This window comes from Sitodiplosis mosellana, unplaced genomic scaffold, assembly GCF_009176505.1.
Source record: "Sitodiplosis mosellana isolate CC-2019 unplaced genomic scaffold, AAFC_SMos_1.0 Smas_scaffold_11, whole genome shotgun sequence".
In the NCBI taxonomy this organism is placed as follows: Eukaryota; Metazoa; Arthropoda; class Insecta; order Diptera; family Cecidomyiidae; genus Sitodiplosis; species Sitodiplosis mosellana.
Window position 1 is genome coordinate 1332373 of NW_022595253.1, and position 143122 is coordinate 1475494.

Sequence of the window (143122 nt, forward strand, 5' to 3'; positions counted from 1 at the left end):
TCGATTAGACATATATCTAACCATGAAATAGAGAGCCAGAGACTCGATTGATTGCTGTATTTTGAGTTGAATCTAATCATAATGCCTGATTGAAAAATTTTATACCACGAAATTTGTACAAGACGGATATAAGAGGAATTCGAGCACTTGACTACTGTACTTTTATTTCCATTCATTGTCAAACACGTACATTTCCTTTCGTTCCACAGAAAAGAAAAAAAAAAACTGAACAAGCGCCACTGATATTGCAGTTCAATCATTTTCCCTGATCAAATGAATTTAATTGGCACATGATTTATTATTAATCATGCCGCAGGTACGAAGAAAAAAAAAACAACATCGAATGTCTGTTGTTGGGCGCATGTTGCAAAAATCGTATTCAAGTTCAAATTTCGATTGGACTTTTCTCTTAGTGCACGAAGTACCAAATCGTGTGCCTTAATACGTTATGCCAAATTAAAAAACGAAATTAAAAAAAAACAACACCTTACCAATAAAATCGCGTGCAATCAAAATCGTTTTAAAAACCGTGACCAATGTTTGCCACCTTCCTCCATTCAAAATTGATGATTTATCAATTGATATGCCAAATTCTGACAAACTCATTCGGTTTTTCTCGTCGTTGTTTTTTTTTTCTCTTTTGCTCAAGCAAACGGGTATGCTTTGCAATTTGTGGAGAAAGACAAGAAAGCGACTGCATTTCTTTTTCGATTCGTTGATGACGTTTCGAATAAACAGACTTTCGGATTTGATTGCTTCATATTGCAACCGAGTTTTGGATTTCATTGAACCAGCGAATTATTTTTCATAATGCCATTTTTTTTTCCTGTATCGAATTGTTTTTTCGTTGCAGTTGGTCATCGAAGCGCTTGACAAAAGATAGACAAAATAAAAATCGCTCACCACCTTTCGTTAGATATATAGGAAATATTGAAGTGGTCAACAATTTTGCACATAATGGTACCGAACAAAAAAAAAAACAAACAAACAAACAGAGGTAAGAAGGGAATTGAAGATCAGCATAAAACAAAAACGCGTGCCCATCGGGGTCGTTACGCAACCAACAAAAAAAAAACACAGCGCATAAATTTGATGAAAATTCCATTAGAATAAACACATGATGTTTTGATACAGAGTTGAAATTCGATACAGAGTTGATGTTAATAAGTCTAATTTGCTAATGATGAAAAGTCATGTCTTTTCTTCGAATCAAAGTGATGAATTTTGCAACTTTTAATCTCAATGGACCATGATGTAAATGACTATTTTCAAAATAAAGGAAGAAAAAGAGATTTTGCATCATCAATCAGGAAATTCATTCAAAAACTCTCGAGTTTTTTTTTTTGTTTTTTTTTTGTATTTCGAACATTTTCATAACGATAAGAATTCCACTTGATGACTATGACTCTTAACAATTTTATCAAAATTCCAATAGTCTCGGCGAGCATTGTTTATACAAGCTAAATTCATTTATGTGTCACTCTTATGGTTGTGCATTGAATTAGAGATGTTTATATTACGAAAATTCCTTGCATTGAGTCCACTTCATAAACATATTTCGACCATTAAGCATTTCTACTTTGTGTAATTTTATTGATTCATCTTTGGGTAATGCAGACGCAGCGGCCGGTATGAAATGGAAGTCATATCCACCAAAATGTTTATGATCAAATCGAAATGAGTGCGTGCGTGCGTACGATTTTGTTAACAAAAACAATCAATCTATTGATGAGCCAAATTTTCAGCCGTCCAAAAGTGTTTTATTATTCAGCTCTAAATATTTATTCGGCAGCAAAGCATAAATAAATATTTTTCCAATTTCAATAAATCAGTGCAGACGAACGAAACAAAATGTTTTTTTTTTCGGTTGGATACGAAATGAGTCATTTGGGATGAGATTCTAAGCGGAGTTATCATAACGAATCGACTTTATCATGTTGAAATAGAGCAAAAAAAAAATGTTGCTCGGAATCTAATTAGATAGAGAGAGAGAGTGGTTAGCCTGTTAATGCACTTGACCAAATTGCTAGACCGTTTAGGTTCACTTTCGTGAATATTCCTATTCACCCCCTCCGTCGTCCAACCATCGAAATGACCGGCCAATAAAATAAATCAGAAATAGCATTTTGCGGCGAGTAAATTATTATTTTTACTGTTACTGATATGGGTTGATCGGTTTATGCATCGATATCAATTTAATGTTAGTTGCCATATGAGCACATTTAGCGATTGTATACAAACGCCGAAAAATGTTCTCATATTTATTTAAATGTCATTGTTTTGAGTGGATTTTTCGTCAATTTCCTTTTCTCTGCGCACTTCGTCCAGCGCATTCGGTTTGATTTTGCTCAATAGATTTCACGAAAAAACAATGCGCAATTTTGTCCAAAAATTCCGAAATCAGACAATAAAAACTTCCAACTTATACGATGACAGTTTTACGTAGTCGTATAGAATCGTTTTTCTTTCTTCTACCACAGCACAATTTTCGTAATGTGGATTTTTATGCAAACCAAATGGTTTTGTGATTCATTCAGAAGGATTTTTTTTTTTTCGCTGGAATTGTCTGGATTATTTAGTCTAATGCGATGCAATTAATTTTTTGGTTGTATAGTTTCGTCTTTCCACTTGTTCATAAACAAATGAAGCGATAACAATTATTATGCGCTAAAGTTGCCATCTCAGGAGCCGTTAATTACGATCCAATTTTTTAAACAAATTGAAAACGCGTTTCGTTCATGTCAAATCATAGTTTGTGCAAGTGAGTCGTTGCAGACTTAAACATCAGTGACTATAGCAGACCTAAACATCTTTATCTTCGAACACATTAACGGCCAATAAAATAAAATTAATGGCTTTTTCGAATATATGAAACCAATCTTGTGCAACGTAGTCACGTTGGCAAAATTGAAATATTTTTATTACTAAAAATAAATAAAAATCGAATGTGTTGAGATTTATAAGTAGTTTTCATGAGTGTCAAACTATAGAAAAAATAGAGATAGTATTTCTTCTTTTCAGAAAGTGTTCCTCCGGATATCGATTCCAGTATGTGTCCCATTTACGGCGTACTGCTGACTAAAGCAAGGCGACGGGCGACACACACACAAAAAAATCGATTATTGTTCTATTTAGGTAATTAATCTATTTGACGCGAGCGCTGGCGACCAAAAGAAAGTTTATTGCATTGCATTCGTATGGCTTTGGTGCAACTCTCTATTGTATGTGTGCTTAATAACATCACCATAGCCAAACTGCATGACTATATGGCATTTGCCAGTAATGCAGAAAGTTCGCGAATAAATTAAACTGGAAAAAAGTTAAAGTTTTCATTGCAACCGCGTCGAATTGAAAATTTCGGAAGGTTGGTCAAATATCGTCAAATTGAACACTTTTTAATGTTAAAAAAGAAAGTTCACCACGCTACGCGTACAGTCTCTTAGTACCTACGAAAGGACTCATTTTGGGTCTAGTTTGTTATTGCATAACAAACTTTAATTGAGCCGCTACATGAATTGTACTACATCACAATGTATGGATGGATTAGATAGATCGATAGCATACAGAGTACAATAAAGTTCAGGTCACCAAAAATCAAAAAATCAGCTTAACTTCTGTATTAAATTCAATGCTATCACAATAACCAATACTCTGCATCGTACATCATAATGTATGGAAATGAAAATTTTTAAGTATCGTATTGGTAATAACGTTTTAATCTAAATTTGTAGTTAGTCACAGATAATGATTAAACATAAAAACAGAAACTGTTTTGAAACTAAAAAAATCCAAAGTTTTGGATCCTCATGGAGAAAAAAAAACGAAGTTAGTACCTTTTACATTGTACAATGTACGTCTCATGTAACGGTAAAAAGAAGTTTTCCGCATTAAAAAAAAGGAAGTTGAAGAAAGAAAAATTGGATTTTCTGGTCATTTTAGCCACTAATTAATCGGTGCAACAGACGAATGGCAATGACATTGAACACACTAAAATCACTTTTATTCACTGTCCCGATGCCATAGTTTGTGAACGAGATCACAGTAACAACGTCATTCAGCAATCATTTCATCTTCGGAGATACATTTTAACAAAACTGATAATGACCCCTCGTGTGGCTGTTTTTGAAGCATTCGTCAGGCTCAGTTGCAATTTTTCGCTGATATGAATAAATAATCTCTCTGTGTGATATGGTTCAATAAAATTTGAGCTGAAACCAAACAGTTGATTAATTTTTCCAACAATCTAACGACTTACACACTTGCAACATGTATGGAATTGGACACAAATAAATCGGTGAAATCACACTGAAATCGGTGAAATGTTCAGTTTGAAATGCACATTGAATATGAGCTAAATATATATTTCACGACCATTTGTCATCTTGTCGCTAATTTGCAAGTGCATACAATGTGACAGAGACACAGTGATAGAAATTTACTTTTACAACAGATGACTGCAGTTGATAACGAACATCATTTTCCTACTGATTGCTCGCCACAGATCGAAAAAATCTAACTAATTACATCTCGAACTAGAAAAAAAATCAATTATTCGCTTATGCTGACGTCCACGATAATTTTTGATGTGTCTTTTTTTGTGTGGCACTTGTCATTGATTTGTGTTTATGTGCAAGTGTAACACATGAGCCAATCGCATAATGTGAAAAATATGTGTGACAGAAGAGTCAGTGAACTCAGTATTCTACTTTGGTGATGTATCGTGTTGGAGTTTTTGTTTTTGTTTTTTAAAAAAACGTTGCTCAACTTGAAAATCATAACAATTTTTGCAATTGCCAATGTTTAAACTTCGGTTTTTTTTTCCCTATCCAATTTGATTTCTTGATAAAACATTTCCAATGCAATTGTGTTTTGATTTTATGCTCACCCACTTCACGTGTACAGTTTGCACAGTGGCCATCGACACTTCACTTTTTAAAACGAAGAAACACCGCCGCCGTTTTTTCTTTTCATTTCTTCGTGTGTCATTGCATTCCATTTTGCCAAGTACTTTGAACCAAAAAGAAGCATGCACGTGCCACAACTCTTATCATAGCAACACGTAAATTTTTATTCGCAAATGTTAAATCCTGTTTCTTTAGGACAAAATAAGTCAATTTTAACGACAACAGATAATACAAACGTTTCCATACAATCCAATTCAACTGGCGACTAAATGCTACACTTCGAATACAATCAGCAAACAACACATGAAGTGATTCAATCGAGTGCATCAATTAAAAATCAGTTGGCACGAAAGTATGGGCAAAGATCATTTGAAGCCGTTGAGATTGTGGTGCAGTCACCGTGTACAGGTTGCTCAGGTCAATATCAATGTGTGTTACTTTTCTTGCATTGATTCGCATGGCCTGCCTGAAAATGATACATTGAAATTGATTTTCTGATTTCCACCGATACCGCGTGTATTGGCGTCGAGCCAATGCCATAATTTACATAGAATTATGTAGCCAACCACATAGACGCGGCGATCTGATTTCTAGTCAGTGAAACAGACACACAAATTTTCAATGAAAATATGTAAATCGTATTTAATTTCCGTATTTTTGCTAGAATTCACATTTTTTTTTCTGGAAATTAAAGATGTTTGAAAAAAACACGCGCATTTGAAAACAAACAAAAATATGCGCGTTCACGTTGCAACATAGCAGCGACAGAAATGAAAAGTACAAAGTGAAGACTACGACCGATATGGCTGGTGTGCCGTTTGTGGCAGAGAAACGCATGTGACAACGGAATCATATTTATTTTTTTTCATTTTATTGTTATGTTATTCACGCCTAGAAGACAGGCTTATGTTACACTTTCATGCAGTTCCCGTCTGAGCGCAAAGACGCTTTTGTATTGCAAACAGTAAAGATGAATGAAATCGTGGCAGCGATTGAATCCAATGATAATCGGAATCTATGTTTTGTAAATAAAATTGGCCGTTTTATCAACTGCAGTACTTTGTTGCATACGATAATTATCATTATAATGAACGGAAAGAAAAATGATTGTTGATATATTGTTCGCTATGGATCTAAACCATTTTGACAGCTAGAAATCTATTGTCATTGATAGAAAAGTGGGTAAGTAGTTCGTTCTGTTGAATGAATGAGCTTCTTATTGAAGATGCATCTGAGGCAATCAAAATGACTTTTTAAAAGAAACGGCCAATTTATCGTGTTCAAAATAAGAAAATACTTACGTGTGTTCAACATCCGCATGCTTCATATGTTCAGAGTGAATGTTTCGATTTCGGAAACCACTTTGTACTTTTAGCCAAAGTCCAGACAGTACGGAAACAAAAGTTATACGTTACCTCTTCAAAGCATCTCCATCTCGTGCAGTTGTTTGATTCACAAAGCGTCTTTATGAATTGAATATAGTTTCAAGTTACCTCGATTCAAGTGAGAAAACCAAAACAAGGGCTAATAAGGAAGAAATGGATCAGAGTTGAATGATCGCTTAATGCTGTGTGCAAATAATAATACACAAAGTGGCCCACACACACAGAATATTTGCGAAAGGTCAGTCGCATGAACGGTCATGAGGTGGGATTTGTTTTTGTTCTTGTTGTATGCGTGTGCTATCACGAATGAAAACAAATCAGAAGCAAAAACTCGTCTGAAATGCAAACTAGAACTGAAATGGGAGAGAAAGAAAGTTTCTATACACAAATGACATAATATCGCCGATACTCTTTCATCTTTCAATTAAAATTAAGTTTATTTTCCTTGTTGTTTTTGTTATTTACATTTACAATTTGTATGTTTTTCTTTTCTGTCACTGACATTGCTATAACAAATGATATTTTATGTGTTTTTGCGTGTTTTTTTCTGAATCAAAATTATTATTCAAATCATTTTTGTCAAATTACGAAAAAGATAATAAAAAAAAAATGTTCGAAACAGAAACAAATATTTTGTAAGGAAAACTAGCTCTTCTTTCATTGGAGTAAATAAATCATGTGGAAATATTATTAAAATTTGAAGGATTTTTCGAAATATGCGCAATTTCCTCTTCCGAATACAACAAACTAAATGAAAACAATAGAAAAACAAAACGTTCGACATTTAGGTTGATTTTCTTGCACTTATCTTCTTTGCATTGCACTAAATTGAATTTGAATGAAACAAGTACGAACGAAACGAACAGAAAAATTGGAAATTACTTCAATCCGGGAGAAGAGAGAGAGAGAGAAAGTCTTTGAAACGGAAACTTAGTAGATGTCACTTAGCATTAATTAACATGGTAATTATAAGTATGAGCTTTGTTTTTTTTTTTGTAATTTTTTTTTTTAGGTTTTGCTTTTAAAATGAAGTTATTTGGCAAAATGAGAATGATTTTTCTTTTTGTTTTAAACGTTAAATTGGCATAAAATTCTACCAACTTTAAACTTGACTGGATTTATCACTTCAAATTTACTTGTATCCGTATTCTCACCATCGAATATTACGAAGTAAAAGTTAATTTTCTTTTCTGTTCATTTGATAATATTCAATAAAGTAAGACCACAAACAGCAATGGATCACGTTATGTTTTCTTTTTTTTTTTTTTAATTCGGTTGGAATGAAAACTGACTATTTTGCTTGCTTGCAAATCCGTCTGTGGAGATTTGAATCGCGAAGAAAAGAAATTAAACTTTCTATCGAAATTGTGTGAGACATAAAGAGTGGATCGCAATGATCCCGATTAACAATAACGTGTGTTCCATTGTGTTTGTTGTCTTGGAGCATGAGCTCCTATTTGACGTCATAGGTAGAATTCTGGTGAACTATGACCATCCGAATGTAAATCATGTGATCGATCATTTTGGCGCTGGGCAACTCGTTGCTTGATCATATCCAATTCAAGTCGCGTTTTATTCAATTCCATGCGCGTATTTTCCAACTCGAGCTGCAATTTCCGATTAGTTTTCTCTAACTCGTGACGTTGATGCAACCGCTTTGAGCGGCAATTTTGTGCGTAGCCTCGATTCTTCAATGTTCGACGTTTTTGCTTCAATTTGGCAATCTCTTCGCGTGGACATCCATGCAGGCGCTTGTTCAATTCACGCACCGATAGCGTTGTCAACAGTTCGTCGGCAATTTTTTTGGCATCAGTATTTTGGCTACTTTTCGAACCCATGCTACTCTGCGAACAGGAATTGTATTGGCCGGTTTGTCGCGGCGAAATGGTCGACGATGAACGCGTCGAACTGACCGACATCGGCCGATTGGCGTGTGCGTGATTGTACGAATTATGCACATTAATCGAAGCCATATGATGATGATCCAAGTGTGTCAAATGCGATGGTAAACTGGCGAGCGTTTGTCCATTTGGCGCTTGTTGCATATATTCACGTCGTTCCCAATCGTTGTCCAAGCAATTTTGCAGCGGCCGTAAATCGAGCGGCTGTTCACCTCGCATTGTTTGTGGCAGCCACATCATGTCTTCGATGAAAGTTGACGATTGCCGATGAGTATGACCGTACGAATGGCCATGGGCACTGTACATGGCTCCATTGCATGGTGAATAAACGTGCGGCGGTGTATCGGGTGGTGTGGATGGAACGCCATTTACACCAACGATTCCTTGAGCTGGAATTGCGCTGTGATTGTGTGATTCGGCCGTCGACGGCGGTGATAGATTATGCAGCCGACGTTCTTCGTGCTGATGCCAACCACTTGGTACGGTGATTTGACGAAGTCGAACAGAGTTTGGCATTTCATCCTCATCTACCGCAGTCCATGGGATTTTCATTGCAGCTTCTGGCTCACGTTTCACTGGCGCGCCCAAATGATCGAGTTCAAAGTCTTGTACATACACTTCAGCCAAATTCTCCATTGGACCTTCCATTTTTCGCATTTATTTTACTTTACAAAAATCCGCTCACCGTCTCTTGCACTTTTTTTTTTTTAATCAAATACTATTTCGTTCATCAACTTTTTAGTGCACAAACCACTTTTTCTCTTTAATTTTTTTTTTTTCGTTCTGTTTTTCTCGCAAAAGTTCGCAAATTCTAAATCAATAACTTTTTTTTTTAATATTGATTAATTCTGTGAATTTTTATTGAACACACAAATTTATGTAAACGGATTTTTCGACGACTTTTTATTTTCAACTGATGAATCTAACTGTTTGTTGGACAAGTTGCAGCAGAGCAACGCGAAAATGCGTGTGCTTTATTAGAAGTTCCAGCAGCGAATGGCACATATTCACTCGTCTCAAAGCATTCATACGGAGCAGATTTGAAGTCAGCGCGCTCGTGCACGAACACATCAATACACACACAAGCGCGAGCGTATCAAACGTCTGAATGAAAAGTGGTGGGTGTCGTGTTAGGCGTTGGTTTCGTTTTGTGAACGCCTTTTCGGCTGTGTATTCGTGCATTCGCTTGGCTTATGTACAACGCGACCAAATGCTTCGATTATTATACGCGATTCTTTTACAGTGGTGTGTAGATGAACTGGTGTAAAAATATAAAACGCAGACAAACACTATGATTCGTTTTTTTTCTTCATGTACCATGATTTGCACATAGAAACTTCATCACTATATAAAACAACAACACCTTAACTGTGCGTTGTGAAGTGGAATAATTTTTAGTTTTGAAACAAAAGCAGCAACAAGTGCCGTCATTATTATCATAGCAACGCACTTTCGTAGCGATGTTTTTACGATTTTGTAGATGGAAAAAATTAGCTGAATTTTGGTTGAACAACCAAGATGCGGTCGGAATTTTGCGAAGTTTTTGAAAGTGATTTGTTGTTGGTGTGTGTGCGGAATAGAAGAGATTATTTTACGATTTCTTTCTCTAAATTAAATCAAAGACACTTGTTGAAAATGATGAAGATTGTGAGGTCGTCATCAGTATAAGAACTGAATGTAATCAGACACGATGTTCATTTAAATTCATAATTTCTTTTCAAAATTGAAGTTTTTGTAATACGAAAATTAAATCCAAAATGACGCCGACTCCAGCGAGTTTTCTGAGTTTAAGCTCAAGTCACTGTTTGTGGGGTTTATTTGTTTCCCGGATAATTTTCGTTCTTTTACATTAAAAACTATTGAGTTTCATACAATTGAAGAGTAACTTACGAAATTTTGGAAGTTGAGACGGCTTTTGCAAAACCCAAAAACATGACGAAAATTCTTTGATGAAATTTAACACTTAATTTTATACGCTTGCAAAACCGACTAACGGTGCAAAATTAAATGGTCATGAAATTTAATTCTAAAGTATTTTTTTTTTCTGTTCTTTTTCCTTTTCTCCTTTTTCCATTTCTTTTGATTCCACCGAAATAGAAATACGCTGATTCAAGTGTAAGTGACAACTAATAGCAAACAAATTCATTCACATGTTTGAGTTTGTATTTCAATTTGTGCAATGCTGAAAATAGATAGTTTTCATTGAATCGAACGCCAATCGATCGTATTTTTATTGATTATTGTACACATGACCCAAAAATCGGCCGAACATTGTATCAGTATCGATCGATTTGCAACGGAAACTATGCGAGTTTGAATGAGAATTTCGAGCGATAAGCGTAATAAGATAGCTGCATTTGCAATAGACCTGTCTGGCGACTCAGCTGTCGTCATTGTTGTTGTTGTTGATAAAACATACGGACTCCAATTTCGTATTTACTATAAAAAAAAATGCTGTAAAGCAAATACATTCGGCGAAAATCGCTCGATGCACAAGGAAAATGTGTGTGTGCGTTCATAAATATGTATTGAACGGACGACCTTGCGCGCACAAGCAATTTTGTCAGAATGGTAACCGTTGCTATTTATTTCATAAAACAATTCATTACGTTGGCTCAAATTGCACTATTGTATGAATATTCTCTCTTTTTCCTTGCCTATGCATTGTTTGCTCCTACGTTTTTCAACCACTAGGTTTCATTCATTAAATAAAGAAGACAGAATCGAAGAAAAATAGAAGAAACCCATACTCACTTTTCGTTAATAATGGATTCGGAAAATAGCGTGGAGCACATTCCGTGCTGTATGAAAGTACGTCTTTTAGATAAGTTTTGATGCAATCAGAAATGAAATTTCTTACTTGATTTTGATTAATAAAATGACCTTGTCTCATTTTTTTTCAGGAGGAAATTGAAAAGACCAAAAAAATCACTTGGGACGATGGCAACTTGCAGCAGCAGGTTAACCATTTTTTTATTTTTTTATTTAACAGTAATTTTTCTACAAAAATGTTTTTTAATCATTTAAATTATCGACAAAACAAAACAATTTCCATTTCAATATCCACAGAATGAATGTCCATCCAGATGTGAAAGTACACGATCGATACACGAAGAGATGTGTGAGAAAATGGGAGCGATTGGACCATGGGCCACTGGAAAATGTGATTGGAATCCATCGAGTGGTTTGGTTGGTGTTAAACCAGTCGTTGATCATTATTCCGTAACGCGATTCAGCACCAATGAATGGCACCAACGAAACATTGACATTTACGATGAAAATCATCAAGTCATCCTCCAAAGTCTCAAGTAAATCACTTACCTTTTTTCCCATAATTTTTTCGTCATTCATTTCATTTCGAGTGAAAAACTTTCCGCACAGAGTTGAAGACAAGGGCAAAGACACAACCGATCATGCAATTGCATTGGTTGATCGACACCAGGAAAATAGTACAAAATTGCTGAGAGATCGTACACATGATGTGTACCGATTGAAAACAACACTGGAACGAGCAATACGTGCACAAATGGATGAAATAAGCAATTTGGCAGAGCAGCGGAATCGTATGATGAAAGCAATAGCTGTCTTGCAAAAACCAGAGTCTATCGGTAATATTGATCAGAGTCTAATTCCTTTATTTGTAACTAAAAATAACTAATTTCCAACAGCTACGGAATGTGTTGAACGGCGAAGTCGACGACCCGATAGCGAATTGATACGTGACGGGCCAGAGGAAGAACTTATCGAAGAGGTTGCATTGATCTCCGAGATTCGAACTGTTTTCCACGCCACACTGAATGACATCAATGCACAACAGAGTGAAAACCGAGCGGCACGTGAACGACTTGAAAGCGATTGGTCCGATAAAATGCACGCCTATGAAATTGACGCCAGAAATTCGTCGCTAAACAATCGATCACATGAGATTCTCTTCAAACCGGGTGCAACTCGATTCATGGATGGGTACTTTTGAATCAAAACTTGCGATTCGTTTTAGTTTTTCCAAACATTTTCTTAATTTATTTCGATTTTTCCGGATCTTCCTAATGCAGGCAATCCACAGAGTATTCATGGGAAGAGTTTACAATACAAGCTCTGAACGATTGTGAAGATGTGCGACAAAAATCGGTACATTGACATCAACATGATATTGCTGTTAAATGAAATAATTTCAATGTTATTAATATCATCCATGTAGATAAAATTGCGTGCAAAAGTTGATGCTATACTCATCAATGCGGCTAGAGATTTACGTACTAAAGCCGATCGTGTGGTTCGTTCGTTCAATCATCGCATCACGAACATTGATGAGGCTTGTCGAAAACTTGAGTCAGAATTGAAGGATGTGAGTAAAAGAAATTAATTTATGAATAACATTCTGATGTAATTCTAAAAGATGTACTGTCAAGTTCCTAAGCTCGTTGTTCACACAGCATTAACTTGCTAATCTCCTATATTATCTTCTCATTCCTTACAGTGCCTAAAACGCCTAGCTGATACCGAGCTCTTGATTGAAAATCTAAATCAAAATATGCAAAACATGGATACACCAATGAAGGTAGCTCAATCTCGGCTTGACCATCGTAATCGGCGTCTAAATGTTGAGAATTGCCGGGATCGTGCACACGTTGGTCTGGTTGAAGAAGTACGAAGCATCGAAGAAGCTACTTTGGCCTTATCTGTATCCATAAAAGAGGCTGAAGATACCAGAAATGCTTTGAATCAAACTCGAATCTTGTTGGAACGTGAACTGTTGCTTAAACGTCGAGCACTTCAACTGGATAAAGAGCGTTGCTTATTCTATCGCAGTCATTATCCTTCTGCAACTGCTCTCAGCGGCTATTAACCTCACATTTTTAGCGAGTTTATCTGAAAAAAATAAAATCAGTTTAGTAAACAATCAAAATTTAACAAAATTATCACTGCCAGCTTACGCAAACCAGACGCTGCTTGTTCAATTGATCCTTTTTCATTGTTCGGCTAGTTTATTGTCATCAATTGTTTACGAATAGCTCCCATCCCATCCATTGAATCAGCTTGAAGAACAAATATACCGGTAACAGTGTCAACAGCACCAAAACATAGTACAACACGTCATCAACCATCCTGCAATTATTACACGCTATTGCGAAATAGACGAATAAGACCACTTGTATACTTAATGAATATTAATATCTTTTTTGTTATTTGAATTGAGATACGGAGAAAAACAATAAATACCCTAGATTCTGACGACACAATACGATGATGATTCATTCGATGTGGAAAAATATAGGCACTGATTTAAAACGTCATGGAAATGATGAAATGTCAAGTTCGTATGAGTCAATAGTCGTGGTTCGTTTACAGTGGACTGGTTCAAATTGATGATTGTGAATAGGCCAAAGACACTATTTTGAATATTAAACACAATTTCATGGTTATTTCGATTTTTTTTAAACTCTTTTTTCGACAGAAATGAATATTTTTAAATATTTCAAATCGATTCTAGTCGGATTCTGATACAAATTTTCGATTTATTCTCATTCGTTTCATTAAATCTTGTACTATAACCGTTCAATTTGAACGATTTGGTGTCTATTGTGACCGAGCACTAAAAATTATGAATCGTATCCACCGAAATAGTAAACAATGTGTGTATTTCAATGGAAAACGGAATGACGCTTCATTGTGAAACATCGGATGACGCTAGGCAATTGAAATTACAACATGAGACGATATTTCGCAGGCATTGCTGAGACAACTGAGTGCGTGCGTTGGTTTGAGAGAGAGGTTTTCATCGATGAGCCAACAACAATAAAATACGTTCGCAATGTGCGTGGTATCGGTTGCCGTTTGCTCGTACATGTTTCGACTGGATGATGTATGCGTACGCATTCTCTCTCTCTCTGTGTGTGTCCATTTCAACAAGCTACGTAGTTCAGGTAGAGCGTGTATGTGCCAATCGGCAAGCACACCGTATTTCCTCACATGTCGAATGAGAGGATACACATGCTCATCGATTGCTGTGCGCTTGAAAATGTTTGCTCACACACACACACACATACCGCGTGTGTTGCGGAGCTATTGCTATACGTTTGTAAATTTTGGTTGTTCGCGCGATCTTATGAAATAACCCATGAGAAGGTTAAACCAAATACACATCGGCAAACGCATAGAACGAGAAAGAGGGCGAACCGCATCGAGTGCCGAAGTGGAGAGAATGAGAAAAATACAGAAAACCGCGTGTTCATTCAAAACATACAGTGAAGGTACAGTCGCCGCATTGTACACACAAAGCCAACCGAACCATGCTTGTATGATGTACGCGCACCGCAAACAACGACACTGTATATGTGCTTGGGCCCAGAGAGTATCGTTGGTTTGTTCAATGCTATCACCGTTTAGTTTGAAAATGGCCGTCTTCGCTAGCATGTGTTTCGGAATTTTCATCGCGTCGCAATAATTTCATCTCACTAGTGGTTCATATTTTTTTCTGTTTCATTTCGTTCGAGTGTGTAGTAGAATTCGCTTTCTTGCTTCACATCCAACGATATTTGTTTAGTGTTTCTCACTCTCTATAGTACATCTGTCTATAGAATTTTTTTTTTTTTTTCATTCGTATTATTCTCTGCGTGGAAGAATTCCATTGAATTCAAGAGTACTGAGAGTTATTTTTCGTACCGGGCAAAATAAAATTGAGTTGATTGAGTGTTTCTACCGTTCCATTCAACAATAACAACGGAATAAAACGTATCAGCACCAGAGTGTGCGAATATAAAAAATTTGGTTTTCAGTTTCACATTTGCTATCATATTCATCAAGAGCAAAAGCGTCTCGCAAGAAAATATAATTAAATAGTTCAACAAGGTAATGAATACCACATCTTCATTTTGGTTTAGTGATTTTTGTATGTGAAAATAGAATTACAAGCGTTAAAACTAAATAAATGGTTATTTTGTTATGTGTTTATATATTGTTGTCATCGAATCAAACCATCGTCTGAATTGAATTCAATCCACGCTGAAAATGATACAAGCCGCAAGAATGAAACGAGCCAATAATCATTGTGCAAATGTTCTTATCACGTGATAAACGACAAATGTTGTCCTGTTTTTTGCATTCTAATGAGCAAAATTCAATGCAATGTAAATGCATATAACCGGCACAATCATATTTCCTAAGCACGACCAAATTTATGACCGACACAAAACCTATGATGAAATCCATAAAACAAATTAGTTCATACACCATGATTTTTTGTTTCGTTTTTGCGCACATGCAGATATACCAAAGTGAAATAAATTTTTTTGTTTTTTTTTCGGTTGTTCATAGTGCCAACGAATTAACCGCTGCTTTTGTTAATTGCATATTTATTACATTAGTTAAACAACGTGACACATAAAATTCGACTTCGACTGAATCGCAATGGCAGCAGACCAACAACGAGTAAAAAAATTGACAATAAAATTGCGAAAAAAAGGGGAAAAATTTGAATTCATTAGAAGAATTCTATACGGTTGGTGTTCTGTTTTGAAAACGCGCGTGACCTCCATATGGTGTAAAAAAAAAGTTGCAAAATGATTGCTGTCTCTTTCACTCGAATTCATTGGCAAACAGCGACATTTGGCATTTTTCATATGTACGAGTGAATTTCACGTAGTAAATAATCAAACGAAAAACCAATTCATACGCGAAATTTAGAACGCGACGTGGTTTTTCCATATGCTTACATCAGAATGATAGAACGAAAGAGAATCAACGAGTACAATGTTTTTGTTGTGTTTGTGTGTATGCGAAAAAAAAAAATGAAAATAAACAAGTAATCGGAATTGTTGTTAACTTTTATTGAGAAAGTTAATGTCACAAATATTCTAATGTTGCGAAATTCCAATGTTGGTGCGCAAATTCAAATCAGTTCGAATGCGTTCCGTGCATTGAGTGTAATATCGATTGGCAAAACCATAGATGTACCGCTATTCGGTGTAAGATTGTGCATCACAAAATTTGCATGTCTGCTCATGTCGAGTGCAAATTGAGAAGAATTGCTCTTTGATGTTGTTTGTTGCATGGAAATGGGCTCATCACAATATCCTGTGTTGTTCAAAGTGGAATTTATTGATGGATAGCAACAAACCCCATGGCAACGCAAACACACTACGTGGTTTCATAGTGTATAGATACGGGGTTCACACACCATACGAACACGTATCCTTTGAAATATGCAGAGAGGACAGAGAAGAAAGCCGAATGTGAACAGACTTTGACTTCATACATATCGATGCGCTTTGTGTGACTGTAGTCGTTGGTCGTTTTATTACTTTCATGTCACCAACTTCGACCCATGTGAAAGCGCACTTTGTTCTCTCTGTGCACAACTATCATTGGTGTTCTATACCCATTTCTCTTCTAGTTTTGTTTTTTATTGCTTTTGTGGTCCTTTTCTGCTATCTTCTAACAAGGAAACTCTGTTTGCGACAATGAAGTACTTTTTTTTCCCTGGCATTTGACCATTGCACATAAATGAAACATTTATGTTTTTATTACTTTGTTCGAGGAATTTGTCAAATGGTTTTCTGATTTGTGGCGTTTTGCTATGCTGAGAAAAAAAAGATGTCACACACAGATCTTAGTAATTGAGGATTTTTCCTTCCTTTCGGCTCATGTTTCAACCAGTTATGGAGAATTTTCAGCAATAAAATTCAATTTTTTCTTCAACTTTATAATTATTTCCAAATGTTCTCGTTTAAAATTGAATCGTTTTCGTTCAAAATTGAATCGTTTGCATTTTTTTTTTCGGAATGTTAGATTTGTGCCGAATGACCGCACTGTGCTTTGAGCATTAAATACAAGACAATTCAGTCGAAAATTGCACTGAAACACAAACAAAGAGCAACACTGCCAACGCTGAAACGGTGCCACAAGTAACGCAAGACCTTAAAAATTTGACTTTTATTTCCATTTCGGAGGGGGGGGGGGCTCCATTATTTCAGTGTGTGCAAAACCTTGGTTCACCTTTGATTCGAAATTTAGCCTCCAGAACGCAATCGAATTGATTACTTATGCATGATGTTATTGCTTGAAACTTGTTTTGCATGGAGATGATTTTCGCTTTTCGTGAATAGAAAAGCGCCAACACAACTCACAACTGTATATATACCATAGCGATAGAGCTAACGCGCTCGTATCGTAAGATGTATCTCGTGTGTGTCTTTCGCATACGCAACCAATTGCGATATGCAGTTTTATAGATAGATTTAGATGGCAATTTTATTTCATGTTTCATTTGACTTTGAGATTTGACACCAATCACCATCATTCTACACAGCGCGTTAGCACATTTTTTTTCTTCTCTTTACGATTGTGGTCAATCAATTACTTGTTTGGTTGTTTTTAACATGTCTCGTGCACAATTTAATTTTGTCATATGATTGAATTTATTTGCACAGCAAATAAACAGCACTTTTCGAATTTGTGCATTTTTAAAATAAAGAAATCGCATTGTTTCTGGATAACGTCTTGTTGCCCAAAAGAACTTTTTCACTTATAGTACCCGAAAAAAGCAAAGACGAACCAATGAATAGCCTTTCATTAATTCAATTACATCAGCATCTAATTGGTCAATGGGTAATTCAATTAAATTCATCAACCTCTTCGGTAAAGTTGAAAAGGGAGAGAGCGAGAGAGAGAGAGAAAAAGCGATGGTGAACGAAACAGCGTGAATAATTGAATTATCGAGTTGCTTTATATTGCAAATTGCAATCAAAGAAGTAAATAAAAAGGAGCGCAACAGTTGGTTTAAGGGAAAATGCGATGGCATTCAACTGGAGATGATGCTTTACTCTCTGTGATTGTGTGGTAGTGGTCGTGACATTTTACAATCATTGCCACACACATGCTAAACTTACCGAAAATCCATTTGACCTTTTTTCTTCATTTCGCATGTATTCAATATCACACCGTCACCACACAGTGTGGCATACACACACAGCTCCTTCATCAAATCTCCTCATTCGGTTTTTTTGTGTCTTACAATATAAAATACGATACCGATGAATTTGTTTTCTTAACGAGCGATACAGCATAAACATAGGCAATTGTGTGGCTCACATACAAGCATATTGCAAAGTCGGATATACGGTCTCGTCACAGACACACACATACACAAAAAGCGGCAACGAAATGATTCGAATCGGGTTACGCAAACGTCATTGTGCGCTTTTTGATTGAAATTGAAAAGTTGTCGGTGTCGAAAATGCAATTGTGTGTAGTTGATTTTTGTCGAAAGCGATGCCGAAAGGAGAATCAAAAAGTCAAACGTTTCAAGGTCATAAGCAGCCGCGCGAGCGAGCGAGAGAGAGAGAGCCGATTGCAACAAACAAGGCGAATTGTGGCTTGGACAATCGAAATGTGTGTATGTGTGTGGATGCCTGACAAAACCGTTCGCCTCGAGACGATTTTTATCACGTACTATGACAATCTTACACGACCTTCATAACGACCACATATCATAAGCGCAGGTTAAAAAACCAAGCATTCCGATAATTCTTCGGTGTTTTTTTTCTTCATCGATGCCTCCAAACTGTAATTTAATCGAAAATCCACACACACACACACACACACGAAAATCGCGCTTCCAATCATAAATAAAGGTTGATAAGAAAATATTCCAACAAAAAAAAAAATGAAGAGAATTACATCAAAGAGGTTGCAATCGACACGATTAGCTTTTGTCGAGTGGTATATGCTACCCAATTACGCGATGTTATATTTAAGTCTTTGGTCAGGCTTAAATTTCAACCGTACTCCGACTGGCGCTTGAGTGGAACGACGCTGTTGGCTCTCACACAAGACAGAGAAACAGATGCAAAGCAAACACCGACAAAACAATTCGAACAAAAATATTTATACACATTGTGAACACAGAGTGTGATCATTTGGAGTAGACGACGACAGACGTGCTAGACTTCGATCGCTATAAACGGAATATAAAGTCATTTAATCCATTTTAGGATGATTTTATGCAAATAATAATCATGAAAAGGTGCTCGAAACGTGTATAAATGCTGGCTTGCTGTTTCGAGTTGGCGGCGATATCACAATTTGTTCGAATTTGTCGAAAACAGAGAAGAGAAGAGAGAGAGAGAGAGAGAGAGAAAAAAACGCGTTTCAGAAATTTAGTATATGCACAGCACACAACAAAAGCACGAGGGAACAAAGATTCCGAAACAGAAAAGGAGGTTTTTGTTTCGAAGGTCTACGGAGGTTAAACAATTTCAAGCAACAACAACAAAAACGAATATGATATTGCACACAGAAAACTTATCACACACACAAAAGAGTCGCATTGTATAATCCTACGCTCAGTTGACTGAGCACAGAATGCCATCTAACGACATATAATTGTCAATGTATATTGTATTTGCGCACTGCTTCTATCGTTTGCATCAATATCAGCCGCAAAATGCTGCAACAGCGCTCTGACGCTGTGAATCAATGCGTATTTTATAGCTCATTTCAATCAATGTTTTGATTGATCTTCGATCTCGACTACCTGCCTCAATTTGCACACATACACGTACCGAACGTCTGTCAACAGCAACGCAACTGAGCTGCCGCAAAAAGCGATTCGAACACACCACCATCATTTTTACTAAATCACTTTGAACGTTTTGCAATTTATGTAAATTTGAACTGTGCTGTTTTCCGAAGTCTAATTGAGAAACAAGCTAAAGTCAATGTGTTTTTTATGGTCCCTTTTCAACAGCTAGAAGCATCTCGTCTCGTATTTTACGCTTCTCTTTGTACTTTACTCGTACACTCTTGTAAATATGCATTTGTGTGCTTGCGATTAGGATTTTAACTTTATGCATTTCGTGTTTATCACCTTTCTTTATCTTCAAATGAATATGCAGGCATTTTTGTGTTTGTATTAATTTTTTTGCCCCTTTTGCTGGTTTAAAAGAATGAACTTCATTTTGCAACTTAAAAATGTAACCTTCAAAATCTTCGAAAGAACAATGCATTTCGTTGACTGTTTGCACACTTTTATTATTTTTTTTTTTCTCCCAGAGTTTTGGGAATATTTTGCTGTTGTACAAAAATGTTGCCTCTTTGTTTCTACATGCTTAATTTGGTATGTGCATGTTTTTTTTGCTCCCTTTGTTTTAAAGCTTAACCAGTAACAACAAAATTCAAATGACTCATTGTGCGATTGTGCGTAGATGTTTACTGCATACTACTCAGACCAAATAAGTTTTCGTCCATAAATGGTGATTAAGCGATTTGCCCATATATACTTTTTGTGAGTTTCTTCTTTGCGCATGCATCGTTCTGTTGAACAGAATTGGTTCACTTGTTAACATTTCAGGGGGATTTACCGGCTGGAATTTTCGACAGTAAATTTGTCAGTCAAGCTTAAAATTTTTGTGCATAAGTAATCGTGGTCAGCAAAGAAGATTTCTTAAGGAATTTTAAAAAGAAAGGCTCATCGAAATTATGCGATTTAATTGAAATGCGCTTTTTTTTGGATTTGCCAACAACAGAAAAAAAATGTCAAGAATTAAAACGTAGAAAAAAATGATTTATTCACAAATATTTTTGCATTTTCAGTTGAGACCGCTATCGAAAGATAACAAATACTGTTCTGAGTTTTCATAACTACATGTTATATTATTTGACTTGTATTAATCAAATTTCAACACATTGAACGTCATGACTTGAAATTTTCTTTGTGTCGCAACTATGACTTAAGATTATGTGGAATTGCCAATCAGAGCATTGAACAATCTCGAAATAGAGCAATCTGGGAATTGTGAATCATTCGGTTGATATATAGTGTAATTTTGTTTAAACATAACATTTCATATCTTCCGAAGTTATCGTACACATATTTTTAACATGAACAAAATTCCACTTGCGTTGTTTTCTATGGCAACAGCATAAGTAAGTACAAAAGGAATGTCATCAAAGGTTTCTAACCTGGTCGATTCAGTAATTCAGTCTAGTCAAAACTGCTTTAAGCAGTGAATATGCACTTAGCAAGCAAACCTTTCACCCCTCAAGAAATGCATTTCAGCATTACATCTCTTTGCTTGCATCTTTAGTTCAACGACCCAATGTTTGCCAACCCCATTTTCAATACCACATGCACACACAGTCACAATCGGTGCGGCGATCACTTGAACATCTTGCAACATTAGGTAATGCGTAATGCGCATTAGAACCTAGGTGTGTCAAGTCAAAAGAATGCAGTTAGTTGCATTGTTGTTCTTGCGCTCGCAGTGCATTCATTCTCATTCATTCACATTTCGATAAAGTGATTTGCCTTTGTTTCGCTTCGTTCGCAACTCGTACAAACTTGTTTCTGTTCTTTTTTTTGTTTTTTGTCATCATTCTCGTTTGCAGTAGAATAGAAGAACATTTTTTTAATCGCAAATCGTAAAAGAGTTTATCTGATTCAATTCAAACACAACAAAAGAATTTCTCATTCCATGCATTAAGTGCATTGTGAATGGGATTGCTAGGAAACGGTAGAAATTACTTGAATATCAATTTGTTCGTTTTTATCGTGCATTCTAACGGTTTTAGACTATTTTCAAAAGAATCTTTTGTTACATCAATTTTCGCGCAAAATCATTCCAAATAGAAACGCAACGGTTTCTTTGCCGCTGCTTGGGTACGTAAACGAGATTGGCGAAACAATACAATTTTTCATTAATTTGGAACACGATTTTATACGAAATGTTTGTCAATTGAATCGTAGCAGTACGAGAACAATACAAATAGAACATAGATAACCGAGGCAAGCACAAAGTCGTGCAAAAAACGGCAACAACAACACCGCACAGGGCAAGAACAAACGAATAAAATAAATTTAAAAAAAAAGAGTAGATAATTAGCCTTAGAGTGGAGTTCTTTTTATTTTTATTGACATTATTTTTTTCCACACCTTTGTTTCACAATTTCAATTCCGTGCAACGCGCCCAATATTTCTTTTAGCGATTTGTATAGTCTTTATTGGCCGCAATTTCCTTTTGGTGCGGTCCGTTCGGTGTGTGAGTGTGTGGTGTGGCACGCTGCTGAATTGATGCTCACCGAAATGAATTCCGTACACAGTAAATTGAGCCACACCAGAAAAACTAAAAGCCGAGTCGCTCCCACATCGTATTTGTGTTTCGGCCCTTTATTTTTCTGCTCTGCCGTTCGCTTCTCAATTCTTTTAATTCCTTTAATGCATCGCAACGTTGACATTGAAATTTATTCCACAGACATGTGTTTTCGTACACTATGACCGGTTCGCTCTGTCTCTCTTTGTGTGTCGACGTCAAAAGGTGTGTGAGCTTCTGATCATTTTACTGGGCTAGATTCTACGTTTCTTTTTCGTTCGTGCCATTGTCAACAAAAACATAAAGGTTTAACCAAAAAGAAAAAAAAATATATATATGTATAATTGATAAGCGCCAGCCACAGTGGGAGCAGCTGTTGATAAGGAAATATATGTTGAAAGTGCCGTAGAGTAGAAAAAAAAACTGTTTCGTTTTGGGAAATGATGAAATGACAAACAAACCACGACGTTGTTGTGAGTGCAACTCACAAAAAACAATTCCAATATGATTCAATGATGACGATAATTTTGACTAATGTGATGCAATAAACTGTCCCTAAATTAACAATTGTTTTGAAATAGATATTTTGAGCATGGCTATACATTACGCATTCAATGCGCACACGATGATAAGTTTTAACATTTACAATAAATATGCTGCTCGCCAGTGACATTCTCCATAAAATATTTGTGTCGGTCGAATCATACGCTTGCCAGCAATTGCATGACATTCTTTGTTCTGAATGTTTCAGAAAATTCTACGTCTATAATCCATATTCATTTTGTTTTCTTTTCTTTGTTTGTGATTTTACTCCATTACATACCTCGGCATTTTATTGGCACTTTTGTTTAAATGCCACACAGTGACATTGGTGTAAGTGGTTTGTCAATGTCAACAACGCGTTGTAACCAACGAATAATAATTTCCGATTGTAATCCATAGCCACCTATTAAACACATAAATGCGAATAGTTTTCAATACCAGGGAAAACAATATATTATCAAGCATTTCAAGTTAGTTGATATATTAATCAAAGCAATCGCTAATCGAACACTGGCGACGATTCCCCAGTCATAATAATTCAGCACATTTCAGTGAATCGATAGAAGAAAAAAGAACAAGTCACGCCTTTTGTTCGAGACTATTTAACCACTGATTGATGTATTACACACAATATTTCATACACAAATGAAACTTTTTGAATTAATCATCATTTTTCAGCACTTTTTTAATTTCAACTTCCGGTTTAATATCCAGTTCCTTATCTTTTACACGTTTGTCTTATCTTTAATTTTTATCGCTTTGTCTTTTTTTTCCTTTCCACAGGTAAATTCCTGCTGCTTCAATTTTGCAATTATCAACGATTGTAAAATACAAACGCATGTAAAACCCGTTACCGTCTGCTGAACGACCAGAATTTCAAACTGAAACACCATGCATTTATAACATATTTGGATTAATATCGTCGATAACTTTTAAAATGCACCGAGTTCAAACCGATCGATTTACATGGAGTAAACAAAAATAATGGAATAAATGTTTAAGAACATTGCGGAATTCAATTAAAACCAACAAGATCGACTAACAAGTGTTCAGTGGCAGAAAAATAAACAACAAATATATAATAATAAGAGCAAATATCTGGGAAAAAAGGGTATTTTCGGATTTATGTGATAGACTCAACAAAGAAAAGAAAAACATAAATATAGAACCGAACGGACGTACCTTTTTAAAAAAAAATCGTATTGATATCAATTGACTCAAAAACGAAACGAAGAAATTCAAAGTGTTCAATATCATTTGCATTGTAAATAATTCATAGGAAAATCCCCATTGTGATTGTGGTGAAAATATTGATAGCCACAGAATAACAGCAATTGAAATAAAGAAAAGAAGAAGAAAAAAAAGCCGCCGCAACCGAAACGACAAAGGAAGTGATAAAAACCCGATTTCATTATAAAACATGGAAAGTTCGCGTACATCGAGTAATGCGAGTGCAACAAATACGGTGGCCGATAAGCCTGATGAGCTGGTATCGTCAGGCGATGTTCGTCAATTGAATTCGAGTCAAGGTCAGCATGGCGAACCAGTCACCACGGCACAGGGTCACGTACAGTTGCAACAGCTAAACCAGCAGCAGCAACAACAAAAGAAATGTCTTCATCATCGCATTTTTGATGCGAATACCGGAAATATTGTGAATGAACGTGTTGCCGCACTTACAAATGCATTGCTGCAGCAAGTAAATCAACAAAATTTGTCGCAAGCAACACAGCAATTGATTCAACGACCGTATCCAATGCAACAACAATCGATTCCACAACAGCAATCGCACATGATTCGTTCGCACCAGCAACAACAAATGCAAGCGTATCAACAACCACAACAACAGTATCCAATGCAACAAATGCCCCAATCGATTGCCATCAACAATTCCATGATGCAATCGAGCGGTGGCTTTACAGTCGGCGTCAGCAACAATTCAATGGCAAACGCCTCAACATCCAGCACAAATGGATCGTTGATCCACAATCAAAACGGACTTGTGCAACAAATGAATGCCGCTCTGTTGGCCGAACGATATCTGCTGTTGGATTTGGTCGAGGGTAGTACACTGTACAAGTGTATTGATGTGAAAACACACGAAGAACTTGTTTGCAAGGTACGTCAATATTTTTTTACGATTTTTTGTTATTAGTTTTTGATTAGGCGCATAGGCAGCTATCTTTTGTCATTGATAAAATTGATAGGCAGACACATTGCGAGATAAGGGGATAAAAGACAAGTATCACCGATGACAAAGCGACAATGCTTTCGTCTTTGTTTTTCAACGTCGATTTTTTCGGTTGAAACCCATTATGACTGTTCAACAGAAGCATAAAAAGTAAAATTTTAAATTCCCGGAACGAAGTTGGTTGACATGGTTATTCGCGCGGCAAACAACCTACTATACCTTAAATCACTTTCATTATGAAGTGGAGATCGTTTAGACGATTTATACGCTGGTCAACCTTGATTTTTTCCAACAGGCACGCGTTGTGTCTTGTCGTCGTCGTCTTTGTCGTCATCTTCGCGCTTTAATTTGCTCAAACAAAGTCCAAGACCACACATACTCCCAACCTAATCAACTTTATTTAGCTTCATTATTGCGCAATTATGCTTCCGCATCATCATTTCGACATTAAACTTCTGAAAATGCCTGATAACACAGCGATGAGAGTTGGAGTCTCTTGACAATTTACAGATTTTGTTGTTTTCTTTGTTACTCTGTGCTAAAGAAACACATTGTCTATCTTATCACATATCGTCAATCACAATGTATCGTACGACAATCGTCACGAGATGACGAGCACAACACAAATTTATGATAAATAAAAAATAAATACATAGAACGCGAATGACGTTTCATACATATCAAAGGCTGGCAGACAACAATAAACATGAAATTACGATGAAATGATCTTTTGTGTATAATTTTTCTTTGAAATTGTTAATGCTTGCATGTAATTTTTCTGAAAAGAATCATATGTAAGATGACTCGCAAAAGGACTTGAATGCGTTTTAATTGAAACAAAAATAATTTTTGGCTAAAAACATTTTTTCCTGCATCAATGTTTCAATTCAGATTCAAGCGAATGAAATTATTCAACGAATTTTTGTGACACACACATTTACTAACGAACTTGTTTTGAGCAAGTGATTTTTTTTTTCGTAAAAATCACCGAGATAATAGTAATTTATACATTAAACGGTGGCTAACCTGGGGGCTTATTTGCCATCGCTAGTCAGTGCTGACTTGCACAAATTCACTTTCGAGTCCTAACACAGGAAGTACAGCGTATTCATAACAAATCTATGAATTAACTCGAGTCAATCGTTTTTTTTTCTCAAAGAACCAGTGACTCGCAAACTCATATGCAAGACTCGTACAGTTGCCAACATTTTTCGTATTGACTCGTTAGAATCGTATGACACATAAGCCCCTTGGCATCAACTTCATTTTATGTCGAAAGCATTGAAAATTAAAATGCAATAAACGCATTGAAAGTTCGCGAACTGAAATTAAAAACAAAATTTTGATCGAAATCGGTTTCCACACCCAATTTTTATTACGTGCAAAAAGTCACGGTTTAAACCATTCAATTCATTCGAGAGAGGACGAGAGCTCGCAAGAAAAAAAAAAACATTCCAAAACATATGCTTGAGTTCTGAAGTCTACATGCGTGTCGCCATCACGCGTTTTTGGTGCGACGATGACTTGTTTATCGCAGTGTAAACAAAATCAAGAGCGATTGTGCTTACATCATGTTGCGAATACGTCGTGCCGATTAGAACGTATTAATCGGATTTTTATTTTTTGCAATAGCGTCATCGATCGTACGTTTGGTGTGTGTGCGAAAACTCGCCGAGAGACGATTAGAACAAGATCATGTGTATGGAAACGCTCGTTCGCTCGCTCGCTTGCTGGCGCGTGCGTACGCCTATGGTATTGAGGTTCTTGTTTGCTCAATATATCGTATGATGAAATTAGCGTAGCAATGTGTTTGTATATATCGATCTGCTAGAAGCAGTTTACGAAATTGATCAAATATCATTTGGTTCGACAGTTTTATGGCTAGTTATGAGAAGCCAAACGCAGTAAAGTTCACATACACACACACACGCACTGATTGGTTCGTTGTGTATTTTGTTTCTCATTTTTTGCGCCATATTTTATCAGCGATTTGTAAATTCTTTCTGAATATAATTTTTATGGCGTTTTCTCAATTCGTCGATGAGAAGAGAGAAAAAAAAACGGCGACAACACACACTCGAACAGACACGACGGGGCAATTGATTAATTAGACTTGCGTAACAGCGTTCATGTGTGTGTGTGTGTGTGTGAAGAAAAAAAGGCAGCAAATTCAAACGTTCAATCATCGAGTTATCTCAAGGTGATGCATGTTAAGCCACTGCACCAGATCTAAAGCGACCTTTTTTTTCTTCGTTTTTTTTCTGTGCACAATTTGCTGAAACACTTTTTATAGCAGTCAATTGAAAATTGCCGATAAAATTGTTTGTTCGCTTGTTTATCGATTGTGTTGCACTCTTACGCAACCATTTTGGCTTTATCAAAGTCAGAATTGGTGACAGTGTTTTGAAATGAGATCAGAACGAAACAAAAGATAATGCATACAATCTCGCGTTATCTTTTGATGTACTCATTCTATTCACTCTCTCCCCCGAAAAAAAAGAAGAATGCCACACCGTATCGAATTAGATTTAAGATTAAGCACATCTTCTTGCACACAACTGCAGTGGAAGAAGAAGAAAAAAGTAAAATTCATGTTCGAAAAAACTGGAGCGATCAAAGAAATAAACAGACATAGTTCACAACATATGAACACATGACCCAGTCCCAGATCAACTTTTTTTTTTCTCTTTTCGACACCGCATTTGTCGCAATTCCTTCGGCATATACGAGTGTTTCTCTCGCTCACTCTCTACATGCAATCCGAAAGTTGTTTATTCCCTTCATTCAGCTGTAGAATGAGACTCGTTCTCAAGATTGTATTCAAGCGGACGACCTATCAGCGGACAAAACATTAAATATGCGGAAAACAGTTGAGAAAGAAAACAGAAATGCTAAATAATAATCATAACAATATGAAAGAAAAAAAAAAGAATACGTGTTTATACTAATTCGATGTCGAAAGAGACAAACGCACAATTGTCGATTCGACGCTCGATCGTATTCAATTTTACGTTGACGATGGTCGCAATCGACCTATTTCTTTGTTCTTCGCATCGTTTTTTTTTTTCTTTTCTTTCGTTTGTTTCTACGATGATTTCGATGTTGTTGTTGTTGTTGTTTTGTTTTTGTTTCCTCACTTCATTCGTCTGTTTGTCTGTCTGTCTGTCTGTTGCTTTGAAATCGAAGTGTACAAAACGATAAAAAAAAAAGAAAACGGTACCGCTGAGTATTTTATTTTTGAGAAATTCTTTATTAATCGCTTTGCGACCTTTCCGTTTCGTTATGTGTGTGTGAGAGAGAGCGAGATACATCGTAAATGCGGTGAATCGTATGCGGTGTAACGTAATTGCCCCGTCAACTGTTTCCCTATCCGAACATGTTTGTATGGTATATCTCTGTAATAAGTCCTGTTACATAATGAACAACATCAACAAACGGAACAACATATTCACCGACAGGATGAATCATTTCAAAGGGAAATGAATTATTTCTCATTTCCGTTTCAACTTTAGAGAATGTGTCGTTGTCTAGTCAGTCTCGCGTTGGGCGCTATGAATACAAAAATTCTTATTTATTAGTTGAACCGGAAAAATACTTAAAAAAAATTCTTAATAAATATTTCTGTTTTCTTCTATTCGTTTTTTAGGTTGCCAATAATCCGTGCACAAATCTATTGTCAGCTCATTTTCGATTAGATGGACACCCGCACGTAAATCCATTGCACAAAGTGATTCAAGGTTCAAGCCAAACATATTTATTCTTCACTCCGTCACAGGTAAGAAACGCATTCGAAGCGGAAAATCAGATTAGTGCGAATGCTGAATGCGAAAACCGAGCGAACAACAAACAAGTGACATTCATTCGGTTTGATTCGTTTTCGGCGTTTGGTTTTTAAATCTTTTTTTTCGGTATGTATGAACATTTGTAACCGTATTGTTGGCCTCTCTTCATTCTCAGGGTGATCTCCATTCATATGTACGTGTGCGTAAGCGTTTACGAGAGCCAGAGGCGAAACGTCTGTTTCGTCAGATGTGTGAAGTTGTGAAAAGTTGCCATGAGCAAGGCATCGTGTTACGTGATCTCAAACTCAGGAAATTTGTCTTTGCCGACGCTGAAAGGTAGGCTCAATATGCAAATTATACTAACAATAAAAACAAAAACAAAACATATTCAATACCGACAAATATAGAAGACGGGTTACACACGCCTTCGTCGAGACTCGCGCGCGACTCAAACATTGCACATTTACTACACATGGTAGTACTTCTTTCTTAATTCCCGCGCGGCCACTCAATTCATCATCGTTTCAACTAGACGAGAAACAAAGAAGAAAAACAACTCAAAATTTAACGAAACATTGCGAATAAATAATCGAATTTTTTAATAAAATATTCTTGCGTATTGTAATGTCGCTGGCTGTAAATGTGCAATGTCATTTTTAGTCTAAGATTCAAGGCAGAGCAGTAGCAGTATATATGATGTATGTGGCGAAAAAAATGGTATATGAAATAGGTTTACACAAGCGAAAAATTCGAAATCCACGAGCGTTAGTTATGAAGAGAGAGAGAGAGAGAGAGAGAGAAAAATATATGAAAAAGACATTCGTGCGTATACATATACGTAGCCCCGGTACAATAGCAAAACTAAAATTCAAGTTTAATAGGTCATTGCACAATTTGGTTTTTTCCCTTTGTCTTTTTGCTCAGTGTATTTACTTTTTTCTTCTGTGTGTATGTTGCGAGCTTCGGAGTTTCTTTCTGTGAAGTGAGCAAACGAACGAGGAAAAAAGGCTTGAAAGACAAAAGTCACGATCACTTTGTCGAACCGATTAGATTAGATTTATCAAAGGAAAAATTGCGCTTTTACAGCAGCAGCAGCAGCAGGCGGATGGAATTGAAAAGTGGAATCGAAGTTTAAATTGAATCATAATAATGAAACGTCGAACGGTAGCTTATTGTTTTTATTTTGTTCATTCACTTAATTCTTCAGAGAAAAAAAATTGGTCAGGCAATGCTGCGTTAAATTTATTATAAACGTTTCCGTTTAACATTTTCGTTCGCGCAAAACAATTGCACACAGAATAAACATACAAAACAACTAAAACACATCGTATTTACCATGGCTATTGTTAACAATCCGTTTGATTGTTGCTATTACTCTACACCGCCCGTTTGTTGAAACTTGAATTTAATGAAAATTTCCTCTTGGCTTTATGGTGGCCGCATTGCGCTATTATTACTCGAATATGATCATATAATGAGTGGTAATGCAGTACGTATTTTCAATGCACACACACACACACACAGCATATACACATGTATATATTTCTCATAACCTTCAGCAATGGCAACAATGGCACTAAAATATATCGCGTAACACCTCGACACCATTTCATAATTTAAGCCATACGCATACACCACACTTGCAGCCCAACACTTGCAGCAAATCATACCTATTTTGTGGTTATTTTTTGTTTCATTTCATTATTTTTCGGTTATTTTTTTTCTGCATTTCGAGCGATGCGTTCGTTCGGTTTCATGTCTTGCTTCAATATAGTCGCTTGATGTACAAAATGAAGTTGTGATGTCATTTTTTTCGAAAATTGTGCTCACTCCCACAGGTTATTCTCTCTTTTTTTTTGCGCAAGTACCATAATCAAGTCAAAGCTTATCAATTTTGTTGTCGGCACGATTATCGTGAACGATTCATAATAATTTAACGACCAGAACTTATCATCGTTTGGAATGTTCATTGCAAAATTGTTCTTTGTTTTTCTATTTCATTAAACTGTGTAATCATCAAATGGTGTACGTGTAACGGATACAAATAGAAATGCTTGTACTTGACTTATTTATGTGCCAGACAGATTTTTATACTTAAACATCAATTGATTTACTTCGTCTTCGGCTTCGATTTGATTTTCTTGCATTGTGCTTGTTCTATCGCTCATTTTAATTACTGGCTTTTTCGCTCACCATCATATTCTTGCGACACGTGCTAAATACCTGCACGAAACAAAACAAAAAGAAAAACACACATTACGCGCACCTGAAAGAGACAGAACAAACAGAAATTGTTTTTCGCTGCTACCAAAGCATCAAAAGCCCGTGCGCGAGCGTTGTTGGAATCCAAAACATTGTGCAACCATTTGAGAGATGGGTGTTTGCATGTTTGTAATAACAACAATATCCAACAAACCGGAATGAATGTCAAGAACAGAAGCAGCAGTATTAACTATATTCTTTTCCACATCGAGAGAGAAGAGAAAAAAAAATGATTAGCATATTCACTAGTAATTTCAAATTGCATAAGCTGAATGGATGACGGTGTTTAGATGTTTTTCGCCTCGTTTACCCATTTCTCACGTAACTGTTTTGTGGAGAAGGAAAAAAAAAAACATTCAACCTGTGTGTATATGTTGTATGATGGTTTCAAACCATTGGTTTGAGGGCGCCATCCAACATCGGTTCTTGTCAACACGATGCAATGCGAACATCGATGCCAAAGCGAATAGCGTCACCCAGCTCTCGGAATCAGTGACGTTCGCAATGCAAGTCTACCGGTTATCATGCCGTTGTCGCAGAGCTACGCAACACAATTCCCTTTGTGCACTTCCAACAAAGCAATAAGAACCATTTATTCGATAAGAATATACGGGGAAATACAATGTAATCGTAAACAGATCGTTTTTCAGAAGTTCCCATACATTGTTATCGCACCATTGTCAATATTTACTTTTTTATTTGAATTTCAAACATTCCAATTTAATCGCGACAGAAATTGCGCAAGCGGATTCGTTTTCGTCCCTACGAAAATTATTTCATTGATTACGTCAAAAATGTGTTATTGCGATTTCGTTGGATTTTGCAATGAAATCAATTATATATGTGAGTATGATGGTATGTGTCGCTGCCCACTTGAACTGAACGCATTTCGACTTTGGCGCAAGAACATTTGGCCGTAAAAATCGAGCGATAAAACGGACTTGAATTCATGCAAATTAGTTGATTGTGTTAATTCTTTGTTGGTTTCGAAAAATGACGAGCCAAGAGATAAAACATAGAAAAAGCGTTTGGCAAAACACACAAACACACACACACTGATCTACCGAAAAAAAATTCTGCTGCTTGAGCAATTACACTGCTACATTCATTGCATAAATTCTTATTTGATTTATTCAAAAGGTCACTGTTGCTCAGCGTTTGAACTGAAGACGAGCGTGTATGTGTGTCGGTTTGAATGCTATTCGAAATGAATCGTATGAATAAAGCGCGTGTGGTGTAATCCAAATATTGCCGCACAGTCACATACATACAATTCAGCTTGATTTGGACCTACAACACACTTACGAGGTGCTTACACATGCTCACAACACAGCAAAACCGAAAACACACTGAAAATAGTATAACGACACAAGCAAACAGCCCGAGCCAGCAGTTTAAATGGGTGAATAAACGCGTTAAACTAAAGAAAAACACACAAAGAGAAAGAGAGAGAGAGAGAGAGAAAAAAAAGCACAGCGAACAAACTATCAGCGAAGCTATTTGGCAACACATTATTACTTCATATGCATGAAAATACAACACACCAGCGTTTAGCATATTTGTTAACATTTACAGTTCTACTGAATTTCAATGGTTTCAGATTTCTTTTCGGGTGACTTTCGGTTTGTGTAAGAACAGATTGTTTTACCTTTATTTGGTTCTTCTGAACCGAATCAGCAGCAGCAGCAGCAGCAGCAGCAGGCAGCACCAACAGCAAAAAGAATGTACACACAACAATCGACCCGTTTGTTGGCACATGTGTGACACAAAATACCGTTTGTCTGTGGCCGATGATTTGTTTTTGCTCGGAAAATGGTTCAATCCATTTGTTTGTGTGTGTGCGCGCAATGCAGTGGCGCCTTCGGAATATTCTTGCCAATTTGACGATTAGCAATGGATTAGTCAACGGGTGAACAACAAAAATCGCGAAATGCAATTTTCACAGTTTTACTTAAATCGAATAAATTTTATGGCGCTGTCAACGTCAATGGGACATGCAATCGGGTCTCTCTATCATATGCTGTTTTGATGTGTTTTTTATGAGTGTGTGTACATTTTTCATCAATTACAACTTCATGTTGAATTTAAACGCTCAACTCAATCGTTTCACAACTCAAACAACAAATTGTCTTATTTGTTTTTGAGCTACCTCATTTGTTTACTTTTTACATGCTACCGTTTCGTTTTCTTTGCCTTACACCGTCGCCTATTTTTTTCGCCTTCAGTTTCATTCAACGTTTTGAATCCTGAAAGAGAAATGCTCCTTGAAAGGAGGGCATAGTGGTTTGTTTTTTCCTGCTTCTCTTTCGTTGTATCGATAAAACACCGTCGATGCCGTTTGATCGATTAAAACTTGAAACGAAACGATCAACTTGTTTTTAATCGAGAATAATTGCTCGACAAAACACTTTGATCTAAATCTTAATGTCAGTACGGATTTTTTGTGTGAAATGTTTTAGCTTCAATGCCGCGACACCGCGCGCGCGCGCGCGCATACTGACCGACAAAACGCCATTTGAACAACTCGCGTTTGTTGTAAATTCCTTCCCCAACACCAACAATACATTATCCAGCGTTTTACACCAGTTGACAGTCTAATTGATAGATTGATTCGGTTGTGGAAATATCGCTCCGTTTTTTTTTTTTTTGAATAGCTATCAATTTTATGTCTGACCACATGCACTGGAAATATCGCCACCATTTACTGTTTGACAATGTCTATTGTGTGTTTAATTAATTTATGAACAAAGAACTCGGCAAACGTATTGAGTTGAGTTCAGTTCGTGCTGATTGCCCGCAACCGATACCAGTAAATCAATGATTATTAAACAATATGGCCTACCACTAGCCGAGCTTGGTGTTTTTCGTGTGTCGAACACATGCAGCGCGCAAAATTCGATACATAAATTGAAAATCATGCACACGCAAAAATTTAACTTGCTTTTTTTTTCGCTGTGAGCTATTTATAAAAATTTCAGCGTGCATTTTCATTTGAAATCGGTTTGAAATTGAGCGTTGCATTTGAATTGAATAAATTATGAATTTTAATTGGCTCGAAGCTGTGTACTGCACGATTGAGCAAGATATTCAAAGCTCAATGAAAAATGGCCGTGAGATTGTTCTCATATTCTCTGTCTCTCCCAGGGATACGGTCACATATACGATGTATCAAATCGAAAAGGGATTGCGATGTGACTGGATATATTTGTTGGTAGCAATAATAACTTTGATTTTGCCAGTGAATCAGATTTTGTAAATTTGTTTATGGAACGAGATTGATCTTTGAAAATTTTATGGATGATCATGTATCGAAAATATCAAAATGCGTTCAACTCAAAACTACATTACAAAGCGGAAATTTTTTTTCGGTGGCGTAAATCAATCTCGGCGATTTTTATTCCATTGCTACTGCTCCCAACTTGAAATAGCAGTGAAAACAATGGCAAAGATTTCTTTTATCTAATATTGACGATCGAATTTTGCATTGCATTTCATTTTGGCTTTGCTACTTTGCCTTGCATGCCTGTATTGCACATGCAATGAACCCAATCATTAGTTGTTCTAACGAATAGAAATCGCTTTTTTCGCTCTTTACTCATAAATTTCAATTAATTGTATGTAAATTTCGAGGCGCTGATCGTTAATCACTTTATAGAGAATTCATGCATCGAATGCAAAGCAGCAGCCACTCCAGCAATTAGTGTGTTGAATCTCCGATTTAGTCTTGGTGAAACCAAAACAAACACACACAATTTTTCGTGTTATTTGCAATAATTTTTCAGTTTCGTTTTCGTGTGTGCCAACAGAAAATTGCAACAGAACAGATTTGGGTCGAAGTAGATAAGGGAAATGAGTGTGCATGTGTGCGTGAGCGCACGCGCGGGCACAAGAATAATGAAATTTATACAATTTCCATGGAAACTAAACTAATCGAAATTCATGACGGATTTCTTGCCACATTTTTTTTCTTCGACATATTTATTGGCTTTGATTTTCCGATTCTGAGCTGGCTGCAAAAATATTGGTGGAAATTCTTGACTTTTTAGTCATCCAACGAAAAATTAAAATGGAAGCGATTCAAGTCACAATAAAATCAATTGAAGTGAATTATGTGACCCAATTCAATGCGCGATATATTCACAATGTATGCAACAAGCTGCGATTGTCATCGTCTGAATTTATTCTATTAAATCATGTGAAGAATGCAAAAAACAGAAGTTTGCTTCGCCGAACAAAAATTGGGTCAGAAATTATTCGTCGTCGTCGTCGTCTTTGTTGTTGATTCGTTGCAATATGAAATTACTGTAATTAGTTTGTATGCGCTTAACTGACATCTATGACGCACGGAGCCACATATTGTTCAATTGGTTCCGAGCGCATTTTTTTATACTTCCGTTCCGAATTTTTCCGTTCGCGTCGTTTCCAATGTTATTTCCAAGCTACAAAGCAATACAATTGGATGAGATGGTGCCGGTGTATGTGTGTGTTACGAAAAACTCTGTTAATTTGTTTCCAATGTCAACTTTATCATTTTTTTCTTTGATTCGACATAATTAATCATCTAAAGTTGCCAACATGTTCAATTTATTGGTTCGAAAACCAATTGGTGCAACTGAACAAACGGCAGACATTCCGTTCGAAACGCCGACATTGAAACATTGTTATTATCGATGAGAAAAGACGGTGTATCTTTGGCGTTACGAACAATGCAAACTGCATATTGCAAAATTCTACGACCCAAACATTGTGTTCCATTTTTGGGTGTCGTTTGTTTGCTCATTCGCTCATTAATTTCGTTTGGTCATGTATATTCATGTGAAGTTGCCATTTTCTTAGCTAATAGCGAGGGATAGAGATAACCATCTCAAGTGGCGATTGTCTAACTAGTTAATTTTTAGTGCGTTTTTATTTCGGCTGTCATTTGTGTGTAATCGATGTAACAAAGGAGGTTTTCGTCGTGTAGTCATTGTAGCTATCGGAATACATAAATTGCAACATTGTTGCGATTTTATTTAAATTAACGCCTACGAAATAGCACATCTCGGTGGCAGTTAGTGGATTATTCGCGCGCTACACACCACACACACACGCGAATAGCGTACGTCAATGAATGGACTGTGTGCGGATCATCATCATAACATAAATTGCAATGAAAAAAATAAACTTTGCCGATTTATTTTTAAACCCCGCTTCGTCTGAAGAGGCGATCGATTTGTGTTTACTCTGATTCGGATCGTGTTGTGCTCGCGAATTTTGTACATATGCCAAAAAGCATTTTGTAAGCGGTGGTTGAGCAATTCTTTGTTATTTTCATCGAGTATAAAGGGAGAGAAAAAATAGAACATTGGCAAAAACCAATTGAAATGTCGGCGGTTCAAGAAATTCTAAAGAACAAATGACTACTCAAATGAAACTCAAATCGCACATCGATCGATACGTATCAGCTCGTGCTCAAAGTATGAACAAAAATAAGAACGAAACAGATTGTTATTGCTCTCATTATAAGTGTATACTGTATATTGATCAAATATTGCGCAAACTTCCAATTTATCTACATGTTAAACGAAAATGTTAAGTTTTTTTTTTTTTAGTTGAATGACCTCCATACTGAAAGTGCGTGCGCCTTTTTTTCAGTTCGTTCTTTTTTGTTCATACAAATTGTAATAGGTGATTTCCACATCACCAACCCAAAGTATGAGACCCATACACTGATTTTGAGTATGAAATTTTCATGACCAACATTGAGCACCAAAAAAACAGAGCGACACAACGGAAAAAGCAGATACACGACTCATTTGCGTTATGAATGGGTTCACAAACGGTACGCTGTGTCAGCATATTCATGTCATAGAACTGAGTAAAAAGAGATGGCAAAATGATCAAAATAAAGATGAATTCACACAAACAAAACGAATAGTATTGGTGACAGCGAACAAAAGAAAAAAAAACAATGAACAATACGCCAAATCGAATGAATTAAAATTAATAGAGCCATACGGGCGATCGATCTCTGTCTTTCTGTCTCTCGTACGAAATATACGAATTCACACACAACACGCGTGGATCATCATCATACTATATGATGAATCCGAAATTGAGCAACTGTAGAGTTGAGCGTCGCACGCACATACATTAGCCAATCCACACACAAAATACTATCTCATTAATAGCATTGCATAGTACGCGGTGTATGTGTGCGCGCGCGTTGTGTATGCTGTTTTTTTTTTATTGTATTCAAACAGTTGGGCAAGGTTTTTTTTTTATGAAACAGAAGAGAGCGAGACCTAAAATACACAAGTAGAAAAGAAGTTTTACCTTGATCTGGGTCATTTCATTACATAGAAAGCCAGCTTCTATACAGCAACGCAATGGAATTGGTGTTGCGAAAGGTTTTCACGCCATTTAAATAGCTCTCCATCCGATTTTTGTGTAAATTTGACGCAGAAAAAAAGACCTTTCAAGCGTCAAGTTCCCATTCTAATGCCAATCACACACACACAAAAAATGCTGAATGAGAATTTTCTTTTAAGAGTCGAAAAAAATATTTCATTTCACGATCCCATTTACAAATTACAATCTTTTTTTAATGGCAGATGATGATGGCAATAAAAAGTGATTAAAAGAAAAACCGCAAAAAAATTCAAACGATCCGTTACCGTAAGTGAGCATTCGAGTTCTTTGGGAAAATGAAGAAAAATTACATTTGAATTGAGAAAAGCGTACATTTCTCGAAATAAGTGGTCGTCGAACCCGTATCGCTCTCCGCAGCAATTTATGCGATAGTCTTCGATTCTATCAAACGGCATATTCCTGATATTTTTCCAGCAATTCATTTAATTTTTGTTTTCTTTGTTTTTTTTTTCTTCTTCATCTTCTCTTTCAATTGCCATTAATTAAAGTACAACAAACGATCGATTGCAAGTGTAGCCGTTGTGAATGTTTGCACAGCTTGTGCGCGTCGCTTGCACAATGTAACAGTACATTTGGATACGAATAACGGAACCAAAATAGCTGGGCTAGCTTGATTAGTCTTAGCTGAATAATAACAGCATGCTCCATGGATTTTAAGATTAAGCGGGTGAAAGGGAGAGACGCAGAGAATAAAATTGATGATCGCTTCAAGAGCCCGTATTAATGACTGAGAATATGTGCTGAACCACGACCGCGATCTATGCAATCTTTCTCTTGTTTCTTCTTCTTTGATATTTTTACTGGACACAAGTACATACAATCGATTCACAGTTTTCCCATCGAATATTTTTGTTGAGTGAGATTTTCTCAAATCGTATTGCTTAACCTTGACCACGGCGTTTTTGTTCAAATAACGGTTCTCGATTCACTTATTTTTAGACATTTCTCAATATTTTGATACATTTTTGTTTGATTTTTTCATTCATTTGTTCATTGAGCTATTTCCTCCGTGATTTATTTATAGCCCATTAGCCTATAGGCTGAAACGTTTTCAACGTCTGCATTAAACTCTGAACTTGTAGGTCGAGAGAACTGGTGCCTAAATAAATCTCTGAGCTGCCAAAATTAATGTTCCAAAAAAATCAACACTTCATTTAAAACACCGTGTTTATGATGCGTTGATATGAAATATATTAATGAATGTTCTGTCCTTAACACATTTCACGTAAAACTAAATATGTAAACCATTTTATTTGTCATGGCTTCTTGATATGACAATCAGAAAAAAAAATCTCAACCATTTGGGTTTTCATTCATAGCCAGAGTGTGTAGAGAGCAATGCGACATTGAACTTGAAGGCTAACATTTTGCAATAGTCCTCAGTCAATTGACATCGGAATCTGATTATGTGTGTTTGTGTTTCGAAATAGGTTATTATATCCAATTTTCGACATCGGATTATTACTCATTCGTCTGGCGAACGAGACTTGCTACTTTATATTCAATTTGAGCGTTGTAATTAAGTTAAAGTCCCTTCAAAATTGTATCTGAACGATTCTGTCATTTTCTTGAAATTCCAAATCTAATTATTTCCCAGTTACAGCGCAGCGTTTTCAATCCAATTGATCTATTCAAATCAAATTAAACAATATTCAATTAAAGCTAAGCCAATTCTATTTCATCCGCCACTTGAAAATGCAATGTGCAAATGTTTTGCTCGGAATGGAAGGGAAGAAGTCAAGAAACTTTAACATGATTTTCTCTGTGTGCACTCCGCCGTGGTGGTGGCTCATATCAAGTCGATGTGTCGACACCAAGCGAGTAATTTAATTAAATATATGTCTAATTCGAAGAAGTAAATACATTCTATCTGTATGTTCTTACAACTAATTAAATTTATATGGTGTGCTCACCAAAGAGCAACCATTTTAATTCAATAAGAGAACCGAACCAAACCATTTGCTTGGAAGTTTCGGCTTTCTACGGGAAAATGTCGATTTCGAGTGAAAATGCATCTGTTTGTTGAAATCGAATCCGTTTGGCGAGTGGCAAAACGATGCATGTTTTCGATGCAAATGCATCTCCACCTCTCAGCTCAAGAATATCAAATCACAAATATGAATGTGCAATTGTTTACCTGAAATTAAATCTCTCTGTAAAAGCCATCGCCTACATAGGGACAAAGATTCGCTTCCGACGCATTTCATGATTTTTTTTTTTTGGTCGAATACATTTATAAATTCAAATTGAGAAGAGGAAATCGAAGCAAAATACAATTTTTTTCTGAAATTATGCCTAAACACTGGGCACACAAAGCATTAAAGGTGAATCTCGGGGCATATGTCGACAATGTACAAAGAGCAGAAGATGCATCTGACATTACATCTGCCGATTTCCCGACTCAAATCAGACGATTGCAACCAAATCTAAATCACTAGCACACATATACACAATATCGGTGAGCAGAGAGCGCAAAGATGTTTTTATATTATGCTTTGGAATTATACCAACTGACTAACTCGATACAAACATGAAATGACGACACTCTATACTCCAACATTGTAAATTAACGAGGGCGCACACAGACACGCACATTCGAAAAAAAGGACTCGAAATATTTATACAGTTTAATAACATACAATATACATCCTTCTGCTTCTATCCTTATTCGCTTTTGTACGTTTTTCCTCTGATTTGTAGAGACGAACGCACAAGTATGGATTCGATTTGATTCGATATAGCATTAAGTTGTGAGGATTTTCTCTCTCCCACTCTCTCTCTATCGTTTCTTTAAGCCAGAACATCCGTTGATTTAAACAGCGTTGGAGGAAAAAAAAACTGTACACAAAATATTTTCATTTCATTTTATTAAATTGTGGAATGGTATGAAATATCACCGAATATTGTGTATGTGTGTGGAATATATTCAGTGTTCGATGTGTGTGTGTGTGTTTTTTGTGTTATCTGAGAAAAGAAGAAGAGGCAATCGGAGGAAATCAGGTAAAAAAAACACGCACACAGTTCATGCGATGAACCTTTATGGGTTGTTTGATGTCCTGAAATCCATTTTAATTCACAGATTGCAATACACTATGCAGAGTTATTGTGGGTTGCATCCACAAACTGTTGCTGGCTGCTAATGCTGCTGCTGCTGCTGCTGCTGCTGGTGATGATGATGACGATGATATTGTGGATTTGTCGAACATCACACCGAATGCAGTGCGGGTCTTGCATGTGCATTGTGTCTGCAATGCGTGCACCGAAGAAGTAGAAAAAAAGGAGAACAAGAATGAAAGGAAAAAAAAACATAACGAAAGGCACAAAATGAAAAGTTGAAGAGAAAAAAAAGGAATGAAATGTTGTATAGTGTGTGCAGTTGGTTGCATACAAATAATGACGATCTCGAGAAAAACATCTGCTCGCAGCCGACAAGTAATAACTTCTTTTTTTTCTTCTTCATCGTTGTCTCATACAAAATGAATTTTTTTTTCCTCTGTTTTCAACCAAATAACGACCAAAAAATTCGTTGCTTTTTGCCCAATTTCAAGCGATGTTTGTATCCTTCAATGCAACCGAAAAAATTTCTTCGAAATTATACAATCACAGAGGGTATTTTTGGCAATTCAGATCGAAAAACACGACGATGGAGAGAAAACTGCATTCGTTCATTCACCATCAAAGTGAAATTGCGTGAAACAACTGGAAATGTCTGTCTGCTGGTGTGCGCTTGGTTTTATTTTTTTTGCTTTGTTTCACTTTGTTGTTGTTGGCATTTCGGAATTTCTATGCAAAATGACCGCTCTCACTCACAATACACAATTTAATTTTAATGACATGATACCGAATTGACCGTTCAATGGACACGAAAACTTTCTTTTTGAAGGTTTTTGAACTCAAGTACGCGCGCGCGCGCGCGCTCATTCGAGCGCGGTGTATGTACAAACGCAAAATTTGTGTCATTCAACTTTCGGCCACCGAATGACGAAACTCTAACGCATAAATCATGGAATTCGGCAATTGATTTGAACAACAACACAAATCAATACGGAACTAAATAAATGCGAGGTCGTTGAATTGATACATTAAACCGATTGAGAAGTACAATTTCTTTGAGTTCAATTTTTACGTAAACACAATTCGTGCGCATAACAATTAAATTCTATTAAAATCGGGGGTCGTTTACATCGTTCGTTTGTGATCAAAATCATTTTGATGTGTCACATGAATCGTGTCATTCAGTGCTAAAAAATTTTTCTTTCGTTTCCAAAAATGTGATGAATTCGTCTGGTTGCATTACTTTCTCCAATCGATTTTTCACACTTTCTTTCCATTTCGAATTCCTCGCGTTGAAAAAAAAACGCAAACACATTTTCCCTTTTATGGCACAATTAAGACAAAGTGTGCTGAAAATACTTCGGAAAATTCGAACAAGTGAATTTTATTGTTTTTCATTAAACATGAAAAAGAAATCAGCGCATGCAATCGCTGGAATTCACTGTGTGAACGAAGCAGAAAAAAAATCGGTGTGTTTACAAGTGAAACATGCAATATATCACAGCGGTGGATCTGTTTAGTTGGTACGGGCTTTCTTCTCTTTCAACGATTCGTTTCAATAAAACTAGATGCTCGATGGCGAACGCTTTCGCACAGTCAAAGAGAAAGGCCGCATTTCGTGTCGTCGTCGTTGTCGTCGTTGTCGTTGTCGGTATTTTCTCCTGTAAGCCTTTTTTTCTGAGCTGCTTAAAATGGAGTGAAAGATACTGTTGTAATGTAACATTAGGTCGTCATCATTGCGGTGAAAATTTCACAATAGTTTGGTAGACGTGCAATTTATGTATCATACATCAAACAGTGTGGCCGTTTGTTTTGATCATTTTGTTTGCAAACGTTGATGGCTGATGGATTTCTTCTCTATCGTGATTTCACCACTCACTGTGCCGTTGACGACGACGACAAAGACGACGTGGTTGATGACAAAATGAAGACAATCCAAATAAAGTTCATTTCAGTTCAAATCAACACACAATGAACTTTCATTCACGCGTTCACCGTTCGCTTCCAACGAGCTTCATAAAGTAGCTGACGAGATGAGCTCTCATTATTTCAAAGGCACTCATTAATTTCATTTTCATCGTTGACCATAGTAACGATAGAGAGTAAGTGAAATCCTCCATCCACATTTAGTTAAACCAAAAAAAAAAATATCAGCGGCTCGTTTCATTTGAAAGGGAATTCTCTCCAATTTTCTCAGCTTTCTCGAGAGATAGAGATTTCAAGTCTCGAGTTACAAGCGAAATGTTGTGCCACAAATCGCAGTGCAGATAAAAATTAGTATAATAAACTGTACGGTTTTGCAAGTTGAAAATGTAACATGTGTTCGTTTTTTTTTGAGAGCATTCTACGCGTAGCTGCCAGTGCGAATATATATATATTTTATAATATTTGGCTCGCTGCAACATGAAAATTGCACAATTAATTTATGGGTTTTTCTTTATTTTTATTTCAATTTGCGAAATTTTCACTCGATCTCGGTTCGGTTAGACCAGACATAAGACGTGCCGCTGCCGATTTACGGCATTTAGCTTGTGCTATATTGAGTGTATAATGTGCAAATGCATGTATCTGTTCCTGTGCGCGCGCTCTCTCTCTCGCCAAATTGTGCACAATTCTAAATATACATCAACAAATAAATAAGTTTTCCGTCGAGACAGACGAAAATACGAGATCATTTGAATCGAGCCAACGACCGCTCTATACTCTCTCGTATGATAATTGCTCGGATTTGTCATCATCTCTTGGCCTGCATAAGCAGAGCAACAAACGCATTTCAATGCACATTTCACTCGACGGCAGTTTCAATATTGTGCAAATCATACACACGGATGAACATGACGCATTCTCAATGCTCACACAGACAAATTGCATTATACTTTCTTTCCGTTGTCTCTTCTTCTTCGTAGTACAAAATGCATTTGCAGTTTTGCAAATCGGAGCAATCGTCATCGTAGCCATCATAACATAATTATTTTACAATAAACCAGACATGTTGTAATGAAAGCAGGAAATTTTTTCAAGCGCTTGTTCATCGTGTTGTTTTTTTTTTGGTCATGCGTTTCATGATTAAGAAATGTGAGTGTCTGTTTAAATAAAAGTGGATTTGTGTCTGGAACACGGCTTACCATTCAGTGAATAGGGGCCGATGCATGCAATCGATTTCTCATTGACATATTTATCAATCGATTAAATCGTTGCAACTTCGATGGCTTATCTTGGCTTATCGATGGGCTGAAACCAAGACCAAGTAAACAAGTTGTGTCTGTTTTGAGATTTGCAGAGAGAGAGAGAGAGAGAAGGCATTTCGCTTCCGTCTTTCTCCTTATCTAATCATTCTATTAAATTATTGGATTACCCAATAGGTTTCTAGTGTGTATTTGCTATTCTTCGCTCGCTCTCTCTCACTGCGCGCGTGAACCAAGCAGAGACAGAGCGTGGTGATGTGGTGTGGCCAGTAGTTTAGCTGGCATGTAATCATACCATAATCAACTAATTAATTCGCATTGAATGGAAAAAGTTACAGTCAACAACATCAACATCGCGCACAAAAAATCGAAACATTTCCTTGAGTGAAAGAAGAGAAAGAAAAGCGTACGGCATGCAAAAATCCATAGAAATGCTTATGCAATACATACATCATACACCGAAAACGTCAATGAACTGACGTTGTTGGTTTGGTGTACGGTGTGCGCGCTCCACGAGCAGCCTCTATTTGTGTGCGCGAATGTACGAATGGTAACAATCTCAAGCGCCGAAAGAGAAAACCGGGAAGAGAAAACCAAACGATTGAGCAAACGAACAGACATCTCGAAAACGAATCCTCAATTAGTTATGAAAAATCTGTTAAAGATCGCTTCTATCGGCCGCTGAGATTGTACAAAAGAAGAAAAAAAAACCAACCAAATGCATCACCGATCGAAGTCAAAGCAAAGGCAGTTTTGCTGTGTTCACCCGGCGATATTTCTGTGAATGCCAGTGCAGTCGGGTGCAGTGAATTGTATGCTTGATTACTGAATGCTGACTTTTTTCGTTTCTCTTGTTGAAAAGCTACCGCGCTGTCATTTCACCGTTGCTTCAAACAAATGCCAAAACGGATTTCATTTCCTATTTTGCGGTAATCGAACAACGGCGCATTGCAGTGCACAATGCGGAGGCAAAAAGAAATGATTACGAATGCCGAAATAATTTTTTGTTCGATTCGAGTCGTACAAAAAAAAAACACCGAATGAATAAAACACATTTCTACTCAATGAATGCGCTCTGTAAAGAAGAATGCGCTCATTTCTCTTCTTTTTTTGTTTCTTTTTCAACTGTAAATGGCGTGGTGCGCGGTTATATGAGCACCGAATTTGCAATAACTTTCTTCGAAATCTGTGTTATTATTTTTCCGCTCTTGCTCGCATGTCTTAAAATTTCCTTCTTTGGTGTCATTGCACCATACGTTTTGGATTATGTTACATCGTGGTGTGTATGTTTTTATCCATCGTCATTACAAAAACGGTTTTCGATGTTTTATTTTTCATTCGTGAACGGATTTTTTTCCACTGATACGAATAGGCACACTCCTTTGATTCAATCCATTAGTTGAGTTGGTAGTTGCAGATTTCGATTGGTCATCGATTAGGTAAACAGAAGAGTGTGTTTTTTTTTCTTCTGCTCTATCTCTACATTATTCCTTGTTGTGTTGTTCGTTTTTTTTTATCACGCCGAATGTGTGTTACACAGTACCAGACTAAGCGAAATGATATGACATCGACCGATTGGAATACGCTGCTCGTTTTGAAAACTGTAATAAATAACAGTATTTGAGTGTAAATATTGTTTTGTGACTAATTTCGTAACCACAGTATTGAATTTGGTGTGAAATATATGCATTTAATGCATAATTTGCCGTCTGACATTGTCCAAAAGAACCAGGAATTTCCAAATGATATGTACACACCTTCGTGCGACCAAATCTTGTCCACACGGAAAACAACACGATATACTGTGTCGTGAACACTTCATACCGTGTCACATGTGTGTACTTTGTGATCGAGAGACAAGAAAACTTGCTTTCGTACTCACGAATATAAATCGACAGACAACACACAGGACACAGACAGACGATGGAGAGCTAGAGCAAAAAAAAAAAGAAAAGAGAAGTCAATTTAATTACCCGGCGTTGTCAATTTATTTATTTTCTTAAGGTGAATTCGAAAACCATGATCTGTCTGTTCTTTCATCACTCTGCCCACTTGCCGATATGCAGCGTGCACACAATGGAATGCAGTCAATAAAACCAGCAAATAGATCGACTGCAAGAGAGACCGAACGAAAAAGAAAGAATAATTTTTGACGACGACGACGACGACGATGCAGTACGTGCGCATGAACACATAATTTTATTCAATCGGCGCGAATGCAACGCAAAAATAAAACAATGGCAAAAAAAGCACGGAGGAAAAGCAGTACAATTTCCGCATTTCTTTCACTGGGTTAGTGTAAGCATGCATTTGTTGCATTGTGCTCGCTATTTTGCTATGCACATTTGAATTACATTATTACCAAACCGCCAGCTAATTAAAACTCTTCGATTGATTCGACCCAATTTAATTAGCACAACATCTTTGGCTCGTGCGTCCACTGCCGCAAAACTTCAAACGACATTTGCTGCGATCAATTTTTTTTTAAACATACATCATGTAAAATGTTTTTCTTTTCGGTAGCCCGTACCATGGTTACATCGACATGAACTCTCAATTTCACTCTGCGTTCTCCAAAGCGTTGCTGTTTTTTTTTTTTGGCAGAAAACATGATCACTTTCAGAGCAGCTGCTGTTTAACTGCGAAACATCTTGCTTCTTTGTAAATTTGAATAGTTTTGGATGACTACTCTTTTCTCTCTCTCTCTTCGCTCGCCGAAAATGTGAAGCAAAACCGAAATTTAAGCGAGTAAAGTCATTCACCTTCATCGTCATTTCTTTTTCGAATTTCGCCGTGTGCCTAATAGCAAACTGTGCGCTCGTCCGGTGTATAATGATCAAATGTTTCTTTTTGTTTACATTCATGAACTCACACATACACACGCACACATCTCTTGTGCTCTTTGTCTTCGAAACGATGACGTCGTTTTGTGGCTATCACTGGTTATTTATTTGAGCTCTCTGTTTTGGTTTGTCATTTGCCATTTCTTTGTCTTTTGCCAACGTGAAAAAAATAACAATTTTTCCGCTTTTGTGTTTGGTTGAGTCAATATTTGGATCATTTTAAAATTAAGATTTTGCGATATGAAGTCAGTGGTGCATGATAGCAGTAAACAAACAGTTTGTTTCCCCTGTTAACAGTTCACAATCACCGCTCTAATCTCAAAATCAACAACAATTCATTTTACATGCTCAAACACAAACAGAGAAGAAAAAAAAATTAAAAACAAACAAAAGCTATCGACCAATTGATCATGTAAACGAGCTTATATTAAACAATGAATTTTGGTTTTTGCGGTACAATGAATGCAATTGGCAAATGTGCCATGTGAGACACTTTAACATGTACCTCTTTATTGGTAATAAGTAACACCGATTCATTTTTTTTCTCTCCAAGCGGTGCGCACAGGCACTCGCTATATATTACTCAAATTGAATGTAATTTGTTGTTTTTATTTTACTTTGAAAAAAAAAAACGGTTCATGAAATCTCGGTTCAGTTTGAAGCAACAACAACAGAGAGAATGAAATCAGTGACCACAGTTCGAACGGATCAAGAAAATCAATTCAGCCACTGAAATTCGAAAAGCCATAATTCACGTTGAACAAATGCTACATATATATTTAATGTCTGGCGGCCACAGCCAAGATTGTTCTTACAGTTTATAGTGTGTTGTGCCGTGTGTCGCATACACTACACCACACATTTTTGCGTTGCAGATTTGGTTTTTTTTCTTCATTCTTGCCAACTAAAGGCCACAAAAGGGAATTAATTTTGATTTTGGCGATTTTTTCTCGTTTACGTTCGAGTCTCTCTTTTTTTTCTTCATCGTCGTCTCTCTCGCAAGCGCTGAGATTTGATTGCATGAATTTGCTCGGGCGTTGGTCTGCTCACTTTTGTGTGGTAATTTATTCTTTGTGTACATGTTATTCTCTAGTGTGTGTCGACATATCGTCATGTTTCCGTACATTGTGTGTGTGTTGCTCTATTGGCTACATGCCACTATGAACGAGCGAACCTAGCATTTATAAACTCAAACACCGTTTAAATTATGATACTATTTTTTCCGACTTTTGGTTGATGGGTTTTTTTCCCTAGTTCAACTCTAGTATTTCGATCATTACATTTAGATTATTATATTCTAATGAATTGCTTTGCATTGAGAGAAAACCCATTGAATGCCGCTTCGATTCATGCAAAAATGAATAAATATTATTTTATTGAAACGATTTTATTTGTGCGATTTGTAACCAAATGGATGAGAAGGCACACACGACCGAAAAAAATCGAACCAAAATGATATTTAAATAAAAATATGTGATGTGGAGCAATATGATTTCGCGATATTTTTAACATTAAAATTAAAAATCGAAAGAAAAAAAAAAACGAAACCGACTTGCCGATGTCGAATCGGCAATCGTGCAATATGCAGTCGGATTTCTCAGTCGAAATCGAGATTACATTTCTTAATTCACATTTTGTAAATTGAAGAGAGGTGAACCAGTGCTGCACAACGGAGAAGAGAAGAGAAAAAAAGGCACACAACAACGTCAGAATAAAAACGGGTGGCCGCGCGAGAGCGGTTTATTGCCAAATGTACATGTGCTCGATTGGCTACATGGCAGCAGCAGCAGCACCGCAACATATTCACGGTTGGCACATAGTAAACGAGTAACGACATTTCAGTTGTGAATATGACTGTTTTTATTTCTCGGCCCGTCTGGCTCTCTTTGGTCGATTTGTTTGACTCTCCGCTCATCATACGTTGATGCAAAGACATCACTAGTTGGAATATTGTTCTAGTGTGTGCGAAATTGAGAATTTATTTACATGCGGATTGTGTCCTCTCCGTCTGTCTGTCTTGTCTTTTCCACGCCGCTTCGGCCTCTGTCTGTTTTTCTGACGTGTCATTTTCAAGCCAAAAAGATTCGTAGCAATGCATATACTATGTTGCAACACCGAAAAAAAAATTATTATACATAATATCAATACATAAATTCGTAGCCTTTTTGTTTGTTGGCATCATTGCTCTTGCATCTTGTGTACAAGATTGAATTGATTGCTGTGCACTTTATGCAACATTCTAGGCCAATGCGCAATCGCATACCGGTTTTATTAACAATTTATAGTGTTAAAATACTGACATAGACGAGAAAAGAAAGAGAGGTAAGAAAAAAAATCAAAACACACACAACCAATTCGGACAAGCATTGAACACACAAAAAACAGTTCATATTTCAGCCAATTTGCGGCATTTGGGTTAATTGACATGTGTAAATCAAACTCAAAACAGACATTTATGCTATACCCGTAATTCGGTTCAATCAAACTGTGAATCAGTTTTATTTCCCATTGAAGATATTGCATGTGAATCATACGTACGTCATATAGCGCCACGATGATACCGCAAACCGTAGGCGCAATAGTCTATTGACTTGGCGACTCTACGAAATCCGCTCTTCAGATAGGAAAGAAGATACGGGCAGAACATTTCGTTTGCCAATTTGTCAATAAAAGTGCCTCTAATCGGTACTTGTATTCAATTGAAGACGAATAAAAAAAATTGCACACACACTTCACATGCGCGCATTGATAACACTTGTGCAATGGTCAAGACCGAGATATTTGTAACTGCCTATTAATTCGGGTTCATATTTAATTCGATCGTCTTTTTTTTTCCTTTTCGAAACACAAATGGCATTTCGCCACCGACAGATATATTTTATATTTTATAAAATTGTGCAAGCAAAAATTATCTTTGTGATGAAAAAGGCACACGATAATTTTACCATTATATTCTTATGACTTATAAAGTGGAGTCGGGTTTGGCATTTCTGTTTCATTATTTCGCACATTTGGTGGCAACTCATGACGACGCTCGGCTCTCTGCTGCGAAACAACTCTATATATACATACACAAAATGTGATCAAGCCGACACAATCTGTACAACGATTTTGGGTGCGAGCTGATTTTGTCGAAAGAAAATGCTGACAGGAAAAAAGAGACACACCAAAAAATTTTACGCAATTTTCACATTCACACACACACACACACACATTCCACAATCACGTGCAGAGCAGCAAACTACACACCGACAACATTTAATGAATACGTGTTGCTCAAAAGAGAAAAAAAAAATCATATTTCGATCGCCATTCTCCAATTTTTTCGACGGTGTGTGTACCAACTACGAAAATGTGCACTTCGCCATGGTTTTAGCAAGTTTTGAGAGCAAGCCAAAAAGGTGCCATAATTGTATGACAACAAAATAGATTTAAATGATCACTCTATTAAAACAACAAAAAAAAATAGTTTGAACGCAACGCTTTTGTTTGCTTTTCATCGTTTAAATTTTACTCGAGCCACACGATCTGTCGCACTTACGTCGAAGCCGTTTGGGCTCGGTAAATTAGTCGATTACCATTAGCATGTGTTTCGTTTAACGGTTCCAATATTGCCTATTAGATCAATTGAATTCACCCAGGCATACATGCGGCTCTCGATATTTCAATATTATCACATAATGTTAATCCATAGATACACGCGCAATTGCACAACGCACGCGCGCACAAATGATCTCTGAAAAGTTTGCATTGCGTTAATTTAGATAGGTAGCGATTTATTTTTTGTCTTCTGTTGTCTCAACGCCGTTCAGCATCGAAACAAAAGCGCCAGCCCAAAGACAAACACCCATAAATGTGTTAGCACCAAGCACACTCTTAGTGGGCATTTCGTGCAGTTGAGCAATAATGCGTGATGCCAATGTCTGAGTTGGAGCGAGAGTATTTTATCAGTCGGCCGTTCAATAATCCGCTGGACTGATTTTGGGCCGAGATTAAGAGTAAGGACTGAGTTTACACCATTTTAAAATGCGTCATTTATCTCGACAAGTCTTGCCAAGAACATTGATTTATCATTTTACTCTTTTACTTTCTCTTCTATCCCACGATGAAAAGTCCGTACTGATTTAGTTTGATGCACAATATTTACATAAGTTCCTTTGATACGTTGCATGTGTACGTTGAGCGTCGTTGTGTAATGCACTCCATTTGTCGTGAGTTGTACTACGAGCATTTCGAACGGATGAGAGAAATGCGCCTAGTTTGTGATAAAAACGCTAGATAACCTCAGGGGTCATTGCAATTTAAACGATTATGACACAAGCAGAGATGTTAAAGTTTATTTCCCGGAACGATAATAACAAATATTATTCATCTTGAATTGTTGACTAGTTTCTTTTTCCATATTCGCTCTTTTGTATTGGGATGCATTTGTTGCCCCATGTGATGGACAATTGAATTGAGTTGAATTTTGAGTTTACTTTCATCTGAAAGCCGCATCAAAAAGTTAAATAAACTTTATATACTTTCGCATCCATTTAGCCCAAATTTGAATAAATGAAGTTCATTAAAACACAGAGAAATTATAATTTTTCCATTAAAAAAGCACAATGGCTCAATCGTGATCAATTTCTCAACATCAAAATATTGAAATCGGTTGTGCGATTTCTTTGCCGCTCTCTTTCTTTCTACCTCACTGTGCTCCGTTCTTTTTATGTCTGTGTGTGCACTGTTCATGCATGTTTTAATGCCCGACACGACGAAGAAAGTGTGAATTTCAAAAGAAGCGTTCAACTGAGTAAGTCGTAAAAAGCGGCAGCGGAAGCATCACCAGCTACTGCCATAGCGTTGACTATGTACGTGTTAACGTGTGCGAGTGGATTGCAAGTAACTGGTCATTATACGCGTTTCGATTTTTCATTCATCAATAATTTGCTTGAACATTAATGTCTCTATGCTTGCATTACCGCTGTAGATTGTGTTGCTATTTTTAGTGCGGTTGGGCTTTCTCTATGTTACTTTACCTATGCGTGAATTTCGTCAATTTCAACGTTTCCAAAAAAAGAAAGAGAAAATTGTTTCAATTCGCTTAGCGCAATGGATTCGAACAACGCGGACAATGAACTCGTTCATTTCTTTTTTATTTGTTTCGTTTACATCTTCACTATGGATGTATTTCTCCAAAAATTTATATAACTCAGTTTTCGCATACTGTTTTGTTTCATGTTCCATTTCAAATACTCTTTTTCCATTACTCAAAATATTTCATTCCTTTGATGTTTTTTTCTTTGCGTACATTTCGATCTGAGATTTTGTTGTCACGCAGCTGTTTGAAGATCGAAACAATTGCCAAACGTTAAAATCTATTATGGGATTAGTGAAATCAACACCCAAATTTACCAAATCGATCATCATCTCGTGACGAAAATCATCAACGTTCGCATAATCTCTTTGGTGAACACATTATGAATTCATTTTTTTTTTCGCAAGTGTAATTATGTGAAATGGACAAACTGAATAATGGCATCTTCAAATAAAAAACTAGGCACATTTTTCTTGTACAAAAAATACCGTGAGCATACCCGATGATGCATCTTTTCATGCATCGATGATGCAAAATTCCTTCGTGTTGTATTTTCTCTACGTCAGTTCCATTTCTTCAATTTCATTTAGTCTTTTTATTTCGTACATACAAAAAAACCACATTCTGTCTGAGGTTTTCATTCAACTGAAATGCGAATGAATGGAAATGTCAATACAATAAAAGCATTGCACCATCTGAGAGAACCGTGATTACACCATGGAACAAAGACACAAATAGTTTGGTTGATCTTCTTGTTGAATCCAGACAAATTGCGCTATAAAATCTCAAAGAGAGCGAGAGATGAAGTAACGTGCAATACATCCATATAGCCTAGACGATATAAAGTGTCATTCATGTTGTCCTTGTGATCGTGAATATTTACAATACAGCTGCTCTTTAAAGACCAACGAAATACCAAAAATGAGATCAACACGGCACAGTGTACTGGGGTATGAATGGGTTTTGGTTCCGCGCAAAAATGCCTCACAAACGCGAACTACATAAATAAAAGCCATATGCTTAAGACAGCAGAGCTAGACGCGGCTGAGCGATTGTTTTCATTTCCAATTATTCGCAACTGCCAAACAAAGTGAGTGCATTTATTCTGCATCGATTGTGATGCATGAGTGATTTTGATGTCCATGGCTTTTATTACAGCCAGTTTGAATGTAGTACTTCTTGGATTCTAATGGCATTCCATTCGATGTGATCTAAAAGTGCATTCATCATTTCAATGTAAAAGTGGATCACGAATTGCTCGCGCAGCGGATCGAATAAACGCTACGCTGCCATCGCTGCCACTGCTGAAGCACACGATGAACTTGATACGATATGGTGGCGTTAAATACCAAATCGATCTTCATGAATGTCACTCAAATTGTTTGAAAAATTGAAAGGAAAATGTGCCAATATTTTTCACACAGTACTGCAACACGCTCTCGACACTTGGCCAAATCAAACGGTTTCATTTATATTTTTCTTCGTGCTGCGTTTTTTCTCTCTTCTCTTCTTTCCTCATTATGAGAGCGATTATTTCGACGCATATGGTAATGGATGTATACAAAAGATTTAATTGTGTGACATAATTGCGAGTTGCAACACGGTTTCGTTCAGTTAAGAAACATTGAATTAATGCTATATGATGTTTTTGCTTTTGTCGCTTCGGCTTGTGTGTGTGTGTGTGTGTGTGTGTGGTGCTGCAACTTGTTAAGGTTATGAACGTTGAAAATATGTGCGTAGTTCAACGCGAATCATATACATATAGATATAAAGGAAGAGAAAATAACGAGTCACCTGAAATCATGACGCACGAATCGGTGCAAGCAACACACTGTTGTTGTTTCGATACTTTTTTCGTACTGTTTCATTTTGATGGGAGCTTATATGCATAAGACATTCAACTTTTCGTAACATGCTGTTGAACATTGTGCAAAGCGTTCATTTGAAAGAAATTTTGATTGATAAATATCGCTGTGGGCCGTATTGGACAGCAAGACAAAAAAAAAATGTAATTTTGAAACATTGAACGGTTTATTCGATAACCACGACAACCAATTATCTTGCCTCCTATACCGATTGTCTCATGTGACAACACTTCTCTACTCTTTGCAAATAACTTTATTTCAATGCATATTTAATTCAATTATTTACGGCATCGATCACAAATTATTAACGAACTTTTTCTTTTCTTTGTTTTATTTTTCTTTCCAATTTTAGAACGCACCTTCGATTGGAATCACTTGAAGATGCAGTTGTATTGGACAATCCAAATGAAGATTTGCTACAAGATAAACGAGGCTGTCCCGCATATGTTTCACCGGAAATTCTCAAAGCAAATACCATGTATTCGGGCAAGGCGGCTGATATGTGGTCACTTGGCGTTATTTTGTATACGATGGTCGTAGGACGGTTAGTATCATTCGTTTTGTTGTTGTTGCTTTTTCATCAACCTTCCGCTTTTATTGATATTTTTGTAAACAAAAAATACCTTTGTCTCAATTCATTATTTCTTATTCGAATGTCATTTCCAAAACTGGTGGCATTTCGGCAAATGATTGCTTAATTATTATTTTTTTTTTGAATTAATAAATTTTCCCTTCCGAATGACTTCCGATCAATGGCAAATCCAATTTCAAACATTTTGACGAAAAAAAAAAAACATTTCCAATTATTCTCTCAATTTATATAAAAGGCAAGGCAAGGCAAGACAAGGCAAGGCAAGGTGCATAAAAAAAGCGTCATCAATACATATCTTTCTGCCGTTTATTTCGATCAAACCAATCCATTGTGTTTATTGGACAGACCGTTTCAGCCTATTCTATGTGTCAAGTTTGTGATTTCAAGCTGGTGATGCGTCAGCTGAACTCAAAATTTCGTCCAACACATTTTTTCAATATAAAATGCCAGTCTCTTCGTTGTTTTTTCTTCTCTTTTCTTGCTATATACACGTCTTCGAATGCGATGCGTGGAACAGAGTATACAAATTAGGGAGAACAGAAATATTATTGCTGATCGCACCTGCCTTATCCTTGAAGGCTTCTTAAATTTGCTTCGCATGTGCCGTCGTTTTCTTCTTCGTTTTTCTCCGTCTACGCACAATGTGTGCCTTTTTTATAGCATACCGAAGCAAGCGTTGCTTTGCGAACCAAATGCAAGTGAGATCAAAATGTTCCATTTTGTTAGTAAATTGTTGTTGCGTTGGTTCAAGTTCTCCAAGACAGTGTGGTGTAAACATATGGTAAAAATTCGTTACGACTTTTGCCAATAGTGTTATTTGATGGACTTGCCAAATGATGCTAATGATACGTTTCGGCAAATGTCTGCTCATTTTCATCTAATTGACAAATTAAATTCATTGCACTCAATATCGTCGTTTAGTTCAAAGTTTTTTTTTTTAATGGTTGAGATAGATAAATCATTCGAGCGGAAAGTTCTTACTCATTTAGAAAAATTAAAATTTTGTCCATAAATACAAAATTTCTTTTTATCCATTTCCAATTTCAGATATCCATTCAATGATTCGGAGCATGCTTCGTTGTTTGCGAAAATATCGCGCGGTCAATTCCTAGTCCCCGATTGTTTGACATCAAAAGCCCGATGTATGATCCGTTCGTTGCTGCGCAAAGAGCCCGAAGAGCGAATTTTATCGGAGGATATATTGTTACATCCGTGGATGAATACCGATGATAATCGTGATTTCAGTAAATCGTCAAGCGATCAACTAGTGCCGGACATCTGTGTTGACAAAGACGATGTCTAGAGAGATTTTTGTTTAGCTCAAGCCCTACTCAAACAACAACAACAACAAAAACAAGCTAGCTTTGATATGTATCGCCGTTTATTGCAGCCAATCAATACCTATGTATACTATATCACCACACTCGCGAAAGAAAAAAAACAAAACGAAAATCCGTTACCATCGAATCCAATTGTCCTTATATCTTGGCTTTTTTCTTTATCCAAACTGATGTATTTATTTGCTTTGTTCCTAATCAGAACGCCTCTTTAACTTTTTTTTGGGTCAAGCTAAAAGTGATTTGAGAACACAAACAAACAGAAAATTGAATTGTGATCTCAAAAAAAAAAAACAAAAAACAAATATCGGAATCTTTATTTAAATTATACGATATTGATATTCTTCGTAATATTTTCCTTTTTTTCGAAATAGCTATCAAAAAATTCCATACGAAATGGAACTTGTATTAAGCTGTTTAGTTTTCAATGAATTGCACATAACATTTATTTGAAGAAGATGAAGAAAAAAAACACAAAATGATTTGTATATTTTTGCAAAATATTTGAAAAATTATCATCAAAGTTAGACTGAACAGGTTTCATATATTGCATATTATGAATTGAATTAGAAACACAGATGGAAGGCAAGAATTGTCACACATTTGCTATTGTATTTAATTGATATTTTGTTCAAACAAAAAGTACAATCGATAGACATACAGTCGCAAATTGTAAGAGCAGACGATTCATTTCGCTGTACGCTGAATATATTGACCAATTTCCTTTTATATATATGGAATTAACTTCAAAGTGTTTTCTATGTTTATACCGATTCAATACACAAAATATATACATGTAAAAAAAATAACACAAATGGTCAAATCACACAGAATTTATTGTCGTATGTGTTGGCTAAATAGGCCACCGCGTGATTATTCGATATTTTGATCAGAAAAAAATAAAGATTATCCTTTAACTGTACTTGAAAATGTTTAATCAAACAGTTTGCACACTGGATTCATATTTTTATGTAAAAAGATTTTATTTTTTTTTCCTAATAGATTATTTTTATTTCTACAATTGATAATAATGCTTTTTATATATATTTTTTTTCGATTTGTCTCCCCCCCTTCGTAAACAAAACACATATGACTTAAGACCACAAAAAATCAAATTGCATACAACAAATTAGAGAAAATTACAAAAACTCTTCAGAAAACCAATTTCTTTTTGCTTAATTTTGACGCTAATACGATTAATGTAGTGGTAATTTATATAAATGGAATTTAAATATTCATTTTTTATTACATGTGTAATTTTTTCTTGTATGTAATGAAAGAGTAAATTATTGTGACAAAATATGACAAAAATCAAAAAGAAAATTACACGACACAAGTCGGACAAAATGAATAAAAAAAAAATACAATATGTTTACAGAAATGGTTTGTTTCGTTTATTTTTGTTTGTTGTTGTTTTTTCAGCATGATTTGAGCGATGATCGAGATCGATATTTATATGTTAACAAAAAGTATCAACGGTCAAACTGGCAAGAAAAAACATGATTTAGCCTGACCGTTGACTCGCATTTCTCTACGGACCAACGGTGTTCTGACACATTCTGAATCATTGATAGGGTATCAAAAGTCAGCACACTAGAACGTTCGGTTTGGTTTGGTTTTGTTGCAACATGCACAGCATACAGTGTGCTCAGGAAATTATTTTCATAGACACCGCCACATCAAACCGAAAATACCACTTCCTTTGTACTGGCCTAAAACGTTATCACGCCTTAGCTCTGTTCTCTCCTTCGTTCTTAAGTGGCACACTGTATGGCAGCATGATGTCATGGAAATTTCAAGAATTATAAGAAAACGAATGGAATGGAATGCAAACGAATGAACATGATCAGAAATTAAAAGGTAAAAGAGAACACAAAAATCGAAAGCTGCATTGCATTACTTCCTCAACGTGAATGTGTTCACACCCATACCTAGGATGACTGATCATGCATAGCGATAATCAAAAGATCACCTTAATAGGCTATGATTAATGCTAACTCAATGGCATTGACTCATTGATTATTTTGCTTGACGCGTAAAATTCAATGTCAAGTTTTGCAGAAGAATTCATTCTGAAATTTTACATTTTCACATGATGAATATTGAAATTACATTTTTTTTTACATATTTTTGGCGATTCCACGAATGTATGACTGTTTATTGGGAATGTATTCACATGCTTCCTCTCATTCCAATGGAAACGTAGTAATGTTTTTGATCCATAAAAGTTGAAGAAAACCTAATTTTTGGAACGATACACTATAGCTGAAATGATCAATCTTAAGTAATCTCGTAAAGCGTCTCGCAATAGACTGATAACAGCCTGAGCGACGAGTTTTCCCAAACTCCCCGTACTATCCATTAATCCAAAAACTAATAAGAAGAGAGTGACTCGGTTTGCAAAAGCGGGCCTTGAATTGATTGAACGCAAAAAGACACTTTAAAAGCAAACTATCTAACGTTTAGTACGCAAATATGAATCCTATTACCAATCAACTTTGATTTTTTGCTGTGAGTCGCAGCCTGCGTCGGATTTAAGTTCCACTTTTCAATAAACTTATTCAATATATTCATATTCTACTTTTGGAAATGGTTCGCTAATGTCATACTCTCATTCTAGACTCTTCTTTACTCTTCTCTTTTTAACTTTTTATTATTTATTGTTTCCTACGGAAAAGAAATCCAAAAGAACCGAGAAACAACAAACATTAATAAAATGTTATTGAGTGTATTCTACTGTGTTGGACAACAATGTAAAAACAAAAACAGCAGTAACACTGTTGTGAATGTATGAAAATAAAAAATAGAACTTGGTTATTCTTCAAATACCAGAGTGTTATTCCATGGCTTATAACTCAAGCTGAGTGAAAGGTTCATGGCGAGAATTACTTTCATAAAATTCGGATTTCCTGATTTGACAAAGTGATAGATCTCACTGTTCACTGTTCAGACAAACAACTTTGCTGAACATCGCAACTCAAAATATTCTATCAATATATAATTTTTTTTCATTGGTCTAGCTCGTCTAGCTCTAGTAAGAATGATTCAAATGGAAAACAATCAATGATACTGTTTTTTTTATCGAACTGATTGTGATTTATCAACAATATGAACATGAAATTTGTTGAGTTCATCTTAAATGTCAATTTGTTTTGTTGTGCAGAACAACGCTTCATTGGATATACAAAACGTCAGAGCGAATAAATCGCAACAGTTTCAAGAAACGATGTTTGTGAAACGATAACGCTGTGGGTGTCAAACATAAATCGACTATTTAGTCGATGGTCATAAAGAAATATTTATGTAAGTCAACGCAGAAACAAACATATTCTGGTGTGTGTCACTTACCATTCCAATGCATGAGTTCATTTGCTGAAAGAACCAACATTCATTCTAAGTGAAAGAAGAGTTTGAGATAAAACGATTGACGAGTTTCTGTCGAAAATAAACATCAATGTTTTTGCCTCGCTAAAGCCAAACAAGAGATTATTCTTGGCAAATCAAAGATGCATGGGAAGCGATCATTTTAACGAAATCTAAACAAATAGATGTTTATAATTCCAATGAAAAAAACATACACAAATGAGATCTTCACTCAACTATTAAGCTGTCAAACTTCATCTCTCTCGCTTTCTCACTTACTATTACAATCCCTTCATTGGTGTAATTGCCGTCATCGACGCAAGCAAATACAATTTCTCAATTGTTTCAGCCGTTCTTTTTGAAACCAGAATTTTTTCGAAAATAATCTATTTTAAATGTGAATTCTTACTCAAAGTTGTGGGAACTGAATCTAACAGTTCAGAATTGGTTTCAATATTTTTTGGCTGACTTCGACTTACTAATTGCAATATTGACTTTGTGCCTGAACACTGTTCAAAATGATCTGTCTGCTTGGAAAAATGAAGGAATTTTACCTTTTGTTTGACTTCTAGTTTCATCAGAACTTTCCGTGGCGTGTGTGTGACAGAGAGAGATAAGAAAAATCATTCTGTGAAAAAGGTCAAGTAGAACATGTTTGGCATGTGGTACAATTTTGTGATACGCATTGCGTTTATTAAACTTTAATTATAATTGTAATATTTTTTCATTCAATTAAATTCTGATTATGTATGTGGTCGATGCCACTTCGGAGTTAGCTCCGAATTCAATTTTGATTTAATCATCCTCGTCGTCATTTTCTTCGTAGTCATCTTCCGAGTTTTCTTCGTAGTTCTCGCCACCAATTGCACCGCGCGGGGTGATGTCGATCTGAGAAAAAGAAGAAGAACAAAAAAAAAATTGTTGAAAAATGTTCAAAAGACTGTTTTGCGAAAGAAAACCATCGATGTGACACATTAAATAACATACCTTTGGACGATCTTCGAGAGCCAATCTTTCGAATTCTGCCACGTCCAGCACTTTCACTTTACTTTCCTTCTTATCGCCAACCACTTTGACTTCGATCTGGAAGAAGTCATGCCGGCGTTTTTCTTCCCAGCACGAATAAACCGATGACGCTTTGAATATGATATTCCCGTTGCTGGATTCGTCGATGACAACCATATACTTTTGGAGCAGACTAGCTCCATCACGCCGCCACATGCACAACTTTTCATCGTTGCGAAATTCCTTTGTCAAATCATTTTTGAACATATTCAGTTCGAATACCCCGTTCTTGTCTGGTTGATTGCGACCAACCTGGAAACAAGCATGAAAAAAATGAGTACAAAAATCTGGTTTGGTCGAGAAAAAAAATCGATGAAACAATTTGAATCAACAAAAAATTCTCACCGTAACTTTGGACTTTTTGTCAGTCTTTTTAACATTTTCTTCATTGACATCGTCATCCGATTCCACTTCGTCGTCAACTGAAAAAAAAAATCCAAATAAAAACCAAAGTTTCAATGTTTTCCAATGTCTGATGAAAAAAAAAGTCAAAAATTATTGCAAACAAACACACATACCTTCGTCATCGGATTCCTCCGATTCGATTTTCTTCGATTTCTTTCCGCCGCGGCCTTTTGGCGTGACTGGTGCTGATTGCTGACGGCGTTTACCTTTGCCCGCTTTGCCCTTCTGATCGAACAAAAAAAATTGGATTTTGGAAATGATATCAAACAACAAGCTAACCAACGATTTTGTACAAACCTTTTCTTCTGGCTTCCAGTCTTCGCCTGAATCTTCTGCGAATGCTTCCGGCTCTTGCTCATCTTCTGAGTGGCTATCAGCAGCCGATAATGCAACAATGGATTTGCGTGCACGTGGCATTTTCAATTTGCTGGCGGTGAAAAAAAAAACATACGAATCAAACAAAAATCGAACTAGTTGAATTTTGGATGTTGTCGTTTCACTAAAAATGTTGGAAATATTTCGAAAAAAAATCGCACAATCTCAACTTGTTACATTCACATTCTGAATTTGATGCACGAAAATTAACAGACCCAATTGAATTCTCGGAAAATGAAGCAGACGCTATCAAATTTCCACGAAAAGGAATTGCAACAACACTTTCAATGGAGAACATCAAATCGGTCAGTGATTCGAATACACTGTGTGTGGCCACTCACTCGAATCTTACTAGTACAAGTCGAGAAAACGACACGCATCACCAAAAACACTTTTTATTCCGAATTTCAAAAAATGGCAAATAATGCGCAGATTTTTTTTTCTAACAAAACCGAAAATTGCACGAAAAATCCGAAGAAAATGATCAAATTTTCAAACAATAATTCTACTTACTTCTTTTCGTATTTCGATGAAACAATCAAGCAAAGATGATTTGCATGCAAAATTACAATGGCTAATGTGTTGCTAGTTGGCTGTGTTTTGTGTTTGAAATACGTCCGTTCGAGTTCAGCCTTAGAATCGAAAAGAACGATAAGTGGTTGTGTATAAACACGCTTGAGTCGATTGAGCACAGTCGGTGGTGTTTCGTGTTCAGTACACACAAACACCAACACAAACAAAAACACAAAACATTTTCTATCGCACAATGAGCGAACTCCAGATCGATTTGTGAATGTCCCTTTTCATTTTACGTTGGCCATATTTTGCGTTCTCGTTTTAACTCTCTCCAAACGACAGCATCTACCGCTCGGTTCAAATTAGCGGAGGTTTCAAAACTGCTGGCTATGGAATGGGACATTTTGAATTTGTGACTGTTTCAAGTCGAACGAATGTATTGTTTGTCCATTCCATTTGTTTATTTGGAGACAAATTCTCCGAAATGATTGTGTATTGTCGTGCTAGCGAAGACAACAACAGATACACGAGTTTTTCGGCGTTTTCTGGTATAAATAACCAATGAACTGATCTTTGCCACTCTCATGACACAAGCAGCGCTCATTCGCATTCATCAAAAGACCCTTTTTACAATTACAAACATTCGAATTTAGTTTGAACTATTATCAATTATTCATTTATTTCGGTCTTCATTCACTGATACGACCCAGGCAAAATAATAGAATGAGCAAAAGTTTTAAATCGGTAGGTCACTGGTAAAAGTTTGCATAAAATCGACGGTGCTCAATAAATCTGGAAGACATCGACCAAAGCATTGCAGTAATTCTCGTTGTTTTTTAACCGATTCCGAAAAATCCTCATAGGATATCTCGCCATCGCCATCCACATCGAGTTTTCGCACCAAAATATCAGCAAATTCCTTTACCATGAGCTCCACATCTTCATCCTTTTCGTAAATAAAACACTTGCGAAGCAATCGAATGATGTCATTACGCTTCAACCTTCCATTACCACCCAAATCATAGACGAAGAAGCAGTATTTCATTTTTTCTTCGAGCGTTCCACGCAGAAATAGTGAGAGCGTTTTGATCCATGTTTCCAGGGTAACAAACGGCGTTAAACCTTTGTCCAAGAATAAAAATGCTCGGTCGATGATGAAATCATCACTGATCTGAAAGGTCGAATGGAAAAAGGCACGGAATTGACTGCGATCCATTTGCTCTCTCTTGACGCCGAATTCCCGCAAAAATTTAAAGTAAATGATTGCAATCGCATCGATTTCGGGTTGTGTGAAGTGTGTCAATTTTGGTAATGTTTTCAAAAAATCTGAATGTTGCCGAAGGAAATTCTCGTCAGCTACCTCAACCGACACAGGAATCGACATTTTTGTTAGCGAGTTTAAAACAACGAATTTACATTGAATAGTGAAAATTGAATGTGATTTGATCTGTTTTGCCTACTATGATTCTTTTGAGAATAAATATTCGAAAACACTTGTCTTTGTCTTAGCACAGAAGAAACCACATTGGATCGCTCTAGTTTTGTTTTGTTTTTCATCGACAGTCATTTGTACAACAAAACTGGCATTCCACTTGATTTGATTTGCATCAACCAAATGTCATACTATTTTTTTCTTATATAGCACTAGAGTATTTAAATGACCACACAGAAAACATGTGCTGTTAAGGTTCTACAGTTCTCAATTTGAATTTGACACACGCACAATATAATTGGTCGTCACATTGAAGCGCAGTTTTCGAACCATACAATTGCCGTACACTGTCCCATGTTATAGTTTGGACTAATAAGATACTTACTACTTATGACTAGTAACTTCTAATAAGTAGTAATAAGATGCAATCATATTACTCTAGTAATATATCTAGTGAGTATAGTTATTAGAATGTTATTGGTCGAACGAGTAATGAGATGCATGGTATCTTATTAGTATAGTTATTAGATGAAATATATTTGAGTAATGAGATGGTGATGTTATTAGTCTGGAACCAAATGTTTCCTATTGATAACAAACTGATAAGGAGTGCGAATTTCGATGTGGCGATAACATCAATGGATTGAGCACACAAAATACTGTATGAGAATCGAAAAAAAAATTAAACTTTTTTTTCGATTTTCGGCTGTATTGCGACCGTCTACATGGGAAGTGTGTATGAAATTCTCGGAGCGCCGCTGCTTTTGCATTGGCTTTTATGGTCAAATGTACACATTGAAATATCACGAAAACGGCTGGATAAATCGGCAAAACGGACCGGGATGTCACTCCCAAAGGGAGTGTAAACACCCAGCCGGTTTGATGGCCCAAAATACAAATCCGGTGGAATTTCAGCTGATCCATGGATTCTCAGGATTTGACCTGATTCCAGAAGTCATTTTACCTATGTTACCACAACGCAAAGAAACTGAAGTGCTGGAATCAGGTCACATCCTGAGAATCCATGGATCAGCTGAAATTCCAGCGGATTTATATTCTAGGCCATCAAACCAGCTGGGTGTTTACACTCCCTTTGGGAGTGACATCACGGTCCGTTTTGCCGATTTATCCAGCCGTTTTCGTGATATTTCAATGTGTACATTTGGCCATAGAAGCCAATGCAAAAGCAGCGGCGCTCCGAGAATTTCATACAAACTTCCCATGTAGACGGTCGCAATACAGCCGAAAATGGAAAAAAAAGTTTAATTTTTTTTTTCGATGGTCCGTGAATTTCATTTAAAAAAAATCACCAATCAAAATACACATGATTTACGGAAATAAATAGGAAAATTATGAAAACTAGCACATTTTTGGTGGCTTATTGCCTAGTGGTGACATTTTTATTACAACTCAAAAATTTAAATATACATTGAATATGCAATATGAAAACCGAAAAAATCTTATCTAGTCCGGGGATAGTTTTAGTTCTTGGCACGAATGCGTTTCTCTTCGTATTGCTTCATTCGGCTCTCGATTTCTGGTCTAAAGTGTCTTATCAAACCTGAAATGAGAAAAGAAAAAAAGAACAAATTAGTCATTTTGTCGGTGACTTCCGCCATCCATGGATCATTTGTGTTTTTATTTACCTTGAACAGGCCATGCGGCACCATCGGCCAAAGCGCAGATTGTGTGTCCTTCGATTTGTTTTGAAATTTCCCACAGCATATCAATTTCAGCTGGTTGAGCATTACCCGTAACAAAACGATGCATAACTTTGTTCATCCAGCCGATACCCTCTCGGCATGGTGTGCATTGGCCGCAACTCTCGTGTTTGTAGAACATAATCAATCTAGTAATAGCCTGGATTACATCAGTCGATTTATCCATAACAATGATTGCAGCTGTGCCTAATGAGGTTTGAGCAGCGATCAATCCATCAAAGTCCATAATAACGTCATCGCACACTTTCCTCGGAATAATTGGAGTAGATGAACCGCCCGGAATTACACCCAATAAATTGTCCCATCCACCGGTAACGCCACCAGCGTGTTTCTCAATCAGCAATTTCAATGGGATTGACATTTCTTCTTCTACAGTGCATGGCTTATTCACATGCCCAGAGATGTTGAATAGTTTAGTACCCGAATTACGTGTACGGCCAAAGCTAGCAAACCAAGCGCCACCACGACGACAAATTGTCTAAAAAAACGATAAAAAATAAATGAAAAATTTAATAAATTGTAATAATTTTCGAACAATACAACTAACACTCCACATAAACGTGGAAGTAATTCAACTCACTGGTGCCACAGCAACGGTTTCGACATTTGTCACAGTTGTCGGGCATCCAAACAGACCAACATCAGCTGGGAATGGCGGCTTGAGACGTGGTTTTCCCTGTTTTCCTTCCAACGACTCGATAAGGGCCGTTTCTTCTCCACAAATATAGGCACCGGCACCACGGTGCATGAACACATCAAAATCGTAACCAGATCCGCAAGCATTTTTACCAATCAATCCGGCCTGATAGGCTTCAGCGATAGCCACTTGCATATTCGAGGCTTCATTGTAGAACTCACCACGTATATAGATATACGCAGCACGGGCTCCCATTGCACTGCCAGCAATCAAGCAACCCTCAACCAATTTGTGTGGATCGTGACGCATGATTTCACGATCTTTGCACGTTCCTGGTTCACCTTCATCAGCGTTAATTACTAAATACTTTGGTCGACCATCTGATGGCTTGTTCATGAACGACCATTTCATACCGCTAGGGAAACCAGCACCACCACGACCACGCAAACCAGACACTTTAACCTCATCTACAATGAAAGTAATCAACTATAAAATACTGAAGTTCGTAGAACATTTTTCAATGAAACTCACTAATAATCCAATCAGCTCCTTTGGTGACAATTTCTTTCGTTTTGTACCAATCACCACGTTTCAATGCACCCTTCAAACGCCAATCATGACGACCATAAAGATTGGTGAAAATTCGATCCTGATCGGCAAGTGGGCCAAATACGGTCTTTGTTTGTGGTGGTGGTGTACCAGCTGGAGTCGAATTGGCTCTTGTTATCTGACTGCCAAACAATGGAGTGGCGACATTTCCTAAAACATGATAAACAATGCGATTTTATTGACATTTCCATTGAAATATTGACGAAAAATCCATTTGTATCGGAGATAAATTTTCAACAACGCAATTATTATCATGCCAAATTCGCAAATAGCGACGAAATTAATTCAAAATATGACCAATCAAAGATGACACAAAGAATGATGCACAGTGTTGTTTCATTATGTAATTGATGAAAACGCGTAATACGTAAAATAGAGAGAAAAAAACACGTTTTACACTGAATTGTAATTAAATTTTTGATTAATTTCCATTTCTTACCGATTTGATGTTTCGGAAAGAAATTTACGCGTGCCAAAGCACCAGCCATAATTCACAAACGAGAAATAAACTTGCTTCGCTCAAAAATTTTTATTCAATAATATTGGTAGCTTCAGTAATTTTTTTTCTAGAAACTGACACTGACATCCCAAATGATGGTGTGGCCATTGTTTTGTATTGAAAAATGTTGTGACGAATTCTACACGTCGAATGTGTATTGTGTTTGACGACTTTCGACTTTGCTTGGGTGTATTTTGTGTGTGTGTGTGTGTATGTATGTGTGAGTGTATGTGGAGAATTTCATAGGTGACGACGGCACTAAATCGAAATTCTTAGCATCAAGGTGTCATTTCGAGTTGAAGCTTCACTTCAACTGCTCTCGTAGTATTTTACCGCGTGGAATAGCGTAGTGAATTTTTTTTCATTTTTCAAGTCACACACACAAAAAAAAGCGATCCGGATATATTTTGTTTTCTCCGTTTATGTGACAATCGGTATTTTTTTGAATACAATTTCGTTTGTATTTTCTTGGTGATATAGATTCAGTTATTTATACTTAGATTTAAAAAAAATAACTAGGCGCAAATTCAGTGCATTGAAAATAATTCGTAAACAAGTATCGTAGAAGAAAGCAGAAAAAAAAAAAACACAAATACCAGAATGGCCGACGAAGATATTTCATTAACTGAGGACCAACTTCTCGAAAATTTAGACGATGGAAACAATGGAGATTCGGAATTTTTAAATGAGGTAAACTAAATTCAGCAAATAAAAAGTGCCTACAAAAGCATAAAAAACGCCTTAGCTCGATTTTTCATGAATTGGTGTCAAGTTTTATGACTAATGCGCTGTTCTGTGTATACAAAAGAGTTCAAGTGATATAAAGAGATATAGCTGAAAACAAAATGGCGACCACCAATACAAGCTTACTGAGACAATTATAAATGCCGCGCGGCAAATTTTCTTTTTCCTCTTATATTCGGCATCATTAAATATGCGTGAAGACGCCTGAAAAAAAAAAACAGAGATGAAAAAAATTAAGAAAAATAAATTTTGTTCTTTTTTCCACAGGATGAATCGATTCATCAAATTATCGACCCAGAATTGGAAGCGATAAAAGCTCGCGTCAAAGAAATGGAAGAAGAAGCCGAAAAACTGAAGCAAATGCAGTCCGAAGTGAATAAACAAATGACGCTTAGCTCGCCAACGGGCATTTCAACCATTCCATTATCACTGGAAGAGAAGAAAGAGATTGATGAACGATCGATTTATGTAGGGAATGTTGATTATGGTGCAACGGCTGAAGAGTTAGAAGCTCATTTCCATGGATGTGGCAGCATGAATCGTGTTACGATTTTATGCAATAAAGCTGATGGTCATCCGAAAGGATTTGCCTACATCGAATTCGGTTCGAAAGATTTCGTTGATACCGCCTTAGCAATGAACGATACATTGTTCCGTGGTCGTCAAATCAAAGTAATGGCTAAGCGAACAAATCGGCCTGGTATTTCAACGACTAATCGTATTCCACGCGGTTTTCGTGGTCGTGGACGCGGTGTTGCTCGTGGTGCAGCCGGTTGCTGTCACGGTTCATTCAGAGGCACACGACGACCAATGTAAGTATATATATATCGAAATCCATTCAACTCAGACATACGAAACTGGTTCTATAATTTGTCGTGCATTTATTGCATTTAGACGCGGTTACAGAGGACGTGGAAATTATTATTCGCCATACTAAACGTTTTACGTTGATGAGATGCTGATCAGATCGGCCGGCCGTTGTGGACAAACAAATGGGTAAGATTTTGATTCTTTTTTTTTGTCTATTCGCAACCTTTCATCCATTCGAAACAGGCAAATTTTTCCGCAATTCTCTCAGTAGTTTTTATTTTCGTGCGCAAATCGTATCACACTGATACGCTTCCTAATCAAATTGAATTATATCTGTGATAACAGTTTCTATTTGTATTATCCCTTTTTTTTCTCAATAATTTATTCCTCATTTTATTTGCAATTATTGCCCCCAATTTCTCTTCTCTCACTCCGAAACATTCTCCATCCCATTTTTTCATTGCTTTTATTCGCCCCGTTTCCAAAACTCTCTTCATTTTTTCGATTGTTTAGTCACAAATTATTTGTTTTAATTCAATAATAATTTTTCACACACACAATAACTTTCATTTTCAATCAAAAACCGAATCTTTTTTGCAGATAATTTAGAAAAAAAAAATATTTCAAAAAACATTATACTTGTCTGCTATTGAATGAACGCAAAAAAAATGAATTACGGGAAAAAAAATGAAAAGAAACATTATGAAATACGGAAAATCACATGAAAAAAGGATACCAAAAAAAATAGTCCAGCAAAAGAGCCAGAAAAAATTGAAAACATATGACCAGAGGCCACATTACATCGCGTAAACTGAATATTTTCGAACGAAAATCTAAATATATATATTTAAATATATTACGAGTTTTTATCGAGAAATAATGTTTTTTGAAGAAACATTTTTACACCTCGCTTTCCTACTTAATGATGATGATGATGATGAAAAAAAAACATGAGCACAAAAATAACAAAAAATAATGGAAAAAAAGAAAAAAAAAAAACAAATAAATTTAATGAGAAAAAAATCAAATAAAAATAAAATGGAAAAAAAAAACTCAAAACAACAGAAAAAAATCAGTATAAAAAATGTTTATCGAATAAGAGTCAATAAAAATATATCGAAGAAATAGTTCAAGAGCACCAATGCATAAAAAGAAAAAAAAAATGAACACGAGAAGAATATGAAGAAGAAGAAGAAAAATCAGAGATAAGGAATATAAAATAGCGATGATAATAAAAAGAACAATATGTAAATGATAATTTACTGTGTGTTTTATTCATTTTATGTTTCTCTCGAAGTTGTAATATTTTATAAAATATTGTTTAACGATGTTCAAGCGCACAAGTGGACACCTCTGCTGCTTTCAATAAGTTCAATAAGTTTAATTAGTTACGTTTACGTATACCGATTCAAGCCGAACCGAACCAAACCATGGATGGACATCACTCGATACCACGCAACACTAGAACTCAAACTTAGAGATTAATTAATTCTAAATGGAATGTGCATCAGAGATATAAGTTAAAATAAAAGAAAACAGAAAAATAACGCATCGTTGCATTCATTGTTAAATTGATCGTCTTTAATTTCTTTAATGTTTCAACTTTCAACTCTCACTCTGTGTCTACATTTTCTCTTCGACTCTGTCTGATTAAAATTTAAAGCCTATTCTAATATTATTTTAATGGCGAATACGATTTCGAATGAAATATGAAATATTCCGGTTGAATAGGTATCAAGTCCGTGTTTAAGTATTGGATGCCAAACAAAAAAGTATGCTAACGAGCATCATCCGGATCGATACTGGTATCACTTGTATCTGGTCAACTTGATACATTTCCACTTTTCTTCGTATGCTTGAATGCGATAACATAGCGTTGAGCGACCAACAGTGGAGGCGAATAGCCTTCCGGATAGCTTGCGTCTTCAAAAAGTAGCTCATAGTCGGCGGTTGCTGTTTCGGGTAAGTTATTGATAATTGCTTTGTAGAAGCACGTTGTTTGCGGATAAAGTGCCATCACTAAAATGAATAAAGCAATAGATCACTTGTTCTTCTTTTGTATAATAATGACAAACAAAAAAACTCTGTTGTCTTACCCATTGTCCCCTTTGGAAATAGTGCATGTGCGTCCGTTTCTGGATTGGCTCGCATCAATGGCAACGGTACAATTCTGCGTTTGCTTAGAACGTGTCTGTCTTTTGTTTCATCGATGTCATCCACCTCATACTTGTTTTGGCTTGCATTGAACGATACAATTTCTGCTAGAATCCAACTGTCTTCATCTTCCAATCCCTTTACCAGTGCAGCAACAATATCTCCAGGCTTTGCAATGTATGAGCTATCGGCTGGAATGGCCCCGACCAATGGAGGCGTCTTTTCATCTGGTTTGCTTACAAACAGTGGCAATGTTTGTGCCGATATTTGCAGCATTTTCATCAGTGCGCCACGACGTATCGTTTCTTTATTGCCAGCATTTCGTGCCTGTTTTATCGAAAGAAATTGATTCGGTTTTAAAAAGTTCATTTTTGTTATTTCATTTAGAATAGATATTAAATTGATTTTACCTGAATTCGACGTTCGTTGCGGATATTTCGAATTTCTTGTATTTTGGCCAGAGCATCTCGAATCAAACTTTCCTCCTGTATTGCATCGTTCATACACGTTTTGTACTGGCTTCGAAGTTTATGCTGCGCTGAATTTGACTTTTCATCTGGACCGTATTTTTCTTGCAATCGCGTTAAATTATTCAGATTGTTTTCATTTCGACGCCGCTCATTATCAATGGCATGTATTAGACCCTGAATCGATGTCAAGCGCTCCTGTTGAAAAATTTAAATCATTTCAATGAAAATTGATTGTATATAATACATTTCAATGGATGCAATGATCAAAAATACTATTTCAAAATACCTGAACTTGAATAGCTGCAACTTCGGCCGTCAAAGGCATGTTTTCCTCGTACTTTTGTTTTTATTTAGCAAACAATATTTCAATTTTGTATTGGTTTGCAGAGCGAAATGTCACTACAGAACAAATGTGGATAGAGCGAAGAATGTGAACTAGCGAGGTGGAGAGTTTTATGGAGATTGTGACAAATCGTTGGTATGAGTGTTATTGCGATGTACGATATAAATTGATTTCATCACAAATCTTCTATTTTAAAAGCAAAATAATGATTTTTTTTAAATTAGAAAATGAATATGATTATATTTGCATTTTTTCGCCTTTTTTTCGTGCCTTCTTCAATAAAACGGGTAGCTAGACGTAGTTCCTACATCTGAACGCAGTCTCTACTTGTCAATTCGTCTCAAGTGTTCTCCACACATCATGCGTCGTAAAGTGTCATATGTAAGCAATATGTCTGGTTCCGGCTTGTGCCTTGTTCTTTTTAGTCGTGATAATCGGACCGTATAGGTGAGTGTTTTTAACTATCTGCAAATTTTCGACAAAAAAACTTGAAAAAAATCAAGATTTTCTGCATAAAAATTGAACAAAAGTAAAAACGAGTGCAACCATTTGTAAAATATTGATAAAAACCATAAAAAAAATTAGTATTTTTGTGACTTTTTTCGTCAATTTTCCGTACATTGAAATGAGTTCCATATAAAGTGTATATGGAATGTAAACCGCATGGTTCCACTTGTGTGAAAATTCAAAGTATTCAAATTGTGATTTTAATTTGGGAATTTAGAAATTTGTTTTCATCATCGGTCTTCATTGCAATTCACAAAAGCGATAATTGAGAATTATTTTTCTAAAACATTTCAACTTCAGTTGCTTTAATTTTTTCTCATTGCAAATAGTCTTCATGTAAAAGTTTTGTTCATAACCTCAAAATTCGAATTTCACAATTTGATTCATCCGACGAATGTGGGAAATCTGTGTATGTCGCTTCGTTCTTTTACCATGACCTTTTTCTTCTAGCATTTTTGTTCGTGTTTTTTCTGTGTACAGCAATTAGATGAACAATATAGCTTGTGCATTTAAACGGGTTAACAAAGAGAAATGTTGTTTTTCCATGTGCTTTTGTGAGGGTGATAAGTGATGGAATGGCATTTAGTACAAGACCATGTGAAACATTTTGATAATAAAAGAAAATGTGGATGGTTAGACAAAGAATGATGTCATTATCACAGACGGATTTCCCACATCGTGGTGAATCAAATCGTAAATGTGTGTATTTCGATTAGTTTATTTTATTGGAAATTAGTTTGGAAATTTACCGAAAATACAATCCCGAAGTGAATGGCATTATTTGAAATTGTACTAAAGTCATTTCTTTTCTTATCTCTCTTCCTCTCTCTCTCTCTCTCTTTCTCTTACTCGCAATTAGACAATTGTTCATCTAATCGGCCGAACGGAAAACACGACACAAAATGCCGCAAAACGAGTATATGGACCGTCACCGTAAATTATACGGTCGACGATTGGACTACGAAGAGCGTAAACGCAAACGTGAAGCTCGTGCACCACGTGAACGTGCAAAGAAAGCGCAAAAACTGCGCGGCATCAAAGCGAAACTGTTTAACAAGGAGCGTCGCAATGAGAAGATTCAAATGAAAAAGAAAATTCATGCGCACGAAGAGAAAAAGGTCAAGAAACAAGAAGAAAAGGTTGAAGATGGTGCTATCCCAACATATTTGCTGGACCGTGGTGTTCAATCGAATGCCAAAATTTTGTCAAATATGATCAAACAGAAGCGAAAAGAAAAGGCCGGCAAATGGGATGTTCCAATTCCAAAAGTTCGTGCCCAATCCGATGCCGAGGTGTTCCGTGTCTTGAAATCGGGTAAAACCAAACGAAAGGCATGGAAACGTATGGTTACCAAAGTCACCTTTGTCGGCGACAATTTCACACGTAAACCACCGAAATTTGAACGTTTCATTCGGCCAATGGGTCTACGATTCAAAAAAGCACATGTTACACACCCCGAATTGAAAGCCACATTCCACCTGCCAATCATTGGTGTGAAAAAGAATCCAAGCTCACCGATGTTCACCAGTTTGGGTGTCATTACAAAGGGAACAGTCATTGAGGTTAACATCTCCGAACTCGGTTTGGTCACACAAACGGGCAAAGTCGTTTGGGGTAAATACGCTCAAGTGACCAACAATCCGGAAAATGATGGTTGCATCAATGCCGTTCTTTTAGTTTAGATCAATTTCGTTCGTTGATACATTTTTTCTAGTTTTAAGATACACACGACCTCTTTGTACAATAAGATGAATAAAACAGTTTCAATCAAAATAATATAATATCGACAGGTTTTTCCAAGCTATTTTCACTTATATCGTTGCACTCTCGAACATTTGTTCAATTTTTATGCATTTTTCACCAATTTCAACTGCCACCAAACAAAAACAACAACAACAAACTATTCAAATGTGGATGACGGAAAAAAATCATCTGCATCCCCCTGAACAACCTTCCCAACGCAATCATGTATTTTCACATTTCTCCTTCAATTTTTTTCTAGACACATTGAATAGTTGTCAATCATGCAGATCTTCGTTAAGACCCTCACGGGCAAGACTATCACTCTTGAAGTCGAACCGTCGGACACTATCGAAAATGTCAAATCAAAGATCCAAGACAAGGAGGGAATCCCACCAGATCAACAACGTTTGATCTTTGCTGGCAAACAATTGGAAGATGGACGCACATTGTCCGACTACAACATCCAGAAGGAATCAACGCTTCACTTGGTGCTTCGTCTTCGTGGTGGTGCCAAGAAACGTAAGAAGAAGAATTACTCAACACCAAAAAAGATCAAGCACAAGAGAAAGAAGGTCAAGCTCGCTGTCTTGAAATACTACAAGGTTAGTGCATTGTTCTATGGAATCTCATAAATTTTTTTCCCGTTCAATTTTATTTCCACATTTTTAACATTTGATTTCAATTTCAAAAAATTCGATTTTTCATTGCATATTTGTCCCTTTGTTTCGATGAAACTAAATTTTTTTTTCCTCTTTTTCGGTTTTTCCATTCACAGGTCGATGAAAACGGCAAAATTCACCGCTTGCGTCGTGAGTGCCCAGGAGAGAATTGCGGCGCTGGTGTTTTCATGGCTGCCCATGAAGACCGTCACTACTGCGGCAAATGCTCGCTCACATTTGTTTTCTCAAAGAACGAAGAGAAATAAATTACAATGGATTTTGTAACATTTGAATAACATCAAATAAAATAATATCCCCTTACATTTTTTTTGGAGTTAATATCCAAATCACAGAAAAACCGTATTGTTTTCTTTATTTTCAAATATTTTCCACTGAAACTGATTCTTTTTTTTTTGGAACAGGTTAAACCAAAAGGTATGATAACTAATATAATGGACGAAGGTTCATTGTAATATCAATCTGTGGTCGCAAAATGAACCAGTCATACGACGTGTGACACACGTTGTCGATGAAATCGGCATTTTCCGATCTTTTCTTCAATCTAATTTCAGGAACATATTTCGATTATAAAAAAAATCAAACACCATTAATGTTTTTGTTTACATTTTGTTGGTCGTCAATGCATTTATGTAGACAGAAAGCCTGCATAGGTAAAATTCTCTTTCGGTAACAAGGCAAATTTGAAACATTAAATCGTTCACCTGATGCTTGAACTGGTTTGTATATTGACTAGCAACATGCTTCGTTCTTTTGACTATACAACACCCTCTATACTGAAGTAGTTGTATTGTCTGTATCTCTGATTCTACAGCATTCTAAACTGAGACACGCTCAAATCTGAAATCCTAACAAAGTTCTGTTGTACTTTAGCATGGCTTTAAATCTCTTCATTGAACATTTTAAACACTTACACGAATTCGATGTTAATAAATGATTATACGTACTTCGTGTTCGTACAAAATTTGGTGAATTGAATTCGGGTTTTAAATTTAAAATTGATTTATATTGGATTTGGTTTTAATTTGGCAAATATTTGGGTTGGAAATAAGTAAGAAACCAATCATTTATTTATGGCATTAAATAGATATGTCGAACCATAGTACAATTATAATAGTACGATATCATAATCATGGAATTCTTTAAGAATTTCAATTTTTTACTTTGATAAAAGAACGTGAAATGAAGTTGATATTGAAAATTCTTCATACAATATGCATAACTCATTTAATTTTGGTTCAAATTTCAGACCACTTTTTGGCTGGTAGTTAAGAAACCAGTTTTTAGTTGATTTACCTGAAGAGTATATTTGGATCACCCGCTGTTCATATTGTGTAATTACTGAATGTGTGTGATTTTTGCCAGGCGCACGTCAAACGATCATTCTGAAAACTTGACTTTGAACCATCGTCAATGGGACCATCGATGAGATCATTTTTTTCAAAACAAGAGCCCAGTTCGAGCTTCCCTCTTACGTTTAAACCGAGAAAAAAAAACACACATCCACATTTCAAGGAACTTTTAAGGTTACTTGGAAAATTACATTCAAGTGATTCAGACATTTGTAAACAACAAATTGAATGTGAAATATATTACATCTAAAGGCGTATCTGCATCTCGAGTGATAAAAATAGAATTTGATATCGAACAAAATGCGTTTTTTGTCCATCAAGATAAAGAGTGTCATTATTTCTATGGAAAAATGTTTATTTTAGCAAAAGAAATATTTTAATAGTGTTCAATGGATGTATTTAATAGAAATTTGTATATAAATTCGTTTTAAAACATACGTTACTGTCAAAAATTCTACAAACGCTGTTGACCATAAACAGAATAAAAAATTAGAGTTTATTCAACAAAAAAAAAATTCGTAACCATTTCAATCGTATATCGAATGAAGCCGTGAGCACATGCTGTACACAAATATTGATAAATCCAATCGACTTTATTTGCTATAAATATATTATACGCCAAATCAATTTAAAATTTTTTTTTGGCTGCATTCATATTTTCTGTGAACAATATTTTTCGAATGAAAAAAATAAAATCAAAACTCCAACACGTTCGTTGGGTGATAACACTTTGGAACGTGAAACAGAACAACACTAGGATTGAGTCATCTGAAAAATATTTACATATAACAAATATAATAATATGCCGCGTGCGAAATCATTTAAATATAAATTGCAACGTTTTACGAATGGATGGTAGTTCTTGGATTCAGGTTCCACTCCCTCCAACAACAACAGCGCTAACAACGCAACACCAACAAATGAGGGAATATTCTGTCTATGATTTCGCATGGAATTTACGATTATGGCTTACGATATTTCATTTGCGTTATCGGTATTAAGTCAAATACACAGAGAGTTGATGTAATCAAAACACACGAGGAAATATACTCGCCTGTTTCGGTTTGATCACCGATCGCACGTTTTGTATTGAGCTGAGCGAACGCAGCAGCAGCAGCAAAAAAAAAATCACAACGAGCAAAACGAGCCATGTTATTTATGTATTTGTTAAAATGCTAAAAAGAGAAATAATATTTTATTGAAGTAAACAAGTGATTGTGTCGGACGATATTATGTCAAACAACAGACGATAAAAGGCCAAGATATATGTGCCATCGAATTGATATTAAATGGCCCAAAACTGTGCAAATTGGTTAGTTTTTTGCGTGTGATTTATCTTTATCGGTCGATCGAATGAAAGAAAAGAGAAGAAACTCCAAAATTGTTATTATAATTTATTCATATTTTTTGGGGATTGTCGTCGTCGTCGTCGTCGTCGTCTTTTTTTCACCTTTGTTTCCTTCGTTCACAAACCTCTTGTTGGCCTTTCTCATTTTGTCAGCCTCTTTTGCTCTGACACCGGTTACGTTGCCGCTTCGCGTTATTTTAATATTCAAAATAATGATGAGACTACATGGCGACACACCGCTTCCATACAACACACAAGCCAGCCGTTTTAGGATAATTTAATTGAACAACTCGACGCTCACCCATTGGAGCGACTTTATATTGATTCTCTGAACTGTTTAGATTTTTTTTTTTGGTTCTCGTAAATCAAGTCATTCTCAATTGTATACGAAATGAGATCGAATGGACCAGAAGACACGCTTTTAATCAGGTTGTGTATTTATTTTAAAAAAGATCAATATATTTCACCTAACAACAAATTTATACGCGAATATTGGATGCCTAGCACAGTGAAACGCTTTGATGCCCCTTGTTCGTTTGAAAAGAGCGATTGAATGTCATGAAAACGATGTACCGAGCCCAATTCATGGAATCGACCACATTTACTTGTTGTTGATGTTGATGTGTTGATATTCGCATTATTGTTTATCTGCATTGCAACAGAATATTGTGACGCACGATCGGCGAGAGTGGGATCAAAAATATGAATGTGTCACACTAGAATGAATAGAATAAACACGAAAATTCCGATCAAAATATCACCATACAAATAAATGCGTACAAGGTAACGCGTGCATTTTCGTTTGAATTGATAGAATATTTTTTTTCGAACGATGAAATGTTCCACTTTAGCCCAATGGTATAACCATGAGAGTGCACGATAGGAAACCCCCTGACTCGAAATGCCAAAACAACGTCATTCGTTGTTAAGAAGCAAAACAGAAAATAAGAACATTCATTGCATTTGTTTGCAATAACAGCACGAAACGTTTAATATCATCGCACCGAGTTGATTTGAATTCGCCACCGCTCGATACACACGTCAAATAGCGAAGAGTTCGAGATTGAGTTATGAAGCGTCAAAATCAATTAGATCTCTTTGCATCAAGACAAGCGCTGACAAACTAATTAATTGCCATTTAATGGAAAAATTACATAATTAAAATGCGATGCGATCGCATGCAATTATTCAATTAACGTCTTTCCAATTATGGAAGTTACAACATTTTTTTTTTCATTCGCTTTTAATTGCTGCATCGGTTTCTACCTTTAAAAATCTCAAAATATTGAAAACGATTTTGTTGCAAAACTCTCACGTGTAAATACGACAGATAGACACACACACACACTCAAACACCCATACGACGGTCCGACGGTGTGACAATAATTGAAATATTTGAAATTGATTAGATGCTTTTCGTTTAATTAAGTGATTAACGTGCCACTCCAAATCAATGCATTACATATATAGGCAATGAGTGTAATTTTCTAATCACGATGTTCAAACAGAAAAAAAAAACTTACATTACGAAAATCTCATTCCATTTGACTCACAGTAGTAATAAACATTTCAAATAAATATTTCATTTTCAACAAAATGGTTCAATTAAGTTTTTGTGTGTGTGTGTGTTTTTCGGAGTGTATCAGATCCAGTATACTTTATGGTGCATGGTTAAAATCTCATAATTCGAATACCACCAACTGGCTGATGACAATTTAATTTTTGATTTCAATCGTCCACCATCACCACTGATTTGATAATATACGTATATGAAAAAAAACATCGGCCGAATCGTGCAGGATATAAAACCAAGCACCTCGACGATTTCTATTTGAACGAGATAAATATTCCATAAATCAAATGTGTAAATACCATATTTGTTGTGTGTGTGTGTTTTTTTTTATTGTTTCTGTATCGTGCTTTTTCACTCTCCTTCTCCTTGCGAGCATATACACAAAGCGAATGCTTTCAATCGCTCAATTTTCAATGCGTTTTCAATTCGTTGTTTTTTTTCCCTTCTTTCCATTTATTTCACTCGTGTTGAAAATATAATAATAAGCTAAGCACACTCAAGTAGCCAATATATGTAAATAAGAATGTGGTGCGCTCTGTCAATTTTCTTTGTTCTCAATATATTATCATGTGTATTATATATGTATATTCATTCGTGCGCGATCGAGTTTTGTGTGTACGCTTTTGTTCTGTCTCTATCGGTTTGTGAGATGTTCAGGTCCAGTCCGTGCAGTGTGTGTGTGTGTGCAACCGTCTTTCTGTGGAATGTGATCAATAAAGTTATAAACAGCGGCGGCCGAAAACCACATGATCTCATTTCATATCAATACAAATATGGCATAAAAATTCTTCAATCCGTGCAGAGCAGCAGCGAAATCGATGGACAACGATGAAACAACACACGAAAGAAGATGAAGAAAGAAAAAAAACTACACACGAATTCAAACTTCTTGTGCGGTATTGAAATGAACGCAAGTTCATCGTTTACAAATCTATTTAAAATATGATGAGTGCTTTATGTTTGCCTTTCGTTGTTTCATATTTGTATACACAAATATTTGTATTATGGCTACTTTCCATTCCAGCATATTGGTTTTTTCAATCGTGTTACCGTCGTTTTTCCTTCTTGTTCCTGACCGTTTTGTTGAAAGCATAACCGCTTCCTATCAGCGTGGTAGAATTATTCGAATTTAAATATTAGTTTTCTTGTTCTGTTTCTTCTGTGGAAAATCAATGTTCGAGAATTGATGAATCTCCTCAAATTATACTAACTAGACTCGAATTATTAGAAATATTAGATTCAATAATCATCGGCGGTGTGGCACTTCAAACGAATATATTTAATAGAAAAATATTATTGTATGAAATGTGCTCTTCTTTTTACCGAAACATAAAATGTGACCGACAAATTTTAATGATTGCATGATCTTCTGAAACCGAAAAAAATATCCATTGAAATTCCATTGCAAATGATTGATGAATGAACCAAAGTTACAGCAAACCATCAAATTGGTGAATTGAAAAATTGTTTCCATTTACTATTCCATTTGGTTGCTTGAAGGAAAAAACGAAAAAGACAAAGATAAAACTGATCGAATTTTGACAGCCTGAAAATGGATTAGTATTTGTTGTTTAATCTAATGATTGGGTTCGTTGCTTAAAAACAAATCAGTCTTTTGTGTGAGCTAAGAGCATTCGGCACTGACATCCGGTTGAGAGATGGCACAGCGATTTCAAGCTTTTCAAGGATCTCTGTGTTCATTCATTATTTCAGAAATAAAAACTGGATGACTCATTCAGTGTTCAGTTCTCTCTTCTCTCTCTCTCTCTCTCTCTCTCTCTCTTTCATTATTTCATTGTGTTTTAACTTTGCCGAAATGAAGCGCCAGCATATCGGTTGTTCCTTTTGTGAAAGAATTTGTCCAAGGGAAATAAGAACGTAAAGTTTCGACCACAAATTGAGTTCCAAGAAAATCTTAATCAACCAACTCACACACATGGAGCGGCAGCGGAGGAGGTGAACAGCCAGTACTTGTGCCAGAGGAACACACATATCATCGAAAAGGAATAGTCAAACAGTTTGAAGTTGTTTAGTTTTCCGTTCATGACTGTTCGATCTTTCAATTTCCAATTATATACTTATCCTATGAACAATTTGGTGATTTTGTTGTTTTTCTTTCGTGTTATTTTCACAGGAAAACTATGCCGCCCAGTTTGGCTCGGCTTTCGATGCTCTGTCTCTCTCTCTCTCTCTCTCTCTCTCACTCTCTCGATTCGGTCGAAGCACTCATTTCAGCACATTTTTTCTCCTGCATTGTGCTTGTTTCAACCTGCTTGTTATGCGTCACTTAAACGTGTTATAGAAATGCCTTGTTATCTTTATACAATTATCTGCCTAATGAAAAATCTATACACAGAGAGATTTAAGGCTGAAAAAAAAAACGCTCGGAACGGATAAGAAAGTGATGAACGAGACGGATGTGAGTGAGTGAACAAGGTAAATAGAGACAGAAAACGCATGGATATGGCGATATTACACACGTTATATTAGAAATATATATATTTCATCTATCCCGGTGGCATTTCATTTTCGTTTCGCTCTTTGTTTTTGTTTGTGTGTGTGTTTTTTTTTTGCTTTCTCGCATTTTCGGTGAAGTTTTTCGTTGTTCATCGAAAGAGGCCAGGCAGGCACCCAACCAACGCAACCAACAAGCGCAACTTAACATTCATTTATAAATGCATTTCTTACCTTATGCCGTTTTTCTCTGTGTGTTTCATCGTGCTGTTGCAGCTTTAAACGTTTCCTTCTTATCTTTTTCATTAGGCAGCATAAATACACACAATGGATTGTGGGGAAACGCCATACGAAATCAATATCATTCGGAAGAAAGAGAGACAAAAAAAAAACAACGATGTGTTGTATTTTGTAGCATTGGACGTTTGCTGGCCCAAGATTCATTTAGCTCGAGCGATATTTTGTTGTTGTCGTTGTATGGTGCACACAGGTTGCCGCACACGCTTACTAATGACAAACTCAATATAACGATATTTTCGAAACCATTCATACATACACAGACGTATCCGCATGAAATGTGCGCATAAGATCGTTCCGTTTTTTTTCTGTTCTTTTCAAATACAAAAACTTTGATGGAATGCACTGATAAGAAACAAAAGCGGCAAAAAATCGTTTACATTCTTATTTCTCGGTGCATCAGTGTGTGTGTTCATTCTGTTTTTTTTTCTTTCGCTCTTCGAATTGACTTCTTTTTTTCCTCTTCCTCAATGTCGATTTGTGTGTGCGCTTTTTTTTTGCTTGACTCATCTTGTATCGGCTTATTCGAAAATCCAGAATGAGCAAATTCACAATATGCACGTTAAATTGTACAAATCAGAAAAAAAAAATAAAGGCAAAAACAAACAAAATTTGTTGGCCGAACACCATGGCAAATCCATAAATATTTCTGAACGTCGTGGTCTCTCTCTCCCTCTCTCTCTCTCTCTTCTTCCATTTGTAACAGTTACAGTTGAATTTTATATGCGTGCATGTTCTTTGTTTTTTTCGTCTTCTTCATTCATGATCATTAAATCTTGGTTTCTAATTTTGTTTTTTACGATTAATCGAAAGAAGGGTCTCACAGTTTGGATGGAAAACACGCATTCGAAACGCCCTGGCGTTGCAGTTACATCAATTTAGTAATCAAAAGAATGTCATCATCATATTGTGTGACTGTATAAGATGGTTTTTGTGTGTTGTTGCCGATTGCCCGTTTTTTTTTTTAATTACATTCATTTGTTGGTTGCATTTACTTCGTGTGGCCCATTCTTGTTGTTAGATGAAATCGGTTGGGTATTTCGATTGATGTACAGTGTATGGAATACGTTGTATGCGTTGTTGTACACCATTTGATGGGTGTTGAATGGGACAAGTTATCGGCGCAACGTTGACAAAATAATCGATTTCGGTTAATTGATTCCGGTTGATTTGGATGGGTTTTAATACCATATCAAGGTGATACTGATATAACAACGAATGTTTTAGAGGCGGGTGCTTACAACACACACACACACATAAGTGATATACATTTTGTTTGAATTTTCCTTCCATAGATAAGGCTTCGATGGAATGCAATCAATCGAATGGTAAAGCGATTCAAGAAAGGTCATAAATTGTGTATCCATTCAGGCATTTTATTGGTTATTGGATTGATGATAATTCCAATAGAACAAACGGAAAAAGGAGGTATTCTTCGACTTGGATGAGTCATAGGAAATTCATTATTTGACAAATCGTCCATATGATTTTGGGCAATTGTTTGATTGATAAAAAAAATACCCTGAAATTCTTTAATCAATCACATTCTTTTGCAATCGGAATGGGAAGAAACATTTGACTCTGCTTCAAGGTAAAATCCACAGCGGTTGTTCTAAATCAGTTTTGCCTGTATGTCAATCCCGCGTCTCGGTTAATACAAATCAAAATTAACTATTTCTCCGTCGACAATTTGGTTGGCATTGAATTTTCAAATGACATTGACGCAAATTCTTCAAGTCTCACTACCACCATTGTTGCAAATGGAATGACTTGTTTTCAAAGCGATTGGAAAAGATGCCGATCGCGAGAATTTCAACGCAATACAAAGTATCAATCGCCTTATCAATCAGGTGAGGCTACCAGATAATTGAATAAATTCTACGCTATACACAAGGAGTGTACATATATCGTGAATGCTCCTGGTAGAATGTTAAAAATAATTTATGTGCTACTGGCGAATGATTGGCAATGAAAAAGGACCCACCTCGAGAATCAGGGCTTACTCCATCGAATTTTTTTATTTCGATACATACAGATCTTCATCTGATGGTCTTGCAATTTAAATGCAATTGATTAAAATTGTGCATTGTTACAAGGCAAAGAATTGTGCCTCATATTAAGACAGCCCTGCACCAAAATATACGAATTAACAGCAGCAAGTACTGTTTGCATTGAATAATATATTTCGAGAAAAAAAACAACAATACAAATCAACTAACAGACAAAATACAAGCAATGAAAATATTTGCAGCCATGTGAAAAACAATGAAGAAAAGCACACGCAGCAATAAGAAATGTGAACGATAGTGCGCTCTTGCGAAAGGTACAGAACAGTGGAAGAAAAAAAAAGACCGAGCATACGAAATAAATGACATCGATAAAATGCAATCAAGTACTTAAATACTTTTGCCCATTAATTTAAATTGAAATGCAGTAGCGTGGCAGCTACAACACACACAGCGAATATCAAAAAAATGTTCTGAATAAATCAACGCGGTGGAGAAAAGAAAAACCCGGGCAAACAATAAACATCAGTGAGAGGGAGAGAGAGAGAAGAAGAAGAACAAAAGGAATACTTTACGTTTTCAAATATAAATTGAATACGCTTGAAGTGAACATAGAGTGTGGAATGCGTACACATATCTTAAAGACTCTTTTTGCTCCCAACAAATGATACAATTTAGAATGAAAGATGTGCACACATATACAGGAGAGAGAGAGAGAGAGAGAGAGAGAGAGAGAGAGATAGATAGAGAGACATTGGCATGTACGCATCCACCTCAAAAACACTGTCCCGGTGATATAAAATGCACAAACTGCAAGCAACAGAGCCAAAGTACGTGCAAAAGCACTAGGAATAATACCATCGCAACAAACAGCAACGACCAGAAGAAGAGGGAGAAAAAAAGCTGCAAAAACAGTGCAAAGAATGATGTGGCGATGCGAGACAAAAAGTCCATGTTAAATGCTCCCGCAAAACCATTCCATGTTGTGTTACACATCACAAGCCAAATGCCAAAGCACATCTGCCGTAAGTGTCAGCATCGCTTACGAACAATTTTGTAGCTTTTTTTCCCAGTGATTCACTCAATCGCATTCACAAGTATTCTCAACTCCATCTCGCTCGCTCATTCACATTGGTAAGTATGTTCCCTTCTCATTACCGTGTGTGCAATCTTTAATGCGCCAATTGAATGCCCGTCGCAACGGCAATGTCATGATGAGAGAGTATCGTGTGTATCTCGGCGAACCGCGCGCACCGAGTTAAAGATCTCGAGCTATTTTATATTTATGTTAATTGAGAGAGGATTTAGTCGGGAAGTTTTGTGTGTTTTGTATTACTCACTATTTCTCTCTCCCTATCTCTCTCCCTCGCCCTCTGTCTCTCTCTCTGTGTATGCGTTGCCATATCGTTGTTGTCGGTCTGCTGTTATCACCATTTATACTATGCTTATTTTGCTTAGCTCGAAACTATTTATACGCTTTTAGAGAACAGAGATCATGCACAATTATCTCGCACTATGCGTATTAATTGTGGTTGGGCTATAATTTTCTTAAGCTCACCGGTTTTTTTTTCTTCTTCTTTCTTTCTTTCCACTGCATTCTCCAATGTCGTCGGAATAGCAACTTATAGCTCTCTCAGTGGCCATAAATGTAGTTCAAAGAACAACCAACAAATATGTCAACTATTCACACAATTCCATGTACTTGTTGCATTATTTACAACATTTTTTTCTTTTTTCAAATGCCATTCATTCGAAATGCCACGTTTGTTATTGAATGAATTGCGATTCATTTTTTATGCCTTTCATTTAATTTCAGTTTATTTGATTTGTTTCAATTGAACTTTCAATTCTTTTTTTTTTCTCTTTGATAATATCACCTCGATTTCATTTTGTTATTCTGCAAAGTTTACCGTAATACATTTGATTTCCGTTATGTTTGATTTTTCAACGAGCTTGTTTTTGATTTGCTTGCACTTTCATTGCACACATTAATCAGCTGAAATGCGCAAACATATCTGTTTATTTGTGTTTTTCTCTAGATATTGCTGAGCTATCTATTCATTTTTCTGTTTATTGTGTTGATTGAAATCAAATTGAAGCACTTGCACGTTGAAGCTTTCCAAACATTTCACAAAGGGAATCGTTGGCCGAACGTGTTTACTTCAACAGGACTAGGCATAAGAGAGATAATTAAAATCGGTGAACGTAATGTTACCTCTACAAACCGAAAGTATTTATGCATTTCTTACATTTGAGTCTTTTTATCGGTTTGTATGTGTGTTTTTTTCATTCAAATTTTATTGATCACCGCAACAGCAAAGAGAGAGAGAGAGAGAGAGAGAGAGAGAGAGAGAGAGAGAGAGAGAAGAGAAAAGAGAAGAAAACACGTAAAAACATGCAACGCCAGCGTCTTGTATTTCTGTATTTCTTGTCAGTTGTTTCCTTGTGCACTGTGTGCACTCTTGAATGTGCAGCCGAGAGTCTATATTCATTTTATTTGCCTTGTGTTTCCAGTTCAATCTGGGGAGCAGTGGTGTGTTACATGCAAGCGCGAATACCTTTTTCCAATAGACAAACGGTCGCCATAGCACGATTTTGATGTTAATTTCGAAGGTAAAACAGAAAATAACAACCGACATTAATGAAAAATGCAGCAGCAACAAATACACAGGCCAAAGAAAAACAAACACTTTGCATCGGCTTCGTACGGCAGTTACTTATGAAAATAAAATAACAGATGAAAAAAAAACAGGTGAAGTACACATTCGTTTTTTTCGCTTTCGTCATGTATAAGTAAGCGGAGCTTGAATATCTGTTGTCGTGCATTTGAAGGAGAGAAACGAACGAAACGAAAAGACAAACATGAGAGACAAGCTGGCGAACAAGCATCTCGTCGTTTTCAGTAAACAATTGACGCAAGACAGTTTAAGCAAATGAGAATCGCAAATAAAAATACAAACGAAGAAAATCGAATAGTTTCGATTGAGGTGTGCATCAAATAAAACGAGCACCAAACAGCGAGATGCATCAAACTCTCAATCGAAATATAATTAAGGCTTACCACACATTAGTTGATTGACGCTATGCGATGTGTAATGTTTAATCAATCGATTGAGCCATTGGGTTTCACACACTTTATTTGCTAAATGGAATTATTGTAGAAATCATAAAATGAAATGATCAGCATTTTTTTTTTCTTCTCTTTTTCAAATTGGTTTTTCTTAATGCATAAATTGCCGATAAAATGGAACATCAAAATAATAGATAAAGCACAAGGAAGCAATAACTGATTTAATATATCGTTTGAACATTTATAGTCGGATAAATACACAGGTGTGTATGTGTGTGGCGTTAGTGTTACTGTCATTGAAAACTTCTTCTCTTAAATGGAGATAGACATACGATTGTTCAAATTAAACAGGAAAATTGTTTTCATTTCACAATATGAGAGAATGAAAACAGAACCTTCAAAGATAACCAATATAACTTAAAACTCAATAATTTATGATGATTTAAAGTAGATAATTTTGCATTCTTTTGATATGGGTATGTGCATGTAACAACAAGTCATGTGCAATGTGTATACATGCATCATGGCTGGTGGTGGTGACTTGTTGAAAGTAATGAATCAGACGAGGAATGTGAGCCAATACATGTAGGTGAAAAAGGAGCGTTAGGAGACCTGAACGATGGCGAACACACACGCGTTGCGTTGCACCAAACATGAAACAAAGAAGAAGACAGATTGCTAGCCGGGCATACACTCGGATGGTCATTTTATGGAATGACTAAGCCTCAATGAATTTTTTTCTCCATTTGTTTTAATAATGTACACAACAATACGCACATTCATTTAGCAGTCGCAAGTGAAACACACTTAACATCTCAAACCATTCGTTTCCTTTAATGTTTCATCTCATTCGTCCGACATTCGTTCATTAATTGCAATAAAATAGTGAGGCATTAAAAGTGGAAAATTGGTTGAAAAACGAATTTCTCTCATCTCATGTCTTCCTGCTTTATCTGCTTCTGATTCATTCATTCATTTGAAATGCATACCATGAATGGGAAACGTTCAGAATCTGAACGTCAGATGAATTGTCATTGCATCAAAAGACAGAGAAAGAAAGAGAGGAGGAGAAAGAGACAAAGAGAGAGAGAGAGAGAGAGAGAGAGAGAGAGAGAGTCCATTTCAGATCGCAATGAGGCTGAATCTCTACCGAATTGAATCATTTTTCCACTTAATTTCAAGTTTAACTTCAGCCCATGGAAATTTATTGGTTTTATCAATTTAATACGTCACACAGAAAAAAAACAATGTTTTGTTCTTTTTAGGCTTACATTCGTTGTTTTATTATGTGATAATCTGTCCGTGAATCGTGCTTATGTGCTTTTTGATTGTTGTTTTTTTTCATTTTTACATTAAACCAAAATTCGAATCATCTTTAACCACACGATGCACTTGTGTATACTTCTGTAGTAATGGAGGCGATTAATCTGTTTGATTGATTACACTATTTTATTTTATTTGGTTCCACTTTGTATTTCATTTTTTAATTCTCAGATATTTCAGCAATTAACAAAATGCATTTTAAAAAAAAACATGATATATTAATTATGGTGTTTGATCATGGGGATTTCAATCCCTGTGGAGAATGGAAAATAATAAAAATAACATACTGTAAATACATTTTCTAAAAGATTGACTGTGTTTCGAAGTGGTAATGCAAGCCAAGAAAGAAACAAGTGAAATTAATTCATTCATAAATTGCGTTTCCCTTCGAAAATTCTCAGATATTTGGATGAAGTCATGCTCGTCGTGTTCACACAGTGCTGTTCAGCGTTGTACAAAGCAAAAAACAGTCAATGCGTCCATCATGCATGTTCTGTATATTTGTGTGATTAACACAATTCAATTCAGCTTTATAAGCGGTCGATAGAATTTCAACAAGATAATAAACATCATAAATAATATTCACAATTCCATTAATTTTCCTTTCAAACTGTTATTCGCTTGAGTAAAACAAGTACGTCAATCAATGTTATTAAGCTAGATTGTGCAGGCAAGCAAAGGCGAGTGTGCGCGGTGCGCACAGCAGCGTGGTTTCACGATTCTCACACACAGCACATACATTTGATTAATTCTAATGCAAATGTAAAGAAAAAAAAAGCACACATTGGCATTTTGTTAAACATTTAACAACAACAGACATAAAGACTATATTGCTGAATTGAAGCACGCTCACCTAATATCTAACTCTCGTATAGTGTGAGCTTTACGCGAATGCAAGAAAATACGAAAAGAAAATGACGACAAAACAAATAGAAGCAATTGATATAAAAATAGATTAAAATTGTAAAATTGACATAAATATGCAGAGAGAACATTACAGTGAAGCAGCATTTAGCAAGTCTCGCGAAATACAAACACACACACACACACACACACAATCGCGGCGCTATTTATAAAGTCGTTCGTACGTATATTTAGAAATGGATTGGTTTGAAATGGATTGGTTTGAACTGGAACTGCTATGAAAATTTAAGGTCACAGATCAGTGATCGATGAATGTGATAAGTTCTTGTCATTATGAAATGTCCTTTCGATTCGGTGCAAAATGCATGGGTCGCATGCTGAAAACTGGTAGCTTGTACTCGAACATGTGCATTCGAATCGAACGTGAACAGTAATTTCAATTGCATTAGAAATTGTGATGTCGAATTGATTTGGCGATCATTTTTTTTTCTCGTCTCGAATTTTAATTTGATTAACAAGATGCCAGGTAAGACTCATTTCAAAAGGCGAGCTAAGTTGAACATTTTGCCACATTCAATATGTATTCAACAAAACGTTTCATGTTTTTCTGCTGCACTTGTAGATAAATATATCCAGTTGAGATATATATCGTTGCACAGCATTCCGTGGATACATGCAAGAAAAACCATTTTACACGGGTCTGTCTGTCTGTCTGTCACTGTTTATGCCACTAAAATATTCATATTAGCACCGTAAACAATAATTTAAACGCTGTTACTGCCATTTTGTCAATCCGTCGCTAGATTTCATACGCTTAACTCGGCAATTTTCATTCGGTTGCCATTCAACAATATTTTCTATAAATTAACTTATTGAATGGTGTGTGTGTGTGTATGTTTTTTGCTGTTGTGCTGCTGCCTCTTTTAAGCTGTCACTAAGTAATCGGTAGCATGTTCGAAATGGGAAAAATCGTTTAATTGAAGTGGAATGTGATGCGAGAGAGCGTGCGAGTGATGGTGATTAAGTCAATGTTCATATAATAATCATCGATGTGTCTTGAGCCGCCACAACAACAACAACAGCAACAGCAAAACTAGCAAAAGATGCATTTCAACTGCGCACTGGAAAAAAAACCGCAAAATTCATCGAAGGCTTCATAGCTTCAGAGTTTTGTCGATGCTCGCTAAACCGAGCTGAAACAAAAATGACAATCAATGCAATATTATGCAAGGTTTGTCGATGCCTTGAAAGAAAGAAAGACAAAGAAAAAAAGAGAGAGCAGCGGAGAGCAAGAGGGAAGCACGCAACAAAAATGGTTCCTCAGTGTCTTCCGAACAAACGAATTATGCGCCCGCAGCACCTCACAACATATTCTTGCATATTGATTTACTTTTATCTGCATGTGTGGTTTTAACATTCTTTCATTGGAACCTTAAAGTCTATCGCTTCATTATTCCACACACGGGTTAGCTGAATATTGACGTAATGCATGTAATGTTCATCGCCTTCAATTCTAATTTTGATACCGAATGCCGTAGCCACAGCAGCAGCATCGTCATTTGTTCGCATCAAGTAGACACTTTGACTAGTTTCAATCTTACGCGATTAAGGAATCTCAAACGATAGACAAAATGTATGGACAATACGAATCCATATATTTACATGCATTCGTACGGACTGAGAGAGATCAGCGCATTGTGTTACCGAACAACGCTACACAATAAATGAGCAATTGGGCAGGCGTGGTAATTTAAATCCACCTCTTTTTCTCAAACTGAAATTCATCATTGACTTATTGACTTGAATATATCAGCAGCTCCAATACAAACTACATTGGCATTACCGTGAAAAATTCTAACCAAACAATATGTGGCTGGCCACACAAAGAACACACACACATACAAACAACACATGGAAACAGATATCGTGCGCATAAAACAAGAGACAGAGAGAAGAGACGAAGAACTGAAGAGAAAAAAAAATCTACATCTCAACGAGAAACAGCCAAAGCGATAAATATTACTAAAGACAAGAACGATTCTCTCCACTATTTTATGCGTTGAAAAATAAATTACTGTACACCTGGGTGGGTTTCCCGCAGTTGATGATTCTGCTGCTGTTACCGCTGTAGATGCTGCTATCGTTCTTCTTGAGCTCGCGATTTATTTTTTTTTGCATCTTCTCTCTGGTTTGCTGGGAATATTGGTATGTGTATTTGTATCTGTATCTGTATCGGCGCTTTTTGGCAACTCATTATCGTGCGCGGATATTGTCGTTTTTTTTTCATCTTTTTCGATGCCGAACATATACGAATACTACGTTACAGAAATATGCTATACTTGAACATACTCGTAGAAGTGCCATGTTATTGGTGAGAAATGCAATGGATTTTATGGGAAATTAGATTCCCACAGTATCGAATAAACCACATGTTCTGACGTCATTGACTAAATAAGCACATGAATTTTAATGTAACTGAAGCTAAAAAATTAATCAGCTCAAAGTTTTAATATTGAAACATACTCTCCATTACGTCTCATCAATAAATATATTGTACACTCACACATCAAATCACCTCACCCGATGCAACTAATAAAAGTTTCGCAACTCAATCGCAATTTCACGGGTGGTTACTCAGTTTTAAACATTTTGCTGATGCTGCTGCTGTTGCTGGTGCATTTTTGCCATTCAGCAGCCGACATAAACGACATCAACATCTTCTTTCAATTTCACAACATTCTTGCTTGTGAGAGAGCGCATCGTGTTTAAATCACGATTAAGCAAACATACATTTAGCTGTGGCTTTTTGTGTGTGCCGCATGCTTATGTTAACGTCAATGTTATTGCTTTTCAACAAAATGAACACGAAAGCACACCGATAGAGAGAGAGAGAGAGAGAAACGACGGAAAAAATCACTAAATAAATACATCATGCAAAATGAGCGAATGACCATACCTACGAAGCAAGAGCGTAGCAAAAAAAAAACACAAGATGAATTTACAATAACAACAGCAACAACAAAAAAACGTCGAATAAATTCACGAACATTTTCAAAGCATAGTGAGCATCATACGATTCGCTTGCTTCGATGTATTCAATGATATAGCGCTGAGATTTTATGTGTAGCATGTGAACGACGCGCTTTTTTTTGCTGCTACATTTAGATGATGTGAATGAACAAGAGAGATATAGGGAGCCAATGGCCACTATGACTGCTGATGTGTTGTGCTTTTTCACAGATTATTTCACATATTAAATAAAAATCGGGGAAAATGTTTGGTGTAAGATTTGATTTTTTTTTTCTCTTCCTGTGATGTTTCTGAACTAGTTATTGGGATATTCGCGAGTAAAAACATTTAAACGGCGATGGAAATTTAATCATCAACGTTGCGCAGAGAACAGAATACTCCTTCTCTTCGTGGGCATTTTCATGTGACCCGTTTCGTTTGAAATCGTTTCAATTTCTGTGTGCCCAATGGCATAGCCACACACACAGCACAAACAGTGCCAACAACAAACCAAATGATCATTTGGCGAGAGAATAACAACAACAAAACCAACGACAATCACTGCTCTTTTTTCTTTCCTTGTATTTCACCGATCCTTCTTGTTTTATTTTTGGTCCACTACGCGAACTTCAAGATTGTAAATTATACAAAGATACGCAACACTAGTAACCAACTGCACGTTCATTCAATCTCTTCATCATATTTCGTATAAATTAAATTGAAACCAACCGAAAAACGCACACTTTTTCCAGTCCAATTTCGTTGTTTCGCGTGTGTTTGTTGTATCCTTCTATATTAGTTATAATTATCTGAGAATGAATTTGATTTTGGTTTTTTTCCCTTCGTTCGTTCGTTTTATATTCTCCCGTTCGTTTAGTTGCAAGTTTTTTTTTCACTCTCTCCCGAGATTCCATCTTCTCCATAAGTTGCACTCCAAAATCTTGTTTCTTTTAGAAGAGTTGAATCGTTAATCGGAAATATTTGATCTTAAATAGAAACGAAGCGAAGAGCATCCCAAAAAGGAAAAGACAAAAATGAAACTGAAGGAAAAAATTACCTTACAAGCCGTGAAACATTTTTTCTTGGTTCAAAACAAACAGAGAGGAGAGGAGAGACATGAGATGTTGATGCATTCGAAAATTCGACGTAGTAATCGAGAATGTTTCGTTGTTTTTTGTCCGTCCGATTGCGGTTAATCGAGTGCTTCTGGTCTGCAGGCCATCTAGCTTGGCATCGAATCATTGTTTCTTGTTTTTTCGGGATGCGTTGTGTGTCCGCTCGCGATTGAGAGATGAGAGAGAGAGAGAGAGAGAGAGAGAGAGAGAGAGAGAGCGGGAGAGAGAAAAAAAAGATATGCCTAAATAACTCAATTTGGTTCTTCAAATAAGATTTAAGGCGATATGATGAGGCATGAGAAACTTAAACGAATGAGTAAGCTGACCTGTGTGGACTGGGATATTTAAACAAATTTCATGGCGTGTTTTTGTTGTTGTTATTCATTAATATTTGTCACTACCATTTGATCTTTATCAGTTCATGTAATATTTATACGAAATTAATATGAAACGAATCATGGACCACCCTTAAACTGTCATCAATATCATCTTAATTAAATAATTGTATGATTAATTGTAAAAACGGAAAAATGAACGTTTTCCGTCCCAAATTTTTTTTGTTCGAATTTCTTACTCTATACAAGTGGAATTAAAGAATTTTATTCAAATAATCTTGTCCTTGTGATGCTAATCCATATATTGTGTGATTTCACTTAGTCTACACTGAATAATCGTGTACTGTGGATTTCATCGCTGGCATAAATTCAACTAAATTACGATCGTTTATCAAGAATAAATCATCATGCACTTAAACATTACTTATCGCATGAATTGTGAATGCCTTATTCGGCAAAGCATCGCACAGACAACAAGGCATTTCAAAGAATATGAGTCAAAGAAAGAGAAAGAGAATGAATGGAAGGTATAGAGAACACGAAAGGTTTTTGATGCGACGACTCCCATTAACATAATATTTCAATAATTTTTGCTCTTAAGAAATATATTGTTGCCTTTTTTTTTGTGGATCAATTATATAGTCGTGGAAAGCCGATGACCTGCGGATCGCACATTGTGCACGAAACAACCGACCACCACCGTATAGCTCAACTAGCCCGAGTGAGCGGGTGAGCTACAGATTAAATTGGCTGTTTCATGTTTAGCGCACAACATTTGATTCTCTCTTCTCATCATGATTTTGATCATAAGCAAACGAGACATGAGCACGGGAACACAAAGAAAGGAATTACAAGCACACAGACACACACACACACATGCAACACACAAACACAAAAGAAGTATCCTATAGCACAAGGGAAAAAAATCTGAGCATACCGCACGCGTATGATTTAAAAGGAGGACAGCTAATGGTCGCTATGTCTACAGGAATACGTTCAATAAGAATACTCCATGGGCGGCCGTTGTATTCGCTTTTTTCTTCTTTTATTCATTGCTCATTTTCCCGGCCTTTCCGTTGATGTTACTATGGAATTTTTTTTGCACCATTTACATGAAGCTCGTACATTTTCCTACACATTTTGTAACATTTTCAAATTGAAACATGAAAACTGTTACCCATTGAGATCATACTCCTCTAAAGCTTACCTTTGAATTTTGCACCTATCTGAGAGAGAAATCCCCTCGATCGCTGTAAAAAAGAGCCAAATAACAATAGAAAACGCCACAGATTTCACTTAGGTTTTGTTACAGATTTTTTTTTTAATGCAATAAATATGTCCTTATCCAGGTACTATATATAACATGTTTTTCGTCTTATTGCTATTTATTTTACATTCCATATGAATATCTCTATATATTTATATACCTACAAATTTATTATTGTAATAAAAGAAGTATGTCTTAATCTCATTTCTGATGGTGTTGACAATTGGTTCTCTTGATTGTTCTTTATTCTTTTTCTTTTTCTTCATTACTCACGTTTCTCAATTGATTACAATTTCGCAATGAATTCGTCGATAAAAAAGAATCAAGATAAATCTATAAATGGATATTTCTAAGAATATATGTTGATGTTTGTTTTTTTTTTTTTTTATTGCGTGTTCTTTGAAGGGTTTTGATCTCTACTTATTTTAATTTTCTACTGCACAGGAAAATCGAGTGCAACATTTTCACTTGGTCCATCGATATTGATTCATTTTAAATCGTACTAATATCGAGCTGAAAGTTTGTTTTTTAATCGTTTATTTACATACACACACTGGAACTATCATACCGCAATTCTTCTTCTGGATGCCTCAATGAACACAAACTTTCAACAATAATCGAGTCGTTCAATGAGATACATATCGTAAAATGTGCGAACAAAATGTGAAACGAAATTTTTATGAACAATTTTATTTACATGCGTAATACAAGTCAAACGATACAATAATTCTCGCCACATTACAACGACAGCAAAAAGTCAGTTTTCTTCTTTCAAATTTGGAGCTTCACGAATTGTTCTTGTCGATGAAAACTTCTTTTTACCTTAAATTCAGATACTTTTTTTTAAATCACAACTATGACAATAACATATTTGTTATTTAGAAAAGCCATTCTCTTTCAATCAAAGTATCGAATATTGGCGAATCGTTTGTTCAGCGAAAAAAAAAGGTAGGTTCTCGTGTTCTTACTTGATGCAATGAATTTCTTCGGAATATATTTATTGAAATGACTCAGTATTTAACATATCAATTCAGAGAAAAAAGAATTACAATGATTCGAATTCGTCCCCATGGACGATTCATATTTGCGTAAGTGCTAACATTAATTAATTATTTGGCTGAGCCGATTTGGTTACAAAGCTACACAGTAGACATGGGTCATTTTTATGTCGTTTCGATTTTACTCTTTTTTTTGCTTGCACACACACACACGCACACATGTGATATATTGTGTGTATGTGTGCGTAGAAGTATTTTGTTTTTTTTTTTCTCTTTCTATTCATATTTGCGACACTATTAAGTGATACAATTCTATCGGTTTTTCTTCACATCTCCTGTTGGCTTTCAAATGCATAGGTCTTCACTCTACTCATCACGGTGGTGTTTGTGTATGTGTGCATGAGTTTTGTGTGTTAATGTTTTGTGTATGTGTGTGTGTGACAATTAGCAATCTATTTATACTATTCATATATAAATACCAAAATGTCAGGTGAACGGAAATTCAAACACGGCACATTTCATCCATCCAAGACGCCAGTTAACGTTTATTCCATAAAATAAATTTGGTATCACGCATTGTTTTATGGCTTGTGTGTTTGATGAAAACGTGTGTTTGCAAACGTTTTATAAACGAAATTGAGATAGATGTGCGAATATCGATTTGCGGATCTCATGCTCGAAGAGAGAGATAGAGCAAGAGCGAGCAAAGCATGTGGAGTGAGTGAGAGTGAGAGAGTGTGTGAGTGAGAAAAACAATAAAATTCCATTGTTGACTTGTGGTGTTGAGTGAATGGGATATGTTTTCCTCAATTTGGTTTAAATTTTGTCTTTGTTTTTCGTTGTTTTTTTCAGTTCGATGTGCTATTAAAAGTCAATCAAACGCAAATCAAGCGAAATTTCACCGGCATCCGCAACCAACCACTACCATATCTTGGTAACTCTTCAGAACGACTTTATTCTGATCATCCAGATACAACATTGATATTGGTTTCAATTGTGTTGGTATACAGCAGGCTTTGGGCGCTAAATCGCTATTTATTGAATTCACTAATGTTTGGACGACCGCATGGTTCGTTGTGTTTAAATGATCGGCAAATGGGAAACGGCATTCACCATGACAATAGTATGCATCGTAACCGTTTGGCGTAACAATCCAATCGTCCCAGCCGACATTGCTGAAATCAACGTAAAGCGGTTTTCGTTGGCACAATTCACGGCCTTCACCACGTCGTTTGTTGTTTCGTCGATGCGGCGTCCTTCGGCCTCGATTTGTTTTCAAATCCCGGATTACTCGTTGCTTGTAGCGACCATCATCGGTGTAGGTCATCAAGAATGGTTGCATTTTAGCCCATTCATTTTCTTTTTCGTCGACGCTCCTTCGAAGTCGAACGTGTCGATGAGCGGGTGGTAGATTTTGATGACCAATCACCACTTGCACCAGAATGCCATAGTTTTCTTTTGGATTTTGAAGCCAACGATCAACTGCCGGCAACACATCCAAACTAATCGTGTCGGATGTGTTGATTTGAACGGTTTTCGTATCGATCAAATACAAAATGGGTTCAGTTTTGCCCTTAATACCCGGCCGTACAATGTCATATACTAGAACTTTGTGCCGCAAATTGTCTCCATCGATGATTGGATCGCGCTGAATTTCCAATTCGGCTGCTTTCAATTTTTCCGCTTTCGGTATCGTCGATACATTGAAATAGAGACGAAAACGGTGATGATGCGTAAATCGCTCGTCGATTTTACTTTCTAAGAAAAAATGGGAAGAGGAAATAAAACGCACATTAATTTATAATGAATATAATAGTGATAATCGGTTTTTATCGGTGGATAGAGCTGAATTGAATCGAGAAAAACAATAACATACACATATCAAACACTCTCAAATACTATGCTTGTGCGCAGATAATAATCGAATGAGCAAGTCAATAAGTTTGTTGAATATTTTGCATCGGCATCGAACCAAAAACCGGAACACAATCGCGATTCATTAATAAAATTTACGCCTTATTCGATGCTGTCTTAATTTTGACAGTAATTAGTATTATATGGAGATTTATAGCACGAAGCTATTTTATTGCTCATCATTATGCATCATTATTTGCGGATAAAGTGGATGAAGGAATTTATTTTTTTTTTATTTTATTATTTACATTTGATATTTATATGCCCATCATGAAAAACATGTCCAAATCCATTCACAAAAGAATTCTTGCTGAGCAGCGGCGGCATCAGCATATCTGATAAATGACAACAATCTAATGCACATCTTGTGCTCGCGCTCTTTTCCGATAAACGGATTATTTGTCACTTTTATAAATAACCCAAGTCGTCACTATTTTTCCACGCGTCGAGTCGAAAGAGTGAAATTTATATTCCGACTATTGTGCACTGTGTGTAAACGAAACTGTTCCTTGTTCCATTCTATGAACAATATCGGTTTGTTTATTGGATTCTTTACACTAGTGTGTGTGTGTGTGTAATGTGAGATGGATGTGTACCGCGAAATTTTTAATCAGACTTAATTTAAACCTTAATATTACGATTAAATTTTATGTTTAAGTCGATACATACCTTCATGCGTAAAACTTCGCACTGTATTTGATGATTTAGCATGCAGTCCTGGTTTTGGTAAATTCACCGTTTCTCTCAGCTCATCGCCCATTATCTCGGAATAGAGTAATTTTAATGATTCAGGAATCACAACTTTCGATCGATCGATGGGCTTCGGTCGTTTTGATCGTCCAAATAAGCTGAGCAAATTTTGTTCGACTTTGATTATTGTATCGTGATCCATCGCTACACTCGGCGACGGCGACGACGACAGTGACGGTGGCGGATCGATCACGTCATTTTCGTGTATTTGTTGTTTACTATCGCTATTTGTTAAACTACTACTGTCTAAATGTGTTTGCTTAGCGCTGTCTGTTTGCTGTGTTGCACTTGCCGTTGTTGTGTGTATTGTGGCTGGTGTTGTTGTTGTGTCTATGCCAGCAACTTGTACAAAGGGCTGTAAAGTCACCAGCATGGCAATTATATAAATATACATCTGCATGGTCGCTTGCACCTCTGGAATGAAACAGAAAAATTTTGTTAAACTTTCATTTTTTTATGTAAATATTTTTTTTTTCATAGAATTTTTTTAATCAAATAAAAATATTAGAAGAAAAGAACAACAACTGTGTTGTAAATTGTATGCAGGTCAATTCGCGGATACATATAATCCAGCGCCGTACCCTGGCATTGCACCCTCCAAAAATTTCAAAGGTGCAACAAAATTTTTGTTGCACCATAAAGAAAAAAATGAACAAAAAAAAAATCGATTTTGCACCCTCCAAAAAAAATTTCTGAGTACGGCGCTGATATGATCGGTGTTTTTCACTTGAAAACACTTAACTAAGCTCAAACACTAGAGAGAGGAAAACAACTGAAGAGTAATTATACAAGGATTTGTTTTTTTATTCTTTCATGAAGAACTCAGCATCTTTATCGCATCGGTCGGTGCAGGGTTTTTAAGACTTTTTAATCATACTACAAACCAAAAAAAAATACCTTTTTTTGTTTTATTCTTTGTTCAAGATATTCGTTTGTTTTTGCTTTGTTCCTATCGCTCTCTCTTTTTCTGTTTGAAAAGGAATTAGTTGCTACTAAGAGAGTGCTGCGATGCTGGATTTAGGTAAGTGCACACTGGGTGCAAGTGTGAAAAGGATGCATTATTTCAGTAGAGATGCTGTTTTTGTTTGTCAAGATGAACTTGTTACCAATTTTATAGCCTCATTGTAAATGGTATTTTTGTTTTGGTTGGCTTTTCAAGCCCCTTCAGAAGGATCTGATGCGAAATAAGGCGTACAGTTTCTCTCTTTCTCTCAACTATTATTCTTAATCCCGAATTCGGTGTTATGACAATAGTAAAATTTGCATAGTAAGAAATGATAATTTATTCCAAGAAGCAAAATATTATTAACATGTGCACATTTGGCATTATGAAAGTGTGTGGGTATGTGTTTTTTTTTTCTGGTTTAAATCACCATCTAATACGGGATGACATTAAGTTTTAACTCAAGACGAAAAATTAAAGAAAAATCGCAAGGCAGCGGCAGCCAACTCGGGCTGGCTTGTTCGATGCACTCCAGTGTGAAGTATAGATGGCATTGTTAATTTACGATCAGTGTAACAAACAGTTAACGCTGTTAATACAAAGGAATAACATGACCGAACACACATTGACATAGGCATAGAAAAACAAAAAGAGAGGATGGAAAATCGCCTAGAACACACGTGAAATTACAAGAATGGATACGTAAACGAGGAAGAAATACGAATGAGAAAATTAAACAAAAATAGAAACAGGTAGTTTTGTAAATATTGATGATGTTGCCTTTTACGCCTGCCGTGTGTATGCATTGTATGGCTACCTCTGCTTTAATGTTGTTCTTTGTCAAAACATATGAACCGACACTATGGTTGTGCATATTTGCTATTTTTTTTGTTCAATCTATCTTACAATTTTTTTTATGTCTATTTTCTATTTCGGCTTGTTGATCAGTTGGTGTAACTTTTGACTCTATAGTCATGCCGTCATACGATTTTATCGATTTAAAGATCTTTCTTTATCAATATCTTACAATTTTCTTTGTTCGAATATTGTTTCTTTCTTTTTTTTTCTCTTTTTCGCTTTGCAATCGGTCGGCATATATTGAATCGGTCAGATCAAGCACCGACCTGCACCAGATGATGTGAAATGATAAAAAAAGGGAAACGCACACACACACACACACACACAACATTTGAACGAAATCTCCGATGAAATAACCATAATTTAAAAGCAATAATGTTTAAACCGTCTTAAATAGGTTTATAATTTTCCATCATTTGTTCAATGTATTAGTCTAATTTCAAGACAAGAGTGAAGAAGGCAACGAAAGAAAAAGTCTAGATGAACCGACAAGTGCAAGTATGAAATGTATGATATGTGTGTGTTCAATCATGTTGCATGCAACAACATCATAGATAGATAGATATGCGCTTTGGCTTTGCGCATCCGTGCCAGCTTTAATGGCACGATTACATTTTGTACGATGCTCTCCGTATAAGATGAGCACATTCATTCACAAATTGCTATGTTTTGCACTAGTAAAATTCCTTAAATGGTTGGCTTGAACGCGATCACATATGGCATACACACAATGTGCATGCGGTTTTTTTTCCTCCAAGTTGTAGTGTACGGAACAAATCATATTTATCACATTTATCGCATTTAGTTCGATACCTCACACATAATAATTATGATTACCACCAATTTTGTATGGCAAAAGAAAATGAGCGCGCGCAAAACTTGTGCGAAAGGAAGTGGTGGCGGCATGCACACATCAAACAACCAGTTCTAGTTTTGGCGAAATTCTAATATGGAGACAATCGCATTTGATGGTGGATTTCCTTTAGCGGCACAAATCTTTTTGAACATGAATGGACGGAACAATTTCAGCAACACAAAGCACATTGCGCCATTCGTCTCAATGTTTTAGAAAAGCACACTCGTGCACATACACACAAAGATTAATTGCATTTTCCGTTACAATTATAGTGTTGGCAATAATTTTGTACTGTGTGTGATAGATAGATTTTATGAAAAAAATATACGACACATAAGAGTGATATACGCGCGAGAATGGAAATGGAATGAGAAACAAGTGATTAGACCCGACGATGTACACATGTCGCATCAATCAAACACACAAATCATTATGATCACAATTATTTATATGATTTCATAATTGATTTTAAGTGAACGTTGAGTGAAGTGGCGAGAGAACATCAAAAATGCAGCGCCTCTCGCACGATAAAATTGCGTTCTTTTCGAATCACTTTTTAATCTGAATCGGTATTATCGGCTAAATGCCCATAATTTTATCACTTTTAAACGATTTGTATGACACGATTCAAACAACTATGGCTTTATCTTTGCTCCCATACCCACAATGACCAATTTATTGAAACAATATATTATTTCTCGGAAAAAGGACGGATTGATGTTCTGATGGGCTGATTTACGGATTTACGTACAATGGCTTGGTGGTCATTAGTTCACTTTTGACATAAAGTGGCTTCCTAGAATTGTATATTAACTTGCACAAACAAATGTGAGTCCCAAATTTTTGCAATTATACACAAAAACATTTTGAAAAACAAGAACAACGAAAAATGAGGATTGAAAATGTTTATACGAAGACAATTAGAGTGATCGTGCATTAAACAATGCACAGCAAGATATCCGACCGATAAAATTGGCCGATAAGCCTCACAATGCATCTTTACAAATGCATACGAGGGGCACAATCAACGGGATATAATATGGTGTTTTTGATGGTCTATTTGGTATAAGTTCCATTTGGTTCTTCACGTGGAATTCGGATCGAGCACAAAAACTCAACATTTCAAGTAAAAAAGCGTTGATTTGAAGGAGAGTTGCCATTTTTTGGTTGATTTTATGCGATTGCATTCGAAGAGCCACTATTCAAATACGAAAACACTGATTGGTTCTTGTCAGAAGTGGTGATTGACTTCGAAATTTTGGCCAATTAATTCTTACCTTTCGAAAATTAGAATAAAAATCAAATAATAACTCCGTTATGTTTTCGAATTCAGATTTAGCACACAAAAAACACACTCATGTACACTTGAGGTATTCAACTTTTGTTCAGTTCAGTTTGTTTTCTATCAGAAATCTATTCTGCACAATTCACATGCTCTTAATTCCATTGAGTCTGTCGGCAAATCGAAATATCTGTTCGAAAAAGTCTTTTTTTCTCCATTAAATTCTCACTATTTGCTTTTGTTTTTAATTTATCAAAACTATTGATAAAATATTATTGCTTTGCTTTGATTTTCATTAAACATGCAAATAAACTGAACACAAATTGATATGAAAAGTCCGATTTTATTTCCAATGATAATCCAAAATAATACGTAGAAAAATGCTCTTCACTGGTGTAATCGAATAAAAAAAAAAATAATACACAACACACACAGTTCTCTGTCGTTAGTTCGAGTGTGTACGCATTTAGACAACAACGTCTTCAACAACTGAATTATAAATTCAAACTGAAAATCGGTTTTACTAGACTTCTTGGTTCTGTTTGTCTTTCACCTTTTTTTTCCTTAGCTCGCTCTTTAATTGTTTATGTGTGTGCATTTCTTTCTTCGTTGTTATGTTTCTTTTCACTTCTCTTCTACTGCCTGTGCCTTATCTTCCTACCCTCTTATTCGTCCACCAGTTATGCGAGCACTTGTCTCGCTCGCATGCACTTCGACTGTCAATATGTATGTCGTTCTCTTTTTATTGCACTGCTTCGGTAAAATCACATGACAATGTTTGCATTCACTTCGACTTGTGTATAAGCTTAAGCTCTGAGCGCATACCACTTTAGCCCTGTTGTATGTGTAGCGATGGTGTGTGTGTTCTTACATGTAGTGTACGAAGGCATTAGTGGAAATAGCACCAACACACATGTGTGCTGCTGTGTGCATGTATGTGTGTTTGAAATGAACAAAGGAGAAGAGAAAAAAAAAACAACAACAGGAGCTCGCGTGCACGGATAATCCCGAAGTGAAAAATGTTCGGCAATCGAGCGATGCCCAATACACACATACACACCAACGAAGGTTTAAGAGAAATAAGTAACATTCGTAAACGAAATCACGACATATAATATCCAAGGAACCAAACAGAGAGAACAATTGAAGAACCGACTCACAAACAGAAGAAAAAGAAGAAAACACACACATACACACACGATCTGAAACAATAAAAGAATTATGACTTTTTGTTGAAAATTGAACGACAGAGACAATATCATGCGATAGCTACAAAGTCAGAAGAAAAAAAATTAAGATGAAAAGTGATAAGTAAATAAAATATATATAAGAAAAGGAACTTTATCTTGATATAGGTCTAGTCCCCATGGATATGTGTGTGTGTGTGTGTGGGTATCCGCGAATGAAGAAAACATAAATAGATGAGCCGTGGTTTCTCTGGCAGCGGCAGCAGTAACATTTGTTGTGGTAAGCGACTCTCGGCCGAAAATCAAAGGAAAATCATTCGAAATACATAGTCTTTTCTTCGTTCGTATATTTGTTACGTGTCTGATGCATGTTTTATCGGTGCGAGGTAGAACCTGGCAATTGTCTGATCGTTTGTGTTTTTTCGTTTGGTTTTTTTTTTCGAACACACAAAAAAACCAACGCACACACACACACACAGAGTGTGTATATACAAACAGCGTATGTTTGGTTCTCGTGGCCGTTTTGACTGGAGAAAAAGAAGTGAGATAGAATCCAGAAAGCAAATTGAATCGTGAAACGATGCTGAAGAAACCCCTCCTGTTCAAATCATTTCGAGCCAATGAAAATCGTTCCAAAACCAATCGATTTCTACGCATGTATTGTTTGATCTTCGCTTTTCAGAGCGCTTGTGTTCGGCTCTCGTTTTTATATTAACATCATTTGCTGGTTAACAAACATAAATATTGTTTTTTTTCTTCCTTTTATTCTTTCTGTTGCTGCCACTTGCTTCACCGCTGCTGCTGCTGCTTCATTCAATGAAAATCACAATGACTTTGGTGTTTTTTTTTTCGTTGTCGTTCTCGTGTTTGCTCCTTTTGTAAGCATTTGTTCTTTCATTCTGTTTTGACCGAAAACGAATTTCTTCACTTGGAATGACAATAAATAAAACGTAAACGATCATTTGAACATGTTTCCTCCGTGTAAATTATGTCTTAACAACAATGTGATTAATTTTTAATCATTAATCCCATTCTTTTGTGTGTTTGTATTGAATTAGATCCATTTTTATATGAGCACGCGTGCTGTTTCAAACAAAACGAAACATGAATTTGATGATCAGAGATCAGAGCTGGTCAAATAAATCAGTACACTTGTTTCAATCGCATTTTATATGCAAATACATATTTCTGTGTTATGTTCGTTTGCTTTCGCAAAATCTAATTGGTTCCCTTTTGAATGGGTTGAACCAGAATAGAATGGCAGCGATAATGCGTGCAAGGTCTCAACCGACCATTTTCTTAAGCCAAGCTGGTTGTGCATTTGGCATGTGCAACAAAAGTTCTGCTCTTTTTTTTTTTGGTTCCACTGCACATATGAACAACAACATGCTCACGATCGTTGAACAAAGTGTATGTTCTCTGGATGGACACAGCAACCATTCACATATATGCGTAGAAGACCACACAATGTATAGAAGAAAAGACCGCATGTCGTGAATTCAAGTGCTTTTTCTTTGTTCTCCGATTTTTTTGAGAGAGAAAAAAAAGAACAAAAAAAAACTTTTACGGCTTGTTCACTCAGTTTTTTCGAAATTCTTTTCGGTTTTTTTCGCTTCTTTCATTTATTTGTTTTTTTCCGCTTGTGTATTTGGCAATGCGACAATTATCAGTGACTCAACGCCCGGTATTCTTTGCTCTATTCTCAATTACTTGTTCACTTTTGCTCCTGAATGGAACCGAACATATCGAACGACTAATTTGGATTATTTTATCAATTCATGGTGGCTTCCTTTGATTTTGCGAGCAGTTTTTTTTTTTCTTCTTATCGATCAAGTGATATAGTCAAAATCTCCGGGAAAAAAAAACATTGTACGTGTTTACCTTATTTTTTATTTCGACCTTTGATCGAATGAATAGTGAGAAGAAGAATAATAATCAATTTCAAGAGAGTACGCTTAAAAATAGAACAAAATGGAGTCTATTTCAATGTGATATTGAATTACAGTACCGCTAAATTGAAACAAATCTTTCATTTGGGCGAGAAATTAATGTAAAAAAAAAAATCATTTTCATCCTCAACGAAATGAATAAAATTTTAGGAGCTGATTAAAAAAAGGAAACAGAACGGTGATTTTCAAATAAATGTTATTGATAATGTGATTGGTTTTTTTTTAAACCAAATGAGCATTTGTTTAAAAACGTAACGTCTATTTTCTCGCTCAAGTGCTTCGAATGTTAAGATTTGAAATGTGTTATAAACATTTTCCTTCCGTACATCGTAATCATAATCGTTATCATTGGCCATTAAAAATCGATAACAATTTGATGAAAGAGTTATTGTGTCAATTGTGAGCCAGTCAATATCGCTCTCTGATCAAATCGATATGAAAACAATTTGAAAATGACATTGGAACAAGTCAACGTGGCGCTAAGTGTAAGTTGATCGTCATGCATGCCATGAACAACTTATACACGTATGAACAGAAGCCCTAGGATTTATTTTACACAGACATTCTAGACGATCGTTTCTACTTCAGCACCTTCTTTTGATTTAGTGTGCGTGCGTGTGTTTGTGTTCGTTTTTGTTTACTCTCAATCTCTGTGGAAAAATTCGATCGAATTTATTACACTCAAATAAATTTTTATCACTTCATTAAAACACACGCATACGCGCGCACAACATGTACATAATTAGATACAGACTGCATGGCCACAAAAATCGTTTCGATGCCTAGGGATGAAAACTGAACGTTGAACAGCAAACGTGACGAGACGAGATGCGTTGTAATGACACAGTGATTGAACGGTTGAAATCATGGAAAAAAAAAACATCGAAAAAAATTCACCGTATACAATCGATGCTGAACAATTTTTATCAAACTAAAAAAACCAACTTCAACATAACAGATAACACGATCGACAGACACACACAAAAAATGAAATAGAACGGTGCGTATAGAATAACTAAAGAAAAATTTTATGTGACATCACGGCGAGTGAGGTATTTCCGAGTTGATAATTCAATAGCAAAATATGTATCGCTACGATATAATAATGTTGTGAAAACTTAATGACCGAAAACATTCCAAAGAAATATCTACATGTTGCAATTGCTTTGATTATGAATTGTTAACGGCCGTGTGTTTAGCCAAAGAAGTTTGGAAAAAAGCAGCAGCAGCAGCGACGCTGAGTAAGAGATAGAAGAGATAGACAGAGAAACATGCAGACAAGAATAAGATAATGATGAAAATGAAATACAACACAGAGGAAAAAAAAAACGCGCAGTAAGTAAAATAGCACGGAATCAGATGGCTTTAGATCATGAATGATGAATGTTTTCCAGAAAGAGAGAAAGAGGTTTTCTCATCACATTTAACGTTGACATTTTTCCATCGACGTCATGCAAAGAATGTTACCAAACTGGTTGTGTGTGTATGGACGACATCGCATAAAGTAGTGTTTTGCAGAGTGCTGCTGCTGGCCTCACCACACTGATTGAACTACGAGAGACGCTACTAAATGTAACAGATGAAACGATGGTATGAAGGCAGAGGAAAAAAAAAAAACAAACAAAAACGACAAATTCACATTCACTAAACGAATGGATTAATGTACAAAAGCTAATGACAATCGAACTAACCACAAAAAATAGTTTTGGTCGATTAAATTGCGTACATGCCATTCATACCATTCGGCGGTTACATTTTAAATTAAAACAATTCCACAATTGAAAATAGAAATTGAACAAGCATCAACGACGGGATTAAAATGCGGTTGTTATTTCAAGTCTTCCATCGACAATGGCGTGCAGAACGATGCCACGCAAAATGAATATGATATGAAAGTAACCGATCAATTATCCATTTTTTTTTTTGATTCAATTGCTTCGATCCCCTTCACATTTCATGGCTCAATGTCAATGGTTCTCTTTTTTTCGGGTGCTCTCAACTTTCAAACAATCAAATTCATTATTAAAAAAAATTAGTTTATCGAACTCTTCGAAGCCTTCTCAACTTTAAAAATAAACGATATACGAATGTGAATGTGTCATTTTTGAATTTGCTCGATGATTATATCGAATGATATGTAGCTGTTACTTAAATCGTCGGGCAAATGAAGAGAGAAGTGAAGGAAATCTGCTTAAGTATATTCGCTTAATGGAACGATTAATGGACTGTATTTGGCGAATGAAAGAAACCCTTTTTGCTGTTAAGGATGTAGTTATGCCTCGGGCATATTTTGATTGTATTAACGCAACCATAAATAATATCCAAACCATGGCTTTGCGTGGATTATTCATGCAATGGTTTTTTTTTCTCGCTTAAATAAATACGCTTCGTTCCATTTGAGCGAGAGATGACTTAAATTACGGGCTTCCTCTTGAGTCATTCGGAAGTAACGCATGAAATGACAACAAAAATAACAACAGTTGAAGCAAACAAATAGTTTGACTGGAATCAAGTGATGATAAAATGCACTAATGAGGGAAAATATTTGTACATCTAACACGAGATGCTGGGTAATTGAAAATCTTAGTTTATCGACGATTCAGCACTTTTTTCTTCACTTTTTCCATTTTTTTCGCATTTTTTCTTCTTTTTTTTTCTTTTAAATTGTCGTCTTTCAATTGTAATACCTTTTAAAAGGTGTGGTTCAAATGGTAATTCGATTGACATTGGAATAATGTGTACGTGCGCCGTGTACAATATTGTCAACATGAAATTACAAAATACACCGGCAATATTTTTGTTGATATTGGCGTAGAAAAACCCAATCGAATTTATCTCGAGACACAATCAAGAGTCGATTGGAAAATGTTTTAGTTGATTTTGTTTCCTTTGATGCAGTGAGAAATGAAATCAATGATTTCATACATTATGTGACATTCAAGAATTGGCAGTTACATGCCAAGCGATAAAGCAATTATTTTGCCAAAGGCCTAGCTTAAGCCGACACTCGGTGCACACACTCAGTGTAAAGTGTAGTCACGATTTTGTCTTTTGAAACTCAATCGAAAAGCATCAAAGTCTTTTGAAAGTAATGGAAATACTAAATCCATTCTCTTGTACGTATCAACCAAACGTTGTCTTTTTTTTATCTTGAAAAGGACACACTATTGGCATAATCTAATGATTATTATAAATGAAACGAAAGTGAAACACAATTTTTTTTATGTGTCCATTTGTCAGTGTATTAGAATTTCAATGTGTGTCCAGTTTGAAAGAGAAAAAGGGACCGAGCCCACAATGGGTGAACGATAAAAAAAAGCACAACAAACGAGTTTTGTTTTGTTTCGATGATAATATTATTGAAATTGGCTCTCTAGTTGTAGGTTGACAACATTTTTTTTTGTTTGTCGTACACTGTTCAGATATTTCAAATGTGTCAGACTTTTTGTCTGATTCGTTGACGTATTTGACTTGTCACTTCATTTGTATTTAATATCATTTTTTTTTTTATTTCTTTTTGATTCAACGCATAAAACTTGCTGTGGACGCCGTCGTTCAAATTACGGAATCGAATGCGAAACATCGAAAAGACGTCATTGCGTCGTGCCAGTGATATGAAGTCAACGTCTAACTCAATTCCAACTCTTTTTCTGCACCAAAACACCGATTAGAACAATAAACGAATTTTTGATATGGTATGCTAATCAAATCGAGCGCGATCCGCGCGACGAATTAAACGAATCATATCTTTTTCTGTACGTGTTTCTTTCTCTCTCTCTCTTCATCAGCACAGGTTTCAATACGCAATTTATACGATCATCTAAAATAAAGTCATTGGGGTCGTATCATCATTAATTATTTTATTACGCAGAAAATAATATTTTACGGTTGTTAATAATCAAGCTCACACAACGCTCAAATGCCATGTCATTCGTTTAGGAAACTCTTCTCTCTTTCTCTCTTTTTTTATCCATCTCTTTCTCGCCCAAGATAGAGAGAAAAATATAAAATGTATATTCATTTCAAACCGAAGGTTATTCGATCCGATTCGATTCGAGTTGATTCGAGTTGATTCGTTTTGTGTGTAGTTGTTTGCACCGCATGCTAACGCGCAGAGAGTAATTTTTCTTCCGGTTATTGGTATGTTTGAAACAAATATTGGGCTTCATTTCACCGAATCGACAATCGATTCCTTGTTTCTAACGAAAAAGATATGACTATATTTGTGGTAGACATTATTTTGCATAGGAATGTGGTGAACGAACTTTGATGGAATTAATTGTTGACGCTTTTATGGAGGCTATTATAGATTGAACAAGCAACCCGAAAAAATTGCTTGAATTCGAACCAAAAAAAAAAAAAAAAAAAAAAACAATTCGTCGAACTAGTTATTCGTTTTTTTTTTTTGTCTTCGTTTTAACTTACTTTAATTTTATGGCGTAGAAATACATAAAATGCAGCCAAAACAGATGCAAATTCTTGATTTGGTTCCTCAACTTGTTCGTTGATCGTTCGCACGAAATGATATCATCAACCGTGGCAAGAAAGTTATTACAATGTCACAGCACAATTGGTGGCGTTGTTTTCCAACTCTCGCGACAAAACTATAATTCAATTCTTTATTGGGTTCGTTCAGCAGAAATTCGGTTTATGTGTGCTAGCACTTAGTTTTGACGGTTGTTTTAATGTTCACTTCAGATTTTAATGCAATTTTTTTTTTTATTAACAATTCGATTTGTTGTGTTTCACTTGAAAAAGATCGTTCTCTTTTTTCGATGCGATTTACAAACGAGTGCGTTGAAAGAGACTTTTTTTTTCATGTCACTAATTGAAATGTTAAATTCAATGGATAATTTGGATAAGCACAACTCGTGGTCATATATCGAAGATTTAGTAGCAATTTGTTTCCTTGCACGGAAATCAATTTCGACTTTGTCCACTTGAATACTGACAGTTTCATGTTAAACGGTCGTATTCCTTAAAATTTGGATAAATTCCCATTTTTTTTTAACCATTGACACCAAATGACAAGTTGAACTAATTTTTTCGTATTGTATTTTTGTCTTGCACTCGAACACCACGTATACAGAAATATGCTAATAATGTGCATATTATGCACTCGATAAAAATGGCTTGGTACGTCTTTCCATACTCTCCACATGTACTATGTCACACAATTTGAGTAGTTCTGGTCAATAAAAAGATTATTATTTTTTTCGGTCGACGTTTTTTTTTTTAATCGCAATCGAACGAATATATTCAATATGGAATGTGACGAAAAAAACAACATTCACTATTGTGGCACAGCATGCGAGCATGCATACATTCAAACCGTTGATGATATTGAAGAAGAAGAAAATTGATCGTGGCTCATGGAATACCGGACAACAGTCAAAATACACCGATTCATATACAAATTAACGTACACTGAGAGATACATATAGATATTGGAACGCGAAGAGAGACGTTCAACAGCCAACAAGAGGCGGCTAAATCGCAACTCTATTTCAACTTGTTCACACTGCCACTAAATGGTTTTGTTTTTTCAGCTTTCACATTTATTCTCTTCGAGAGCCGTTTTGTGTGTGTTTTTTTTTCTCTCTCTCTCTCTCTCTCTCTCTCTCTCACTTCTTCTTTCAAAACACACGCTGCATTTCATGCAGCAGTCGCCGTTATTGGCTCTCTGATATTGGGTACGTCTCTCTGATAGTGACGATAGTGATGCACTTGATATTTAAGAAACAACACAACACAAAAACGAAAGCGAAATACATACAAATTTGCGCGGTTTCGATGAGCAATTTTTGTTTCACCGAAAACACACATAAACTAAACTTGGTTTTCTGGTCGCAAGTCAAAAGAACAATGTAAAACACGTAAATTTATTCATTCGTTGTTATCGCTGGCCATATTCGGTAAATCAATAGGTATAAATGTGTTTTTTGAGCCACCGCCGACAGAGCTTGTGTGATTATTCGATGCTTTAATCAAAAAAGATAATCCTTGAATTGTGCTGGAAACTTTTAATCGACACTTTGCAATACACTTCTTTTTTTTTTTCTTCTCTTGATCGCTCTTTGTCTCACTGAAATTTAACTATGGAAGGTTTTGGTTTTTCATGCGTTTCGTTGTTTTTTGTTGGTTTCTGTTTATTGATTCATTTTTGCGGTTCATTTATTCGGATTATTCATGTAATACGAACAAACTGGAAACTATTTACTCACTCACATACGACAAAAAATATGGTTGCATTCAAATTTTTGAAGTGTGTTTAAAGTCCACAATCATTTAAAAAAAAAATGTTATGTCAAAAAATGCATGTTGTCTGCGTTACGATACGATGTGATGGTGGTTGGTTGCTGGTGCTGCTGCCGTTGTTGTAGTAGTCGTTGTTGTTGTTGTTGCTACTGCTGCTGCTGCTGTAGTCTGTCCAAATGTTATATAGCAGTGCCACCGTTTTCTGTCACACTTGTACTGCATCACTCACCTGTATGAGTGTAGTTAAATGTCACAATTCACATAAACACTGAACTGTATGCTGGAGAAATTATGATACATGTGAATAGCTTAAAAACGGCAGAAGTAAAAATTATTCAAAATTCAACATCCACAGGCAACAGTTTTTGATCCGTTGAAGTATTTGACAAATAAAATTTATATATTCACATCAAAGAGTCAATCGATGATAGAGAGAAACAAAAAAACAACCGACACATATACACACGAAACGAATAAATAAATATAAAAAGACAATAAAACTTGATTCGATATCGAAAATATCAACACAATATTTTGGAATGTAGAATCCGTGAGCTCGTTGACGTTTCATTCGATCGTCGTTTCGGAGACTTCAAATCGCATATTAAAATCGAACAATCGACATTTGTTCAAGCATTCATCGATTCGTTGGTATTCGATGGAGAAAAAAAAATGCACAAAACAAAAACGGAAAAACTTTGACGACTTCAACTATTTGCTGAATTAGTTGGTAATTCAGATACACAAAAATTGAATATCTGTGTTGAATAAAGAATGCAGAAACTCGGTTCGGATAGTGTTTGTATGTTTAACTATGATATTTTTTTTTTCTTCTTTTATTTCTTTTTTGCTGTGTGCCGTGTGTTTTTGACGACAAATGAGATAAAAATGGATGCTGTTTATTCTGCGTTCAACTCTCAACTGGTTAATGAAAACAAGCAATTTGAACGAGAGATGAAAAGTTGAGTCGGGCTTCTGGCTCTCGCGCGCGCATATATACACAGAGCCCGAGCACAGAGAGCGTGCACAGCACAACACACAACACATATAATTCCATGACGACTGCGAGATCGTTTACGGACTGGGCCGAAAGCTATAAAATTACTGTTGTTGTTGTTTTCACGAACAAATGCCAACGTAAATCGCATTTTATGTGCTCGATACACACTCTGCAAGAGCTGGTTTCTGATAGTTTTTTTTTTCTTCTCGTTTTTATTTCCAATATATATATATATATATATATGTTTTTTTTTTATTATTTCATTATCTGCTTCGTCGTTTTGTCTTTTTAGCGAGCGTGTTATAACTTGTAAGCGAGTTTAGCACTGTGTGTTATAATTGATATTCTCTTGGTGATATCTTTTGCTCTGGTGAGCGAGCTACAGCCTAGTCAGCCGTTGTACGACGGTGTGTAGTTGTCTCTCTCTCTCTCTCTCTCTCTCTCTCTCTCTCTCTCCGTGTGTATGTATATTTTTTTGTCGTTCAATTTGAATATTACGGACAAAATGTCGTGTTTGGTTCGTTATATTATTGTTTGATTTGTATGTACTGTCTAATTAACGGGTTAAAATGTAATGGATTCAATAAATGTTTACTATCGATGCTCAGTGGACATTGAATTTTGACGTGAAATAATTTACACAACACTTACTTCAAGATGATAATAATAATGATCGAACGGTAATGGTTTTAAATATTTTGGTGAATATACTCGCAATTTAAGTTCGATTGTGTCTCCTTTGTGACAAACTATCGAACAAACCAGTCAGTCACATACACCCATCTCTCAACACACGCACAAATACACACACACACACATATATATACATCACGATCAATGGGACAGCATCCACTATAACATTTGCATACATGCCACTTGCTTCAATGCAGCACACACCGATACACACACAGCAGATCTATGCATAATACGTTTGTGTGATGTTGCTCATAGAGTTTTATGCTCGTACGTATGTCAGTTCTATCGTCGTTTCAATAGGGTCAGTTGTCATTTCATCGATAATATATCGATGTTAAACACTTTCATATTATTATTATTGTCTGGATGCTTCCATAGTGGTGTGCTTTTGATGTGATGTGAACATTTCTCTCTCTTCTCGCTCATGACTTTGAATACAGAAAAAAATCACATTTTTGTTGTTGTTGTTGTCGTTTGTTTTTGCAACTCTAGCGAAGACGGTGCGAAATGCAAAATTCGTGTATCGTTTTTCGATTATACCAGCAGCGAATGTAGGTGAACTGTTTTTTTTTCTCTTCTTTCGCAAAGGGAGAGAGAGAGAGAGTGTTGCACTGCGCTCTATTCGCTATCAATTTAAATTAATTCAAGTATTATGCAAACTTGTCTACAATGCAAGAGAGCTAGCTCTCTTTCAAACTACACTGTTTGTACAGTTACAAATAGATTTGTTTTTTTTTTTCGCCTTCCACCTTACCTTCTTTCTTTCTTCATATAATCACTTTTTCGTTGTTCATGAGCCGCATGTATCAATCAGGTGTATAGCGCATGGCTGTTGTATAAGTCTTTTTTTTTTTCGAAATTCTATTTCATATTTTCATTTATTTTATCACGTTTTTTTTCGTCCATTTTATTTATCCTTTACTGCAAAACACGTATGTATGCAAAGTCAACGAAATACGAACCACACATAAATTGATTGAGTGCGTTTTTTTCGATATCAAAACTCAACGTCAAACTGTTCAACTAGCAAAACACGTTTATGAACGTAGAATATTTTTTTATGATTGCTGATTTTCCCTTTAAATCGAGAAAATATGAAAAAAAAAGTGATTATTTCTTCATGTAAGCACTCGCTGTCCTGCGCAATTTATGTTCAAGAGGTTCACGGTGTGTATGTGCGTGCGCGCGATTTTTCTGCAGCATTTATTGCATGCGTGAAGATTGTACGGCGTTGAATGTTCGTATAAATTCTTACATTTTTAATTGAAAACATTCACCGAATCGACAGCAATGCGCAAAGCTAGATGATTATACCGAGAAGCGAGACGATTCTTTTTCGTCGTGCAATTCATCAGCTCATCCGGTTTTTTTTTCTCATCTCGATTCGTATTCGGTCCATATCTCTTTATTATCGTGTCGTGATAATTCACACCCACAGAAATTAAATTCATTACACGCGGTTGTACGCAAGAATCTCGACTAGAGTGTCAAACAAAATGTGCGGCGTTGTGAAGCGAGTAGGAAGAAATTTCGCAAATTCGACAGAGTCTCATAAACAATTTCAAATCAACCGTGATATTTGAGACGATGGGATCGAGCGGAGAGAGGAGACACAAGATACGAAGTATGACCAAGAATGCATAAATGAAAGAAAGACATTTTCTCTCACTCGCACTCGCACACACAGACACAGAGAGATAGACACAGTGTTACTTACACAGTCGAGGCTGTGTTCCACAAATTAACATTTTATTGTAAAATTGCCTCATTTCGCCTAAGCCTGTTGTCGCTGTCACAACTTTTTGTTTCCAATAAATTTGCACCGTCCAACGAAATGGTAATGTTCAAACATCCATACGTCAATCGGTCGGTCGATTGAGTAGTATCGATAAGTTTGCGTTTTTCAGCATTGTAGCACTGTATGTATCTGTCACCTTATAAAATCGTTGCCATATTTTATTGAGCGAAAAGTAAACAAGACCTTTTTGATGTATTCTTTTCCTACCAAAGATTGTTCGACTCACAGCAGCGCGCAAAGGAGAAAAAAGACGACATAATGCCTCTATGGTGCGGAATGCATGGCGGTTTTTATTGGGTTTGCCGAACCGAGAGTACAGACACATTGTCGCTCTTATCAACCGTATATCATAATTGTTAATTAATGAGTACTGTATCGCTGTTGTTGCTGTGTGTTAGTCGCTGATCATCATCTGCTAGACTATTTGACGGCTCTGCTCTCAACCGTCACACAATGCCCAATGCTTAACTTTGGTTCATTCATTCCGTTTTGTTATTTTGCTCGTTGCTCGAGTTGTTATTGTTGTTGTCCTCACATTTTTTTTTCCTGTTCGTTCGCCATCAAGACCGTTTTTGCCTATTTTGGCATATGCCCGATATGTGCGCACATACATTTACAACACTTTTTTTGTGTGTTCGTATCGCTGTAACATATGTGCGATCGAAAAAAGTGTGAAGAATTTATTGGCTTGACGAAATGGAGTGTTTTTTTTTTCTCGTCATTCACAAATTCCAAGAGCCAGAGACAGAGCATGAGCGAGAGAAAGAGAGAGCAACAAAAATGTCTATATTTCATGCAGACTTGATTCAAAGCAATCGTGAGTAATTATGTGTGTAGGCTGTAGTGAGTAGAGCGACACTTTTAATTCATTTATTTATGATTTTTTCGTGCCAATTGCATCGTTTATTAGGAGTAATGACTTTATTTCAACCATTTAATTATTTGGCTCTTACGCTTACTTATGACACATGCTCATGCCTCGATATCATTATTATTATGAACAAGTTTTTTCGTTGAATTTGAAAGGCTGCCCAGCTATATACACTCACATAATTAGCTTTACAGTTGAAATGAAACGCAGCACTCGAATCAAATTCATTTTTAAGTTTCGTCGGTTTGGTATTTGAAAAGAAAAAAAGAAAAGGCTTGAAATGTTTGTTTGGAGAATGTTAATCTTCTTAACGGTCAATCGCTCTGTGCTGCCGCGCGTCGATCAATTTCGAAGCGATGACAAACCGAGTACGATTTTCTCTATGAATGCGCAAAGATTCCTTCCGTTCGACAGTTTTTTCTTCTTCTTCTGCATCATGGTTTGCATCAGCATATACGTGTATTCATTCAACCATGTCGGCACCTTTTTTGTTCTTTGCTCATTCTTTATTCATCTTTTTTTTTCACTCGCTGCAGCTTCTCTCGCTTTATTTTTATAATTCAATGGATATCAAATCATCCATTAAATATTTTTTGTTTGTCGTTTTTTTTTTTCGGAGATTGTTTAATGTTGTGAAAATTCATTTAAATAAACAATGATCGCAAGACATGTGAGAAAAAGGATATGCACGGTGTCATTTACGTACCAAAAGCAAAGTACCGGTAATGTCGCAAATTAAAACAACAACACACAACGAGAAAGAGAGAATCTGAACGAATATCGTAATATTTTCTCATCATATTTTGCGATTCCAAAAATTATACGTACAAAAAAGGTAACTGATATGCGTATTTGCCGGCTAAAACAAAGGCCAGGGATCAAGAGAAATAGCTGACAAAAACAAAAACTACCACTACAACAGCAACAACAGAGTGCTCCGTAAAACAGGACGATGCATTGATGTGAGAATAATCTAAGAACATTCAAAACAGACACAATGGAGCCATATTGAAATCCGAAAAGTTTGTCGAGTTCAAATTCCACATGCTCACACAAGCAAGCAACAACAACAAAAAAACATGAATGAAAAAAAAAAACATTTCAAGCGAAGCAGAAAAAAACTTACACTCTTTAACTTGAATTAAGATTAACATAAAAATGAAATATCAGCCCGAGAGAGAGAGAGAGCTACATTCGAATTTGTTGCAAATGTGTGGATATATAGATATTGGCATTTTACGTACCGCAGGCGTTAATTAAATCGAATCAATTACAATCGACTCAAATTATAGACTCGGGGCAACATATCTATATCTCTATATATGTGTAACGACAACGAAATAAACGTCACCAACTCAAACATATAATTTGTGCTTCCCTTTGTCAACACGCCAACCTCTAGCTCGAAGCGTTCATGCTATGTTGTGTGCATATATATATACATATATATTAATGATCTCTCCGATCAATTACAAACGCCATAATTAAATTAATTGTGAATTTACATCCTTAATTTTACTCGTTTGAAAGAAATACTCGTTGTATTTTGTCACATGAAATATGTTTTTGTTGTTGCTGTTGTCGTTGTCAATGTTGTCGTTGTTGTTGTTGTTCACAGATCAACAGAACATTTGTCATGATCGAGTTTAACGGTTGTCAATTCAATCCATCAATTGCTGGTAATTGCTGTCATATGTATGAATGCGGTCACAATTTTAAATAGCTTTAGCACATCAGGCGAAGTGATGAAAGTTTTCATGTTTGAACGATTATTATGACGGTGCTTTCTATTCGTTCTTCTTGCCACAGCCAAATGGAAGGTCGTTGTTTAGAATTTCTTTTGCTCTCTCGCTCTCTAATTAGCAACCCGATTCATCGCCTAAAGTTTTCGAAGTCACATTGACTTTTCGGGTGATTAAATAAGCAAAATTATTTTTTTTTCTTTGTAGCGAACAGTTGTCAACCACAAATCATAATTTATAGACCAGCCAAGAGTTATTAATTGGGCATATACATTGTTCTAAGGGATATTTAATTATGATTTTCCCAATATTCGTCTACACACGGAATAAAAACAAACGCACTCTGCACCTGTGCATAATTTCTTTAATCATTAAAATTATGTGTATGATTCAAACGTTTTGTCATAGCGTCTAATTAAATATTCAAATTTAGCGGTTGCAATGTGTGGAACGAAAATATTCCAGTGCTAATTGATATGCAATTGTGTTTATACGAAATTATCGTTTTGAGAGCTTGTGATTATTCAAATTTCGATTCATTGATTCACAGAATCGGATTGAACAATTGTTCAATGTGTTGCACTGTGCAATCGGTAGCAACGTGTGTGTGTGTGTACTGTTTTATTTCACTTACGCAGAAAGAAACGGTTTCTTTGTTTTATACTCAAGGGTTTTGACGCAATGTGTTGTCAATACAGTTTTGTTTTTCTATCAGATACTGTACAGTTGTCTGAGCACACGTCGGAATGACAATGCATGGTCATAGTACGTGGTCTGTGCTCGCCTCGTTACATAACAAGCAGATGTTCCACTTTCGATAAAATTCTGTTAGAATTTTCCGAAAATATTATTCTCATCTTAGCATCTGCCGTGTACTTATTTGTTCAGCTTTTGTTTTCTTCTTTGTGTGACCACCTCTGAATTCCGAATTCTGTGTTCATTTCGAAAGATATATACTAATTGATTACAAGATTGAAAGCAAAAACTACATTTGGATATTGAATTAACATGAACATATTTGTTCGTCGTATCTAATTGGGGCGCTTTGAATATTGGCGTCAGGTAAACTTTATAAATTGGTTGAGCTCATTTGTTGATGATATCATAACTGTTTGGAATTTCATCAAGTATCGATCGCTGCTAAACGAAATAAAATGTCTACTATTACTAACTTGGCTGCCTTCATCCTATTCGGATATTTTGTATTGTTGACCGTCAAATACTGCGGCAGAAGAATTATACGATCAATTAACAACTAAAGACAAAATCACGGATATTTTATTTTTAGCCAAATTTCATTTTTTTTTTTTTCAAGTCAACGTTTGTGATATAAAATTTTGGTTCCAAATAATGTGCGGTACATGTACTGTACCATATAATTGCAATTATGTACCTTTATAGCCGTTTATTATACTAACACTTGAATAAAATTCAAATTCGTTCAGTTCGAAAAAGAATGTGCTTTACTGTTTTTTATTTTCTTATCGAATTTCAATCTTTATGTCTGAAATACAAAAGGTGTAGATCCATAACGTTTGTTCCTGTGTGGCCAATATCAATGTGATACATGCCCTGTGCCAGATTTGAATAAAAACTAAACGAATCATTATTTTGTATGAACGCATCAATAACACTTTGGCTTTTTCCTGGTATCATCAAATAGTTTCGAATAATGTCAGCACCTCCTATGGCTCCAGCAGCTGGTGTTGGTCCTATGATGATTTCAATGTGATCCGACAAAGATAAACCAGAAAAAAGAGAGAGGAAAATACCAATCATCGAATGAATGAAAATGGACCAAAGTAAATGATACTACACCGCTTATTCTTACCATCAATGCCATCTGTTCCTGCGGCCAGAAGAAATACATCTTGCGTCAAGTCATCGTTGAAAGACAGTTGACCAAAGCGAAGTGCAAGTTCTTGGTTTCGACCACCAATGCCATTGCCGGTGATTTCCACCGTTGGTTCGCCTCCGCCAATTATACACAAATCCATTTGCTCGGCTTTCGATTCGTGTACGATTTGTTTGATGTTTAATAGAAACTGGTCGCGAATGGAAAGTGTTTCACGTAGACTGATTACAAGTTGATGGAATTGATCGTCGTTTATCTGGCCGTTTTTAAACGCTTGAATACATTTGCTGAGTTCAAAGTATGCGTTGCTGAGATTAGAAACGTTCCCTTCAATTTTTGTCGACAGAATAATTGCTTTCAATTGTCTTTGGGCTGCTTCAGTAGCGACGGCATTTACAGCGATTTCATTGTTTGCGATAATAATGTTTTGAATATTCTCCGCTTTGGGTAAGCTCAATGTAGTTGCATTTTCACTTATTGCCTTTTGAATGTGTGCAGGTAATGAATCCCATAGATTGAATCGTTTCAAAATATCGATCGAACGCTCTTCTGTTCCAAGGTTTTGAGATAGAACAGTGGGACCACTTGCAATTAAATCAATCGGATCACCAATGATATCCGAAATAATGAATGTGATAACGATGCCCGCATTCCTTGCACAGTTGGCCAATTTCCCACCTTTTGTTTCGGACAAATCGATTCGAACACGATTGATGTCGGTAATGGTTGCACCTTTGCTAGCCAATTTCTTAATAATATCCAACTTTTCATGGAGTGACACACCTTTGCATGGCAATGGAAGCAACGCCGAACCACCGCCCGAAATCAAAACAAATAACACATCATCCTTATTTAAACTTTTTACAAACTGTACAATTTTAGCAGCGGCTCGCTTCGCATTTTCATCGGGCAAATTGTTCTTTGCACCTTCGAACACTTTAATCGCAGACGACAATTGAATATCGCCAAAGTTCTTGTGTATATTTAACGGAACACTTATCATCCCAGATTCCAACCGATTGCCAAGTACTTTACTCAACTGGCTAGCGAGCCCATACACGGCTTTACCAAATCCAACTAGATGGCACCGCTTACTGTCATGAATATCTATTGTCACACGATTTTCATTGAAATTGCAAATGATTTTCGATGCATCCGTATCAATGGTCAAATTGTCGGCACGGAAAATATGCTCCGGTTGCACTGAACTCACACCACAAGAAAATAAAGTTTTTAAATTACTCAGTAGGCATTCGGATGCCATTGCTTTAGTGGAAAATTTTGAATGAAAAACTCGACTGAACACAGAATGACGTGAACAAACACTGTGTTTTATAAATGTTCTCGTTGTAATCATCGCTCATTCATTCAGCGATTGAGTATTATAGCTGATAAGACACCCTTTTTATAATCGATTGCAGAGCAAATACAGAGAGACAAGTGATTCGTGAATGTGTTTACGTTCAAGTGTCAAATTTGATTGTTTTTGAGTCTCTTCGGAAAGGTATTTTTCACTTATACACTCTCATCGCATACAATGAATGTCACAAAAACAAAAACTCCATCTCTGTTCGAATAACCAGTCGAACTCATGAAAATCGCTTCAAATGAAACGGCCATAAAAAAAAACGTTTCAAATGTTCTGTTCACGATTTTATCAAATCAAACGAAAACATTCAAAAGAGTCGTTGCACTTGAAACCATTTTACGCATACGACGGAAAAGTAAAATCACGCGATGAAATTGTGTGTGCGACTGCAACTGGTTTGGGAGTTGGTAACTCATTCGTCGAGAGATAAAAGCGAGCAAAGTGCATTCCAAAAAAGAGTTTGACCTTGCGCCAGATGTATGAATTGCAACATGCATGAATCAAATGACTGTTTTTTGTTGCTTACTATTTATCGGCCAACATTAGGTGCCAGTGTATTACGTACACATTGGTGCAATCGCTGATATCCACAGCTGAGTTGTAATTAGACTGACGTCAACATATCGGCCGCGTTGAGTGAATTTTACAGAGCGCCCAGTCATTTGCTCAATGTGTTGCCGATCTTGTAGCCAAAAATTCCAATTGTGACCTCAATAAAATCGAAAGTGCCTTCTGGCCCAAAAAAAATCAACGCAACAGTGTTTCGATTATTTTTTTTAAGGCAAATGTCATTTGGCCTTTTTATTTTGGACAATGGGTAATGGAGAACATTAGACACTTGGAGAATCTCGTTATGTTTACGCGCCCGAATTCCTTAATGCATTAACCGATAAGCAGCAATTCTGATGTACTTAACATTTAAAACGAAAAGCATTTTAATTAGACTTCCACTTTTTTAACATTCGATTCTCACAACGGTTTTTCATTCCGTTATCACAACTAACCACGAAACTAATTAATTTCTCAAATAAATCAAATTATTTTAAACAGTCAGGCCTCATGACTCATGTAATTTACAGCAGAACACCAATAAACTGAATTCGTTTTGGAACAAACTAAGTGCGTTCTATTATTTCTCTTAAGAAATCATGTTGCTAAACAAACCAGGGCATATTTTAACCGGTAGTTCTAGTTATTCCGGTAGTTCTAAATCCTAATCCGGTAGTTCTCAACGAAAAATGCGGTAGTTGAAAATTTACATGTAATTGAAACCTTTTTCTGTACATTTTGCTTCTAACGATGCTAAAAACTTATTTTAAGCCGATATTATTTAGAAGCAATATTATATCGGTTCTATGCATTTTGACGAGCATTATTTTAGATAACGGAGACCGCAAAGATAAATAAAGAGTGTTGCATCTGCTGGAAAGAAATCAAAGCGATTTATTAAAAAAAAATTATGAAATGGCGATTTTTTCCGAAAAGAGTTACAGTACTGCTACCGAACACTTTGCAATGCTCAACGAGCAGAATTCGAAAAAATAATGCGATATTGAAAATAGCAAATCATTCGGTGTCAATTTTTAATGCGATGCACGTGACATTGATATTTTAATCGTGAGCTGAGAATAAAATTCGCATTTTTACAGTTAATTTGTTTTTTAAGACCGTAACATGAATTGTCGCTTCAATAGAAACGTCAAACGTTACATGAAATTTGTGAATCGTGGAATGTGTTTTTTTTTTGTTTTTCTTGCGAACACGTCTAAAACAGTAAAGCGGTGGAAATTGAACGTTTGTTTCAGGGCATATTTTAAGGAATTCTTAGAACTACTGGAAAAATATAAAAAAGATGAAAATGCGGCAAACTATAGGCAGGGGTACACATTTTTTTTTTTAAATGTACTTCGGCCTATATATATACATTTAAATAGCTCATGATCGTAACATGAAAAATGTGAATTTTAAATGCGTTTATCTTGTGAAAATGATAAGAGATAACGAATTGTTATCTCCAACAAAGTTATAGAGTTAGTTAGGCTCCGAAGCTTTGCTGGACACACTAATTCATGCCCTGAAACAAACGTTCAATTTCTACTGCTTTACTGTTTTAGATGTGATAGCAAAACTACTGTTTCAATTTTTATCATGCAAAGTATTCAAATTGAACCCAGCCCGAACCGAATCAAATCAAATGTTCTATTTAAATACCGTAACATGATCGAAACGGCTTCTTTGTGATTCGTCCGAAGGCGAATAAAATTGAAAAACTTTGATTTTCCGCAAACAGTTTTGAGTAAAATAACCCTTTTCATGGATATTCAGTGATTTGTGTGATTTTCAGCTGTTGGAACAAAAAAAAAACAATTATTTTTTTGATTCGCGTTGTGATTTAGTGCAATTTAAAAAAAAACGATCTCAAAAATGCCTAAAATTCTATTTATAATTTTCCTTACAGGTATACTCAATTTAAACGATGTGCTTAGAGTGTTCTTTCGTTTGATACACAAAATAGTTTTGTTGTTATTGTTGTTATTTATAGAAAAGTGAATTTTTGAATTTTCATTTTTATTCGTGATGTATCTGCGATGAAGAATGAGACCCCATAATTTCATATTTTTTTCAAATTCGTATGCCGAAAAGTTTTTCTTGTGATTATCACAGCTATATTTATGCATATAAAATGCAATGAGGAATAATATTGTTTAATTATAGTAAAATCAGTAGTCACTTATCTCCTTGGAAGTAATTTTAAATACTTCTCGAATGTTCCGAGCAATTTACAGTCAATTTATGTTCCGTGAGTCAAAGGGGATACCTCGATGCTTATGCTTTCCAAGAGAAAGAAAAGCTTTTCGCAATGCTAAATAATTACCGGGTGAATTGCAAACAATGATTCGTGTCGAAGTGCAGACATGCATGTATTTCCTAAGACTGAAACACTTACGTTCTCCCACTTTAAAAAAAAATGAGTAGGCCATTGAAAACTGACTGTCACACTTGAAAAGTTCTTCTTAAAAAATACTACAGATATTCCCACAAAATTGAATAGTAGAAGAAAAATGAGTTTGGAACAAGAGCAAGGGCAAAAACAAGAACCAAATTTAAATGTGTTGATCGAAACGTCAAAACCTCGAATATTTTTAACCATTTCATTTTTCATTACAACTTTTGGATTTCTATATGTTTTACTTATTTTCAAAGTGATTGCACTTATGAGCCATGGAACATCATCACCTTTATTTCCATTCGACATGTTTTCCAAATGCTACATCGCTGACGATAAATGTCCAAACGAGAATGTCACATTTTGGTTGTACACTAGGTAAGAATTGAATTTTTATCGGAAGTGAGTGATTTTGCTTTGAAAAATTTGCAACAAGAAAAATGTGTGATTTAATTGTTGATATCAATGTGATTTATTTTTAAAGATCGACACAAGATAGCCCACAGCAATTGAACATGGCAAACGAAGATACAATAACGTCGGCAAAATATACAGAGGGTCGACCCTGGCTTGTGTTACTACACGGTTACACTGGTGACAAAGATTATTCGCCAAACAGTCACCTTCGGCCGGCACTTTTCCAAAATGGAGAGTATAATGTAATTAGTCTCGACTATCATCCACTCGCACCGGAACCTTGCTACGTTCAAGCCGTTCATAATTTGCCAACCGTTGCAAAGTGCACCGCACAATTGCTCGATTTTATGATGGGAAAAGGAATGTTTACACTTGACGATTTGCATATTATTGGGTTCAGGTAAGTATTAACAAGGTTTGATATTTATTTATTTAAATATAAACCACATTTATTTTATTATTTTACAGTTTAGGCGCTCAGACTGCCGGGATGATAAGCAACTTCGTGAAAACCGGAAAAATACGACGAATTACCGGTATTTACTTAGTTAGAGAGTATTGATCAATGAAACTAATTAAAAATGATAATAAATTTTCTATTTTAATACAATGAGCAGCACTTGATCCCGCCAAGCCAATGTTCATTTTCGCCGATGCTGAACACAGAGTGGGTGTGTATAGAAAACCAGTCCTTTGTTACCATTGATCTGGCATAAAATGATTGTTATTAGCGGTGAACTAATTTAATCGAATGTAATTCATTAGGTCCTGACGATGCAGATTTCGTCCAAGTGGTTCACACTGACGCATTCGCTCGTGGAGTTTTATCAGCCAGTGGACATGTAGACTTTTACATGAATGGTGGTATTGAACAACCTGGCTGCAGCACTGCTGCACAACAGAATCAAAGTTAGCTTTCTTTAAATTTTCACCCATTTTCAAAGTGATGAAAAACGTTTCTATGAATTATGTTATATCAGGCACAGGCAGTTGCAACCACGACAGAGCACCGATTTATTTCGCTGAGTCCATTAATTCGGAGGCTGGTTTTTGGGGATTCAAATGCAGTCAATGGACAGACTGGGCAATGGGGTTGTGCAGAAATAGTAGAGAACAGGCAATCATGGGATGGAAAGCGACAAACGAGTATGTACTTCATGGAGTTGAGCTATGCATGTATATATATTTCATGAGAAAACTGAACAAATATTACGTGTACTGTTAAATTCCACTTCCTCTGAGAACATCTTAATCACATCGCAATTTGCGCTTCAATACCATGCATTGTTAATTGCAACGCAATTAATTCGAAATTGTGCATTACAGCATCATTCATAGCGCATACGAATGTACTCTGCTTACCTACAACAGCGTAAAATTTATTGTAGTTTTCTTGCGTCTGTGCGGCCATCATCGCCACACTTTATTTTCTCACATCGCTTGATTTGCTTTGAAGAGCGAGTTTATATTCATTTTTTGTTGAGATGAATTTATTTTTGTTATTATTTCTTCTTCGTATCCACTATCATGCGGCTTACGCAATGGTTGATTTCACTAGATGCGCGCGCATTATGTTACTCCAAAATAGTTCCACAAGAAATTATATCATTTCAATTTCGGATTTTTTTTTAAAAAGATACATCAAAAGCAGAAATACATTTTTTCCCGAAATGCGTCAACAATTTTGAGAGAATTCGAGCAAATTTCTTTTTTTAAACGAAGAAAATTATGATGAAATTGTGTGAGAACGTGCGATCGTTTGCTACGCGTGCTAATTTGACGATCATAATAAATTCAATTAGTAAATATGAATGTGGCCGTCGAAAAGTTGATCACCTTACACAGAGTACCAATTATCGGATTTAAGCCGTTCGACAGGGAGTAGGGTAGTGTCATTGCGCCACATATAAAAATAAACTCATTTCAGATGCAAATATCTTGTCGAAAAAAAAAAATTGTTTGAATTTAATTTATTTCCAATATGATTGCTGAAATCAGACTGAACAAGAAAAAAAATATTAGTTAACTAATTTATGTGTTGGGCAATCCATTAATATAAGTATGATTTGAATAAATAGAAGAAATTTTTGTACGTTGCAGGTCACAAGGCATTTTCATGGTCTATACGAATAGGGAGCCACCGTACGCTAGAGGAAAACAGTAGCCCGCATGTACATTGTACAAGTTCATAAAATTCCCATATAGTAAAATAGAATATAAGAAATAAAAGTACAAACCCATGAACCACATGATTTATAAAAATTGTAGTGTAAAATGAAGAAAAAGAGAAGAAGAAAAAAAAAACAATTACTGTAAGCATGCAAAGAGAATAACGCAAAGGTGATATTGTAATTTAAGCAAAAATGGATAATAAAAGCGTTTGTGGGTTTTTGTTTTTCCATTCAATGATTTTTGATTTTGGCAAAAGTTCGTTTCCCCATGAATAGCGTTTTCGGTTTAGGCCAAGGAATAACCATGTTGAATACTCTTATACTCTTCTTAGAAGAAACAAGCCGTATGTCGGTAATTGTACCACAGTCAACAGAGCCAAGCACTCGAATCACCAAACGGCGTAGAGAATGAGTTTCAATCAAGAATGAGCAAATTATACGTTGTATTGTGGCAATACATTAATTGGCGCTAAGGTTATTTGTGGTCAGCAAGTGAAGTGCGCGAAAAATCGCAAAAAATAAATAAAGATCTAACAGGGTGATTTTGAATCATTCAATCTATCGTATTTTGAGATATTATGCAGATGTCTCCTTAGCCAATGAATCATATTCAGATATGAATGAATGTGCATGGATTTAATCATCGTATGGAATGTTTTCGAATCACCTTCTCACCGAGCTCAAAATTATATTCAGTATAAAATCGGCATTACAACCGTCCGTCAGCAGACCGAAAAAATGGAAAGTGGGGTTTCCCACTATGCAATTCGGTGTATATTCGATCGCCGTAGATCTCGCTTAATCAACGAAAAAAAAACAACATACACAGTTTGAAATACGCCGGCTTTCTGTAAACAACGCATTTTTCGGTGTTCGTATCCACGGTGGCGATCAACTGTGCTTTTTTTATAATTTGTTTTCTACCGTCTTCGTCGAACACAACTGTAAAACGTGGATAAAGAGTGACAAAAAAAAAACGTTAAACGAAAATATCATAAATTACACGGCACCTCGTTGGATGTTCGAGAGCATAAAATGAAAGCGTGGTTCGAATACACGGAATAAGCTAGAGATTTGATTGCGTTTTATACGACATCGCTCCACATGTGTTACGCACATTGATTTGAAAAAGTCCGTATTAGCGCAATAACAAAATTGATAATATTCTTTTCGTTTGAAACTGGTTTCGTGTTATACAAGCGTTTAGAAAAGGAAAACATCAAAGCCAGCGAACAGCAACAGAAAAAAAAACAAACCAAACGTAAACAATATTACCTCTCAATCCGTTGTTACAGTTATTCAATCCATAAAAAAAAACAGTGACTGGAAATTTCGTTGCGATATTAAGTGTACATATGCTTCAGAGTGCAACCGTGCTCAATCTTTGAGAAAACCGCACATAAAACTGGTTGCATTCAAAGCATTGGCATTATATGCATTCATCGGAATACTGCGGATCGAGCGAAAGTGATATTATTACATTCATTGTCAGACTGTGACTGCACTCGCTGCAACAAAGTGCCAACGTAATCGTTTAATAAGACTATCAAAAACAAATCTGGAAGTGATAAAAGGGAATTCGCACCGAGCGGAAACCGAATTGCGCTATTTTCTTAGTGGATGAAAAATTCAAAAATCCATATTTCAAGTAGATAATGTTTTAAAATGTGCATGAAGAGTTGTCTTGGGATTTTGACTATAACAACAATCACTCTACTGTCTTCTGTGACCATTGCAGGTGAGTGTCTCTGCGTAGATGATCGTTGCGAATTTCATGGTAAAACCATCGGCTTAAATGTGTAATTCAAACTATTATGCATCGTCTACTTGAATAACGTTATTATCTAATCGAGTGAAAAATATTAACGATTGTGATTGATATTTTTTCGTGCAAGTTCAACGAATCCGAAGAAAATAAAAGCGACAACGAGAAGTAATATTTCTTGACGACAGACAACATATCATTATGTTGTCGCTTGAGCGCGCACCCAACAATTTTGTTATAGCAATGAGTAAAAAAAAAACAACAACAATCTCATAGTTGATAGATCACATTTGGAAATGGATGGCATTTCTTCTTCGTCGAATTAGCACGCATGTTTTCCATATGCCCAAATTGTAGTGAAGCGAGTAAGATAATGCAAAGTTGCCGCAATCGATCCACCGATTGAATAGAAAGTTTAAGCAATGTGCTACGAGTGAAGTGTATTATTGAACAACAACAGCAAAATGAAACAAATTCACTTTCGTTTGTTTGCAAACAAAACGGTGAAGATTCTATGGAATTGCAATGCGCGTCTATTTCCGTATTTAATGTGCAAATTATAAATTTTCATTGCACGCTCACACGTTTTACTTTGTGAGATATTAAAAATTCATCACATATTTCGCTAATCGACGAAATTCGGACTCTTTTCCACTTCAAACAAACTAAAACAAATAAAATTTGATTAAAATCGGAAAAAATGATTCGAATTCTTTGTATTCCGATGAATTCATCAATCTCGAACAGAGAAAAGGCGATAAACACACGTAAATCTGTAAAACAAATACGAAAATTATTATCAAAACTTCAAAATATAAAATGAACGGCTTAAATGACGCGCATTGACTTTTTGTGCTTGCAATCGCGCAGTAAACGACGGTCGATGACGAAAACGAAGCAGACGGTAACAACGTGATTGTTCGCTTAAGACGACTCGCCGAAGAAGAAATGTCGATGTGATGGAGACTTTCACTTTAAATTGCGCTTAAACTTCACTTTACGTCTTTCTGTATATGTGCGGTTTCGTGAACGAATTGGTGTGTTGTTGATATACATATTTTGTGTCCGTATATGCCACTCACTGAACTCGGATGAACAGAGGCAGCTGTCGTGCATAAGTGTTAAAAAAAATACCCACTCATTCGGTTTATACTGCTCAGAGGTTAATGTTAACGGTATTCAATCGTAAATGTGATCTACAAATAAGAAATCGACACATTTTTATCTCTCTCCAAATGGCAAATGGGGAATCACGTTCAAACAAGTCCGAAAACAGAAGAAAAAAAATCGACGCAAACCCATTTGTGAAAACAAAACGTATGCAACAATCTGATTTGTCGTACCGTGCCGTGCCGTTCATTCAATGTGTGCAAAGTTCAATAAACGACATATAGCTGCATTTCACAGGGAAAATAAATCAGAACACGACGATGTGCGGACAATTTTTTAACGGCTTTTAACAATTACGACGAAGATAAAATACATTTAAAAACAATAAATTTAATTACGATTATCACTGCGTTGAATTGCATGCAAATTCGCATAGAGCGCATGCGGCTCTTGTTTTATTCAGTTGGGGTACTAATTACTATTTTTACCATTTGTGGAGTGGCGTGATCGCACGTGAATGCATAGACACACGCACACACACACGTACACATCACAATCGGCAAAGAAATGAAAAAAATGTTACAAAGTTGTCTATGAATTTGAAGTTTATCTATTTGCGCTATTTGATAGTGAATTTATTTGCATTTTCAAGTTCTTGTGTTTGCGCGTTTCGTTTTTTTTTTCGGGCTGCGTTTCAAATACCACGGTGTTGTAATTAGTTTCACGCACGAAACCAATTATACAAAAAGCATTAAGATCCACAAGACAGATATTTTTATGCATGTGCTTTTTTACGTAAAATTAAACATAAATTCAGATGTAATTAAACTGCTGAGGTTGTCCTGCATTTTAGCAACTTAATTCAATTGCAGAATTGTTTGACGATTTTATTCAAGTTTTTTTTTCTTTTCGCTTGGTTTCACACTTGTAGATGCAGCAGAAAAAATTGAAACAACAACCGACGCAAACGTGTTCAAAACGAAATCATGCTTCGAGAAACCGTTGCGTTGCCCACATCCGAAAATTGAGTTTTATTTGTATACGCGCCGCACACAGAAGAAACCAGAAAAATTGGATGTCTTAGATCCAGAAGCATTTTATTATACGCATTTTAATCGTGCCCATCCAACGAAGATTATCATTCATGGATTCGGTGGTGGACGAAATTTTTCGCCAAGTCCTGATTTGCGAGAGGCATACTTCAGGCATGGCGATTATAATATCGTCATTGTCGATTATAGTCGAGCCGTTAAAGAGCCATGCCTAAGCCAAATGGAATGGGCACCACGTTTCGGAGCACTTTGTATTGCCCAATTGATTAAATACATCTCGAATCATCCGCGTGGTGTACCACCCGATAACATGCATCTTATCGGATACAGCGTTGGTGCTCACATTGCTGGGCTCATAGCAAATCATATCAAACCTACTGAGGGCAAACTAGGCCGCATCACCGGCCTAGATCCAACCATCTTTTTCTATTCATCAACAAACAGTTCAAGAGATTTAGATAAAAGCGATGCACACTTCGTCGACGTACTTCATACCGGTGCTGGTATATTGGGCCAATGGTCACCCAGTGGTGAGTATACACTTTCATTTAAAAAAAAAAACCAAATTTTGTTGTCGATTGTATTCTCATGTGAATAATGTATTATTAGGACATGCCGACTTCTACGTTAATGGTGGAACCAGTCAACCTGGGTGTGCAAGTACGACGCTTTTCAAAACACTTGCGTGTGATCACACAAAAGTCACGCCATATTTCATCGAGTCGATAAATAGCGATAAAGGCTTTTGGGCGGGACCTTGTCGAAATCTGTTAACCTATGTTCTCGGCTGGTGTCATCCAAAAGACGAAGAATATGTCTTGATGGGAGAACACTGTTCACCGAAGTAAGCTTCTATTATCATTGAAGATTCTACATCCAATGTAAATTTACATTCAATTTTGTGTGGATAATTATTATTTTTTTCTTTTTGAAATTTCACTCGCAGAGCTCGAGGGGTTTACTATGTAACAACCAACCCAGATCCGCCGTTTGCTCGTGGCTATCCTGGTACCGAGGAAAGATCGACTGACGATAAAAAATATTCCGGATTGAGAAAATAAGCCACAATCAAAAAACATTGAACATAATTCGTTGTACAAGAAAAGGAAAGCTCTTTTTTTATCAAATGAGAAAAAAAAAGTTACGTAACATGTGATATGACCTATTTTTGCCTTTCATATAAATAAAGAAATACCATAGAATATCATTTCGAAGTGTGTACTATTCTTACCTTGACAAATGACCGCAACCTTGCCAACGTGTGCCTAATCAACATCGCGCTCGAACTTGACCGACAGAAATTCCAAAATGCAATTTTTAATTTATTTAAACAGTATATAATAGATTTTATTCATGTTTGGAAATTACATTGTTGTTCAATTTTACTTTTTTTTCAATTGTTTAGTATTGTCTGTTTGTTGCTTGTTTCAATTTCGCTTTCATTTTGTTTTGTCGGTCTTTTGGATGTAACATTCGTTTTTGATTTAGTCTGTGTGTTTTTGGTATTTGTGGTAAAAGTGAGCAAATGCTTTGAACATATCTATTTGTCATGCTTTTTGTTTGGTTTTTGTTTTATTTTCAAAGACTTATCATTTATATATGTTGAATTTGGTTTTTATTAAATAAATTGCCATAAATTGTATGTGTTATGAATGAAATTTCAACGAATATACTTTTGTCGTGCGGTTAATTGGGGGATTCTCGAATACGGTCTGAGTTTGACTTGAAATGCTTTTTTGAATATCGTCTTTTTTTTTGTTCCTATCCATGGCAATTTTGAACTTATTACTTTCTTTCTAAATCCATTCATAAAATTTCGCACATGTTTTACTCTTTTTTTTTGTTTCAGTGGCAGTAGCCAATTATTTTGAATTATGCTTATAATAATTTCATACGCAATTTTTCTGTCTTCAAAACGATTAGATTTGGTTATTTAACATTTTTTCTGAGAAGGGTTTATGAGTGTTTTTCTTTCTATTATTGCATTTTTGAATATGAACAAATCGTTCAAAAACATACGGTTTTTCCCCTAGGAACAAAGTCACAATCTTGTATCGTTGTTTTTGGGTCACCAAAGATATTTTTCTTTTGTCTTTGTTTTTTGAAAGTTATCTCTTTGATATATTTGGCTATAATTTAGTGTTGAACATAGTTTTAAGCGTCTTCATGTTGATGCAGTATGATATTTTTTGTTGCTGTTCTGTTACCGTTTTTGCGGTTTTTGTTGGTAATTTTTTCTTATTTTGCGTTCTTCTCTAAGGCTTAACACTACTTATGAACTGCAAACTGATAGACTGTTCTTTGTTTTCTCGGATATTATCGCATGTGCTGATACTGATTCGGTTAAAACTTCTAATCGAGTCTATTGCCCTTGTCGTTTCCACAAGCTCCATTCATTTCAATTTTAATTGATATTTTTTGAGAGTTTTGTTGTTGTTTTTTTTTTTCATTTTACGTTGTTGTTTTCTTTTAAATACGATTATTCACAATAAAAATCAATTTCATACTAAATACAGCATTGCAAATGAACCGATTGGCGGTGTGTTGAATTGTTCGATTATATTCCCATCATTTGACCATGTTTGCGTCCATGTTTCAATTTATCTATATCTATAAACATTTAACAACGATTTAATTGTTAAGAATCGTAAATATGTTTTTGTGTGTGTTCTTTTTTTTCCAGCAATTTCGATTTTCAGTTTAGGTAATGGTTTCGGATTATTAAGGTTTTTTTTTTCTCATTTTCTTATCGAACGAGATCTTAATTTACTCTCTCTCAGTTCTTGAATAATAAGTTTTACTATGCAATTAGTTTCAATTGATAAGAACAATAATGCAATGTTGATTAAAACGAGGAACTAATTTTTTGGATTGACAACAAGGTCTTTCACAATTAGTTCGTATTCCAAGCATCATTGCCCACAGCAATTCGAGATTATATCATCTTATTAGCTAAAGGTTGTTTCATTTGAATAGAAGTATAGAATTATTAACTAAATTTGATGTGAATTCATTAAGTGCAAACTAAATAACGTGCTCAAAAGTAAGTTGCCTCGATTCAAACCATTTACACCGATAGAAAGCTGCAGAGCTTCCATTCATTAAATTTCTAATTGGCAGGGAGTCAAATGTTCAATACAAATTTACAAACTAAAGAAATGAAATGCAATCGAACTTCGAAAATTAGACAATAGAATTACATCGATTGGAACTTAATAAAATTGGTGCTCATGAAAAAAAAGCGGGATTTTTATTCCGATTTTTTGAAACACAACTGAAAAGTCGGCATTTTCATTCTAAGCTTCCTTTCTAAATTTCCAAATATTGGAATAAAAAATCCACTTTTTTTTTTTGTTAAGACACCATTTCCAAGGCCCACGATCGTATACGATTGCAATCGTGAGGCTGGAAATTAGTGCCTTTACTCAGCGATGCGCGTTACCAGAATTTTGGCTGGTACACAGCACATTTCACCAGTTACGACTTCGGTCATATATAGAACGTGTGTACATAAGGCGCGAATTAAGACGACAATTCACATCGCAAAAATTCGACCGCTTCGCACACATGTTGTAACTGGTAAACCCTACACACGAGCCACAGTTTGCTTTGATTCGCATGAACGAATGTATGACCGAAGTAGCAAATGGTGAAATGTGCTGTATACCAGCCGATCAACTGGTGACGTGCGTCGCTGAGTAGTGTAGTGCATGAATAGAAGAAAAATAGTAGTGTTTGTATATATGTAAATCAGAATAAATGTGCACACGTAATTATCTATATAGAATATGAAAGAAAATTCATGCCATTTTCACATTTCCAAGCATGCATATCACAATTCGACGAAATGATGCAATTAAGGACTTGACTTTGTTAGGGCTTGACTTCAAACACGAGTACTTTACATGTTTATCAATTACACATTGAATATTATTAGGAAAATACTGTAACTGAAAACCGAAAAACGTGATTTGAGTGGGTTAAAATGTGGTTGATTTGACGGGCTCCCTGTGAAAGTCCACTACCACCACCACATATTGCGGAAATAGACAGTGACATCGAAGTTTAAGAATATATCAGAATGAAACGTATTTCAAAAACAGAAAAAATTCAAACTATCCTCCTAAATGTACAATCTAAGTGTTGAGGAGAATGTTCTGGCAAGCCGTCCTAATGGAAAACTAAACAACGCTCTTTTCTCAGTGCAGCGGACAATTTTTATTTGGAACGAAAATTCATTTTTGCCAAACCGTCAATAATATTGATAGTGGCTTAATGATTGATTCAACATTCCGGATAAATTTTTGAGAATTTGGGATCAATTTAGACAAAAATATGTCCGAATTCTCAAAAATTTATCCGGAATATTGAAGATGTGTTTTCTGACATACACAATTCATCCGCTAGACTAAGAAAAATACGTTGTTCTTTGTGACGTACGAGCAATGCCCCTCCCTGCTAAGCATAATATATTTAATATCTATCGGACATATAATTTGATTATTCACTCAAATTATTTTACGATTAAATTTATCTATTTGTTGTTTTTATTGTCATAAATCAGCAATTGTAAGGTAGCATGTATGTGAGCGGTTCTAGTACCGTTTTGCACAACATTTTAACCTTATATAGTACAAATTTCGTTTGAATAATGTGTGCCCTCACTAACGCATACACACATCGAGCACACAAGATGCACATATTTTATATTCTGGGTTTATGTAATAGAGTATTCGAAAGTATGTTAATCTATTGCTTCGTGTTTTTTTTTTTTGTTGTTGCTGTCTCTTATTGAGATACTTGAAAATCAATTAAAAGTTTACAAGAAAAAGCATCTTCCGTACTCGATGTGTGCCACTGTTAGGCATCAAACCGAAGAAAAAAATGCCATACACATTAAAATACATCGCATTTAATCTTAAATGCTAACTTGTCAAAAGTATTTCGGAACTATATTGGTAATGGTTTCAATTTACTACTCATATCATGCATGCAATGCATATCCGAATATTTCGAATGCATTTCTACTTCATTATTGCGCTTCATGCGATTTTTATTGTCGACACAGCCTTTGAGAGTGAGTTCTCCCAAAAAATAATAAGTTTAATAATCCCTTAAACAAACTAAATATTTCTTAATCTTATACGATGACACTATAGCTAACTAACTCATTAATTAGCCTAATCTTATGATTACATGAATGACCATGACGAGATGAACATCTGACATATATCTGAATCGATGCTATCGAGTATTTATTTCTTTTTGAATTTTGTTCACTGAATATACATGCACAAATCATAATTTAATCAATGCAAGATTGCGACAATATTTTATGATTGCTGTATTGAGATTTCTTTGGAATTGTATTTTTGAGCCTTGAGAATGACTAAGCGAAATCGATCCTAATATTTCACAAACCAACGAACAAAATTAATATCAATAATAATTATGTACTTTAAATCAAGTTTCAACTTCGAAATGATAAAAATACCAGTGTTGCTAGTCCAAATACGATCAACTCATAAATTCCGACAATATCGATATGTTCGAATCTCATAAAATTGAATCGCATTCAGATTTGAAAGCGCGACTGTATATTTAACTAAAAAAGGCAGAAGAGCTGATTCAAACACACACACGCGCGAGTTTCTTATCTAGCCTAGAGTTAAAGGTATACCCATATTGTGCGCTACTTAAATCTATGATTCCACATTCCCGACCAATCTCTTGTTCGAACTAACTAAAAGTAAATGCTCAGTTAAGATTTGCATGAGAGACCAAAAAAAAAAAACAATGACTTTCGCCACAAATGCAGGCTCAACATTGAAACCCACTTAGATTGAGAAAAATATCAACACATTTGAAAAATTCAGAATAAACCGAAAAAAGATGTTTGTTTTACTTAAAAATTAAAATTTTACACGCTAAATATGTGTCTATGCCTAAACTCACATCCATATACGGCATGTGCATCAGTCGATAGATTTATTTATTGTCATATCGTCACTATTTACCGCCAATTGATTTTTCATTCGCTATATGTACATGGTTTTGTGTTTCTGTTACTTTGCATTACGGGTTCGTTCGTCATAAAGTGAACAATGATTCTTTCACGCTAAACTAACGGATTATTTGTGTGTCTTTTTTTACTTTAAATATATATTTATATACTTAATCGCTATGTTGACATAATGTCGATTCAATTGAATAGTAGGTTTTTTTAATCATTATTTTTTACACATGTTGAAATAATTTGGTATTTATTTTTTTTTTTGCTTATTTACAAATGAAACAACAAATTAAACCAAAAGAAAAAACTGAAAACGGTCGACTTTTTTTTTAAGAAACAATTTAATATCCGGAAATAAAGAGAAGAGAGAACAAATCAAATTTTATTTGAACTCAAAAGTTTGCTTAGCCCATCAAATGTTAGCCAGCACAAGGTTTTCAAACGTTGACGATCCCCGGAACAACTATAAGAAAAGTAGGATTTTCAATGCCTGCTAGAATTGTTCACATTTCCCAAGTGGGCTCTGTACACCTTAGCAAAGGCCATTGGAATATCATTACGAAAAACATGTACGCCATCCCATATGCATTTGAAAGAGTACACCTTTCATACACTAACAGTGATTGCAAAAGCGTACGCCTTCATATGGTTTGCACTATGTTAGTGTAAGGAAGTTGTACGCTATTCCTGGGAAAATTTCCATTTCTTTATATGGGATGACGTAAAATTTTCTAGCAATTATATCCAAACGACGTGAAAAATGTGTCGACACCTATGCTAACAGTGTACAGAGCCTACTTGGCTTGGTTCGCTGTTCAGTACGTTAAAACTTCTGAGCGTTCGAGCACAGCGGGCAAGTGCGATTTACTAATATACACATACATATTATTCAGAGTCTAAATTTCAGACTACCGAAAAATCTGGACGTTGGAAGATGTAGCGAATCCATGTGCAATGCACATATGCGAAAGTGACAACAGTTCCCGAGATAATAAACCTTTGAAAACACCGTGTGAAATGTTAACCTAACATTTCGAGGGACTTGAGTGAGAACTTACAAAGAAACGTATGAAATGAGGGAGGCGTTTGAGATTTACAATAATTTTTTTTTGAAACCAAAGCTACTGAAGCCAATTTCTTACAAACTGATGAAATTATAAAGAGGGATTTTCTTTGGATAGTTAATTAAATTAAGAGAAAACTTATGATAACCTAATTTTAAAATTAATCTTATAATTACGTAGCTTTGTACACATTACACTAGCTTAAAATTGAATTTCTCCACTTCGTCACTCGTTGACACACCTTTTTCTTCTTTCTCTTCCTCTTTTTTTATGATTGATGAGCTAAATTTACTAGTAAATGTGCGTTTTTAAACAAATGCAAAACACTGAACATTGCCAATGAATAGAATTTAATAACGAAATTCTGTAGTGACAACACAAATAAAATCTCTGGTGAATTAAATAACAATGATAACGAGAGAGGGAAAAATGCATTATAATGTGTGCATATAAGATATGAATGACTGAGGTGCTTGTTATACAACAAAAAAAGTGGTCCAAATGAAATGGTGAGAGCTTGTGCAAATTCAGTGCAAGTGCAAGTGCAAGTTAATATATAGTATATTTACCCTACTGTTGTTTTTGGGACACGGTTTTCTTTGATCGTTTAAATTACATTTAGAACGAAACATGGTCAACAAATCCTCACTTTTCTCTCGCCACCTGCCTCGTGAAATGGTGTGTTTGTGTGTATTTTAGTATTTGTTCCAAAATGCCTAACTAAATATATATGTATATGTTTTGGGGTTTAGAGCATATGTTGCTGCTTCCGCTCCTCCCCGATGTTATAATTGAAGTAAATATATGTGACTAGATACATCTCAAGAAACGTCTAATTTGCATTAAATATATATTTTCACTAATAATCTCTGGGTTTTTTTTTTTTGCTCATGATAAACTGACGTTTATATATATATAGTAGTTTTTTGTTGTTCTGTTTTTTTTCCGAAGACTTATTTACAAAACGAGAATAATTTGTTAACAATAAATAAAATCTGTTTGTTATGGCCAAAATGAAAACAAATGCATAGAATTTCAATAAATATACACTTAGTATGATCTATCATCTGGTGTTCCATGCATATAAACATCTCTGGCTTCGGGTTGAACGGGCTCTTCGACCATCGATGCGGCACTTGACGCAAATGGATTGTTCGACACGTGACCAGTGGCACCGTAATTCGCACCCGTATTGATATTGATTTGAGTGGTTGGCTGAGCAGGTTCATTCTGAAGTAATAGATGAAAATAGAGAGAGAGAGAGAGAGAGAGAGAGAAGGAGAGAGAGAGAGAAACAAACAGTCGAATTGTGCAATATTGTCGAATCGCAAAAAAAGCAAATCAGTTTATATAACAGAGAGATACATACAAATGCTGTTTCAGCCGTTGGATAACCGCCTTTGGTTGGGCTCCACACTGTTTGCTCTTGTGCGGGTTGTTCGGCCCATGGTTGCAATTCTCCGCTTGCGAAAATCCCATAGAATGTTATGCCGAACAAATGCACTAATGCAGCAATCGTAAACACAACTGACCATTCATCACTTCCCTGGAATCAAACATTTTCCCATTCTTATTTTCTCAAACACCACATTTTATATATTAAACTATGATTATGGTATCGCAAGTATGGCAGACAAAGTCTGGTAATAAATGACTTTGAACAGAAAAAAATGTAATAAAATCACTTTATTCAGAGCGAAAATTGCTGACAGTGACTGCATTCAAATTTCAAACGCTGTTAAGCACCCACGCGATGGAAGCGACAGTGTATTTTCTCTCTCCTACTCCTCAAACGAATCTTTCTAGCGTGAACAATATAATGCTAGCTTAAAGAAAAATTCGATTAAGCTTGATTGAATGAGGTGCATTCGTGCTGAACGAAAGTGAAACGTTGGCATCGAAACCGAATTCTGTCGACATTTTAAAGGGGGATTCCTTTTTCCCGAGCTACACCATTTTCGAATGCGGCAATATTTATATCGAAATGTGCATATTTACACTGATACGGTAGCAAAGTGGAACTATCGCCACGGAGATCACGTGGAACGATGAATATAAATGTTATATAACAAATGATATGAAATGAAATTTGAAAATTTTTTGTAGATACTTACCACATCTTTGGTTAGAAAATCTATCACGATCGGACAAAATATGCCAGCTAATGTTCCAATGCCATTTGATAGGCCCATCAAAATACTAGCGTATTTTGGTGCAATATCTAAATGATTCACATTGTAACCGGATATGGCAAAACCACTGAATGCAACTCCAAACGTTAAGGCGGTCATTGCACCACTCTAATTTGTGGAGGAAAAAAATCGTTTGTGATTTAGTTTTTTTTTTCATCGATTATTTTTCGACGTCACCTATCGCTGTCATCACTTACCGCTGTTGTTGCGTGGGCAACTACCAGAAAGAATAATCCTTCCATACCGAATCCACCGCAATTGAATAGTTTTCTATAAAGATGAAACAATTGAATTCACGTCAGAGTGCTAGTGCGTCATTTGCACCATTGAGTGTGGGTTTGGTCTTACCTAACATTTGTTGTTGACAATTGGCCACTTTTGCGTAGGCGATCGGCTAGTACTCCACCAAAAGGCACGATCAATGTCATTATCAAATGTGGCAGCGCGCTAACTGTACCCGCCTCGGATGTATTGTAGCCAAATTTACGCTCCATGAATTTGCTTTGATACAGCACCAGCATATAAAAGTTCCACGAACGGCAAAAATTTGCCACGACAATGGCATAGACCGGTTTTGATTTGGCAATTTCTTCGAATGGTGTTGATGATATCGTGGGCATTGAATGGCCTGTGTTTTCACCCAGTGATTTTTCAATATACTTCATTTCTTCGACCGTTATTGTGGGATGTACTCTTGGCCGTTCGAAAACCAACCAAAGCCAACCACAATACCAAAATATGCCGCAAATCGAATAAAAGTAAAACGGAGCCTGCCAACTGATATATTGTGCCAAAATTCCCGAAAGTGGCATACCGAGCACTATACCAGCATACGAACCGCAGAATGCAATAGTCGCTAATCGTGATCGCTCTTGTGGTGGCGCCCAAAATCGCCAAATACCATGACAAGCTGGATACACCACACCCTATGGATTATTTGAATTAATTTTCCATCTCTTCCTCTTGATAAACTGGTTGTTTTTTTTCTCATTCTTACCTCGACCAAACCTTGCATAACTCGAATTATGAGCAAAATTGTGACATTTTCTAATTTCATTGCACCCGGCACCGTCATATTAAGTAGGGCCGATGTACAAATGGCTGCACCAAAAATACGATTGGCTGGAAAAACTGACGCGAGAAAACCACCTGGAATCTAAAATTCAAATCACGATCAAAATAAACAAAATACAAGAAAAAAAAACGCTTTAAATTTCGTTTAAATATTAACGAAAGGACAATCAAAGATGTTTTACCTGTGTTATCAGGTAGCCCCAAAAGAATGATGAATCGACCATACTCTCTGTAGCTGCATTCCAGTGTAAATTTTGCAGTCCCGTCTGAAATCAAATCAAAACAGGATATCATCAGACGTGAAAAGTTTGCATGCGCCAGTAAACATGAAGCGAATTCGTGCGAATTCATGCGTAAGATGAGCATTTTAAATGAGCGATTCACAATTCGATTTTTTTTCTTCTTTCAGATTAATAGGCGCTAAGCCATCAATCCCTGCTATGGACTAAATAGAACACAATAAAGAGGATTTCCAATTCATAAACAAAATTATGAAAGGCAATGCCGGCGCTCGGCATTGTTCCCATTCGAATAATATCAGCAGACGTCATCAATTCAGACACATTTACAATTTCACATTTTGCACATTCACCGACACGCACATACAAAGCATTGTGAACTATGGTGCAGAAAATGTTGGTGTTTTTGTGTGTGCATAAAACATGAATTATGTCATAATCTGTGTGTATAGTCTAGAAGTAGTATATGTAACGGGCATCAGCAGAGAGGAATAGAAGTGAGCAAACATTCTCCTATTTAATATTGTTCCGTATATTCCAGTGAGTCGAGTCGTTGGGGATATAACACAGCATTTTACCAGCCATCGTATATTACAATGTGCACCAAATACGTATAAAAGCTGTTCCATTTCCTGATTCGGAGCCAGATTGTGAGAAGAAAAACTAGAGAACAACAACAGTGAAAACGGCAAACAGGAAACAAGGGTTGGAGACATCATCATCAACCAAATGACTTTGTACATAAAATAACTCATCTCTATCGTTCGCTCGAGAGTTTTTTTTTCCTTTGCATTCGAAACATTATAATGTTTTTTTTTGACGGTTCGGCTCAATATATACGTATTATATCGGATTCAAAGGAAAATATTCAAGGAAGTCGAACGAAATGAGACAAATGACATGTTTCTGGAGTCTAGCACAAAAGCCATGAAATAAATGTTTGGATCGAACGTTTTTGGAACCGTAGTGCAAAAAATGGAAAAACACTTTTGTCTTTACTTTCTCTTTCAAAATTATTTTTAAAACTTTTTAAAAGATTCAGTTCGAATTTATCGAAAATGATTGAATAGAGTATAAAAGCGATGAAACACGAGGGCTTCATTCATATTTTGTGAAAAATGGCTTTTCAGAAAAGCAGTTAATGAAACGAATACTAATCAAAATTCGTCGACCACAAAAATGGTCCATTTTATCGTACTTCATGATATCAATAGAGTTCTTTTACTTCAGAAAAGTTTTGTTGCTCAATTTTTTTTTTGGCTTCTTTATTAATTTTCGTCATGGCATTTGAACACATAAATTAAGACATTTAATTTGCTACGCTCTTTGATTTTGTTACAAACAAAACGCGTTCGCTGTCAAAGTTAAATTTGCTATGCAACCGACACATTGTATTCATGGTTCATATTTTACGGCAACCCCACAATACAACAGCCATATACATACATCTAGACTTTATGTATAATAACATTGTACGTCACAAAGGACATGCTTTGGGTACAAACAGTATAACAGCAGCAGCAACATCATCAGAAAAAAAAAACACGAAGAAGAATACACACAAGTCTCTATTGAAACAGCAAAAGTGAAATGAAAAGGCATTGCAGTATATAATACTGAGTAGAGAAGAATGCATTAAATGAAGAGTTTTAATGCATATTACCGACGTATTCATATCTGTGTTCACAGCTCACCGCCTCCGATTCCATTCAAAGTCACATTGATAAAAAAAAAGAGAGAATAATGAAGATATGAGCGTGTGGCTCGGCAAAACCATGACGATTATCGATGTGTGTTTCACAGAATGAAAAGGGAAATTTTGTCCACAAGGTTGCCTTTATTGGCGACATCTATTTGGGCACAATCACTGTAGAAACGTAGTGTAGATTCACAGATAGGTTTGCTATTAGATGTTAAAGTTAAAGCCAGACGAGAAAAGAATTCTTCAAACCATGGATGTCTAGCACTCTGCAGAGTGCGCTGATGATTGCAACAACCATATGATTTTATCATTCATGCTGAACATACAGACATATTTCATTTATCAAAAATCGAGTTCGACATCATAGAAAGATGATCGAAAAGATTGGGATTCTTTGTTATGTGTTTAAAAACGAACATTCACCCTTTTGCTAATGATACCTAATGATGGGAGATGTTTTTAATTTCCGAGGTGCATAATTTCTTTGAATTTTTTTTTCCTAAAAACCAATCCCTTAAAACTTGGAGCAAACTTGCATTGCCAGCACGTTGGTGAATCTATATCGCCGTATATGATTTTAAAGAGAATTTCAACTTACATGATTCAATGTTTTATTGTACAATTTTTCCCGTTCCGGTTTGGCCGCACTCAGATTACATTTCATACCGAATGAAATGATAAAACCCATCATAGCCATGACCGCGACGGTGTAGCGTGCGCTCAGGCCAAAAAATTCCGCACGAACATATTTATCGATGTGTCGTAGTGGCGGTCGTTCGATTTCATCGAATGACGTTGGTGAATCTATGTCGCCGTTGACATTGTCGTATCCATGTTTTGGCTGGCTAAATTGGTCGAATTTTTCTAATCTGAAATGAACAAAGAGAAATAAAAAGAGACGAACGTTATTAATTAGGGAGATTTATCAACGATTCAAACAATGCTGCGGAGCCATTGGCTGCTATCAATGCTTCGCATTAAATTTAATCAGATTTGAAAATGAAATGAGCAATACAAATGACTGTTACAAACATTATAAATTGACAATGACAATTTATGACATTGAGAAAATCACAGAGAGATCATTTTCATACAGACTTTACAACAGATAAAATGTGGAAAAAAGAAGAAGAAGCTTAACCAAAGAACTTATAACAAAGTCGATTTCTGAAGAAATATTGTTAGAATTCGCGACTGAAACAATTCGATTTCGAATTTTCCAATTTATGGAAATTAACAAACGATTGGCATTCTGCGACAACAATATTACATGATTCATGTTTGCGCGAGACCGTAGCACACGAAGCGATAATTAAATTTAAATAACAAATTAATTTAGTCAAGTGGCAAATGAATGTGATATATATCATGTGCAGAGAAATGGAGCCAAGTGTTGAAATGAGAGAAAAAGAAGACACTCTTCCAAAATCGAATGACATTGTATGGCGAATATGCTCAACGACCAAGTAAACGTAATTATTGTGCGAGTGTCTTATGAACAGCAGCAGCAGCATCAACGTTCGCGACAACAGCTCAATAACAATA

The 143122-nt window shown here is 35.9% G+C and overlaps 15 protein-coding genes across 22 annotated transcripts in view; 6 read left to right on the forward strand and 9 right to left on the reverse strand.

Annotated features, from left to right (window-relative positions):
- Positions 1 to 6700: 6700 nt before the first annotated feature.
- Positions 6701 to 10057, reverse strand: LOC129567442 (transcription factor MafB). Its single transcript, XM_055444312.1, has one exon. It carries the CDS (start codon positions 8845 to 8847, stop codon positions 7753 to 7755), a length of 1095 nt encoding a protein of 364 aa, XP_055300287.1. The 5' UTR covers positions 8848 to 10057; the 3' UTR covers positions 6701 to 7752.
- A 1061-nt stretch (positions 10058 to 11118) lies between these two features.
- Positions 11119 to 23874, reverse strand: LOC129567445 (uncharacterized). Of its 2 annotated transcripts, XR_008687860.1 has the most exons (5): positions 23101 to 23874; positions 13411 to 13580; positions 13125 to 13312; positions 12448 to 13059; positions 11119 to 12343 (listed from the first exon to the last, which is right to left on the reverse strand). XR_008687860.1 is itself a non-coding variant. In XM_055444315.1 (4 exons), the coding sequence occupies exon 3, from the start codon at positions 13293 to 13295 to the stop codon at positions 13185 to 13187; it is 111 nt and encodes a 36-aa protein (XP_055300290.1). In that variant the 5' UTR covers positions 13296 to 13339; positions 13411 to 13580; positions 23101 to 23608; the 3' UTR covers positions 11119 to 13059; positions 13125 to 13184. The 2 variants fall into 2 exon arrangements, 1 of the variants encoding a protein (XP_055300290.1); XM_055444315.1 differs by having other exon boundaries at positions 11119 to 13059; positions 13125 to 13339; positions 23101 to 23608.
- Positions 14575 to 56803, forward strand: LOC129567441 (tribbles homolog 2-like). Its single transcript, XM_055444311.1, has 6 exons — positions 14575 to 15039; positions 23604 to 24939; positions 28658 to 28786; positions 28969 to 29129; positions 53846 to 54037; positions 55133 to 56803. The coding sequence occupies exons 2-6, from the start codon at positions 24241 to 24243 to the stop codon at positions 55386 to 55388; spliced, it is 1437 nt and encodes a 478-aa protein (XP_055300286.1). The 5' UTR covers positions 14575 to 15039; positions 23604 to 24240; the 3' UTR covers positions 55389 to 56803.
- Positions 56804 to 59446: 2643 nt separating this feature from the next.
- LOC129567443 (uncharacterized) lies at positions 59447 to 61371 on the reverse strand. Its single transcript, XM_055444313.1, has 6 exons — positions 61144 to 61371; positions 60553 to 60682; positions 60369 to 60480; positions 60196 to 60272; positions 59773 to 60102; positions 59447 to 59673 (listed from the first exon to the last, which is right to left on the reverse strand). Exons 2-6 carry the CDS (start codon positions 60670 to 60672, stop codon positions 59581 to 59583), a joined length of 732 nt encoding a protein of 243 aa, XP_055300288.1. The 5' UTR covers positions 60673 to 60682; positions 61144 to 61371; the 3' UTR covers positions 59447 to 59580.
- A 429-nt stretch (positions 61372 to 61800) lies between these two features.
- On the reverse strand, positions 61801 to 62651 carry LOC129567444 (calaxin-like). The gene has a single exon (XM_055444314.1). The coding sequence runs from the start codon at positions 62528 to 62530 to the stop codon at positions 61883 to 61885; it is 648 nt and encodes a 215-aa protein (XP_055300289.1). The 5' UTR covers positions 62531 to 62651; the 3' UTR covers positions 61801 to 61882.
- A 1294-nt stretch (positions 62652 to 63945) lies between these two features.
- LOC129567600 (NADH dehydrogenase [ubiquinone] flavoprotein 1, mitochondrial) lies at positions 63946 to 66144 on the reverse strand. The gene is made up of 5 exons (XM_055444681.1): positions 65985 to 66144; positions 65468 to 65695; positions 64880 to 65403; positions 64225 to 64777; positions 63946 to 64139 (listed from the first exon to the last, which is right to left on the reverse strand). Exons 1-5 carry the CDS (start codon positions 66031 to 66033, stop codon positions 64060 to 64062), a joined length of 1434 nt encoding a protein of 477 aa, XP_055300656.1. The 5' UTR covers positions 66034 to 66144; the 3' UTR covers positions 63946 to 64059.
- Positions 66145 to 66291: 147 nt separating this feature from the next.
- Positions 66292 to 69145, forward strand: LOC129567603 (polyadenylate-binding protein 2). Of its 2 annotated transcripts, none has more exons than XM_055444685.1 (4): positions 66292 to 66734; positions 67056 to 67600; positions 67683 to 67784; positions 68199 to 69145. In XM_055444685.1, exons 1-3 carry the CDS (start codon positions 66645 to 66647, stop codon positions 67723 to 67725), a joined length of 678 nt encoding a protein of 225 aa, XP_055300660.1. In that variant the 5' UTR covers positions 66292 to 66644; the 3' UTR covers positions 67726 to 67784; positions 68199 to 69145. The 2 variants fall into 2 exon arrangements, with proteins under 2 accessions (XP_055300660.1, XP_055300661.1); XM_055444686.1 differs by having other exon boundaries at positions 66318 to 66734; positions 67695 to 67784.
- LOC129567601 (SAGA-associated factor 29) lies at positions 69143 to 70732 on the reverse strand. The gene is made up of 4 exons (XM_055444682.1): positions 70509 to 70732; positions 70163 to 70417; positions 69695 to 70079; positions 69143 to 69617 (listed from the first exon to the last, which is right to left on the reverse strand). Exons 1-4 carry the CDS (start codon positions 70545 to 70547, stop codon positions 69421 to 69423), a joined length of 876 nt encoding a protein of 291 aa, XP_055300657.1. The 5' UTR covers positions 70548 to 70732; the 3' UTR covers positions 69143 to 69420.
- Positions 70733 to 70927: 195 nt separating this feature from the next.
- On the forward strand, positions 70928 to 72859 carry LOC129567602 (ribosome biogenesis protein NSA2 homolog). Of its 2 annotated transcripts, none has more exons than XM_055444683.1 (2): positions 70928 to 71012; positions 71932 to 72859. In XM_055444683.1, the coding sequence occupies exon 2, from the start codon at positions 71975 to 71977 to the stop codon at positions 72752 to 72754; it is 780 nt and encodes a 259-aa protein (XP_055300658.1). In that variant the 5' UTR covers positions 70928 to 71012; positions 71932 to 71974; the 3' UTR covers positions 72755 to 72859. The 2 variants fall into 2 exon arrangements, with proteins under 2 accessions (XP_055300658.1, XP_055300659.1); XM_055444684.1 differs by lacking the exon at positions 70928 to 71012 and adding an exon at positions 71166 to 71771.
- On the forward strand, positions 70939 to 73832 carry LOC129567604 (ubiquitin-40S ribosomal protein S27a). The gene is made up of 3 exons (XM_055444687.1): positions 70939 to 71012; positions 73075 to 73417; positions 73591 to 73832. The coding sequence occupies exons 2-3, from the start codon at positions 73097 to 73099 to the stop codon at positions 73738 to 73740; spliced, it is 471 nt and encodes a 156-aa protein (XP_055300662.1). The 5' UTR covers positions 70939 to 71012; positions 73075 to 73096; the 3' UTR covers positions 73741 to 73832.
- A 19696-nt stretch (positions 73833 to 93528) lies between these two features.
- LOC129567279 (protein decapentaplegic-like) lies at positions 93529 to 115963 on the reverse strand. Of its 3 annotated transcripts, none has more exons than XM_055443948.1 (4): positions 112152 to 115963; positions 108668 to 110729; positions 97087 to 97581; positions 93529 to 96261 (listed from the first exon to the last, which is right to left on the reverse strand). In XM_055443948.1, exons 3-4 carry the CDS (start codon positions 97565 to 97567, stop codon positions 95402 to 95404), a joined length of 1341 nt encoding a protein of 446 aa, XP_055299923.1. In that variant the 5' UTR covers positions 97568 to 97581; positions 108668 to 110729; positions 112152 to 115963; the 3' UTR covers positions 93529 to 95401. The 3 variants fall into 3 exon arrangements, with proteins under 3 accessions (XP_055299923.1, XP_055299922.1, XP_055299924.1); XM_055443947.1 differs by having other exon boundaries at positions 108668 to 110780; XM_055443949.1 differs by lacking the exons at positions 108668 to 110729; positions 112152 to 115963 and adding an exon at positions 101102 to 101692.
- Positions 115964 to 117883: 1920 nt separating this feature from the next.
- Positions 117884 to 119927, reverse strand: LOC129567278 (glycerate kinase). The gene is made up of 2 exons (XM_055443946.1): positions 118439 to 119927; positions 117884 to 118319 (listed from the first exon to the last, which is right to left on the reverse strand). Exons 1-2 carry the CDS (start codon positions 119817 to 119819, stop codon positions 118099 to 118101), a joined length of 1602 nt encoding a protein of 533 aa, XP_055299921.1. The 5' UTR covers positions 119820 to 119927; the 3' UTR covers positions 117884 to 118098.
- Positions 119928 to 122152: 2225 nt separating this feature from the next.
- Positions 122153 to 125532, forward strand: LOC129567326 (endothelial lipase-like). Of its 3 annotated transcripts, none has more exons than XM_055444100.1 (8): positions 122153 to 122289; positions 123036 to 123156; positions 123263 to 123595; positions 123664 to 123731; positions 123813 to 123866; positions 123961 to 124104; positions 124176 to 124341; positions 125296 to 125532. In XM_055444100.1, exons 1-8 carry the CDS (start codon positions 122256 to 122258, stop codon positions 125357 to 125359), a joined length of 984 nt encoding a protein of 327 aa, XP_055300075.1. In that variant the 5' UTR covers positions 122153 to 122255; the 3' UTR covers positions 125360 to 125532. The 3 variants fall into 3 exon arrangements, with proteins under 3 accessions (XP_055300075.1, XP_055300076.1, XP_055300074.1); XM_055444101.1 differs by lacking the exon at positions 122153 to 122289 and adding an exon at positions 122841 to 122941; XM_055444099.1 differs by lacking the exon at positions 122153 to 122289 and having other exon boundaries at positions 122854 to 123156.
- A 668-nt stretch (positions 125533 to 126200) lies between these two features.
- Positions 126201 to 130497, forward strand: LOC129567327 (inactive pancreatic lipase-related protein 1). Its single transcript, XM_055444102.1, has 4 exons — positions 126201 to 127104; positions 129173 to 129823; positions 129903 to 130137; positions 130240 to 130497. The coding sequence occupies exons 1-4, from the start codon at positions 127032 to 127034 to the stop codon at positions 130352 to 130354; spliced, it is 1074 nt and encodes a 357-aa protein (XP_055300077.1). The 5' UTR covers positions 126201 to 127031; the 3' UTR covers positions 130355 to 130497.
- A 1270-nt stretch (positions 130498 to 131767) lies between these two features.
- LOC129567306 (vesicular glutamate transporter 1) overlaps positions 131768 to 143122 on the reverse strand; it is a 31442-nt gene continuing 20087 nt past the window's right edge. The window contains exons 2-9 of the mRNA XM_055444068.1: positions 142176 to 142446; positions 139819 to 139902; positions 139560 to 139718; positions 138911 to 139488; positions 138760 to 138832; positions 138485 to 138670; positions 137740 to 137916; positions 131768 to 137600 (exon numbers count right to left, since the gene is read on the reverse strand). Coding sequence (XP_055300043.1) covers positions 137421 to 137600; positions 137740 to 137916; positions 138485 to 138670; positions 138760 to 138832; positions 138911 to 139488; positions 139560 to 139718; positions 139819 to 139902; positions 142176 to 142446 — 1708 coding nt within the window. The 3' untranslated portion in view covers positions 131768 to 137420. The remainder of the gene's footprint in view (positions 137601 to 137739; positions 137917 to 138484; positions 138671 to 138759; positions 138833 to 138910; positions 139489 to 139559; positions 139719 to 139818; positions 139903 to 142175; positions 142447 to 143122) is intronic.

Coding starts and splice junctions, on each gene's coding strand:
- LOC129567442 (XM_055444312.1), bottom strand. CDS start 8,847: ATGCGAAAAATGGAAGGTCCAATGGAGAATTTGGCTGAAGTGTATGTA.
- LOC129567326 (XM_055444099.1), top strand. CDS start 122,894: ATGAGTTTGGAACAAGAGCAAGGGCAAAAACAAGAACCAAATTTAAAT. Junction 123,596..123,663: donor TTGCATATTATTGGGTTCAG/GTAAGTATTAAC, acceptor ATTATTTTACAG/TTTAGGCGCTCAGACTGCCG. Junction 124,105..124,175: donor TGCTGCACAACAGAATCAAA/GTTAGCTTTCTT, acceptor ATGTTATATCAG/GCACAGGCAGTTGCAACCAC.
- LOC129567604 (XM_055444687.1), top strand. CDS start 73,097: ATGCAGATCTTCGTTAAGACCCTCACGGGCAAGACTATCACTCTTGAA. Junction 73,418..73,590: donor CTGTCTTGAAATACTACAAG/GTTAGTGCATTG, acceptor TTCCATTCACAG/GTCGATGAAAACGGCAAAAT.
- LOC129567441 (XM_055444311.1), top strand. CDS start 24,241: ATGGAAAGTTCGCGTACATCGAGTAATGCGAGTGCAACAAATACGGTG. Junction 24,940..28,657: donor ACGAAGAACTTGTTTGCAAG/GTACGTCAATAT, acceptor TTCGTTTTTTAG/GTTGCCAATAATCCGTGCAC. Junction 29,130..53,845: donor GTCTTTGCCGACGCTGAAAG/GTAGGCTCAATA, acceptor TTCCAATTTTAG/AACGCACCTTCGATTGGAAT.
- LOC129567445 (XM_055444315.1), bottom strand. CDS start 13,295: ATGGTTGATGACGTGTTGTACTATGTTTTGGTGCTGTTGACACTGTTA.
- LOC129567327 (XM_055444102.1), top strand. CDS start 127,032: ATGTGCATGAAGAGTTGTCTTGGGATTTTGACTATAACAACAATCACT. Junction 127,105..129,172: donor GTCTTCTGTGACCATTGCAG/GTGAGTGTCTCT, acceptor TCACACTTGTAG/ATGCAGCAGAAAAAATTGAA. Junction 130,138..130,239: donor GGAGAACACTGTTCACCGAA/GTAAGCTTCTAT, acceptor TTTCACTCGCAG/AGCTCGAGGGGTTTACTATG.
- LOC129567601 (XM_055444682.1), bottom strand. CDS start 70,547: ATGCCTTTGACGGCCGAAGTTGCAGCTATTCAAGTTCAG. Junction 70,080..70,162: donor GCAACGAACGTCGAATTCAG/GTAAAATCAATT, acceptor TCGATAAAACAG/GCACGAAATGCTGGCAATAA. Junction 69,618..69,694: donor ATTTCCAAAGGGGACAATGG/GTAAGACAACAG, acceptor TATTCATTTTAG/TGATGGCACTTTATCCGCAA.
- LOC129567600 (XM_055444681.1), bottom strand. CDS start 66,033: ATGGCTGGTGCTTTGGCACGCGTAAATTTCTTTCCGAAACATCAAATC. Junction 65,696..65,984: donor CTTTCCGAAACATCAAATCG/GTAAGAAATGGA, acceptor ATCATGTTTTAG/GAAATGTCGCCACTCCATTG. Junction 64,778..64,879: donor AAACCGTTGCTGTGGCACCA/GTGAGTTGAATT, acceptor TCGTTTTTTTAG/ACAATTTGTCGTCGTGGTGG.
- LOC129567602 (XM_055444683.1), top strand. CDS start 71,975: ATGCCGCAAAACGAGTATATGGACCGTCACCGTAAATTATACGGTCGA.
- LOC129567444 (XM_055444314.1), bottom strand. CDS start 62,530: ATGTCGATTCCTGTGTCGGTTGAGGTAGCTGACGAGAATTTCCTTCGG.
- LOC129567278 (XM_055443946.1), bottom strand. CDS start 119,819: ATGATTACAACGAGAACATTTATAAAACACAGTGTTTGTTCACGTCAT. Junction 118,320..118,438: donor AGGAACAGATGGCATTGATG/GTAAGAATAAGC, acceptor AAATCATCATAG/GACCAACACCAGCTGCTGGA.
- LOC129567603 (XM_055444685.1), top strand. CDS start 66,645: ATGGCCGACGAAGATATTTCATTAACTGAGGACCAACTTCTCGAAAAT. Junction 66,735..67,055: donor ATTCGGAATTTTTAAATGAG/GTAAACTAAATT, acceptor TTTTTTCCACAG/GATGAATCGATTCATCAAAT. Junction 67,601..67,682: donor AGAGGCACACGACGACCAAT/GTAAGTATATAT, acceptor TATTGCATTTAG/ACGCGGTTACAGAGGACGTG.
- LOC129567443 (XM_055444313.1), bottom strand. CDS start 60,672: ATGCCACGTGCACGCAAATCCATTGTTGCATTATCGGCTGCTGATAGC. Junction 60,481..60,552: donor ACTGGAAGCCAGAAGAAAAG/GTTTGTACAAAA, acceptor TTGTTCGATCAG/AAGGGCAAAGCGGGCAAAGG. Junction 60,103..60,195: donor ACAAAAAGTCCAAAGTTACG/GTGAGAATTTTT, acceptor GCTTGTTTCCAG/GTTGGTCGCAATCAACCAGA.
- LOC129567279 (XM_055443948.1), bottom strand. CDS start 97,567: ATGCAGATGTATATTTATATAATTGCCATGCTGGTGACTTTACAGCCC. Junction 96,262..97,086: donor GCGAAGTTTTACGCATGAAG/GTATGTATCGAC, acceptor ATTTTTTCTTAG/AAAGTAAAATCGACGAGCGA.